This window comes from Anastrepha ludens, chromosome 2 (assembly GCF_028408465.1).
Source record: "Anastrepha ludens isolate Willacy chromosome 2, idAnaLude1.1, whole genome shotgun sequence".
NCBI classification, from domain to species: Eukaryota; Metazoa; Arthropoda; class Insecta; order Diptera; family Tephritidae; genus Anastrepha; species Anastrepha ludens.
The window spans coordinates 82,140,831-82,285,009 of record NC_071498.1 but is presented as its reverse complement, the minus strand read 5'-3'; the positions used below and the strand labels follow the sequence as shown (position 1 = coordinate 82,285,009).

Genomic DNA, 144,179 nt, shown 5'->3' with positions numbered 1-144,179 from the left:
TTAAACAAAGCTCCAGGGATTGATAGAATTCCTTACGAGTTCTTAAAAAATGCTCCCGATACTTTCATTACGGCTAAGGCAAGTGCTTACACAAACCTTTACAAAATATGCAAAGTAGACGAGGCTTTTAGAACCAGCGTAGTTTTTCCTATCTTCAAAAAAGGGGATCCTGTCCTAGTAGGAAACTACAGAAAAATTTCATTCATGAACTGCACTGTTAAAGTTATGATGGGCTTAATTAGCGAAATAATAACCTTTTGGACTGAAAGAAACAGTATTTTAAATGAATATCAAGCCGGCTTCAGAAAGAATTACTCCACAGTCGACAATATAGTCGGTTATTTAATTTAGCCGATATTGTCCATTTAAAATTCGAAGAAAAGGTGACAGTTTACGCGTATTTTGTCGACTTTAAAGCGGCGTTTGATAGAGTATCAAGAAACGCAACGAAACTAGTGAAACTCATAGAGAATATATTCAGCGATGCAAATACAGTTGAATGGAATGGGTCAGAAATTTCAGATACATTCAAAACAAACTCAGGCTTCAAACAGGGATGCTTATTGTGGTCAATACCATTTGCTCTTTACATAAACGACTTACATGAAAGCTTGGAAGGAGGATTAAACATAGAAGGGAAAAATATTAGACTTCTAATGTATGCAGATGATATCATTTTGTTAGTGGATCACCCAGGCAAACAACAAGAGATGATTAATAACCTTGAAAGCTACTGCAACCTGTGGAACCTTGAAGTAAGCCGCTCAAAGTCTCAAATAATGGTGTTCAGAAAAGGTGAGAAACTTAGTAAAGAGGAGAAGTGGTATTATACAATAGTAAGAAAGAAATACAGACTGTGTCTCGATATACTTACTTAGGAGTGGAAATAACACCTCAGATGAATTTTAAAAAACATGTTGAAACATAACAGCTGCAGGAAAAATGGTATTAATGTTTCTTGGACTTGTCTTTTGAAAAAGAAAGAAATTTCCACTGAAGCTAAATGGAAACTTTTTCTTGCAGTTTGTCGTTCAAGACACTCATACGCAGCACAGGTGTGGGGTTTTGGGTGGTTTGAAGAAGTTGATATATTGCAAAAGTATTTTGTAAAGCGGATGCTGAAACTAACATCACATATGCCTATGTACATACATCCTTTTTTGGAAACCGGCATTGTTCACTTTAGAACTGTTCTTTAAGTATATACACAGAATTTTGTTTTGTACTCAGAAAATCGGCTGCAACATTATCTGTACAAAATTTTCGGAAAATCTACCTTATATAATTCATAACTGATTCAGATTCTCAATGGGGAAAATTATCATTTGAATAAACTTTTGCGTTTCATTAAATATACCTCTAAATACAGAGATTACATGAAAGAGTTTCAAAAACCGGAAACCGAATAATTGTTTTGCACGAAAATAAATCGGCTCATGCCATTGTCGTTAAATTGTTTTAAATATTTATTTTTCTTAATATTACAATAAGTAAATTTCAAATTTTGTATGTTTTAATTTTATTTGCAATAAATACTACTACTACAAGGCGGCGCAAATTTAAATATTCTATCTGAAGATTTATAATTTTTGCAAAGTCGTCGCTCGTCAATTATAACATGTGTATTTTACACTTGAGAACTAGACAGCTGCAGTATACAAGCAAACGAGCATGGAGTGTGTAAAAATGAATAAAGTATAAATAATAAATAAAGTGGAAAAGTTATTAAAAAACAAAAATTAGATTATTAATTTTGCGCCACCCTGAATCATTTTCCTCACACCCATTTATACGGCACAGCAGTCTTGGATTCCTGTCTCAAGGGCCCGTATACAAACAAAATTATTTTTGCTGCTTTCGTAAGGTCTGAATTAGAATATTTATGATTCTATAATTTAGATTCCATTATATGAAATGCTTTCTAGTAGGTTTATGAGAACAAAAACCGTTTATAAATTTTGACTTATCCCGAATCAAGTTTGGAATGTCAATCCTGTCTTATATTTCTCAGTGCGGCTCGACCGGTTTGCATACTCTTCGCAGTTCGGGATTGAAATCAGTACTGGCATTCATACACGAACTACCGAATAGTGCCATTGATAGCTCGTATTCATATTAACAATTAGTTAGTGTTAGGAATTTGACTCAGTTCCTCCCTCAATTAATATTGTGCGTCTTGGCATTGTTCCACAAATGGAGATACCCGCAGTTTTATGCCGCCTACAAACGACAGATGGTTTTTTTTTATGAGGAACTTTTTCATGAAAGAAATACAATCAGAAAATCATCATCAAATGTTCTACCAATTGGGGTTTCGAACCTGTGCTCTTGCCAATGGTAGGCACGCAGTAACCCGAAAAATGTAATTCGAAAAACGAATTACGAATCTATTTACAATATTATGCTTATATTATACAATAAAATTTTTAACTAATTAGTAAGTTATTTTTATTCTATGTACATAAATAAAAAACAAAACAGTGGCACATTGTTCAAACTTAAAAACACGCAAACCGACCATAATCACTACGAACATTCCTAAACTCATGTCGATGATTACTATTAAGCCAATGATTCCTCTGAAATCAAAGCGTTTGCAGTTTGCCGCTCATCAAACTTTTACTGTGAATTAAACTTGAGAGTCTTATGCCGCCTACTCCCAAATGAGCTACCCAAAATGTGTAAGAGTATTTATTGCTGCACAGGATAGTACAATAAAAAAAGTGGTGTTGCCGAAAGCGTTAGAATAAATTGCCCACTTAATTTGACATACAGATTTGCTTTAGAGACGAAGAAAAGCGTGCTGGGTTTTTGTTAGTTCAATATTAGCTTAGACAAAAATTTTCAATAGAGTTTTTAGAACTGCCTAAGTATATATACCTATGTGTGTGTGTATGAAATTGTTTTCCTTTATTAAAGGTCATGTAAAAGTATGAAAATAGTTCAGAAAGATTAGAGACACCTTTTTTTGTTATATTTATATGTAAACGTGCACATTATATCGTTTCACAGGTCCATATAAAAAACCTCCTTTGTTTTTATAAGACAGCCCCTTGTTTGTGTACTGAAATGTTGCAATCAATTTTGAACTAACAAAGCCATTTCTTCCTCCACCGTAGTCAAGTGGGCTTTTGCGCGTGGTTGTGAAACAAAAACAAGATGTACACCACAATTTGGACCACCGAGCAAAGCATGTATGCGTCAATTATAAGTATGTACATATGAATACATATTTGTATACGCGCTTTCCCCAAATGCCGAGCACGAAAATAGCATTTGAAACTTGAGAATAATTTCATTTCTAAATTCACCATAAAAAAGACAAAAATAGCAAAACCCACTGCTTTTCTGTTTCAATTTTTTTAACCACACACTGCTCCATTTCGCTACAATTGGGTTAGTGCTTAGCTGACGTAATATAAACTACTATGCAAATGGAGTATATGAAACCGTTATCGTGGTTGACACTTAGCTAAGACGTGAGAAAATATAGCGGTTATGTAAGTACGAACAATTAAATTTAAAAACAAGCTATCCAAATTTTGGAGGGATGATATAGTGAGATAAGTTGGCAGAAGCACGCAGGCGACAATGTGCTTAAGCGAAAATAAAAAAAAAACAGCTTGAGAGAAAAATGATTTTTAAATTTAACACAAAGAACAATAAGTTCAAAAGCACCACAAACTAAGTGGCTCATTAAACGCTTGAAAAATTAAAAAAAAAATAAAAAATCGCTACTACAAAAAAATTATTTCTTTGCTGACCTTGCCTCCTTCATACATTCATTTTGCATTACTCATATTAAATTATATGTTACGTATACGCAGCGTAATACCTTTAGCTTTAAAGAGTGTGAGCTCCACCAAATATGTATGTATGTTGCCTGTATTTATTATAATTTTACACGATATGCAAAACATTACAGGACTTAGTGGTGGGCTCAACAAGGTGCCAGTGACTGACCGATGCCAAGTAGTGGGCGTGATTAATATTGAGTGCAGAGGCGATCAACAGCTGTTGAATGCCGGTGTGGGTGTGCGTGGCTAAGCATCAGGCGTGGTGCAGTTAACGTTTGCCGTAAGCGTCTGTTATAGCAATTTCGCACGGCATCATGAACATCGTAGTTGAAATAAATAGAAAACATAATTTATTAAAATTAATTCCACAAATATGCACGCATTCACACATGCATGCATGTAGTTGTAAAACTAAGTTTCAACTGTTAAATTTTTCCAAATTGCATAAATTAATTAAAATTTTGCTAAGAACGAAATTTTGATTTCGTAACTAATTCGATTTCTTCAATAATAACGATTTTCAAATTCAAGACTGAAGTGAATTTTTCCCCCCTGTTCACTCCGGTCGAGAGCAAAGGGCCTCGACAACACTCTTCCGTCCTACACGTTTCTGGGCGCCATCCCATGTGATGTCGGTATCTGCTAGCTAGCGAAACATCGACCTTTTCCAAGTATTCTTTAGTGGGCCGCGACTTCTGCTCCCACACGAGTTCCTGTCCAGTGCCATTCTCGTGATGCTATCTGATAGTTTTCGAATAGTGTGCCTTATCCATCGTCACTTTCTGTGTTTCCTTTGCTATAGGATGCGTTCCTCTTTTGAACTCCGTAGTGAATATTTGCATCTCTTCAATTTTAGTTCTTGATTTCAATTGTGAACAAAGCTGATTACAGGCGTACTTACTTACTTACTTAGGTGGCCATAACAACCCGTTACCGGGTTCCGACCGACCTCTCTAGCTCTCCCCAGGCGCCTCTGCTCCGCGCGCGCCTTCTCCAATTCTGTATACCAAGCGAGCATAGGGTTTCCTCCACCTGGTCTTTCCACCGGAGCAATGGTCTTCCTCTGCGTCGGCTCCCTTGGACTTCGTCCGCGAATCGAATTTCCATTCAATTTTTTTTAATTTTTGTTTTTCAGAAATGTAAAGCAATTATGTTATGGAACAACTGTTATAAATTATTCAAAAATTAAATCAGTTTATCAAAAGCATTGTTTGGAATCCTAAATATTAAATATTATAACCAGCTAACTCAAAATATATTCCAGAAATTTGTACACGCTTTGGAAAACAATATAAAATTTGAGCTATATTTGTAAGAGTATATTTTGAAATAAAATAATATAATACTTCACTTTTGCATGAAGAAATAATAATTGGTATTTCCGTAATGGTAACACTGTTTGCATAATTAAATAAAAACCCAAACAAAAAAACTCTCAAAAATCAACGCGATTGATTTTTGAGCCACTTAAAATTTGTACTTTAATTTCGCAGAGGTTGAAATACTGCATTCTCAAAATTTTTCGAAAATTTATAATTAATTTAGGGAATATAATTAATAATAATCCAATTAAAAATTTCAAATTTTGATACAATTTTAATTTTAGGCTAAATCTACACAAATTTTAAAATTTTGATTTATATGGGTTTTGTAGGAGAATGAACTATATTTCTATATCAAAACTTATTAAAACTAAATAAGAAACTAATAATTTGTCAAAATTTGTCAATATGTCTGTATTTTATTACTTGTTAAATGCACTACATATGAAATTTAAAGCATATCTCAAGGCTAATAGGAATTTTAGAAGCATTTTTGGTGGATATATTTAGAAATTAATGGACTCAGTGTTTCCTACTTCAAAAAAATCAAAAAAAAAATGTTACATAGCAATTGTGCTGTAATTTATTTTAAAATTATTATGCCCCATCAAGCTTTGCTCTCCTTTCCTTTGCCTCTAAAGCAAATCTGTTTTGTCAATTAACGTCTTGGTGGGCGATTAAGCTACATCGAGAAAAATCCAAAATATTCTTCTTCAATTTTCCGTTTCAATGAAAATGGTATACCCACTTCACCGATGTAGAACTCCAAAACACCTACAAAGCGTTTGCCTCTTTTCCTTTGAGTGTGAACAGTGGGCGGCAAACTAAGATTACTCACACTTTTCTAAAACTGATGAATTTGGAGGATGTATGTATGTAAAATATTTCTTCTGTGTATATATTTCGCTCTTTCTATCTATTTTGTTGTCTTTTTAGCTTATAACTTCAATGTTGCTATCACAGGTTAAGTCACCCTGTAACGGAAATTCCATTCCTTTCAGGAGGTTCCTTTAATGGTTTCATTCATGGTTTTGCTTTCGTAAATTCATTTACTTATAGTTAGATTATAAAGTCTTATAACCAAAGCGGCACAGAAATTTTATCACAGGCAAAGCACCGGTGCCACGTGACTGCAGTTGATGCAATAAAGCTAGGCTCCCATAGGAAACCAATTTATTTTTCAACATATGTATCCTTAATGGAGAAATAGAGTGTCTTTGAGGCGTTTTAAAGCAAACTATTTTTATCGTAGTGCGGCCGCCGTAACCGAATGGGTTGGTGCGCGACTACCATTCGGAATTCACAGAGAGAACGTCGGTTCGAATCTCGGTGAAAACACCAAAATTAACAGAAACATTTTTTTAATAGTGGTCGCCCCTCGGCAGGCAATGGCAAACCTCCGAGTGTATTTCTGCCATGAAAAAGCTCCTCACAAAAATAAAGGGGACAAACAAAAGCGTGCGTATCTGGGATTTTTAAGCGTTCTTCTGAATTTTGTTTAATCCTCCCTTTTGCACATTTTTATTTTTATGATAAATCGGCATAGGAGTCCATATGGTTGTACAACGGATTCTGACAGAAAAGAACAAAAAAATAGAAGGCGAATTTTATTTCTGAAATTTACTTTAAGGGAGTCAAAGTTTTCTATAAACGAGTCACTGTGTGCAGTAGTCAAATATAAACGACCTAATGGCTGTAATCCTGGTTGTAAGTTTAAGTATGTCGTTGGAAATTCTCCTTATGTTCGTTATTTACTTTAATGATTTTAATGGTTCTCGTTATAGTGAAGCGTGTGGTTACGAAGTTGTGATGACGGTAATAATAACATAAATGTTTGTAGTGGTCACACGCCACGTACACAAGTACACAGAAACCAGCAGGCAAGCGTGCCCAAAAAAAACACTCACCTCACTAACATAAAATCGTTGTAACTACAGCAACAAAGCCAACTAGGCGGTCGGAAAATATTGCACAAAAAGCACGTATTTGCATATATACTTGTATGTGTGTGTGGGCAAGCGAAAACAACTTTCCCATACCAGCTTTTCATTAATTCGGCAAACCGCCTTTTATTGCCAACAATTCATGAAAATTCATAAAAATTCATTGGCCGCTTTTTTACGCTGCTTTAAACTTTGCAAATTATAATCAAAAGTTGTGCTTTTATTGTTGGGCTTTTATTTGTAGTGGTACTCGTGCTTTTGAGCAAATGTAGTAGTTGTGGGTACGTGGAAGATATGCCGGCATCCGGCACATACGTTTTGGAAAGTCCTGGCGTAGGCGCTGCTAAGTGAATACATTGAATTTAAATACTGTGGGAATAGAAAATTTTAAATTTCCACAAATATTTCTTACATTAAAATGCCAAGGAACGTGGATATGCCTTGAACAAAGCAATGGAAATCTACTTTATTGTTAAGGTCATTGGTAGGGTAATTTGCTGAAATAAGTACCGAAAAATTGCATCTGAATGCGTATGACAGGTACTCAAAAGTAATAAAATTTATAATTCTGATTTTTTATTTTTGGACTTTATATTATTTTATTTTTTGTTTAACTCTATGCAACAAATATGGTTATTAAAATATTTGTTAGCATGAATGAATTTGAAAATTTCAAAGGGAGTTCCTGTTTTTTCTGCAACTGCACACTTACCCAGTGATCTCACAAGGCTAAATGGTTGAATATGTAGAACTGACCATTACCATTAATACCAACTTAGATTAAAGATTAGATGGATGCCCCTAAGAATAAGAAGATTCACCACTATGAGTACCATAATTCTGAGTTCATCTATTATAGCGCCATTGAAGGGAAGTAGGAGGGAAAAATGGAAATAGCGGTAGGTAAGTGCGAAATCACCGAATGATGACCAGTCTCGATTGTGATAATCGCTTCACGCTGTTGATGAAATTTAGCTGTTCATGACTGATATTTGCGCAGGCGTATCTGTGAGAACCAAGAAGCGTAAATGTTTGTCTCGCGAAAGCAAAGCAACTCTAGAGTATCTGCTGAGATTATTCCACCCATAACATATCACTCCAGACATATCTGGCAAACGTAGGTCAAAGTGCTGCTAAGTCACGTATTGAGTAATGCTCGGTTGGGACACCCACCACAGTCGAAAGGCTATTGCCAAGGTAGTTCTATATGTTATAAGGTGGTAGCACTAGCGCAAAAATAAAATTGCATGAATTTAATTTTTGATATCCTGGATGTCTAAACTTCAATCGGAACCTAAACAAGCAAATATAGTAATACCAAAAAACAGATCACTTTAACATTCAAACCAATAAATCGAATGAAAAAATACATATCAGCTACTTCAGTAATAACATCTTGCATGAATCGCTTTAGTTGCTGTTTTGACAGCCTTTGGAACTGCTTCGATTGCCAACAATTAACGCGTTGCCACAATGAACTCGCGACCTTAAGGGGTTATACGCAGTTATGGAGCAAATAAAAGACGGGTTGTCAAGGATTTATCCTGAAGAAACTTCAGAATATTTTAATTTGAAAATTTTTGGCTGTTATAAAAGCATCCTTCAAGAACGTAACAAAATTTTTTATTTATGAAAATGTTGATTATAGAGCGCGCTGCAGGCGATTTCTGGAACCTCCTTTAAAAAAAGACGATTTACGGTGTACATCGTAACTCAGGATTGGATTATCTGAAATCAAAAAACCAAACAAATTTTGTTAATATATTAGATTATCTAGTAATTAATCGTTCGGCTAATCAAAATAGTGAATTTTCACAAAATGGCAGCTTTTAAAAGAAATGATTTCGATTTTTACGTTAAAATTTGGCCGTAAATTGATTATAAAATGGAAAATAAGTATCAGATTTACAAAAGGAACGATTAATTACTAGAAAATGTATCTTTAAAGATTGAGTTAAAACGGTTGACCGATCAAACAAGCCGTTTTCGAGATATCGTGTACACCGACTTGAAAAATGCTGTTTTGAAAAAAAACACGTTTAAAGTTTAAATACCTACCTTAAAACGTGCCGAGGCATCTCTACATATTTAGGTATAACTCCGAAAGTATTGCTTAGATCTACTTCAAATTATGTACATTACAAAAATGCAATAAAAAAATCGATTTTTTTGAAAGTCATTACTGCGTATAACCCCTTAAGCAACAGGCCCGCTGAATTGACACATTATCCACCATGCAGGCAGCAGATAAAGGCAGCTAAGAGAATCTCATTGTAACCTTTGTACGGAAAATGAAACATCTCGGATTCCATATCTAGCCACCTCTTCTGACAAGCAGGTTGTAGCATTTTATTCTTTTTAAAAATATATATTAGTCATATCTGTTCAAGGGTTTCAACAGCTTCTTCAGATATTGGACAACGTTGACCTTGCATTTTATTATCCATGTTCGTGAACAAAAATAAGTCGTTAATTTGATTTTTTGAGTGCTCAATAACTCTCTTGTGAGAGCAGATAAGTGAGAGCTCACATTGCCTTGGTGAAGGATGATTCGTCTTCGTCGGTTGGCCAAAAAATGATTCTTTACCACTTGGAATATACTATTTTCGGTTTGCCTAGTGGTACAGATGACGTAGGTTAGAAACTTCGTCAAACACCAAAATGAAGAAAAAAATTTTTCGAATAGCGGTTGCCACTCGGCAGGCAATGGCAAACCTTCGAGTGTATTTCTGTAACTGTAGGACCCTTCGTTTGTGGAACAAAATTAAGACGTCCTCCACAAATAGGAGGAGGAGCTCGGTCAAACACCCAAAAAGGGTGTAAGCGCCAATTATATATAGATTATAGTGGTAGAGTTGCGATATGATCAGATTTTCCAGATTTTCCAAAAACAAACATTGGTTAGATTAAACTCGTCTCGAAACACCAACACTATCGATTGCTGTTTTGTTTCCGACTCATATGCATAGATCCAAGATTTATTACTCTTACGCTGTCATAGACGTGCTTTGAATTACCGTGGCTGAATATATTCAAGATTTCTTAGCACCAATCGGCATGAGTCCTTCTTTGCAATCGTCAAATTATGCGTAATGCAACGAGGGCAAATCTTCTTAACCCCCAAATGTTCATGTAATATTATGAAATAATGTAAATCGATCCAAGTAATGCCCAAAGATGCCTCTATTTAGCGATATGTCACATGATGATCTTTCCTTCATTAATTGACGCACATCATGAATTGTTTATGGCACAACAACCGTTTTTGAATGGTCTCTAGTAAATTCATCCTGCAAGAACCGACGGAAGCGCTAAAAATAATTGCATCCTTATTCCACATTGTCTTCAACGCCAAAAGTCAAAGTAAGTTGATTAATGCGGAAATCGTAATAAATCATCGCACAAAAATTTTCAAGAGTTAATTCCATCTTTTGCACGGGAAGAATTTGTCAACCCACTGGAAGAAGAAAAAAGAACAAACGAAGCTTGTAAGTGAAAGCGTCATTGTAGTTGTTGCTAAAAAGTACGAAAAATTTCCGATAAAAATATCGAATTACAGCTCATTTCACGCAGTATTGCAAAGGCGAAAAATATAAAATAAATAAAAATAAATAAAATATAAATAAAAAGTTGTATGGGATATGAAATATAATTTTGGCACGATTTAAGTTGAAAATTATGGAGTTGTTTTAGATTTGATATTATTTTTTAGAACAAAAACTAAAAATACATAGGGCCGCAGCAAAAGCAAACCAACTCGCGAAATAACGGGCAACCTAATTTTTATATGGTAACCCATTTGGTTAAAAATTAACACAGTAAAGTTGAAGGTACACAGTTGGCCAATATCACTACAAGCACTATATAATTTTCATTGTTGTAGTTGCTGCTTTATGGTTTACATTGTGTATGGTAAATTAGTTTAACTGAAACACCTATTACGAATATACAATACCTTTGATAGTTAAAACAAGAAAACAACAACAATTAATTACTGATGTCACAGCCTGGGGGGAAATCAGCAGATTACTAACAAGTGGACAAGTGGGCAATTCATGACTGGTTCACAATTCACACAAACCAAGGGCGAATTTTTTTCACAGCAAGGACCTTTTTAGTTAGTTCATCCGTAGTCAGAATAGAACTTATTCCCTGCATTGGAGTTTGCCCATATTTGCTCTACATTCTAATAGAAAAATATGTTCACCTGCGCGAGTGCATTGTTGCGTCACTATACCTACAACTACAATTTTCTAGTTTTGATGTATCATTTACCTGTGTCAATGTATTTCCTATTATGTTTATTGTTGCTTTGGAAGTGCTTTATATAGCTCCCATAGCGTTTTTGTGTTACTCGTGGTTTTCAATCAAATTTTGTAATTCTAATCAATATTTTAGCTGATGCTTGGCTTTCTAGTATAATGCCGCGCTCACCTCTTGATTACAACAGTTGTTCATTATAATTCAATTACTGTTAATTATAGCATGTGCACTTAGTGTCATAAGTCTGCGCTGCTCTGTGGGTAGTTGAAAAAGCAACATGAAAAAAAGATTTTAAGGTCTTTGAAATTATTGTTTCTCATTTTTAACTAATATAATTCATAATTTAATTTAGATCACTACTTTTAACAAGTCTTTTAAGTCTTTTATAAAAAATCTACAGAATGGAAACTTAAAACTAAAAACTATATAACATTCAGATATACACAGATTTACAGCTTCTTATAATTAAATTTAAGATTTAAAGATAAGTGTGGAGACGAGTAAGGCTCTTAAAGATAGGTGCTAAGCAGAAAAAATAAAATAAGGTAGATTTCATCAGTCTTCATTTTTCGTAAAGGTGTTTGGGAATTTTGAATTCAATTAACTTACATATAAACACATAATTTCTAGACGCCAGATAATCAAAAGCGATACATCCTAAAAATCCATTCCTGAAGAACCATCAGATTTACCGAATCAAAAGCCTTAGAGAAACCTAAACGGTAAAGAAGAGAGAAGTTATCACAGCCGTAGAGCAGCTATGCTTAGGTGTAATTTGACTTGCGATCAGCGACTCGCACATTTCTGAAAAGGTTGCTAAAATGCTTACAGGTCCACAAACTCAAAAATAAATAACTCCAAAATGTTGCGCTCATTTATAAAAAAATTAAAATATTCAAAAACTCTTACAAAATATACACTTTTTCAGTTGCCGGTTGCGTACCCATAATGTTACAACAATTCCCTACGTCCACTGGGGATACAGTTTACCAGTTTGGTAGCCTCTTCGACAGTAATCTTCTCCCACTCCTCCCACATAAGAGACATAACAGCAAGGTTTCTTTGCTTGTAATTTAGTGTTTCCTTGTATCTCCTTTCAGAAGAGCCCATAAGTGTTCAATACTGTAGTAGTGTAGTTATCTTTTCAACTTTCTCATAAACTCTACAACACTACTCTCTTCCCCTCCTGTTAGTTTGCAAGGACGTCCTGCCTTAAAGATATTATTCCATTATTTTCTTAGTTTCAAACTATTGGCCGAACTGATGTCTATTTGGCTTCATTCCACAATTTTGTTATGATTTTCTCCCGCCAATGCCAACCGTAACCGAAAGCTCATTAAATAAAAATAATAATTTTCCTTACCAAAAAATCGTCCTAACGACACAAAAAGCGAATTCGCAAATAAGGAGCGTACATTTTTGACACTCGCCTATGATTTACCGAAAATAAGTACCGTTAGATTCGCTGGCGATGCATTGCGGTGATACTTTTTTCTCTCCAGCATGACTTCTACGATAGTAAACAACGCAAATGGTGAATTTGAATTTGTAATGAGCTTACCATTAGAATTTTATAGACAAAATTATTTAAAAATATTTGCTTCAGCTGTATGTGTGCGTATAAAGTTTGTATTAATCCAATTGAATTTATTTTCCTAAATTATGCTAGCAGAGAGCGTTAATGGTATACAGAAGTGCCAATGGGAAGAACTCATGGAATTTTAAGGGGTACTTGTCGTTTTTGACGCATTTTTCACCACAAGTTGACAGCAGGAGACTAAATTGCTAAGATTCAGAAAAACAGAAGTAAAAAAGGCTAAAACTGTCGACAAGCTACCGGTGCTTTTATAATACCATATGACCATTAATAATACATATACATATATATTTTTTTCTATTTATTTTTAATTTCATTTATAAATCCTTCTTTTTGAACTATTTCACATCTTCGTACTTATTCAATAAAATTTAACAGCATCGTTGAAAACCAAGTATTGTTAATTAAATTGTGGATATTAGTTTCGTTATTAGAAAGAGCAAATCATCCAAAAATATACCAACCAAAAATATATATACCAATTCGTTTAATGAATGAAATTACTTTGCTCCTAGAAATCTGAGCTCGAACTTGTGAATGAATTTGTTTTTGTTGTGCTATACAATATTTGAAACTGTTCAGCGACTAAAAGAGTCATGACCGCTTCAACTGCGTCTATGACTGTATTTTGTTTTTGTAGTCACTGGGCTAAAAATTTTAGCTTTGGAAAACGTACGCCTATTGAGACATTCGTCTATAAATAAGCATCACTTTGGTGGGAGTTCAGAACACAAACATGTACGTTCAAATGCCAGGACAACAAAAGGGCGTACGTAAGTGTATATGCAGATGTGAATTGTTTTCGCATTAGTTAGGCAGAAACTCGATCATTTGCTTATTTACTCTTGAATACATGAATTAAAGATATACTTGTAATTGAACGTTTGCTTAATTGTCCCATGTATACGTCCATATTAGTTTCTTTAAATTGTTATTTTATTTATTTAAAATTTCAGAACTTTTATACTAACCAGAAAATCTATATTTAATTCACTGTAATAAAATGCCGATGAATTAAATTTCGTTTTTCACAAGAACATAGAAATAAAAACATACAAATGCCTTGCAAACAGTCACCGGCCAACTTTATTGCCTACATAAGCCAAAAACTATGCCAATATACTTAGTAAGAATTTACTGCACATAGCTCTGTTATGAGGTGTAATAGTCTTCGCCGGTCGACTTGATTTTCGACAAATAACACTATTCACCAGAAAGTCTACCGCAGACAAATCGCTCAAAATTATTCAAATTACATTCTTAGTAAATCGTCATACGAAAGCAATCAAATTTAATGTAAACAAACTTAATGTATGTATGTGCGTGTATACGCTTCTCATTCGTATTTCCAATTTTAAAGCAATTTTTAAAGTTGCTTCTTCTTTTGTGGATGAAAGTTCTGAGTTCTGTGTTGGTTTTCACTCAACGATAACACACATCAGAACGCTGATTGGGAAATCAGGATTAGTTTTGCTAGTAAAGTCGATATATTTTAAAGAACTTATGGGGCATAAAAATGTTGAATTCTAATTTTTCCCCTTATTTCTAGATACTCAAGTTAATTTTAAGTTAATTATTTATATATGAAGTATTTTTTGGGTAATTTTTTTTATTCACGTACACAAATTTATATATACGAGTATTTATGTAAATAAAAAAAATATTTATTGTATTATTTAACCAGTTTGCATCATCTTCATTGAAATATTTAAGAAACTGTTGACGAACGTTCTCCGCTTTACATGTTAGCGGGTTGTAGAATATATCCGAACCAGTAGATGCTAAAGTAAACGTCGGAAGGTTGCCGAAAGCAATCTTGCCCGTGTGACCGCGAATGAAACATGAAAAGAGAATTTTTAGTGTCTCCCTTCCAGATGTCTCCGTTGTAAATCGGCACTTTGGATATTTCTATTGCAGTATTTGTTTTGACAAAAGTTATTAAAGAGAGGCATTGGGTATTGACTTTTGCTCTCTAAATTATTCTGAGGATACAAAGAGAATAAAATGCATAAGAAACTCTGATATTGCAAACAACTGTAAGTTTTTGCTTTATACTATCGCATATTCGATGCCCCACGCGACAGAAAAAACAGCATTTGTTATCACTGCGTCGGAAATGCATGCAGTAAAATCGTCAAATATCGAGTATAAAAATAATTTTTTTATAAAAATAAATTTTTTATATAATAATTAATACAAAAAATTTGGCGAATATTGCCTTTAATGTCGTTTTGAAGAAAAAGTGTGCAAAGGGTGGATAGAGGGACCTTATCACATCCTAAAACTAAAAACCGCACTCTCCGATTTTTAAGTAATTTATTGTTAAAATTGTGTAATTTAGCGAAACGTTAGTGTTGCCAAACACCTCAAAACAAGACGAACTTCGCATGCAAGTACGATTTTATAGACACGTTCGACTATAAAGGTGTTTGTAAATTTGTATAAATTTTGCTTAGAATTTTGTGTTTCGTGTAGGCGAGCGAAAGATTCAAAAAATTACACTTAGCATTCCAACTACGCTATCTACAGTATTTTGCGTAGAGCTCCTTATCGCGTGGCAAGCCTTTGACCGGAGGTTTAAGCACTAGTTGCTGTCTTGATGCAATACGTCGAAAGTAACATCTGGTTGTTACCATCCACTGTTTAAGTAATAAACCAGTTTCGTCTTGATGTGACGCACACCACAAATAGGAGGAGGAGCTCACTATTCATAACAACAACTAGATATGTGTTTCTTTTGAGCATAAATGTCACATGTTTCTATTGTTTTGCATTCATTTATTTTGTCAGTTCCTCAGTCACTCCTCTGCATAATGTACTCGCTCTTATAAGGCATTTGCTGCCTCCGTTAGATATTTGTTCCGATACATAACTGCTATATCATCTGCGATTATTGAAGTGAACACATTTTTACTTATGGGAATATCAGATGTATAAAATGTCATATTCATTGCGGTATATGTCGGACGTGTTTTTCTAATCGCTCTGTATTTTTGCTATACAAAAGTTATTTCGACATAATATAAAATGGCATTTTAGTGTTAATATCAAAAATTAAAAGACAGTGACTTTAAGCTATATTTATTATAGTCTGAACTAAATTCAAATTAGTGTAAATAAAAAACTTAATAAAAAACAAGACAAATATGCCGTGTGTATGTGGACAAAAAGTTGATCGTCCTCAACTGAAAGTGCAGTGTGCTGAATGTCAAGAGTTCTTTCACCTTGATTGTGTTGGTTTACTACAGGCAGATGTGGACTTCTTGCTCTCATCTGATAAACCGTATCTCTGCAAGACTTGCTCTGCTGATAGACGCTCTTCCATTAGGTGTCAAACTTTATCAGTACTTTCGGCCGAAACAAAAAATAAAAATTATGATGATACAAATGTGCAAAATAATAAGCAACAAATTACATTGCTTGTTGTTGTTAAAGAACTAGCTGCGCTTAGAACGGAAAACAGTCGCATACTATCTGCTGTAAATGCTCTGCGTGAAGAAAAAAAACAAACAATGCAAAAATCAGATGATCTTCTTGCAGAAATTCGCTCATTGCATTCTAAGCTTGAAGCAAAAGATGTCGCTCTCTCTACATTAACAACTGAGGTAAGAAATCTCAAAAGCATTGTTGCTAACTCTGCTAGCGTTCTCAGTAGTGGAAATTCAAAACATGCGAGCTCCTTGCTCTCTCCTCTTTCTGTTCGTTGTCCTCCTACTGACCATGAAAACAATGCGCTGAACTCTGCTGCTACGTCTAAGCCTGCGTCGCAAACATCTGCTTTGCATGGTTCTGCCGTCGCTAAGGAAAAGAAAGCTAAGACTACATCTAAGACGGTTGCTGCTACTATTACTGCACCTGCAAAAGTTACCTTTGCTTCTGTTTCTGCTTCATCTCAGGTCTCTGCGACTTCTGTTTTAAATGCTGCTACTGAATCTGTGCCCGCAATACGACAGACATCCCAGTGGGAAATGGTAACAAAAAGTAGTAGAAGGAAATTTAATAAGCCTATTGTGATTGGTTCCAATAACAATAATGAGCTACAAGTGGTCCCAATATTTAAATGGCTACACTTGTCATCATTCTCGCCCAATGTCAAAGAAACTGATATTTTGACTTATGTGTCGAAGCATGCTGAAATTGAAACTAAGTCTTTGGTATGCTACAAACTTGTTAAAAAAGATACAGAATTAAATACACTTAGAAAAATTAATTTTAAATTGGGGGTACCAGAATGCTCTTTTGAAAAGGTGCTCAATGCGGACATATGGCCAGAGAGTGTAAAAATCCGACCTTTTCATTTTTTTCAAAAAAAAACGATTCACCAACGCATCAGCAATAAAAAATTGTGCTCTCAATAATGGCCAAAAAAATTTAAAAATGTACTTTCAAAATGTTTCTGGATTGAGAACGAAATCTAATCAACTTTTAGCGTTTTGTTCGCACATGGACTATGATATTTTTGTTCTCATCGAGACATGGTTAAATGAGAACTTTTTCGATAATGAGTTTTTTGATCCAAATTTATACCATGTCTATCGTAAAGACCGTGATGTCGAGAAAACTGGTCTCTGCAGAGGAGGAGGGGTTTTAATAGCTGTTCAACGGAAGTATAGCTCATCACTAGTATCTCTGAAAAACAATGATACACTCCTGGATCAGCTGTGTGTCTCTGTGCATGGTGCTTCAAATATATTGATTTGTGCGTCATATATTCCTCCGTCAAGTATTGATACACTGTATAAAGCACATGTGGATAATGTTTTAGCTCTAACCTCAAATAACGGCAACTTTTGTGTTCTTGGGGACTTCAATCTGAGTAATATTGAATGGTCTAGTTTAGATGATAGTACTGCATTATGTCCAAATAATGTTAGTAGTATATCTGAAATTTATTTGATTGATAATTTTTTAAGTTTTGGACTGGTTCAGATAAATAATTTCTCTAATAGTTTTTCTCGAATTCTCGATCTCATTTTCATTAATGACAATATAAATTTTTCTTTATTAGAATGTGTAGACCCTCTGTCTACTCCTGGTCTGCATCATGTACCACTTGTCCTTCATATAGAATTCTATGTGTTTAATGATTTTTATTTTGAGAATGTGACTACAAATTTTTGTTTTAAAAACTTTGATTTTAATATAATTAATTCAGCAGTTGATATTATAGATTGGAATTCTTTATTTACTGGGGTTGAAGTTGCCAATTGTTATGATATTTTCAAGCATAATATAAATGATATCTGTAAAAATAATATACCAGTGATAAATAGGACTAGTTATAGAGTACCGTGGCATACCAAGGATCTGAGAAAACTAAAAAATTTGAGAAATAAATATTTCAAAAAGCATAAGTTTTCTCATTCCATCACAGATAAAGATAAATATCTACATTTCTCTAGAGAACTTAAATCTTTGGATAGGGACTTAAAGCGAAATTATATTCTCAAGTTCGAATCGGACATTAAATCAAATCCTAGTTCCTTCTGGCGTTATGTTAGATCCAGGAAATCATGCTCAAGTATTCCTTCGGTTGTCTTCTATAACGAAACTCAAGCACATACTTCTACAGATGCAGCCAATCTTTTCGCAGATTTTTTTTGTTCAAATTTTCAAGTAGACTTTGATTTAATTGATGAGTTTCATTCGAGCATGAATTCCTCAATCAATATTGGCTCGTTAACTTTTACGCTTTCTGATATCGAAAATGGAATTCGGCAACTCAAAACATCAACAAAATCTGATGTAGATGGGCTATCTTCGTATATTCTTAAAAACTGCTCTGCAATTGCCTATCCACTTTTGTTAATGTTTAACAAATCCCTCGATCGAGGAGAATTCATAGATGCCTGGAAAGTAACAACCATTAATCCAGTATTCAAAAGTGGAAATAAAAACAATATTGCTAATTATAGACCAATTGCCAAATTATCCACAGTTTCAAAATTATTTGAATTAATAGTGAAAGATAAAATCTATTTCGTAGTTAGTCGTTATATTTCAGTAGACCAACACGGCTTCATGAAAGGTAGATCTACTGTTTCAAATCTTGCTGTGTTCTCTGAATATTGTATATCATCGTTTAAAAAAAAAACTCAAGTTGATGCTGTTTACACAGACTTTTCAAAAGCATTTGATAAGGTTAATCACAGGGTTTTAATTTCCAAATTGAGTGCTATAGGACTCCATTCCACTCTTTTAAAATGGATTAAATCCTATCTCTCCTCTCGGAAATGTGTTATTAATGTTGATGGTGTGTCATCTATTTCTTTTATTGCGTCGTCTGGTGTACCTCAGGGAAGTATACTGGGTCCCTTACTTTTTATACTTTTTATTAATGACATTTCTAGTTGTTTTAATAACGCAAATTTTCTCTTGTATGCCGATGATTTAAAGATATACTCGAGGATTGCAAGTACAGTGGACTCTTTAAACCTTCAATCTGATTTAGATAACGTTGATTCTTGGTGTAAAAGAAATAAGTTAGATTTAAATATAAGCAAGTGTTTTTATATTTCTTATTCTAAATCTTGTTCTCTTATACCCACTTCCTACCACATTTGTGGTTCTAGCTTATCTCATCGAAGTGAAATTACTGATCTCGGTGTGGTATTTGATTCTAAATTCTCTTTTCAAAAACATTTAAATCACACTATTTCCAAGTCTCATTCCGTACTTGCGTTTATTCGACGCTTTAGTTCAGACTTTGTTGATCCATATACTCTAAAGTTGTTGTATACGTCTCTGGTGCGTTCCAAGTTGGAATATGCCGTCTTTATTTGGAGACCATATTATGCTTGTCATATTAGTAGGCTTGAACGTGTCCAGAAAGCTTTTGTGCGTTATGCATTGCGTTCTTTAAATTTCACTGATCCAATTCCATCCTATAAAAGTCGGTGCTTGCTTATAAATCTAAAATCACTAGATATTAGAAGGACTATTCTCTCCATTACTTTCCTCTTCGATTTGATAAATGGGGTTATTGACTCCCCATCGCTACTCGAGAAAATCAATTTCAATATTCCTCAGCGAAGTTTACGGAATCATGATTTTTTCTGGTTAGGGATGGCAAGAACTAATTATGCTTCCAATGCTCCGATTTCTAGAACTCTGGGTGATCTTAATTCGCTTTCAAATCATACTGGCCTGGATTTCTGTTCCACAAAGAATCACTTCAAATTGGTTCTAAATGAATTGTTGAACTAAATTCTTAGTATTAATCTAATCTTCTTCTGTAAATTATAAAAAATGTATTATTTTTCTTTCACTTATTACAATTGAAACTAGTTAATTATAAGTTTAATTTTACTTTGATTAATTTATTCAGCATTAATCTGTTTTCATAGTCTGTAAGAAATACTGTATTTTAGACTATTAATTAATTAAATAAATAATAAGGTATAACGTTAGAACGTTCCCTTGAGGCACATCAGCCCAAGTCGGAAATTCGCTTCTAACAAAATCCTTTACTCGCACCGTGAATCGTCTTTCAGAGAATGTGGTATGGAAGTTTGCAGGGAGAGATTTACTACACAATTTTATGTAAAAACCCTTTGAGGCAAACCTTGTCAGATGCTTGGACCTTTCTATTTTTATTGCTCATGCGATTAATTTGTTCAATAATTCACGAAATTCAAACTGATGTGCTATTATTAAGTCAAAACTACTAAGAAAAGGATTTGTTTATGCACGCATCGAAAATCTAACTCTTCAGAAAACTAAATACCTTCCGTATTCGGAGGCTGTTAACAAGGTTTTTATGATTTCCAATATGTAGTCATTACAGCAATCTGCTTCTGAAGCATCAAGAACCAAACGCTGTTCCACATATAGACTTTGACGTAGTTCACAATCTTTCCGCTCTATTCTAGCAATCGAAGTTGATTATTACTGTAACACGCACACGACCATAATACCGCTGAAAAAATCGACTTTGACTCCATATACCATGTTGAACACCCTTTTCTGAGATGATTGCAGGTACTAAGATCAGAGAGAGGGCATAATGAATGAACAATCGCGGAAAGTAAGTAGCACGCAAATCTATGAGTCATAAAAGTATATGAGGTCGAAGTCCAAACCTCCAATAAATCTAAGCAGCACGCAAAACCAAAGTAATGAATATCACAAAGTCAATATACATAAAAAGGCACAACTTTGAATACCGCAGATGGAATGAACTTTAGTTTCAATTTTTCTTGCTTCAAAGTAGACCATTTTGTACATATAAATATTTATTTTTAAATTTCTTGGAAACGTTATATTTATATATACAATATAAATAATTTAGTTACGAATTTCATATTTCTTCTGTTCCCCCATTAAGCGAATTTGTCTCTCCCAACGCGCTATCATAGCTTTAACTGGCGCGCATGTTGGAAATTATAAAAAGCTCATTAAAAATTTACTTTACACGCGGTTATGAACGTTTTTATGGTAATCGTATGCTTAGTATTCGCGGTTATACGTTCGGTAGCGGCCACTGAAATCCGGGCACTTGTGTAGCGGTCAATTACATTTGAACTTTGACGGAAACTAGTGGCCTTAAATTTTTTTTTTTAACTCACACAGCTTTTTTGTCATTATTTTGAAAGTGTGATTAGTATGTGGAAAAATGTAGAGCCACAAAAAAATTAGCAATAATGATAATACTATTTTTTAAATATTGCTTCACTAATACTAAGCCCTTTGCGAAATGATTGCTAAAGTTCATTTAGTAAAGTTATAATTTCTCTTCAAACTAATATCAACTTCCGGGCAGCAACAATACTTAAAAAAAACTATAATTGAATACTCTATTAAAAATAGCTTTAAAATCCTTTTTAAAATCATTGTACTAAACACTATAATTTTAAACACTGGCCTTTTGTATTAGAACTTAATTTCGACATAAGTTTCAGGTGTGCAAAAATGCAATTAATTTTTTTGGATTTCTGATTTTTCATGTTTCAGTGAGCACTACCATAAATAGTGTATGTGTACTATAAATTCTTATACCAGCATACATGTTGTCAGTTTCGCCTTCTTGTATAAATACAAGCTCAACATGGCGTATGAGCAACACCTAATATGTACTTGTTGACTGCCAGCCAGCGCCTAACAGCAGGCAACACATTATAAACAAACTTCTCGACTTACAACAAAACCAAACGCGTAATTTGCCTAAACTTTTTGAATGGACAATGCTCTTCGGCTGGCTACCGAAACAATGAAAACTTCGCACATCTAGACAAAGCTATTTATGTCGCTGCTGGTTGGCATTTTAACTTCGTGTAGCTCTCCTGCATTAGCACAAATTTTTGCATGTTCCCTAGAGACTATCTGTCATATCTATTTATGCTTTTATTTTTTATTTTTGTCAAATCGAAATTGTCAAACCTTCTTTTTGTATGAGTTAAAAGACTATTGTGTGAGGCGTTAGTCTAAATCATTAGAATTTAATTTGACCAGGTTACTTTTAGGTAATATTTTTGCATGTTTGTGTCAAATTTAATTAAATGAAAAGCATTACGATGAAAATATTACCTGATTAAATGGAAAAGTCGTGATCGACCATTGGTACAGAGCACATAAACAGAAATAGAGGCTGAAGCTCGACAGTGTCAATGTTATGTGCGGCAAAAAGTCAGCCACTTGTAGGTGGTGTGCATCTATGTATGTGTGGATAAAAACCCAGTACATACGTTGGCCGCACACAGTTTTTATGCACACATGCATGTAAAAAGTCTGGTTTATAAACTTTACCAATACACAGCAACCACCAACAATGTAACCATTAAGGCGTCGGAAAAAGCATGTCAATCAAACACATTTGCATTTTTTTATTTCTGCTTGCAACAGTTTTGCCTATTACAGTTTTCATGAGGTTTTTTTTGACATTTTCTTTTTCCCATTAATCCCAAGTGTTTTTATGCAGACGGCTGTGATTATGGGCTTATAATTGGCAGGTTCACCTACTGTCATAGAGATATGCGCTTGTATTACGAGCCTTAAAGGAATTCAATTTGCTCACAAAATCTTTTGTTCTTGACTTCTCTTACTCAGATATCCATTTGAAACCGTTATTGATTATTAAAGTGTTATAATTGTATGAATTAAAGAATTAAAGCGCTTTCCAGATTTTTTAATAAATACAGAAATAGAGTGCTGGTGGTTTTGCTTTCTGTTGTAATTATTTGGATATAGAACTTGTGGGGCAAAGTTGCTATTTTTTAGAATACAGATGTATCAAAACATAGTTGATGCACTTTGAGAATTTCATTTAAAATCACAAGTGTTTTTTTTTGTGATGGTGCCTCAGTGTAAAAAGGAATAAATGCATTTTTTAGTAGTTTCTTTTTTTTCTAGGAAAAAAGGTATATGGAATAACATTGAATTGAGGAGACCTGCGAGAGCTATTTATTTTTTATTATTGACTTGTAAAGAAGCAGAAGAGAAGTGCAGAGTGTGCCTAAACCATTTTTGATATTTTTCCTACATTTTTAGCATTTTTTTACATTTTTACATTTTTTACATTTTTTGGGTTGCGTCCACCTTGGAATATTCAAGGCTAATTCGTACAACACCCCTATTTGCTCTGGCAGTTAAGGCATGACTATTGCCAACTAGCTGATACTCCCGACTTTGCTTGCCTTTAAAATTAAATACTTAATGTATTTGAAACTTATAAAGAACACTTTAAAACTTTAAATTTTTGAACCGAAAAAGGTAAAGAATTTCGGTGTTAAATTGACATTTTTATTTTTCTTTTTTTTGTGGTTTAATCAAAATATTGTTCATTTTCTGAGCGTATTTTTGTAGGATAAGGAGATAAGTATATCTAATTTAAATTTTTTCTTAAAATAAGATGGTAACGTCTTTTAAAATTTTTATTAAGTTTGCATATATATTTTCACAAATAATTTCATAATTTTCAAAGAAATAAGTGGGAACACCAGCTTATTATTAGTTTGACGAAAAAGAAATCCATTATATTTTGGCGGAAATTCAAAACTTTATTTAAAGTATTTCGGATTGTCTGATTGGGTAAAAATATGCACCAGTTTGTTGCCATTTTAAAGGTAGCTCCATTTTAAATCTAAATTTGTTGACGAAGAACTTGATCCTCCGTCCGATTTTTTTCTAACTTAGTTTATGTCCTGAGCTTTGGAGCTCTTTGCCTCTCTCCCGAGAATATTAGTAATGCTTTATTTCAATTGAAATCGTCCACGCAAACCGATATTGATGGACTTTGCAGGTTTGATAAAAAATTCTCCGGCTTTGGTCTATCCCATGTAAATTATTTTCAACAAATCTTTATCGTCGGGATGTTTCATTATCGCATGGAAGCTTTCTTTCATTTCGCCCTTGTTTAAGAGCGGAAATAAAAATGGCATTCGAAATTATAGGCCTATTTCCAAGCTGTCGACTATTTCCAAAAAAATCTGCAAGGGTTTGTTGCTGACAGATCTACGGAATCAAATCTGGCTGGTTTCTAGGTCGACTGTATTTCGACGAAGTTTCTCACAGAATCTTAATAAAATAATAAAACAAAAAAAATAGACGTTGTGTTGTAACACTTGATGGTATTTCGCAAGGAAGTATCTTGGGACCGCTTTTATTTGTGTTTATTAACGACGTCAAAAGGCTTAAACAAATAAATAAAATTAAATTAAATAATGCCCCCATAGCCTTGGCTTTAAGTATATTTTTTAATAAATTACTTTTTACATACAAATATGCGGCAACACTCAGCAAAAGTGAGCGCAACATACAAACTATCTACAACCCATTGGATTTTTCAATCTTTGCCAGGAAACCAAAGTTTTTATAATACATTTTTACCAAAAAAGTTCTTCAGATTTTGAGTTTTACTTGGTATATTGTCCGAAAGCAAAACGAAGATCCACCAGTTGGGCATACCACCTATGTATGTACTTATATATATGTATGAATATTGTATATGTATAGTATGTAAAGCGTTTTTCAGTAAGAGCGCTTCAACTTTTTTTTTGAATAAAACACAAACGGTTTGACTTTTTTAACTATTTTTTTTTTTAATTATCGAGTTTGAACATATACATGTAAGTAGAAAATTCGATTTCTTTTGCATGACCACCGCGTGCACGTTTTACGAAGTCCAATCCCAATTTTCGACCACTCTTTTGCATAAATCGGCCGAAATTCCAGCAATTTCGCGTTCAATATTGGCTCTGAGCTTACAAATCGTCGCCGGCTTGTTACTGTAGACCAATGACTTCACATAACCCCAAAGAAAATAGTCTAGAGGCGTCAAATCACACGAGCGCGGCGGCCATTCGACCGGTCCATTTCTGGAAATAATGCGCTCATCGAACTTACTCTTCAACAAATCAATTGTAGCGTGTGCTGTGTGGCTTGTGGCCCCGTCCTGTTGAAACCACATGTCGTCTAAGTCCATACCATTCAATTGCGGCCAAAAATAATCGTTTATCATGTCGCGGTATCGATTTCCATTCACAGTAACGTGGCGATCGTTCTCGTCAACGAAAAAATATGGGCCAATTACGCCGCCGGCATGTAAACCGCACCAAACAGTGATTTTTTCGGGATGCAACGGTGCCTCATGAACCACGTGTGTATTGCTTTCTGTCCAGTAACGCATATTTTGCTTGTTGACAAAGCCATTGAGCCAAAAGTGAGCTTCATCACTGAAGATGATTTTTCGACTTTAAGCTTTCAGAACACGCATTTTTATAATAAAATTCAATGATTTGCAAGCATTGCTCAAGTGTGTAGCGTTCCATGATGAAATGTGTACTAATGAAGTTTACAAATGACAAGCGAAAAATAAAAAATATTGCGTCCTTCGCCCTCCCTATAGGAAAAAAGTTGAAGCGCACCTATTGAAAAACGCATTACATGGCTATAAATGTTGGTCGTATATTTTTAATAAATTCAATTTAAATAAATCCTTTAATCATGTCAATAGCATACAAATCAAGTAAGAAATATTTGCATTAAAGTCAAAGACACCCACACACAATTAAAAATTTATTTCAGCAGTTAATGTGCCGAATTATCTCATCATTTAGCTCTTGAATTGTTGCTGGCTTATCGACATACACCTTTTCTTTCAAATAACCCCAAAGAAAGAAGTCCAACGGTGTCAAAACACATAATCTTGGCGGACAATTGACATCACCGCGACGTGAGATTATTCGGCCATCAAATTTTTCGCGCAAAAGAGCCATTGTTTCGTTAGCTGTGTGGCAAGTGGCACCATCCTGTTGAAACCACATATCGTCCACATCCATATCTTCCAATTCGGGTCATAAAAAGTTCGTTATCATCTCACGATAGCGAACACTATTCACAGTAACTGCCTCACCGGCCTCATTTTGGAAAAAATACGGCCCAATGATGCCGCCGGCTCATAAACCGCACCAAACAGTCACTCTTTGTGGGTGCATTGGTTTTTCGACAATCACTCTTGGTTTATCATTCACCCAAATGCGGCAATTCTGCTTATTGACGAATCCACTGAGGTGAAAATGTGCCTCATCCCCGAAGATGATTTTCTTCGAAAGTTGGTCGACGCCTGTTTTCATAATAAGCCTGAACAACTTTAACGCGTTGCCCGATTGCGTATCTTTCCATGGTTCAAATTGTGTTAGTCTGAAATTGAAAAATGTCAAATGAAATATAGAAAAAAACATGACGTTTAGGTGTGGTTCACATACAACATCGGCCCTTAAAATTTAACCACCCTTATTATATGTCTGCTAACTTCCCAAAAGATTAACCTTTTTGTCTGTTTTGTTGGAAAAGGCTTTCGTCTCATTAAAGAGGGGTATAACGGGAAAAATATACCATAACTAAATTTTCCATAAAATTCTGCCGTGTCTCTTAATGCACCGAAGTTCGAAATTCAACTGAGACGCCAAAAATAAGTCGAAACATAAAGCGTATTCGAGGGTTATTTTCGTCAGTGTGTATTAAAAGGATGATTTTGATAAATTCCAATATACATATTTAAGCTACCGCATGTTGGTTAATTGTTGTTTTTCATTGCTATTGATAAAGGTTTCAAGCTTCCACGTCATAAAAGCGGTATGGCTTTTGACCGCAGCACAGCTTGTCTCAATTGGCCCGAAGCTCTACTTTAAAAGAGCAACAATCAGCTAATGGTGAATTTCGTTGCGGGTCATTCTCAGTGTTAGCGTTCCAAAAGCTATCTAACGCCTGAAATGATGGCAGTTGTGGTTGAACAAGAGACAGTTGTGCCCCTTCTGCTTTCAAAAGACACGGCTAGATGTTGTTTTAAAAGAAAACATTTAAATGTTCACCATGGACATGTCTACAGGTAAAATATGTCAAACAGTCGATTCATGAATTGAATTTTCCTAATTGTTGAGAACGGCGAGATATCGACACTCAGCAACACTCTGCGCTACAGCAGCAATATGTTCAACAGAACGTTTAGTTTTTGGTCTTCCCTCCTTTTTCCAACCTTGACACAACCAGTTTCGTGAAATTTGTTCACCAACTTTTAAAGTTTCGACTCATTCAGACGATTATTTCCACCAAAACATTCACGAATTTTGCTCACGAGTTTCGGGAAATTTTTTCACCAGCTTTCAAAGTTTCGACTCATTCGGATGATTATTTCCACCAAAACGTTCACGCATTTTGCGATAAGTTGTTTTTAAAGATCCCTTTTTCCAACCTTGACACAACCAGTTTCGGGAAATTTTTTCACCAACTTTTAAAGTTTCGACTCATTCAGACGATTATTTCCACCAAAACATTCACGAATTTTGCGATAAGTTGTTTTTAAAGACCGACCATTTGCATAGTAAGTTTCAATAATTTTAACCCTTCTTCTGTCTACTTGGCAAATATCAAATATGACTTTAAAAAAGATACCGTCTAGAAAATATTCAATACTGACATCTGGGCGCCACTTCGTTACATACAAAGGATTTCATTTTCACCATCGGCGTATTTTAACCAAACAAAAAACAAATTCACAGCACTAGCTAAAGTTTATACGCATAAGCGTGCAACCTTTTCGTTCTTTGATACTTTATTTGAAATCTAAATATATTTTCTGCTACATGCACCCCAAACAAAATACAAACGAAATTGAAAGAACACCTAAATAAAAGCAATCTTTTTAAATTCGTACTTTTTTTTTGATTTAAGAAAATTTTAATTACTTTGCAGGAATAATCCATAACTTTTTTCACATTAATCAGCAAATTCTGTGTATTTCACTTTCAAATATTACTTTGACTTACCCCAACATGCTGTGACCTAATTTCAATGGTTGAGTTACCGGCAACTAAAAAAGAGCTTGTCTAGCTTAACACACACCAAAACAAAAAATATAAAAAGGGAATGCGGGCGTGTATTTCCTCTCAACTGTTGACAGGATGATAAATGTACGCAAATCAATTTTCTTGTGTGCTCGACACTGTCTAACTGTGTAAAATGTGTTACTTTAGCAAAAAAATATGCTCAATATTTGTTGACATACATACATTGCTGCTTGTATAATTTATATGATGTCAACATCTAAATAACATACATAATTACATACCTGCTATTACGAGGTTTGCCTTTAACATTTTGCACCCAATGATGAAAGCAGTAAAACAATAATGAAAGTGGTTTTCTTCATTTCAAAATATTCTCCTTTGGAAGTCAATATACGTACTTCTGCACTTTTGTCACGCAGAAATGCATATCTCTAAAACGATGTATTTAAAGGTTCGCATTTTATTTTTTATGTTTGGGAACAAAAAAAAATCAGGATTGTGAGGCGGATCACCCATTAATTCGATCTTTTGGGTGCTCAAAAACTCTTATTTGAGTCGATACGCGAGAGCTCGAATGGTATTGGTGATGTATGACTCGTTTTCGGTGGTTGGTTTTCCTTAATGCTCCTAAAACTTCGGGTTAACGAATGGCTGTTGTCAACTCAGAATTGTTTGTTTTAAGTTTTTCTAGTGGTACAGTTGTGGCATGACTGGATTTGCTTTGAGTTGTTGTCGATTGCTGTTTTATGTCCGGCTCATATGCATAGATTCAACATTCGATTCATAGACGTGCTTGGAACCACCGAAGTGAATTTCTTCAACATTCCTCTACACCAATCCAATCGAAACTTTTTTTGTCGTTCCCACGACAGACGATTCTACGTAATCGGAACGGACCGGATTTATATCCGGCCAAGGGATGTCACTTCAGCAGCATTCTTCGTAATATATATGCTGCTACAACAACAACAGACCTGTTTTGGGCAATTGTTAAATTATGCGATATCAAACGATAAAAAATCTTCTTGACGATCAAATGTTCATCAAATATTGAATGCATGCTGGTCCAACTAATGCCCGGGAATGCCTCTATCTTATGATATGTCATATGACGATCTTACGTTATCAATTGACGCACAATATCGATTGTTTTTGGAGCGACAACCGTTTTTGACGCCTTTCACGAAATTTCTCCTGCAAGAATCGTCGGCCACGTTGGAACTCATTGCACCAGCGTTCCACAGCGGCTAAGTGCGGCGCTTCAACACCAAAAGTAAAAGTTAGTTTATCACTCCTGTCTCCATAACCCATGTTGAAAATCGTAGTAAATCATCGCATACAATTTTTTACGAGGTAGTTCCATCTTTTGGGAGAGTTGAATTTTTTATTCACTGAAAGAAGAACTAATAATATCCGTATGTGAAAACGTTATGTGTAAGGCTTTTCTAAATTAATACCAGACTGTTCGATAAAAATATTGAATTACAGCTCATCACACCCAGCGTTGCAAAGGCGTTCCTGTTAAAAGACAACCCTTGCGCTTCCGCGTCTTCGTTCGTGCGTCTTTACTTGTATTTGTATTATTATTATTTTGTTTGTTTGAATGTGCACAATGCGGGACTTCTTCAAACATTTGCTGAGATTGATGGCTGCGCTGCGGAGAATGAAAGAACGCACTCTTTTTTTCCTCTTTTTATGTTTATGATATAGGGGAATTATAAATCGTTTTTTAAATTGAACAAATTGGTTTCATTTATGAGCCATGAAGGAAAGTGCACTTTAATTGTTTGACTAATATGACTATTATTTTCACTTATAACGGTATAAACACTTATTACATCAGGAGCAAAACTCAAAATCAGTATATAAGGTATCTTCTTTCTGTATACATATAATATGCCTTGCGTCTGTCTTGTCTTGTGTCTTGGTTACTAACAAAAATACCTCTAGTTGCTTTTCAGTTTTAGATCTATCCTATTTTAAATTTGCTTACAAAACATTCCACGTAAAAAAGTATAATGTTGTTAACTGCCTTGGTACTCAAAATGTTTGAAAAAGCTTAAAAATCTTAAAACCAAATATTGTAAAAAGTTGAAATCCACTAGAAGTACATTTTCCTTTTAATTAAACACCAGCGCTTCTTGAAGAAATTTCATTAATTTCATCCGGTGGTCGAATTGAGAATTAAAAGCTAAATTAAAAAAGAATTACTGATGATAAATGTTGAATTCAATAAGTATTAGAAAAAGACAGGCGCGAATTGAATTTTCCAAAAATTGTTTCCTCTAAATATTGAACATTACATCGGTTGCACTTTTAATACCAGGTATCCGTACTCCATGCGACTCGCTGCAGAAGTAATATGAGGATGCCATTCAACTCGCGAACGATATTTTCTTTTAGTGGTGATAAGGTCAGGTTAAGTTTGTTTCATAAACTTTATTTTTGAGGGACTCCCCAGGGCATGTTACCGAAAGTGCTTATCAGTTTTTTATGGAAGAAATCACGCAGTATCGCCATGGTCTCTCTAGCCGTGGCCGACATGGCGCTTTCTTCCTGAAGCAATATGTATGACCTGAAGAAAGGATGTTCTTCCATTAATAGCAGAAAATAATCGTTCAGCGTGCGCCAGTAAATGAAACTGCCCACAGAAATTGCTTTCTATCGACGATTTTCAAAAATATATATTATGTCCAATTATTCCTCGATGACTGTAAATCTCCTCATTTCTCGAGTTAGTTATAGTCCTTTATGTCTTACCTGAAAAAGAACAAAACGAAAGATAATGGTTCGCAAAGTTATAGTACATGTATGTATGTCGTCAAATACCATACATTCAGGGTGCATATAAAAATATATTAACAAAAACGACAAACTTAGTGATAAGGCTGATTGAGTTTAAGGTCTCTACTCAAATCTAGTAGGCTTCTGCTATTAAACTGTGTGTTTAGCCTAGGGAGAGTGGGCGCACTGAGGGTAGCGGCGGTTCTACCTGAGCTTCTGAGTGAGCTCGTTTATTCGTTTATTTATTGGAACTTGATAGCTCATAAAGTTTATAAGCGCACATTTTGCGGCATGGCTAAACCCCTCGGCAGACAACGATAAACCTCCGAGTGTATTTCTACCATGAAAAAGCTCCTCGTAAGAAACTATTTGCCCTTCAGAGGCGTCATAAAATTGCAGATCCCTCCAATTGTGAAACAGCATCTAAAGGATCACCACAAATTGTAGGAGGAGCTCGGCCAAACACCTAACAAAGGATGTAGATTTCTTTAACAAACAGATGCAAATGAAATCAAAGAATAACAAATAATTGCCAACTAAAAGTTTACGCGTAAACCCCAGTATTCACCATAATTTATTCACCAAATTTTTCGCGCTTACTTTTCTTGTAACTTCTGCATATAATAGGTTTTGAAAAGTTGAGATTTTGCAATATTTCCAATATATTCCGCTTGGAAAACTTTCGATAAAGTTAACTCCAATAAAGTTGCAAGGTGAAAAATATGTAAAAAAAAGGTTAATCATTCTGTCACATGAAAAACTTTTCTCGAAAGCGGAAGATATAATTTCACAGGAAAGGAACCACTAATCAGACAATTATTTAGAGAAATTTTTTGTTGTACCTCAGTGAGGAGAACTTTTTTGCTTAATGTGTTTCCGGTTGTAAATTCAAAACAAAAAAAAAAACCAATTAAAAATAAAAATAAAAAAACATCAAGAATATAAATTTCCGTTCAATAATAAAAAATAAAAAAGATATTATCTGATTTTTATGATGTAAGTTTTTCACGCGATAATTTTTGCCGATATTTATGCACTGCTCGTTGCTTTGTTCAGATATAAGAAACAAGTAAAAGTATCATTACCAAGGTGGCATGAAAGTCTACGAACAAATAAAAATTACCGATATTGTTTTCTCGGAGGATATCAAGCATTTGCCTTTGAACAAATATCTAATCCGTAGCACTTCTTCTCGATTTAACCGTGGAAAATATAATATTTTCTCTTATAAGCACTCATTTCCAATATTATTTTAAGTGGCGAATTAGAAATAGAAATATTATGCGACGAGTATTTGAGTATTGATTCAACACTTTGCAACAGCGGTACCCTAAATTTTCACGTGCACACCCAATCTTTTGCTATGTTTCGATTCGAAATTAATAGCAACAGTAATTATACAGTCTTATTATTAATTATTATCCAATAACAATAACAAATAATTGAACTTACCAAATAAACAAATATCCTTGCCAAAACTAAACTAACTAATACTATTTTTCTTCTCTTTTCATCTCTTTTTTCTTGCACTGCCTTCTCGTCTACTCGCTTTCCTTTTTTCCTTTTCCACTTTTTAACGGATTTCCAATTTTAATTGTTTGACACGCAAACACGACACCCACCGAACGAACGGTGAAAATAAACGCATTCTTGTGAACATTTGGAACCACAATTTCCCACAACAACAACAATTACCACTGCACTTTGGCATCCACGCTACACTGATCCAACCAAACCAATTTTCGGAATGAAATGTGGCAACACACGAAACGCCCACCCAACCTACATACACACGCACACACACATGCATACAAACACTGCCAAACTATCCGACCACTGACTCCTGCTGTCTATCGAAACGTTGGCGTTGATTGACCACAAACACTGGTGCGACCTCATCTGGGAATTCTTTCGCCCGCCAATCAACACGCGCTCTTTCTGTCTCCCACCCACACTTTTACATGTACATGTAACACCCACACATGCACTATTTTCTATCACTGCATGCACGCATCATCCGTTGGATAAATATACCCTAAAGGCTTTTGCGTGCCGAATTGTATTCGTTGCGTCGGAAGGGCGCGCTGCGCATGGGCGGCGCACTTGATGCCATACAAAATAATGCACAACAACAGTCACTGCAACAAGAAAACCACCAGTACGAACAGAACAATCACAATATGGCATCAATAATCAATACAATACCAACAACAACAACAAGCACCACCACTACGACCACAGCCACAACCATAGCCACCAACCACCACCATCCGTTATTGCATTGCGAATCGAATCGTCATTGCGCGCGTTGCAACACCGAGCTGGGACGCATCACGAATCGTGGAGCGCCGTGTCGTGTCTGTAAGCTGCGCGTGTGCAAAGTGTGTCGCGAATTCACCTCCCGCACCACCGATTGGGTGTGTGTGGTATGCCATAAGCAAATGTAAGTGGGAAACTAGATACATACATATCAGTGTTGCACGTATGCGTTTCGTTTCTTTATATGTATGTCACTTGGTTGTATGTTTTTGACTATTTTTATATGTGAGTAAATTTGTGTTCTCATGGCGAAAATAATTATAAATAATAATTATTTCCAAAAGTAATAAAAAAAAAGAAGGCGAAATATGGAAGAAAAATCGCGCGCTATTAATCATTACTTTGTGTCGAGTATATTAGTTATTATTAAAAAGCTGAAATATGTATATCTGTTTAGAAAATTCTTACATAAAATTCCTTTACTGATGCCAAAACCTTCATGTAAATATATATGTCAGCCTTCGTGGTATGCTTTCCGCAACATTTTCTAGCAAAATTTTTGCATTTTTCAAGTGAGCCGCTCTTCCTTTTACAAAGCTTCAACTTTGGATTCAGGCAGAGTGTATGTCGGATTTTCCGGCCACAAAATGAGAAATATTTTTTATTTCAGACATTTTACCAAGAGATTTGGAATATAGGAAATACAGCATACCTACTTGCTTGCAGGCTGCTCTGGCATTCGTATTTGTGTTTCGAACATCTTGAGTTATTCTTCCTAACACAATAATTGAAAATATGTTTATCATTAGAACCAATTAGAACAATTATTTTGTAATTTCCTTAAGGAATCCCTTTTATTTGCTAAAGCAACTTACATCCTTGGTCAAGCTCCTAGTCCAATTTGTGGTGATCGTCTTGACATTTCGTAGTAAGAATACGCTTCGTCATGTCGTCCATCCTGCTGTTGATGGATGGGTTCTTTGCGTTGAAAAAATCAGCTGAAGAAGGACTTAACTTCACTTGATGTATCCAACTGACGCCGGTTAGCATGAGAAAGAAACGACTGACGCTTTTAGTTAAACTCGGCAAAAGTTGCCTGAAGAGTTATCGCGCCACTCAAGAAGAAGAATGCGCTCGGAGATTTGCCATTGAGCTTTTCAATCAATTGATGTTTTATGTCCCTAATAGGTTTCGAATCCAGGGTAGTCAAGCACAAACACATGCAGCTATCTGGGACGCATTTAAAGATTAGTGTGACATTAATTTAAAATTCTGGGGGGCTAATGCTTAAAAGAGCATTTTAAAAATTTGGCTCGTAAGGTCCCACCGAAAGACTTAAGAGGATTTAGATAAAGAAAATTATCTCCTTGGATGAAACCCATTTTTTGCTCAGTCGTCATGTCAACAAACAAAATTGTAGTTATTGGAGCGTAAGGAATCCACTGGTGTTCGACAATGCATACACGAAGGTTTATGGTATGGTGGCATCATCGGCCCTTGTTTTTTCAAAATGAAGAAGCAAACACCTTTACCATCAATGGTCCTAGGTACAGATGTTAATCGATTTTCTGTGACCACAGTTTGACAGCATCGATATATCAGAGCTGTAGTACTAACAGTGGATGAGCGTCGTTTCCGTAAAATCAGGTATTCGATTAAACGCGTTTCACAAAACTAAGAAAAAAACAATATCGAATTGAAACAAATTTTCTTTCTTAATATGGATTGTATGTATGTTTGTAAACTTATTTTATTGAGCATCAATAATTGATGATTGACCAGGCGTGGAGGATGCCGAACCGATAAAAATTGTTAAGTCGTTTACTTTAGTTTGGCTGCTGGAAGTTTCTAAATTTTGGGCTTTGAATCACTACATTAGTTAAAGCTGCTGTTCCCCCAAAGGAATTTGGGTTGAATGTGACTTTTAAATTCGATTTGCCACCAATACCAATTTCACCAACACTCCGCAAAACTTATACATGGGTTCAATTCATTGTGAAAAGAATTGAGAGGTGTGTCCAACATCAGATCGTTAATGAGCCGATTAGCTGACGCCACCGCAGTCTTTAGAGTTGTTTGTTTACGAATAACTGAGATTGTGTTGGTGATATCCGAAAAAATTCTATACAGTCTCCGTCTGAATTACTTCGTTGCCGTCTGAACAACGACTATTGACCAAGTTTCTGAATTTGTGTCAAATGAATTGATACCCGAAGATGTGGCAGTCGTAGTTACTCTAACAATTTTGAGTTTCACCGTAGCGGATGGCTAAATCTAGTAATATATTATAAATATACAATAAAATGTAGCCACGATACACTATAGAGAGAATTATTGGATGGCGCCGATCGTGATACTACTGCTTTGCTCTCAGTGGATTTGGCAGAATATTTGGGTGTGTGGCATCGCACTTGAGTTCTTTGTGTAATTTCTTCTTCTTTTTGCATTCTTGCTCGTTTTTTCACATCTCTCTTATTCAACTACACCAATGTGACGACATGCACTCTCTGATGGGCGCAATCTGCTTTTATCATTCTTGGCCACACTGAATTTCTCTTTCAATAGTTTAATAGTAGTTTCGAGTAGCATTTTGTTCTTCTTAACTATTAAAGACAATATTCACAATCGATTTTGCTAACCTTAAATGGTTGAAGTACCTCTCTGACACTCCCCATGTAGCACTAAAGCGCAGTTTTGATACCATTATGATACCTCCAACAGGCAGATATCTGCATGCAGCCAGAGCTGTTGATGTAACGGAGTAGGTTGTTGGGATTTAGGTAGTTGCACTGTCCCAGGCTGTCGAAGACCCAATGACCTTAATCGTCTGGCTGCCAAACCCAGACATTTACAAAGAAAGTGCTCAATAGTCTCCTTCTCTGAAAGGTCCCCACAGCTTTGGCAATGAGGAGTGAATGCTAAACCTCACTTGCCAGCTTCCAAAAACATTGGGTCGTTAGTTTGTAGTCTTCGGTACGTCACATAATTTAAATCTTTGCTCGAAGATTTACGAAAGAGTTATTAAATATTGCGGGGGAATGTTAATATCGAGTTTTCGGTAGTTTAAAAAGACACAAAAAAGAAACTATTAAAACCGAAATTAAATAAAGATTGAAAAATATGCTCAACCAAATTTCCTCGGCTTATAGAAACACCAACTTTTTTTTAAATATCCCTTTTTTCCAACAAGACCCTTATCAGACAAGTAACGCAACAATTGAAGTTGTAAAAAGTGTTCATCAATTGGGTGCCGTGATCATGCAACTTGAAGCCCTCCAACTACTTTCTATGGGGCTACATCAAGTTCTTAGTCTGCGCCAAAAACCTAACCACTTGAGACAAGCTTAAGACCAGCGTTCGAGACGCTATTGTCATAATAACGGCGCACATATTGGATGAAATCATTAAAAATATGTTGGTTTCTTTAAATTTCTTTTCCTATCGTCCTCATCTGGTCACGCATTACTTTCGCACACAAAAACAATGTTAAACTTTAAGAAAATTACAGGTGGATTTGAATGATTTACATAAAATAAATTTGCATAAATAAATCAAATGAAAATCTAAACCCCCCGCTTGGTAGTAAATCTTTATTTCAAATCTATACGTAACATGACAATGTCACTTTATCGCTGGAGCGAACGACATTGAACTGACATTTCGTTTGCTATTAACTAACTTTTATCACTGATATTTAGCACCTTTTCTTAATTCATTTCTACAACAACGAACTATTCTCAAACGCTAGTGAATAAAGTTTTGGCTTGTCTGCTACTATGACACACAATCTTACATTTAACAGTACAATAATATCATTACTGCTTTTGTCACACACATCTTAGCACATTCGTACATACATACACACATACGTATGTTTGAATATACAGCTGCAGTTGTGCTATTTTTGTTTGTTTCATATGCAGCAATGACTTTCTTCCTTTGTTTCAAAAAAAAAAAATAAACAACCATATTCAACTTTCGTACATGGCTAATACGAGTATCAACAAAAAAAAATAGCAAATTGATTTTATTTGTGGCTGACATTGTTGACTTTGCCATTGTTGCTTGAACTATACGAAATAGTAGCTATTTTTATAGGCGCTATTGTTTTTTTTTTTTTTTTGTTATTGCAGTTTTATTTTGTGACGTAGGCAGTAGCACGGTGTTGACAATTGAATTGAATAATCCACTCAACTAAAAGTTTCGTCGTGTTGAGCGCGAAAAAAGTTGTAGGGGCAGGCTATGCATTCATGTGTGCTATTAGTGAGTTCAAAGGGGACTCGCAAAAGCCCAGATTTATGTATATCTTGATTTTTATTTAGAATTATATACATACAAGCTATTACCGACATGGGTGGCTACTCCTTAATAAATAAAGTAAAAAGAAAAACTGGTTTGAAAACTATTAAAAAAAATTATTTTTATTAAGTTCTTATCTCTATCCAGAGGACAAACAATATTTTTGGCCTTACCAAGTGAGTCTAAGATGAATCATTTTTATGCTGTACCAAGTCCAAAGTGAACTGTAAATAGGAAAACAAAGACCTTTCAGTCCAACATTCAAAGTTCAAAGTTTAGTCCAACCTTATTTAATTATTGCTCATGGACTTTATTTTTTATGTATAATTGGAATATACAGAATCAGCACATTTTTTCTTTTGCCACTCAGAGTCGTAAATCTGTGGTTCTCTGTTCAAAATTCTGCATAAAGAATGATAAATTACTAGGTTTGGCTCTCAGCCAGCCCAACAGCCCAGGGTCGATTCAAGACCTCAAAGATGGAACTCGAAAGGCTATCGAGGACAAAGGGCAGCCACTTTGCAATTCGGTTATGGAAACTTTAAAAGGATATTGTTCTGTTAACGTGGTCGTGGTGGTCATTTGCCCTGTGAATAGCATACCTTCCTCTTTATAATAAAATAAACATCATTCAAACAGATGGCGGCCAACCCCAAAAATATTTTCTGAAATACTTATTTATTAAAAGTTTATTTATTTACTTTATTTATTGAATTTAAATTTTAAGCACGTGACAGCGCCATTCAAAAATACTATATATTCGAAATTCAGACTGATGTATTGTCGAGCTAAACTTCTCGAACAGGTGGCAACCCTCTTAAGAAATATTTTCGACTCTTAATCTCTTAAACATATTTCTTTTGAAACCGGCATTATCAGATTTGATTGAACTTATTGATTTAATTTAGTTTGTTTGTGACGTGGCAGGCAAAGTTGTTCCCATGACTTTGCTTCGAGTGACTAAACCTGGTAATATATCATGCTTGTGTACCTATGAACAAACCGACTCTGCTTTATGCGTTATGGAGTGAACTTCTCTGGGGCATTATATTCCCATCAAATACATTTGGAGTGCTGAATCCTTTATTTCATACATACCTATAGATCTTTCACATCGAAACAGATATGATGTAAATTACGTGACTGCAACGACAAAAAAGTTTTTCAGAAAATAATTGCGCTATTAATATATTTTATGCATATAAGGCAATGGCAATACAAAACAACAAAGTGCATAGATAAAAAATAAAAAATAAACGATTCCAATTCGTCTAGTACTTGTATTTTACATACTTAACACTTAACTTCTTGATCCAAGCATTTTTAACATTGACCCCAGTTTTCTAAATTTGGTTTATTTGTAAGCTTGGCAATGATAAGAAGTAAACTGAAAAAATAAATTGAAAAATGGTTAAAAAAAATTATATTTATTCATTATCGAAAATTTTGGTTAGAGTTACTTAAAGTAAAATATCTTCGATTCGTTTTAATAGTTTTAATTTGTTAGGATAAAATATACTTAAAAAAGATTTTTGGGACAAAACGTTTCTAGTTATTTTTGAAAAATACATGCATGCAAAGTATTTTTATAGCCGCCATTTTTCTTTTCCCATTCACCTATTTGTTATGCCTCCAATATCATCGCTTTGCGCCCTCTTGGTTTGCCTCATTTGTTGTGAACTTTCCTACTTCTTCTGCCAGCATTGTTGCCCAATGTACACATGTAGATGTGTATATAGGTATATATCCGCACGCATATATCAGTGCTTGGCCTTTTCACCACCTCCTTGGCAAAATGGTTATTTCATCACTTCATCAATTCCTAATGCCTACTACATACACACTTTTACTACACACGCAACCCTAAGCAAATGTATATATATATTCAGATACAATTGTATGCGTATATGCAAATATGTGCAAGTATGGGTAATGCAGAAACAAGTAAGTGGAGCAACAGTTGCTGCCTGCTATAGCCAATTCAATTGCTTTCGTATCCCTTGCACTTGTAAACAGCAGCAATAACAGCATTTTTCGCCGGCTGTTGGCCGATAGCCCCAATCAACTGCAAACAACGGTAAATGCATAATACATATTACATTACACCAGCGTAGGAGTATTCCTCATATCCGGGCATTGCTTGTGAGCTCCTTTGAACTGCTCACTGCTGTTTAATACTGCCACTTTGCTGACTGCGCATTGTGCTACCTCCGCCTTCTATGCTCGGTGGTGTGCATGTCCATAGGTTTTACATTCTATGCATTTTCAATGAGCTCTGAATTGGTAATGGATAATATCACATTGACTATGCCAATACCGTTGCATTCGTGTAACTACAATTGTGTGTGTTTAAGTAACATTGTTTTCCTTTTCCCTTTTTTGTTTCGAACTCATTAAAATGAACACTCATTTGTGTGGTTGATAAAAATTGTATGCTTTGTTATACCTACTCATGAGTTTTCGTTTTCCTGTCAGTCATTATTGTTGAAGTGAGTGAGTGTATTATCTCTCAAGGAAAGTCTTGTGGACTTGCGATACCGAAATAACTTTATTTGTCTCGTAAGGCACAAATTAAAAATTCAACCTTTGCCATTAAAAAGTAATTTATTAAATGACTGATTTAGTGGTCCGTCAATGATTAGCAAATAGTTCATTTAATGCAAACATTAGATATTCATGTCAATTCAGCGAGTCTTTTAGAAAATTCGAATGGATAATTTTTTCGGTCATTTTATTTTGTTGAACTGTAAAAAAAAATAATACAAGGTCGGTTGTGTTAAATATTTACAGTTTTTGTAAAAGAATTGACTCAAATCAATGCCTGACCTCCCACCCCATCCATTAATTTTTTCAGCGACTTCCTTGAGCAGTGCGGTCTTACATTATCGTGTTGCAAAATAACGTATTTTCTATTGTTAATCGCTCAATACTTTTTAATTAATGATTGATTTACTCGATCTTATTGTTCACAATAAAGCTCTGCATTAACAATTTCTGCAGGTTAAAGCACTTCAGAATTCGTTGATTCCGCGAATACCCAATCAAACACACAAAATAGTCTATTTCGGATGTAAACCTGGCTTAGCAGCCCTTTGTGGTGGTTCATTCGGAAGAGCATTTAATTATTTTGCATTTTGGATTATCATACAGGACCTCTTTCCATCTGCAGTGATAAAGGTTTGATTCCACTTCCGCATTTAATACGTCATTGTCTAAAATTATTGGTCTTCCTGAGCGATGTTAGTCGAAAAGATCGAAATTACCGGATCGGAACTTAGCACCTTTGGCGTTTACGAATATCTAAAGCACTTGGGCAAACATCGCAAATGTTTTTGGTAGTAACTGTTGCAGTACTACCCTTGTGAAACTCTGAAAGCATGCAATGGCGGATATGAATCTCTTCTGATTTTTGGCTAACCATTTCACTCAGAATGGGGAAAATTAATTTGAGGTTTAAGTTTTCACAACCAAACAAGTCAATTTAACTTTCAAATGCCTCTGTCACGACTTTCAACTGTGCAATGAACCCATAAACGGTAAAGAAACATTGGCATGCGCGGAAACGACATTACGTATATTAAATATTGAATACTACCAGGCCCTCGCGTGCTTGTACGAGTATGCTTAAAATATTTAACACTTAACAACAATAAATTTTTAACATTTCTGTTTTTAGTTGAAATTTCATTACTTTTTTAGAATATTTAAAAATTCGACTGCATAAAGAGTTGATTTATGTATTGAAATATACGTCAATTCATCTCCGTTTATTTTTTCCAGAATTATTAAATATTTGTGGTGACATAAACGACTCAACATAACTCCTTTCATTGTTTCTCAATGACCTCTACATTAACATTAGCACTTACATATACATATGTAAGCATATACTACATCACGCTTGCTTTGTGCTGTATTCGGTATGCATTAACAGTAGGAGAGCGCTCTCATTTGTGATTTGCAGGTGAGCAACGCTGTTATGTTGGTTTGGACGTTAAATTTTATGGGATTTCCAAAGTCCTGCAGTTCCATTTTTAAGAAATATTTAAAAAAAATCTTAACTTAAGCCAATGAGCTAATCAACCAAAAAAACGGGCTTCGAAATATATATTAGTATAGACATGAATACGATGGTGAGCAAATTAAACATCAATTTAGTTTCTGGAAAACTCATACTTAGACCTTGATTTGAAAACAAAATGGGATGATTAATTTTGCGCCAACGTTTTGCTTTCAGTATACCTTTGCTGTTATTTTTTACGCTTAACGAACTAATTTCAAAGCTTATTACTTCAACCGACGGGCGCATCAAAGAGGTTCGAATCACAATGCACATGCGTAACTTAAGTACTTAAGTTCAATGTCATGTCAGTAGTGCAACTTATGTGTGAGCAAAAGCATCTAAAAAGTATGTGTGCACAGGTGCATATAAGCTGTTATATTTATATATGTGTTGAGGAGTGCTTCTACATAAATATTAGGGACGTAATTTTTTTTAGATTTCTACGATCCCGCATTTTCAGGATCTCGTTATTACAATCCTAGTCCCCAGATTCGAGATAAGTATCGGGACTCATTAAATACTCATCATTTTGCAGCAACTTAACTCAAAAAAATCACATAAATATAGTTTGAGAAGCTCTCTTACGATATATAAAATAATACAGTACCAGACATGATGGAAAGAATATTGAGATGGCGCCTATCGTGGTACCGTTACTTTGCGCTCAGCGAATTTGACAATGAGTTACGTCATTTTAGCACCAATATGGCCAGATTACCATTTTATAACTTGATTTAGCTTTTTGTTTTTGTTTTGTTATTTAGTCTTGGAGTTTTAGTTAGAAGTAATGTTTATTATTTTGTAAAATACACAGTTTTTAAAAATCAGCTCAATAATTCACTGACTTTTATTTAGCTTTACTTTTTTTAACAGCTGGTAGCCTTGCCCGCGATGTTCTTGGTGTTCTTCTGCTTTCAGCAATCAAATCTCTCTCTCGCTATTGCAGTGTTGCCTAGCTTTGGATATAAAAATGCACTAAAATGCCCATTAAAAGAAAATAAAACACCAAATTTTTATCGAATTTCTTAAAGAACTTGGTATGCGTGACCAATTGTCTTTAAAATGCCCGTTTTATTAATATAAATAAATGTGTTATAGTTATGTACAATTTAATTTATGAGTTTTTTGATAAGAGAACGACTTTTTTGCTATATTTGAGTTTATGTAACAAGATAAGGTACTCTTTCCGTAGAAATATCGTTATGGTTTCTTCAGTATTTTCTGGTATTTTGTTACTTATTTTAACTATGAATACACCTCTTGATGCCCTATGTCCCACTAAGGATTTAGGACCGCAAGAAACGATTATACCTCTATGGTTTTAATTCGCGTTCAGTAAACTTAAACGCTTTTTAAAATGTGTGAAAAGATTTTCAATGTTAAGAGGAGTTGAGAGAGAGACATTTAATATTCTTGCATAACCTTAAAAGGAGCAAAAAATTAAATTTGCACTTTCAAAATATCAAATTTTATAAGAACTAACAAATTTTCATTAACACTAAAATCTTCTCAGAGTGACCCTTTTTAACATTCTTTAGTTTAACAATAAAGTTTTTTTTTTAATTATAGTTTCGGTAGTTTTTAAATTAAAAATAAGAAACAAACAACAACTTAAAACTTTTCGCGTTTTGATATGTAAATTTAAACAAAAAAAAAAAAAAGATTATTAATTTTGATGTAATTATCTTCGATGTGAACTAAGAAACACGTAAAATTCGAATTTTTGGGGAAGGTAGAAAAAAAAAAGTGGTTTTTCAAGGAAAAAAAAAACTCTTCAACGGGGTAAAAAAGTCGCTTAAAAAAGTTTTTGGATGTTTTTTAGTTCACATAGAAGATAATTACATCAAAATTAATAATCTTTTTTTTTTTGTTTTCAGATGAAAATTGCAAGTTGTATCTTGTACAGAAGTTGGATACAGGCGCTCTGGGAATCTATTGATAACTCGGCTTACAATATATTGTTGGAGATTGTACAAATTTTTTTTTTTAGTTCAAATATATATTAAACTATCCCCAAAACTTCATTTGGCTAATTGTTTTTTTTCTCATCCTACAACGCTTCGCGAAAACTACTGAATTTAGGACATCTAATTGGCCTGCCGGCCTTAAGTGTAGCAACAACAACGAAACTTTAATTTTGCATGCAAGGAAACTGTCTCTTAGTTTGACAAACAATATGAGTTGGGGGGTTTGATGTGAGCAATGCATTGAGAAAAGAGAGAGAAGGTATTAAAACTTAAAATTAAGAATGCATTAATACGAATATGAGTCAGTATTTACAGTAAGAATTGTTTCATTGTCTAAAAAAGAAAAGCCACTAGTTTAATTTATACGCTTTTAATAATACTTTAGCCAGTGCATATGTGGCAAAGTAACTTAAGGTACGTCGAGAGAAGATTGATGCAAAAAAAAAACTAAAAAGGTAAACAAATGTGTTTTCTGGATGGAGTTCATATATTTTTTAATATCGTACAACTTTATGTTAACATAAAAAATCAAATAAATCAAAGCAATTTTTACAACAGAGATGAATTATGAGCATGTGCATGTATTGCTTTGTGTATTAAAAAGAAAACAAAAACGTTGAAACACATCTATATTTGCTAAAAAGTTAAGGTTGCAGTGTTGCTCTTTTGCTATGGAAAGAGATTTTTCTGTCTCTATTTCATACCAAAAATATAAATAAATACTTGGCGCGTACTCTTCTGTTAGGTGTTTGGCCGAGCTCCACAAATGGAAGGACCTACAAATGGTTTTTTTTGTGAGGTGCTTTTTTATGGCAGAAATACATTCGGAGGTTTGCCATTGCCTGCTGAGGGGCAACCACTGTTAGAAAACGACCTTTTCTATCATTCTGCTGCTTCATGCGTGGATATTCGAATCTACGCACTCCCGAATGCTAGTCAAGCACCAACCCATTCGGATATGGCGGCCGCCTCTATTTCACATACTTCGTAAGAAATTACAAATTACCCCTCAGAATAGATCGAAATCTCGAAACCTCGGGATTGACATCTTTAATACATATACTCGTACATATATATTGTATATCTATATATATATATATATATTTGGTTAAGCTCATACAATGACAAAATAACATTTCCTATTTGGCGCTAGCTGCGCATCGAATCGCTCATTATTACATTTACTCATAACATCTATGCATCATTTTATGTGTAAAGGTGTAGTGCAAAAATTCACCTTCATGAACTGTCCCAACCCATTTAACTCATCAGTTTGACGCAAGTAATTAAAATACACTAATAAACATTTAAGGTGCAACTTTGTATGTCTATTTCAAGCTTCGCGGTTTCAGTGCAGCACAATTTTACCAAATCACAAAGTATGTAAATAAACCCCATAAAAAAAAGTAACAGCTTCTAAAAGTCTAGTTCCATACTACATATATGCAGCAGAACTATCTCTGAACTAATAGAAAACGGATGCAGAGTGGAACAATCCCGAATGCCAATTGACGTTGGCGGCGCCTACGCTTTTGAATTTGAATTTATCCAAGGATAATAGATTTGCATGGTTTGATGTGGTTTTTGTTGTTGTAGCAGCATAAGCATTCCCCATACATGTATAGGGCTGCTGAAGTGACAGTCCTTAGCCGAATATAAATCTGGGTCGTTTTGGTTACGTAGTACCGACTGTCATGGAAACGTACATGATTTGCCCTTTAACTATGGTGAAAACGAAAACTTTGAGGTGAACTTCGGCTGCTACATCACTGGGCTGATTCGTCATCTGAATTCTACACGATCATTTCACATGTATTCACACACTCGTCCAATTAGTCGTTGTTCAGATAGCAAAATAATCTCAGTTTTTTTATAAACATATCCCAAGTGACGCGGGCCTATCAGCTAATTCTGTCAAATTCGGTCAGAGCCGAATAACTGTTAAAGAGCGCACCGCTAGAAACCTGTTCACCCAGAAATTTATTAAAGCCAAAAAGTGAAGCCCTTTCGAACATGAAATTCTCGAAGTCACACTCGTAATTGGCTATAACTCTGGCAGTAAGCTGCTGCATGGGATCTTTGAACGAGAAATTACTTGGTTTTTCAAAGACAGTATATCTGTCCAATATTATAGAAAAATACCGTATGCTACTGAAAACTGAACTGGCGCAAAAGTAATCACCCTATCGGAAGATTTTTGATTTTTGAAAGTTTTGACACTTGTGAACAGACAGCTGCAGTATACAAATAGGCCAGAAATGGTGAGCGTAAAGGTCAAAATAAAGATTTCCAACCCTCAAAATCAGTTTTTTTATTTAGTATTTATTTGTATATTATGTAAAATTTTCTTCTCGTACAAAAATCCTTGCCATTTGTTTACATTTGGTAAAATGTCAAAAACGACCTGTAGAGAACTAACAAAAACCCAATTTAAGGTCTATCCGATAGCTCCTAACACAAATATAATAGCTTATAGATATATGTTCTAAGCTAATTTTATATAAAGGGTTTTCCAATAAGAGATGTTATTTTGATATTCAAAGAAAAATGCTATTTCTTAATATAAATGACCGGATGATTATTTCATTATAAAGAAGAAGGTATGCCGTTAATAGTGGAAAATAACATTAGGCAAATGACCACCACGACCACGATTACAGGACAATTTCCTTTTCATGAAATTTTCCATAACCGAATTGCAAAGCCTCACGAATTATATCTTTGAGGTCTTGATTCGACCCGGGGCTTTTGGCGTAAGCCTTCTCTTTCACGGGGTGTCAAAGAAAAAAGTCACAAGGTGTTAAGTCACAACTGTTCCCGTAAAAGATCAATGGTTTAGTTGCTTGTGTGGTACGTAGCGCCATCTTGTTGAAAATAAACGTTGTCATCCAATACCAAATAAATTAAAAAATAAAAAAAAACGAAAATCGAACGCACATAGCCCGCGAATTTTTAAAAGTCGTCTTACTTTTTGAGCACACCTCGTATATACGGTATATTTGTGTAGCTCACGCCAGTCTGCACCAAAAGAAGTGAGAGTAATTGCTACAAGGTAGGAAGGTGGTGTTCTTTAAACAAAATAAACGAATACATAAGAGGCTACAAATCCATGTCATATACTGCCTTGTATGCCTTACGTTTCTAGTCTACGGTATCCAAGTACATAAGTACATTCATGTGCATACTTATTTGTATTTAAGCATGACATATACCTAGTGGTTGTGGCTGCAATTTGTCTGCAAGAATGTAACACCCACCGCTACCTACTATAGCTTCCGACAAAAACCGTCACCACATTAGCTTCATCGCAACTAGCAGCTGCAGCAATGGCTGTATTGCGAACAGCAATCAGAATCAGCAGCTTAGGCGTTAGAAGACGGTTGCTGCATATTAATTCTAATCGTCTTATGTGACATAGAGTATCGTATTGTGGTATGCACGGTTGGCGACACGTAAGGTTTTTGTTGTTGCTAGCTACCAAAATGGTTAATTTTGAGTGCCATATTATTGTTTACTGTCATGTTATATTATTGCTGGCGTTGTCGGATGCACACATCGGCCCAACCTTAGTCGGCCTACGCCGTTATTAACCACTAAGACAGCAACAGCAGCAGCAAAGACATCATCAGTTGGCAGGCTTGTGCAGATTCAGTCATTTAATAACAAAAATGTATACCTGTGAATACTTGCAAATCACATACATTAAGGTGTCTAAGCAGCGCAGCGAAAGCCTTGTCATGTCTCAAATTCATCAACACTTTGCAAATGTTTCTCTGTCCAAACAATGTTTGCCCACACAAGTGTCTGATTTTTAGTTAAAAAAATCGTCTTATTTACTTAGCATTCACCCATACATACATACAATAAATGCGTTTGTCTCTCAGTTTTCGCCTCACAATCGTCATTTGCGCCGCCACATCGTTTGCATGTATTTGCAAACGCACTCATTTAATCGCCAACCATCGAAAACGAATAACGCAAAAATTAGAGCTAAATATTTCAAAACTATCTACGTTTATTACGAATGATTTACTTAAATCTAAATCTGCTTAGTCTTACAAAAATCTCGACTACTTCGCAACACAATGAAAATGCATCTGATTGTTAAATGGAATTGTTTCTCTTGTTGCAGGGAGATACAAGCAACCACGTCCACCGGTAGTGAGTGGATAAAGGATTATACGCGCGGATCGAGTGGCGCGGTCGATCACCTACCCACGACTGATGTTTTACGGCGTAGCATACGACGATCCTGGACGATATCAAGTGAGTAAGAAAATAAAATCATTAAAAAAATGGTAGTGAGAGACAAAGTGAATCGCAGAGGAGCAAATAAAAAGTACCAATTAAATGCAACACAATTTATTCGAATATTTTTCTGTTACTTTAACTACTTTTGTACTTATATGTACTTATTTCATTTCATATCTATAAATTTCATTGGTATTTGGTTTCAACTCAGACAGATTAAGAAAACTTCAAAAACTAACATCGCTTTATTTTCTCCTTACGTTACTTCACTTTACTATACTTCATTTAACTTACCTTTACTTTATCTTACTTTATCTTATTTTACCTTTCTTTGTTTTACTTTACTTCAATTGTAATCTTAGCCCATTGGTGGCACTTCTAATTTACCTTACCTTAATTCACTTTACTTTACTTTCCTTTACTTAACTTACTTTATCTTACTTTATTTTACTTTACTTTACTCAACTTTATTTAACTTAACTTTATTTTACTATACTTTTCTCTATTTTTTTGCTTCACTTTAATTTATTTTACATTACTCTACTTTACTTTACTACTCTTTTCCCTACTTTATTTTGCTTTATTATACTTTACTTAACTCTACTTTACCTTATTTTACTTTACGTTACGTTCTCAGCCCATTGATCACACTTCTAATTTATATAATTAATCATCTTTTCGCAGATCCTGAGGACGACTCGAACAATCAAAACCCTGAAAATCCCGTTACCGACAATCTCTATCCGCAACAAAAAAATCTTATCGAAGCGCAATCTGCCGGCAGTTACCCCTCACTCATACACAAACCCTTGCAGCAACGCCCACAACCAACTGCCTATCAGAGCGGTAGCGCGATTGGTATAACCGGCGTGGGCGCCACACATTCCCATCCTTCAACCGATTATTTGGTCAGTTCTCAACGCCGAGTCCTACGTCAGTCGACCCTGCCAAGTTCTCTACCGAACAACGATCCGAATCTTAGTGGCAGCGGAGCCAATTTGACAAATTATAATTACGTTAATCTCACCGCACCAACTTCGCCGCATCAAATGCAGAAGAGTCCAATTTATCCGAGTGCATACAATAGTGATGATGTCATACACATGAGCACCACTGATTGTGATAATTATTCTCAACAAATACAACAACAACAACAACCTATGAACGTACCACCACAACAGCAGCAGCAACAGCCACAGGGTGTAACACCCCAAACGCACCATCGCCTACAGGTATTAACCATATCAAATCAACGGAGCGTGCAAAGCTTGCGGCAAGCCATAAACATTTGCATTTTCACACATCATTCACTCACATCCACTGTAGCTCTAAAAGTAAATTTATTTTTACCCCTACAGGTGCGCAGACAATCAACCCTCCCGGCTAATCCCTGCCAACCGCCCATGTATTTATCAACTTCACCAAATCGCCCTTACAGTCGCTCCCCAGAGCGTTCACCGGGCGAACAACGCTATCCACCATTCATGCGTCAAACATCCTTTCCGTGCAACTTGTCAGAGCCACCAACGCAACAGCAACAGCAGCAAACTCATCTCAATTTAGGCATCACACCGCCTAACCAGTTATATCCTCGGAAGTTGCTTCCCACCTCGCCAAATTACCAAGGTTCTGTCATTTATCAACAACAGCCCACGCAACAGCAGCAGCCACCACAACAGTCGGCTCAATCAAACTACGACCCACAGATAGGGCAAACACAGCCAGCTGACGAGTTGGACTACACACAAGTCGTGCCCAAACCACGCATGTTGCGGCAGGCTACTTTACCCAACCCCGACCAACACGTCAAACTACTGCCCACGTCGCCACCAAAGCGTCAGACTTCACCACAATATCGTCGCTCTCCGGAATTTATGCGTCAACAGACCTTACCGAATCCGGAAGCTTTTAGTGGAAATTCGCTCTCAGTACCGCCTGGCCAATCACAAGCTAAATTCATGCCTCTTTCACCACGCCACAAACAGAATTTTCTTTTCCCGAATGTGCAAAATCCGCGACAGTTTCTATCACAGCAACATGTACCGGCAGTTGGAGCTGGAAGTGGAGACGTAAGCACAACTGGCATTAGCGCTGGCGAACAGTATTCCAGCAGTCAAAGCGTGAACATATCGCGGGATCATGCCAAAATGATTAAGGTTCGCAGCCATAGCAATGAGGAGTACTCGATCACAAAGCCACATCTTACAGAAAACCGACGGCTTCTACCGGAGATACCCACAAATCGTGCATCAAGGTAAGCATTAAAATAAAAGTGTTCCTGAAACTTTATAATTGACTCTGGTTTTTTCTCTGTCCTCTTTACAGTCGCTCGCCTAGTCGTCTGGTGCGTCAAGAATGTGTCAAGGATGATCGCAGCAATGTGTCCGATCCTAACGCACGCACCTTTGGTGAAGCTAAACAACAATTTAATCAATTTCAAAATGTCACCGAGGAAGCAGATAATCGTCCCGAGTATATGGACTACTTCGGCGACAGTACCAGCAGTTTCTTGGAGGCGGACGAGGTGCAGTACGAGAAGAACTACAATGCCGGCTTCAGCAGCGAGCCGCGTATAATTTATAACGACGGTTCTGATGATGGCAGCTATAATCAATATCAAAGTCCCATGGTGCACAGTGCCGAGAACGTGCTCATGCATGATCAAAACTACAGCTATTACGGCCCGGATGGCGGCTTGAGTGGCCAACCTTTGGTTACTGGACTAACTGCCAGTGGTGGTGCATTGCCGCGAACACCACAAATGCATAATCGCCTGCGACGGCGGCAATCGCGCGAACTGCAAATGCAACAAGAAGAAATGGCTCACTTGAATATGCAAGCGGCTGACGCTTTGTCCACGGCAGCAAACAGTACGGAACCCACTGTAGTTAATAGTACTAATGGTACTAGCTCATCAGCAAATGGCGAATCTCATAATATACACGAAAGACGCAAACCTGAGCAGATGCGCTCAATATCGGAAGACTCAGGTGCAAAAACAGGTTCTCAAAAGCCAGTCACAAGGCGGTCGTTGTCACACCCTGAAAAGGAGACACAAGTGAGTAATGAAATTCAGTAGGAAAAGATGTTTTTCTAATAAGGCACTTTATTTAGGCAACCAAAAAAGTCGAACCTACGAAAATACCGAGCCCGAAACCATTGGCTGATATTTTAGATAAAACACGAACTAATACGAAGATACCAGCACCACGGCGACGTAATAGCCGAGGCACAAATGGTGCTGATGCAGAAGACAGTAAGTATAAACAAAAGAAGTCGCCGGGATATACCATATAAGAGGATAATAAAGAGGCCTGTGAAATCTTATATAACCTCAATCGATTTCCCCAAACCCATAAACTAATTTATGGTCATGAACTTTGGCTAGACAGAGAGAAATTTTAAGTACTGTTTTGTCGTATTGAACTGTAATGTTGGTCTTAGATCTTTGACTAGTAGAAACTCATAAGAAATTATAAGATCTCGCTAGATCTATTACCATTACTTCCGTAGGTGCTATTATGAGAAAGGGTCTGAAGAGTAAAGTGAAAGTTATAATATTACCGTTAAGTTTTAAAATATTACCGTCCTTCGGATCTGCAAAGGTTGGCTTAAAACTTTCGCCAAGCTCACAGAAACCTTAATGTCTGTACAGAAAATAGTAATACAAAATGGCTGATGAAAACATCTCCCAAAAATGTTGGGAATCATCCTAGTTTGTTAAAAAGTGTTATTTTTGTTGTTATATCAGCATAAAAATTCCCCATACATGTACGCGGAATACTGCTGGAATGGCCGTAAATCCGAGTCGTGCCGGTATTGTAGAACCGAAAGCAGTGTTATGATATTTCGGCGCCTGAGTAGAGTATCATCCTTTTGGGTACACATTCGGTACGAATGGCATTAAATCATTAGCTGGGACTGGCATTAGGTTGCTCACTGGTTACATAAATGTCAGCACCGCCTGTATTTTCAAAAGTCCCGATTAGGCTTCTCTATGAATCTATGTCCGACGTCCACGCATACTTTCCATATGACCAAATGCAAAATCGGGCAATCAGCATTTTGTTTTTCAAATAGCTATGGCTCCCAAACTATGCATGGTATCACAATAATTTTGATCTCAATATGTTGTTAATTTTTTCTACTTTAGATTATTTAAATTCATGGTAACTAAAATAAATTAGGCAAAACACAGTTTTCCAAATCAAGGAAATAATCGAACAACGAAATTATTATTAGAAATATGTGGGTTTCTATTGCATTTATTGGTTTGTGATATATCCTTTTGCAGTAATAAGTACCTTGCCCTCGATTTTGCCAATTTTTGATAAAAACCCAACCTCAATTTTCTTGAATAAAGTCTGCAAGGTATCTTCCAAAATAATATTTTAGATCGTGGGCTTAACAGTGGCGAAAAGATTAGCACGTTTCGGGTTCAGGAAGTCATGGAACGATCCAAAATTGGGTTCCAAGAGCGCAATAAGCAGCGAATTAGTCAAGGATCCATACTTAAGAAGTCAAGACAAACTTCGTCTACTATCCGAAATTCGCAAAAATCCTTTTAAAAGGTACCAGAATTATCAAAATATGCAGAAGAATAGCTTGGAAAAGTAGTGTGCACTTAAACCATTCAGAAGGTATTGCGCACATATGAGTACCATGGATGAGTTGGGAGAAATAACCTCCGCTTGAACAATCAAAAGAATTACATAAGCTAGAATTTAGCAAAAGAATATATACTGAACAGCAATGACTTCTAAGCAACGATTAATTATCTTGATCTATAAACTTTTAGATAACTATCTGTGATGTCATTTACACTGATGAGAGCAGATTCAACTTGAAAGGATCGAACTACGAGCGTTCGTGTGTTGCAAACCTAATAACGAATTTGAATAAAAAATATCCCTGCTACTGTGAATCATGGGACCACTCAGATAGTGCTGGGGTTAGTGAATTAATATTTTTTCATGACGAAATAGATAAATAGGGGTACCTAACCATTTGAGTGCCACTGCCTTGGGGTTTTAAGAAATTTGTATTATTATCAGGATAATGGCCTCGAACATACATATGTCAGCTGTAGCAAAGCTTTGGCATGTTCGCAATTGCCCAAAACTTCTACAGTCACTTACTCAATCCCCTGACTTAAATGTTATCGAGTATGTTTGGGACGAATTATGGCGTCGGGTCTACAATTCGTGATTCAACAACAATTCAGCGCTGAAAGAAACCTTGCAGACTTCATGGAGGAAAATTAAGCTCAATTTTTTGTCAATAATCGGCAGAATGATTGCGGGCAGCTAGTACTGCAATCGAATATACTACAAAATATTTAATGCAACAACAACCCACATAATTCTAAAAATAACTTCGTTGTTCGATCATTGGATTGATGTCAAAAACCGTGTTCCGGATAATTTATTTCAGTTTCACGGTTAAACGAATAGCCACAAATTTAAATTTTGCTGAGCTAATAAGGCAATAGTTCTTTGAAAATCATAGTGATGATTACCCGATTTTGTCTGTCCTAAATTGGCCAGGTAGAGTGTGGAACAATTAAATTCCTTAATAATCACACCCCTAAGCGTTGTTAATTCGTGAATCAAAGGCAAAAGGCGCTTTCATTAGTGCGGCTGATCGTCTCTTGACCTACCGTAGTAAGGGGCTTGTTACTTAAACCTCAGACCAGACAGATAGATTAACTATCTTCAAAATCCCAAGATGGCACTATTGGACCTGTGGAGCAAACTTCATACATACTATGTTTTGGAATCGTAAAAGAAATCAATGCTAACTTCACTTTTGATTCAAACTAAATTTGTTTGCGTTTTGGCGTTTTCTTTTTAATGTTCATGCTGATGTCTTTCGAGCAAATTTTAAATGGTCGATAGTCAGTTTATGCAAAACCAATCGCGAACACATTTTTCGCTGACACAAATCTTCGGAAAAATTCTTTATGCATGCCACTTAAAAAAAGTAAAGAAATAAGCGACCTGCTCTGCACATATACATATTTATATTCAATAGATTTGCACGCTGATGATACCGATTTTAAAAAGTCCTTTTCGCTTTGGCAGAGAAGCATTTTTCATCCAATTATTAAAAAGGTGCTGAGGATAAAATCAATATTTCAAATAGATAATTTTCCTGAAATGTCTGTATAACTTTATTCGTGTAATTAAACTTGTGTTTTCTTTTTCGAACTATGTACAGATAATTAATTTTTTTGTCGTTACTCTATCACTTGCAGGCACCAACAAACCCTATTCGAACGAAAGACGAAACTCCGATTTGTCGCTCAAGTCAGCAGCAGCAAGCAAAAAACACGAACAACAACACAATTCCGATGAACAGAAAACACAATTTCCGCTCACAAAGGAGAATGGCAACAACCAATCACCAGAGCAACCTAAGGAATTAAATGAGAAGAGTAGCAATGTAAAGGACAATGACAACAGCGATCAAGCAAAAAGCGCTGATGAAATACAGAAACAGAAGGCAACAGATGACACGACAGAGAGCAGTAAAGACGCCACAACGCAAGGCAAGCCGACAATCCCCAAGGTGAGTGATAGTTGAAAACAGTGACATGGCTTTTAAGCAAAATTGTTGTTACTATTGCGCTTGCATCTCCCTTGCTTATTCCCTGTTGGTCAAGCCAATGACTTAAACGATACTTACTCGTACCACAGTCGAAAGGCAGAAAATATCTAGCAAAAATAAGCCAGAGCGATGTGTTGTAATGGCAAAGCTGAAGTCTTAAAGGTCAAACACTTAACTTTCACGCAATTTTTTAATAATTTTTGTTTTTTTTTATCATCTTTCATGTTTTCCATCCTACATATTTGCTGCTGCAACTACAGCAACACACAACCACATTGGGTGAACAAGAGATTCAAAATGCTGTTGAAGCAGCTGCTGTCATATTCAAGAAAGTCGTGTTGCAACGTCGACAGGAGAAAAAAGCGGCTGAGGAGGGTAAGTGTAACATTCATTGTGTGTCTTTTTTATATTTTCGTACATATAAAGTAAGAGTATGTTTCGTGGTGTTAGTGTCGAGCTTAGTTGTCTCTAACAGCTAATTACTTGTCCTTCCTAGGGATGAGCACTAATCGCTATAATTTGGTGGTGGTAGTGGAATGGTGAGAGTGTTCATATAATTGCATATGTATGTATGTATGTATTCGTACAAAATGCAAGTGTAGTCCAAGTTAATAATTTTAATGTTGGTGATGCTGCTAACAAGTAACTGTGGCTGAAACTATACTCGACGCTGGCTCAGCAGTTCGTATACTAGTTTGCAGTTCTTTCCTATTAACATATATCCTTAGGTGTTTGTTTTGTTATAATCATCCTTGCACATACATACACATTTATACTTAAGCATACGTTTATATACAGGGTGTGTGCGCTATTTGAGGCCAACTTGTTCATCATTCGAACTTCTTGAGTAAAGATGTGTGGTGTCATGATATGTCCTTTGTTGCTCACATCAGTCACTGAAAACTCATCTGTCATTTCCGCGGTTGGTCTTTTGGCCGTGGTAAAAAATTTGATTGTGTTTGATCCGACACAAACCGGAGGTCGTCATGGACAACTCGAGGGACAAGAGCCTCAGAATCTTTAGACTCCCTCGCTAGGGCCCTCATTAATTTTTAAGGGTCCTCGTCAATGATCACTTTCACTTGCGCAACAAATTCTGTATATCGGGCAGTGTCACAACGTTCCTCGTGTCTTTTGCGGCTTGCAACAGATTCTGCATCGCCACCTGATGTCTCCAGTTCACGGCGAACCTTATGAACGAATGATCGGGCACACTTATGTAAGAAAATTAGAGATTTCTAAATCGGTATGATTTGCACAGCGACGATAACTGCAAGTCTTTTCATGTCTTGAGTTAAGTTTTAGTCGTCAAGTCTTATCTGCAAAAAGAAAAGGAATGGTTTCGCGAAGTTAGCCACATATATGCGTGTTCTCAACTACCGTATGCACCCTGTATACACTGCACCAAGCACAGCTAGCTTTATTTGCATAATTGACATAATTAAATGTGAATATAAAATGTATGCACGAGTATCACTAAAGCACACATTTCTACAAGGAATAGGTCAGTTCACAAATGCATATCAGTTATCACATACACAATTCCTTTCTAGTTAATACATATGTACATATATGTAATATAGGTATATGTATGCAAATTTGCAGAAACTCAAAAAGTCTGTAGCTTTACATATTTGAGTGCTCCTGACATTTTTATCAAAGTCGTTAGGTTGTCTGCGTTGAAATGACATTTCATTCGTATGCCAGCAACAATAATTTGTCACTACACTTTGGAATACTGTAAAGCATTTTTATTATTTGATTATACGTCAGCCACAATTTAAATCTAATTAAAATAAATTTATTCCAAAGTAGGTACCTATAAAAGTGTATGTTAAGCATTTTGTGCACAGGTAGAAAATTATGAAAAGTTAGATAACTTTATGCACTTTAGTGTACTTGGTTATCAAACCCCAAACTCCAAAAGTATCAGAGCTGAACGAGCTGGGTAATTAAATTTGTTTGTTTTTATTATCAAATATCCAAATAATTCTCCAATTATCTTTAATTTTTCTGGCAATTTTCATTCTGCTGATGTTTTCCATGAAACTTATTTGTGATGGATTGGCGCGTCGTTTCGGGTTCTTAAGTTGAACAAACACGATTCGTTACATTCGTGGAATTCTATATCCAGGTACTAACATTTTTGCCGCCTCTTTATTGTTGTTCAAAGGTGAGAATTTCTATCGCCATTTCGAAACTCACTTTTTGCATGGTAATGGCTTAGCAATCGCAGGAATACTTACAGACGGCCAGATCGCGCCAAATTACCATTTTTTGATAATTCAGTCTGTTCTTTCTGGTAATATGGAAAGATATCTCGAGCGGCATTCTAGCCAATGTTTACTGGAATACAGCGCATTTCTTAGCTGCCCGCAAAGTGAAAAATGTTGAAGAAGGTTATGAAAAGAGGAGCAGACATCATTCGGCCGCGATGGTGCTAAACTCGATTGTTTATATATATGTATATATATAATTGGCGCGTACACCCTTTTTGGGTGTTTCGCCGAGCTCCTCCCTCCTCCTATTTGTGGTGTGCGTCTTGATGTTGTTCCACAAATGGAGGGACCTGCAGTTTCAAGCCGACTCCGAACGGCAGATATTTTTATGAGGAGCTTTTTCATGGCAGAAATCCACTCGGAGGTTTGCCATTGCCTGCCGAGGGGCGACCGCTATTAGAAAAATCTTTTTCTTAATTTTGGTGATTCGAACCGACGTTCTCTCTGTGCGGGTTGTTCGATTGTTTACCTACAATATTAAATCGCTCATGGGTCGTTCATAGATTGTCGGTATAACTTAAACACAACATTTATTTTCGGAGCTTGTGTGAAATATGAGTAGAAGACATCAAAAATGTGCTCCAGGGATGGTGTGGCAGCCCAGGTAGCCGTTTTAACGTTGCTATTTTCCAATCTGGCTTTAACTGTTTTTCCACCGATTTTACTGTCTTTACCAACTTTTTGTAGTGAAAGAGTGCGAAACAGAAATTATAATACGTAAAAAAAAATTTCTTCGGAATAAGCAGCTAAAGTAAAAATACTAGGGGAAACAAGAGGGCTGTATTCTCTAATGACGCTGTATGTCGTACATTTTCCACTTCTTAAAAAAAGTATGTTGTGTGCTTTGGCCTCCTGATTATGAAAATTTTTCGGTTTTCTTGGGTCACATGGAATTATTTTTTACTGGGTTTTTTTTAAGTTTTGAGGCTAGAGTTATAAAAGGTTTTTCATAACATAAAAAAAAATAAAAAATAAAAAATTAAAAAAATTGACGCTTAGATATCCGTGGTGAATAATTCATTGACGCTACCTTTTTATTTTAGACAGATGTACAACTTTTCACGATGCTTATTACGAAAATGGTGGCTTTTTGTGAACAACATACATATAATTCGTAATTTTTTTGGAAATAATAGTTCGAATGAGACGGCAATTCAAAGGTTGGTGAAAAATTTCAAGAAACTTGTTCTGTTGAGGATAAAAAAGGAGTCTGACACACTGGGACTTTTTGAAAAGTAAAGTCTATATAAATAAGCCAAAACGATTCCAGAGCTGAAACACGAAATTCGGATCGAGATTGCTGGACTCAATGCAATAATGTGTGAAAGAGTCCTTGAGAATTTTAAGGCATTTTTTACATATAACGCTTAAGAGCCGTATTTTGAATAATAACCGTTTGGTTTTACCATTACGTGTGGTTTTTAATAAACCAGGCATTTTCGTTGACGATTGGAAAATTACCTATATTAGTTCCCTGTTTATAAGTGGCAATAAAAATAATGTCTGTAACTATGGGCCCACTGGTACTTATGGTAGTGTTAAAAATGAAGACACTACTTTTTCATAAAATTTTGTTTTTTATTTTTCAACATAGTCCCCTTTCAGAAAGATACACTTCTCCCAACGCTCCGGCTATTTTTAACCTCTCCAAAAAATAGGATTTGTCGAACTCTCCAAAATATGCCTCTGTCTCAGCGATGACTTCCTCGTTTGAACTAAATTTTTTTCTTCATGTTAGGGAACAGAAAAATTGTGCATTGACCCAGATCTGTTGAATACGTGGGATGCGGCAGTAATTCATAACGCAATTCATGCAGTTTGGCGGCGACAACTTCGCGTTATCTTGGTAAAACAACATCTTCTTTTCGGCAAACGCGGCCGTATTTCCATTAACTTTTGTGAAAGTGATCCAATAACTCATTGCAGTATTGCCCATTTCTAAAAAATGAATGAGAATGACGCCATTCGCATCCCAGAAAATCGTCGGCATGACCTTTCCGGCCGATGGACCTGCCTTTCTTGGAGTAGATTCACCAGGAGAAATCCATTGTTTTGATTGTGGCTTAGTTTCTGATGTGTAATGATGAATCCAGATTTCAACTCGACGCAAAAATTCTTTCGGATCCCTATTAAATTGCTCCAAACACTTTAACCAAACGAAGGTAACAGCCGTATCCGCTTGTTGTTTTCATCGCCAACTTATCATGGCCTTCGTGCACTTTCGTTCGTCGTTCGTGTCGTAGACTTTTTGAATGATTTCCTCGTTAACCACGTGTGTCGAGTGTCCTGGTCGCTCCTTATCAATAACAGATGTTCACCCACGTGGTCTTAAATGACGAAGTGTCCCCATAGACAACATCCAACTTTGCTTTTATTGCACTTTTCCCCCATTTAAAAACAAAAAGCGAATTACCGAACGATACTGCTCTTTTTCAATCGAAGCGAAAATCATGAAACACGTCTTACTGAAATTTGTTTTGCCGTCGTTTGATAAATGGCAGCACATGATGATAATACCAACTTCCCACAGGAACCGTCCTCGTATTGGTTGCATACGTCCTTCAACAATTGATAAAGTGTGTGAATATATTGTTGAAGAAACAACACAATTTTTGACTTTTTGTTTCTTCTGTTTTGTTCAATAGTTTCAAATTTAACTGTTTTTAGTGAATACTCTATTGTGTGTTTTAAAATAGGATTTCATGTTGACCATATACGAGTATGTACAGATTTTTTAAATCTTTTTATACGGCTTCCTATTCTATCTTAATTAGTAAATTAGCTTGCTTTGGAATTCATTCGGTTTTCCTTCAATTAAATCCCATCTCTTTAACAGATGTGTTAATGGTGATAATTGATGGCACATCCTCTACACTTTTCTTAGCTTCTTCCGGGATTACTCAACCATTGATGGCAATCTTTCTACACTTATCTTAACGATGTAGGCAATTGATTTTCTTACGCTAATATCTTGCCCTATGTAGATGATTCAAAATTGTATTCTTTCATAAAACATCTGAATGGCAAGCATAAAATTCAATCTGATATTGATAATTTCCATCTCTGGTGTAGTAAGAACCACATTTTTTTGAATGCTTCAAAATCACTTAATGTTTTGTTGACTCGCTACAGGATATCTAACACTTTGTCAGAAACTGTTGATTAAAGAAAAGACATTGGCATTTTTTTTTAACGAATTTCACATCTAATAGTCATATTGACCTTATTGTTATGAAATTTTATTCAACATTAGGCTTTGTTAGGCGGAACTGTGTTCTTTGATCCATATACACTTAAACTACCTTAACCGTCTTTGTTGCGTTCCAATTTAGAATATGTTACTTTCGTTTGGATAGCGTAAATATCACAGTAATTCTATTAATAGAATCGAGCGGGTTCAGAAGGTCATTCTTAAATGTATGCGATCTTTCTGAACCTACGGCTTCTTATAATTCCCGCTTGCTTCTACTAAGCCTTAAGACCTTAGAAGCTAGGAAAACTGTACTGGCACTGCCCTTTATGTTTAATGTTGTTAATGGCTACAAAAACGCTACAGCCAGACGTGAGTGAATAGAATTGGTGCTTTATTGATGCCGTTCCGGGCCCTACCTAAGTAATGCCCAAAGTAGCCCCAGGAAGGGTGTCTCCCTAGAAGGATTGTTTTGGTGACCATACCACTCGACGCGGTAGGCGACGGTCGCTGTAAGTGCGAAGGCATTTTGAACCCTACCTCAGCCGCCAAAAACAATGTTAATGGCTCTTTAGATTATTCTTCTTTATAAGATCGTATCAATTTTAATATTCCCCAAAAAAGCCTTCGTGTATTACTCCCTTTTTACGTTGCTGATTGGAAAGCTCTGTATGCACGTAATGCCACAATTATGCATAAACTTAGTGAATTAAAAAAGATGTCTAGTTATATATTAATTGATTTTTCTCTAGTGAAAAATGAATTTGCTAAAACTTTGAACTCTTATTTATAATCTTTTACTTTCCTCAAATTTTGTAATACAAAAGAGTAAATTCATCCAAATATGAAAACATAAAATTGTATTCATGAAATTAGAATCGTATTTTTATTTGGTTTCATGGCTTATTATAAGTAAACGAGTCATAAGATGAATACCACTATCATCTTATGACTCGTTTACTTATGAAAATTCACTCAGAACTCCATATGGACTTGCTGAATTTTTATATCACTTTGCTTACTGTCCTGATTAAAAGGAATCTCTTATGATATAGCTGACCAACTTGTAAATTTTTGGGATAGTCACCATAAGTACTCAATGACAACTGTCGCACTACGAAATGGCTTCGGATATACAAACATAGTTATGTATGAGTACATGTATGTACATGTTCATATTTATTTATGAGTACTCGTACATTTGTGCACAGAAAACAAAAATTTTGTATTCACATTAAAGAAATTTTGCTGACTTTACCGAAACTCCTCAATTTAGAAAGCCTGAAAAAAAAATCCATTGTGAAGAAGACAAATTGTTCTATAGCTTGATGATTTGTTGCCTTAAGAGGTTTTGACTTCACTTTCGTACACCCGCGACCTTGTATCCTTTCAAGAACAAAGAAATTTTCAAAGGGAACGAAGCAAATTTGTAATGTTCAGCCCACCATTATTTGAAGGAAGTAAAAAATTCTCAATTGAGTGAACGAGAATAAATTTATACAACATTTTATTCCATTCCAATAGTTTCGGTCAGTGATTTTATTCCATTCCAATAGTTCCAGTCAGTGATGTTCGTTTCAAGTAAAAGGCAAAAGAAAGTTTATGCGCTAAAATTCACAGCTCTCATACCAGAGATAAAGAGGAGAGCAAAGTAATTTGTATTTGTTTAATGTACACTGTTATAAAACTGTTTCAAAATAAATATCCGGAAAATCTTAATTTTTTATAACTGTAACATTTAATAAAATATCGTGCATCTTTTTCTTATTAAATATAACTTTACTTAGGCTATCTGGTAATGAAAATATAATTTTTAAGCCATTCTCTCTTTTACTACTATTAATTTATCTTCGCCCGATCTACTTTATTATGCTAATACAAGGTGGCGACGCACGCCACCGAATTGTCAACTCGTCGATTCGTCGTCGTTCTCACCAGGTTGGCCTTTGTCCTTCGACCACGTAAGGATCTTGGCTTACGTGCCTATAAAATTCAGATCGTCCAAGAATTGAAGTCAAATGCTTAATGTTCAGATTTATTGGAGAAAGTAGTCCAGCATGGTTTTTGTATGCTTGGAACATTTGCGCAATACACAAATCTTCCCATTGTATTTTGTACGAGTATAGTTCTACAGCTACATCTATGTCAAAAATTTCTTTAAGTTCGCTGAAATCTAAGAAGGTGAGGTTTTTGAGAATTCCTTCACGTTCTTCATTATATAAGGGAAAAATGTAGAGGTATCGGATTTGAATTGAAATAAAATAACAAAAATTCGAATTTATTGGCCAATCTTTATTAGTTTTATGTAAAATCATTCATGACATGACGTCGTAATTCGGCCATCCGTGAACACCAATTTTGAATGACTTGGGGGAGGACTTCGGTCGGTGACTCCGGAATAACTTTAGTAATGTTGGCTTCCAATACTTCAATCGAAACTAGTTTATCTAAAAAGCATTTAGACTTTACATACCCTCACAAATAAAAGTCCAAAGTGTGATATCACACGATTATGGTGGCCAATCCACTGCTCCGAGACAAGAGATAAACTGCTGACTGCAACGACAACACAGTAAATCCTGTGTTTCACGGGCTGTATGGCAAGTAGCGTTGTCTTGTTGGAACTAAATATTGTGGAGATCGCCAGCTTCAATTTCCGGCATCAAAAAGTCGTTTATCATTGTGCGTTAGAGTTTGCCTTTCACTTTTACATTGGTGCCAGCTTCGTCTTTGAAGAAATATGGACCGTTGATTCCTCCAGCCCATAGATCGCACCAAACGGTTGTTTTCAATGGATGTAATGGCTGTTCTTGAACGGCTTCGTGTTGCTCTTCAGCCAAAATACGGCAATTTTGCTTACTGACGTAGCCATTAAGCCAAAAATGGGCCCCATCGCTGAACACCATAATTTGGCCTAAGCGCGCGATGAACACTTGTCACAGAGCTTTGATTTTCGTAATTTAATTATACGATTTGTAAACGTTGTTGAGGCGTAAATCTTTGCATGATGAAATGGAATAGGGAAGAAGTGTAAGGAATAGTGAAAAAAATTAAGTTTGACAATAGTCATGCGTGATCTGTAAAAAGCCCCATTAGAAAAAGTACCACTAATCTTTAAAAGCAATGCGTCACAAAGTTGGAATACTCAAAGTTTCAAAATACATAAATTCTTTTCAAACCCCTCCATGTAAATTTATAACTTTGGTTGAGTGGGTTTATACGAAACTTCTCGCAAGTATTGAAACATTAAATTGTCACATAAATGTCACGTGTTGGAATTAAGCACATGCATGTATTCATATCTGGATATATGTATACGAGTATGTATGTATTTTGCCACAAATTTCTATCCCTGAATTTTTTGCTACATCCACAGGCGCAATAATTATGCACACTTCCTTAAATTCATACTTATAGTAGTGCTTACGCGCAGATGTTACTTAACTGTGTTTGTTGGATTAAACTTCGTATAGGGGTAGAAGGAGGTCTTTACTCAGCTTGGGTTGCTTTATTTAATTATTCACATATTAAAGAAAACGCTCCATACGACAAAGCAATGTATTACTATTAGTCTTCCGATTCTGAACACCAATCCGAAAATGATTTAAATGATGTTGAAAAATGAAAATAATCTATAAAATGAAAAAAATTGTAATTGAAAAAAAGTAATTATTATGAAACCAATAAAAAAGTATGAATTAAATAAAGTAAAAAAATAAAAAGGAATTTAAAAGTACTAGTTGTTAAAAAGAGGTCCAAAAATAGCAATACAACCTTCTCGTGGTGGACCATGCGAAATACATTTGTTACAGACGAATAGATTTTTAATAAGCACAAAATGTTAGATCTGCATCTCTAAAGTTGCAAGACGTGGAATACATTCTTTTTCACAAAATATCCCCAAAGTCACTTCATATTTCATTTTGAATGGGGGTTAATGGCTATTCAAGGATCAAGAGCTAAACATTGTAAGAATTGTAGGAATCATTTAAGCGGGGCAATTAATTCAAAAATAAAATCTCTGGAACTTTATAAATTCACATCCAAAGAAAAGGATTTCATTTTGAATAACTTTTTTACTACTTTTGTTTTTGAATAACTTTATTACTAAATAAAAAAATTGATATTGAGCGATGAAAATCTTTATTTTGACCAGTACGGACTTCATGTTTATATGCTGCAGCTGTCTAGTTCTCGAGTGTCAAATATATTATGATTGACGTACGACGCCTTTGGTATTTCTTTCGATAGGGTGGTTAATTTTACGTTTAGTGCTTGCAGTAAGCACTATTAATTCGTACGCTCACGATTTCTTCTCGTATATAAATGGGGCATTCTTTCTGAACGTGAGACCCCCTGCCCCCAGAATAGATTTTGACGAAAAGAGGTCTATGAGGGCTTAAAATGTAGGTAATTATGTTTACTTTCGAAAGCAAAGTGGCACTTCTTGAAATTCAAAATGGCGGATCCAATCCGGGGGGTCTCACGTTCAGAAAGAATGCCCCAATTATACAATTCTGAGTAGGTATACAGATTTATAGCCCATTGAACTTTAATATGAAAATTTGCAAGTTTCAAGCGACTCCAGTTTTTTGTTCCAAATTAAAAAAGTTTAAGCAAATTGGAGCGTACATCCCTTGTTAGGTGGTTAGCCGAGCTCCTCCTCCTTCTCCACAAAAGGAGGGAACTACAAGGGAAGGGCCGTCTTCGAACAGCAAATGGTTTTTTATCAGAAACTTTTTCATAACAGAAACAAATTCGGAGGCTTGCCATTGCTTACTGAGGGACGATCACTATTAGAAAAATCCTTTTTTATCATTCACAATGGGTTTTGAATCCGGGCTCTAACAAATAGTGGACACGCATAAAACCAATAGGCTACGGCGGCCGCCCGCCTTTATTTACTTGTATATACAAAAGCCATTTTCAGAATTGACCAGGTTTCGTTCAATTTTCATCACTTTTGAGGAGCTTTAGGTACATCGCAATTTGCCACGACGTCGAGAAATACCTTTTAGATACTAGTAAATTAGTGGCAAGTATCAAAAGTTCTATACGTACGCGTTAAGTGGTCTTCCTCCTGTTCGTCGAGTATTAAGCTTTTTATGGTTCTCCTGAAATACTGAGCTTAGCTACTGGGACTGTATTATGCACAATCCACCAGTTAACGGTTGCCAGAATCAAAATTAACAAACAAAACAACTTTTTTCCACATTTGCTACGGTTTCTGATTCTGGCTACTTTCTCATCATAATATTTAACATAATTAATATATTTTAAGGATTTAAATGAGGTCCTGAATTCGCTTGGAGATATTTAAATCCTACCTTTCATTAATAATAAAAATGAAAAAGTACTTTGGAAGAAAAGAGGACGTATTGCTCCAGTAGTCACGAAAGGGTTAAACAAATTCAATAAATGTTATGGTCAATGTAAAAAACAAGCCTCTAATCTTATCACTTTTCATGACAGAGTAACTGATATGACTTCATGTCTGCTTTTATTTTGCACTTTGCAGAGAGCGGTATGATAAGAGTGAACTAGAATTCAAGCCTCTAGAGCTTTGTTGTTTTCACATTTGGCACTTTTTGATTATTTGATGGCAGATAAAAGTACAAAATTATCATATCGCTGAATGCAAAGCGTTCTGCACAAAACATAGTTATAGCAAATAGAGCGGAGTAGGGTAAATATATTCGGGCGGTACTGATATCTATACGTACAGATTTATGTATATCATCCTAGTGCTTTAGGTATTACGCACTGAAAATAACAGCTTACCAATACTTCAATTGTTGTAAATATTATATTATTTTATTAATCAATAAACATTTTTGGAATTTATTGAAAACTTTCTTAATTAAAACGTCCATATAAGCGGTCAAAAAAAAGCAATCGTGGATGTTTCGACCAAATTTGGTATATGGCTTATTTTAATACAGAAACGAATGAATATAAAATATAGTCCTTATTCGTTTACTACCATGTTCCCCGCCTTTATGTGCGGAAACATTAAAAGTTATCTGATTTTGATGAAATTTGATTTACACATTTCTGTTGCCTAGAGAAATGAAAACAGAAGAAATATTCGGTAATTAACTAAATAACACTATATAATTTAATAATAATTGATCATTGATTTTAAATTTTCCAAATATTCTTCTTGCATAGCTTATGCCTAGCAACATATATGTACATCAAGGATATTTTTTTTTTTTTGCAACAATAACTAAAGGTGCAAAAAATGATCAGTTCGCTTAAACATGCATCAATAATGTTGACTAATTCAAAAATTCATGGTTCGACACCTTCGATTTGGTGAGACCAACCTTTTATACTGTGAGCTGTTGAAACCTGGTAAAGCTTATACGCTTGATTTGAAAAGGTGATTTCCCAAGGCAATAACGCTCATCCACATGTTTCTTAAGCCATAAAATATTACCCAATCACACTTAAATCCAACCCAACCTCACTTCATCCGTCAAAAAGCGCTTCTGACTGCACTCACGAGAAGGCCGAATTGTGACTATTCATGAATTGCACTACTTTTGATGATGATATCTCCTGTAAGAAAGGTTGGAAGGCTGGACTAGCAATAAGCAAAACTTTCAAAAAAGATCTTTAAGCATTTGTGTACAAAAAATATGAACTTTCTTTTGTAAGGCGTAGAAAAGAAAGTGTGGCAAAACTAAAATGCATGAGTCCACTTAGGAGATTTGTAATATTATTACAGTGAATATTTATACTTCATATAATCCGTAGCCACCGTAGCCGAATGAGTTGTTGCGTGACTACCATTCGGAAGTGCAAATGATAGTTTTTCTAATAGCAGTCACCCCTCGGCAGTCAATGGCAAACCTCCATGAAAAAGCCTCTCATAACAAAACCATTAGCTTAAAACTGTAGGTCCCTCTAATTGTAGAAAACATGTATGAAAAACAGGCACATCACAAATTGGAAGAGAAGCTCGGTCACGCACCTAAAGAAGTATTATGCGCGAATTATATAAATAAAATATATATTCTTCGTTGAATCTTTTTTAATTATTTTTTAATATCTCTGGGAAGCTTTAATCGACCTCGTAAAACTCACTCATCTTGTAAACCGAACAATTTGTTCGATACACTTGCGCACACATAATTAAGTAAATTTATTTTTGTACAATGTGCGAAATATTTTACGTGCTAAATTTGTATTGTATCTTCTTGCATTATACAGCATTCCAAAAATTTAAGTTCCAAAAAATGTTCATCAAAATGTTTACAAAGTTTCGAAGACTTCTTGATATGCAACTTTATAGCCCATTTAATTTTAGTTCAATAAAGTGTCATTTTGAAGACGCTAAAAAATCACGTTGATTTTTGACATAGGAAGAAGACTTTCTGGTATGTACTCGTATTTTACCAAAATTACATACCCAGAATTTTTCTAAAAATTCTTAACAAACAGTTGAAAATTTTGAATGCAATGCTTTAAAATTCGTTTAATTTGGTTTGAATTTTGTACTAAGTTTGGGACTTTGATTAATTAAGTTTTTATTAAAACATTAACTGTATTTTTTTTAAATTAACGACAAAAATTAAGCGTGAAAAAAATTGAAATTATTGTAAAAATTATGTGAGCCCCAGTGTATATATATATATGTATATTTGTATTCCGGTTTCCTAACCTTACACACATTGTCAACGCTAAATTTTTATTCTGCTAACAAACCCCAGTTGTCATTGGAAGTATTCAGTAACCCTCTTATTAACCTTAATATAAGTAGTTACAGTTTTTTTATTAGTTAACATTTTATATGTATTTTACCACATTAGATAAAATAAAATGTTTTTAAATGTAAAATGAATTGAAGCTTTTTTATGCGTAATTTGGTGTTGGTAATCTAGTGAAGCTTGAAAGTAATCCTAAAAGCTAACAAATAACCGGTGCCGGTACTTAACGGTAACTAATCGAAAGCGGCAAATAGTGTTTGTGTTCACGTCGCCCTTAATGCTAAATCCCTTAGCAGACTTATAACAATAACAAAAATATCGATAATATATTTGCTTGGCTCGCGGGTGATGGGTATCTAACTCACTAACGCCTTTTCGCTAATTCATACTGCTGCATATATTTTGTACATTCAACTGAACGCTTTCGCGCTCCTTTCGCCCCGCACAGATGCCTATGATATGGAGACGTCCTCGGAGTTGGAATTCAAATCGATTACATTTAACCATCAACACTATAACATGGATGCCGATGAATTTAAACTCGTCTTCATTAATTCATCCGATTCGTCATCCTCAGGCAAGGATGAAGAGTTTGAAGATAGCAGCTCTACTACTTCGTCCACACACAACTATAGCAGCATCACTATAGACGATTGCGATTGGGATTACTTTGAGCCATCGATGATTTGTACCACTGGCTCGATAACCAAGCAAATCTTCTTCTCACCCTGCCCCTCGCCATTGGTCACGCGCCACAGCGCTACAATGCGTGACTTTAAGTCTAGCGAGAGCACCGCCTCGCCCGCTGAATCTCCGCTACCTTACCGCAAACCGCTTGTCTATTGTCCGCGCATACGCGAAAGTGACACCGGCACTGATGAGGAGCTGCTCATGCAAGGTGAAAGTTCTTCGCAAACCAGCTCCGATGGCTATTTTGTGCGTGCGCCAGCCACCGCAACGGCGGCCGCCAGTTCGAATGGTCGTCAACATCAGCACCAGCAGCATCAGCAGTTGAGCATGAAAACACGCATAAAAACACGTTTTGTGGGCAAAGAAAGTAAGCATCATCATCAGCATCATAGACATCACCACCACCACACCGCGACCACGCAAACGCAAGAGAATGCAACTCCACCAATTAGCGGTATTTGCAGTTGTGGCGGTACTACTAAGGTGCCGCTTATTACACCACCGCAGCCACAACCGCAGTATGTTCCCATACCAGTGCCAGTACCGATACCGGTGCCCATGGCCGCCTTCCACAGCTGGCACCCCAGCGACCTATTGAAGGGCGCCGCGAACGCTCATGCCGCAAGTCACACAGACATATTGAATATTATGGACAAGGACGAGCAGCTACGCGCATCATTGCAGAAGCTCTGGTGCACAGCTGGACCTGCAATGGCACAGCAGACAAGCGAAGCGACCACCAACTTGCAAGCGGCCGCTGCTGCTGCTGTGGTGGCAGCTTATTCGAGTGCGGCCAACTACCAGCAATTTAGTGCCGGCAAGCCTGGGGAACTGGGAGATGACGAAGGCAGCCCTCTTATGACGGGTATGCATGCAAGGCTAGCGCGTGCCGGTTTTAAATCATCCACACCAGAATTAAGTGCCTCCATGTACTCCCAATGCTCCTCGTCAGGGTATGGCACAACAGCGACTGCGGGCAGTTTGGAAACGTTAACCAGCAGCGGTTTGGGCGAATTTGGCAGTTTGAGCCGGTTTGCGGCAAACAGCCTCCAGCAACAAACACTTTACCAACAACAGCAACAGCAACAGGGGCACTGTCTTAACAACCTATTTGGTACACAAAGTACAAACGCCATTGCCACCAACACAATAGCGTTGCACCAACCAACAGACTCCAGCATTGAAACTAATAAGACTCTAAGCTATAGCAGCACAAACAACATCAACAAATACAAAAGCGCTGAACGTAATCGCGGCGAGCAGTTCGCATTTGGAATGCGCGACCCACCAACATTAGTAGCAACAAAACCGTCGACGCATTCGAGTCGTGATTTCAGTGAGACGGATAAGCACGTTTTTGTCGATGTGAACGCGTGTGAAACACTTGAAAATGAAACGCCCACATTTGTAGGTAGCAAAAGTCCAATAACAACACATATTAGTGACTGTGAAACAATACGAGACCAAGTGCATGGTACCGATAAGCTGTCTTCGCAAGTTAACGCCGATATCGAACTTTCCGCAAACGCTTTAGCTGATAAGTCTACAGACTTTGGAGCCTACGCGGTCATAGAAGAGGAAGTAACAGCTGCTGAATGGCAGTTATTAGCAAATGAATGCGCGTCTACTACTAGTACTGGCAAATATTTCCCAGAACAAAAGCAACAACATTGGCAAAAGCAAAAATATCCATTAAAAACAGCTGAAAAAAGTGAGGAGTCAAACGAGTTTGCCCATTTGCACGAAAAACTTGCAAGCGAACAGGTAGGCCGGGACGAACAAAACAGCCGCAATGCTAAAACTTGTATTTCCATACGCACAGCAAACATAGTGAACCAGCAACCCAACAGCAATAAAAGAAATAGCAACAACCAGAAAAACAAAACTAATATTAATAGTGACACATACAAAGACTGGAGCATTGCGGTTGTCGAAAAGGCGAATGCGGTGTCGTTAACGTCGTCACGGAGTGACCAGAATATAAAGCAAACAAATAACAACTCTTTAGCCAAACACGTCGGAAAATCAACAACAACGACAACGACAACGGCAGCGACAGCAACATCGTCTATACCAATTGTTTTGCAAAGAACAATAAAAGGTGTAGTAACAAAAAGAAGCTCAGATCCAGAGGTAAATTCAACACGACTAACAGGCACAGCATCAGCGCGCAGTCGAAGTCAGAGTTGCGATCGCTTTGAAGAAAACTTAGTGCATTGTTATGACGACCAGCGAGACAGCAGTGAGCTAAGTTTGAGTACAAGTCCTGCAGAGCGCTGTCATCACTTGGGTAAAGTAGAAAAAACGGCGGCAAGCAAACAAAATCAACATAAAATAAAGGTAGCCAACAACAATAGCACAACAGCAAGAACTCGTTTGCAGACCAGCGCTGACGCCAGCACTTTTATTAATTCCGCAACCACCACCACTTGGACTAACCACAACACCTTAAGTAGTGGCAGCGGCAGCGAGAGCTCCGTCAACGAATGCGCCAACGTCGGTGACACAGTGAAAAAGGTGGTTGTTCCGCGGCACGGAAATAGCGATGTTGCTAAAGAGTACAGCAGCAGCGCGAAAACCGGCAACGTCAGCGTCGACAACTACGGAGCTGTTGAAAATAACGTTAAAGGCATTGAGCAAGTCATAGCCAACTGCGCGGTTGACTGCAAGCGCCAGCGCGTAGCTGAAACTAGTTATCGTCAGAGCCATAAGGCGAGCACTTGTAAGACTGCAGTGAACGCGACTAGAACCTCAGAACGACCACAACAACGACAGGAAAATGTTGAATTGCTTTTGTTAATACCATTAAAAGAAGATGAAAATAGTTTAAAAAATCAACAGCAACAATTTAAAAATATTTCTTCAACTAGTGCAAAGCAAAACAAATCGTACGGCGCTATGATCTCGATTGGCAAATTGAAAAACAACGTCTCAAATACCGACGGTTATCTACAAAGCGAGAATGTATTCTCCTCGTCAGACGCTGAATCCGCAGCTAGTGGTGATACAGATTCGGAAGTGACCGCGAGTGATGAAAATAAACAAACAAAATCGAAGCGTTTCGACGCGTCTATCGCGTCGGGGTCCGCGTCCGGTTCGCGACGTTCGGTACAGCGTAGTTATGATATCGCTAGCGTCGCTGGCATCGACGCGCTAATCGTGAGCCATCTGGATGATGATGATGATTGTGACGTGGATGGCAGCGCGGATGGCGAACCACATGTACACTTAAGACGCCCACATTCGCGCAGTTCAGCCACATCGGCGAAAGATCAAAATACAAATACGAGCAGCGAAAATACCACGACAAATAGTTCAAGTTCCTCTGAGTCGGTGGACACCGATGATACTGGCACCATAGCCGATAGACGTCCCAAGAGCAAACATTTCTCAAAGGTGTTTGTTGTGAATCGCGTACCGCGCACTCAACGCCGTCGGGGCGCTTCTACATCGAGCGAAAATGATTCTCAATCATCGGATGCGAATCTCGAAGACTCCTCCGATAATGACACAGACACAGAGCGCACCGATTGTTGTATTGTATTGAATTCGGTGAAGGTCATTAGTGAGGAGCTAGCTGGCATGGATGTGAGTGGATGGCAAGTGACGCATGAAAGTGAGAGCGATGGCACAAGCACAAGTGACAATGAACGGAATTCCCATAATGAAGCTGATTGTGATGATGGTGAGCGTAATTTGGTTGAAAGTGAACGCGGATATGTCGCCGGCAAATATGTGGCAACCTCGATCGACGAGCTTGCCAATTGCATTATTGTCGTTGGCGGCGAAACCGATAATGACACAAACGGCGACAGTGGTGTGGTATTGCATGCCATGCGGCTACTGAACGACGAAGAGACGGAGAGGCAGGCTTTTTGTGAACGCGAATGCGAACGCGACCGTAAACAGGCCGCTGCGTCGGGCAGTAGTAATAGAGCGCGAGGTGTTTGTGGCACAGTTAATAAGAAAGTGGCAAGTGTGGCAGACATGGCAGACATGGCAAGCGCCAATGGCAGCAAAAACACAAATATAAATAATGAAAGCAATAAAAAAATTGAAGAAAGCAGCCCACAGTGCAGAAAACCAAACGATCGCAAAACACAACAATCAGACCAATTAAAAGCAGAGCATGGCGAAACTGCAGCGCCAGCAAAAACAACAACAACAGAAATAAAGACAATGGCATCCGAAAAAGAAACAAACACAGATACAGATAACAAAACAGCTGTTGCATTGTGTGCAACCTCTAAACATGCCACAACCGATGCGCCTATGGTTTCGTTAGATTTCAGCATTCGAACAACAAGAACAATCGATGACGCGGCGAAACTATTTGTACGCGCTGATGGAGCAATCCCCTCACCAAATGCACAAGATTGGGAAATAGACACGCAAGAAGCCTGCGATGAGTTGCATAGCATTTCAAACGATGTAAATCGCTTGCTTGCGTTGACAAAACAGAACTCGGAACTTGAGCTGAAATTACAAAAGCTGCGGCGCGGCGTACAAGAAATCAACCAAGACCATTTGGCGGTATTAGATAGAAAGGAAGGTGAATTTATCGGTGAGACGGGGGCGGATTGCACATCCGCTACTACAAACGCGCCGCATAGCACTTTAAAGTCTTCTTCTACTGCGGCAGTGACACCTGAGTGCGGCTTAAGCGATGACGACAACTGCGCGCCGCAGAACAATAAGACAGCGAACAATAGCAATGACGCTGTTATTGTTGTTCATGATAGCAATGATGATGCAATGGATAGAGGCGCGCACACTATTGGCGACGTTGCAGAGCGAGGCGCGCGGACTGGTTTCGCAGCTGGTTTTGCACGCGACAGCGAAACGCGAGAACAGCAGCAACAGCAATACGAGTGCGATATGGTTGAGGACAAGATGAAAAATAGTTGGCAAACAGGTTGGCGTACAACAAAAACAACTGAAACAGAAAAAAACACAGCGAAGGAAATTTATACTGAGAGTGGAGTAATAAAGAGGGAAGACAATGAATTTTCAACGAATGAAAAAGTGAGTGAGCCCAAGACAGTTGGGGAGAATGAGCCTGAGATGCCCTTCCTAGAGAGGAGTAGCGGCGCGGAATTGGAAATATTAGCTGAAGATTCACGCTGCGCTAACAACAACAACGAAGGCGCAGTGCTAATGCAAAATCAAGAAATTATAAGTGGAAAGGTGAGAGCAGATAGTAATGAATGTAACACAACACAGGAACAAAAAAACATAGAAAGAGGAAAATGTAAAATAAATCAAAATGAAAAAGTGCATAGCCAGCCACAGAGTGAACTATTACAGGTACAAGAGTCTGACCAACCCAAGGCCTGCGACTCAGCCCGCCGCTTGAATGCAGGTGAAGTAGGCGCAGACGCAGATAGTGAAGAGCATCACATTTGTGAGAAGCACGTAAGTGGGTTTATCGGAAAAGAAACATTGGTTGTGGAAGAAAAGGAAACACAACAACAAAATCAGCAAGTCGCTCTCAATACTACCGTGATAAAAGATGATAATCAAGTTGTTTGTGATGAAAATAAGAGGTGTCCATATAATGTTGATACAAATGAAGTCTCAAAAGCAACAAACTTGCAGCAAAGGCAAATAACAGCAACAGAAACAATGTGCGCGTTTGCTGATCAGCATCGAGAAGCAGTTAGTAGCAACGTAGCACTCAAAGTAAACAACAACTATGAAAACCCAAAGTCAATTGAAGTGCTGGACGAACGGGCTATTTATCCAACAAACGAAATACCAACAACTTTGCCTGCAAATGCGACACAAAGGCAAGAAAGCAAATGCATAACAGCTGCACAGCGCGCAACTATAAACTATAACTATGAAGGAGAAGAAGAAGAACAGGCACAACAACTCCAGCTACCAGCATGGCTGGGACGATTCAGCGAAGCATGCAAAACAGCTAACGAACTAGCGCCACCACAATCGCTCTCCGGCTGCTTTATGGACTCGCTGGAGCCAACGAATATATCAGCATTTTTAACTAATATTACCTCTACACCGACAAAGGCAAACGCAGAAACCGACGAGCAAGAGCACAAAACACCTGAGCAAAATGTTTACACAACTGCAAATAAGTCGACGGCGATAGCGCAGCCGACTACGGCAGAGGCTTACCATCCAGCACTGGAAATGAAAGAGCTAACCACGCTGCATAAACTGAGCACGCAGATAGCTGAAGAGCAAGAATTGCAAATCATAGAAACGGTAGAAGAGAAACAGTCTGATTGGGAGAGTGAGGCGAACGACGCGACCGCTGCAGCAGAAACAGCAACATCAAATGTAATAACTCACAACTTGGAAAACGAACATGCAAACAATGAAGTGGCTAACATCGTAGCATCGCGCTCTGGCCGAGTTAACGTTGTGGTGGCGAATATGGCCGTGGAAGCCGTACGCGCAGCGTCCGCTCGTGAATTGGCCAACTCGTTGCGTTTAGTTGAAAATGAAATGTTAAACGTGAAAGACCGGAGCGACGGTGATGGTGACGGTGGTAACATTGACGATTGCGGTGATGTTTTGATAGATTCTATACAAAGTGGTAGTGCAGTTTTACAAATTCATTGCAAGCAAAGTGCAAAGGCACAACCAGATGAAAAAGAATACGACGAATGTGAAAAAAAATTATTTGAAGAAGTAGTTGTGCAAAAACAGCTGAAAAATATCACACAAATTGATAGTAACAGTGTGCGCGATTGTGTTGTGAATGTTGAGAAGCGCGAAACGGTGCAAAGTGTAAGCGACAACGAAAACGTCTGTGAGGACAACGAAAGCCAACAAAAGGCTTACAAAGTTAAAAACAGCAGTAATAACTGCAAAAGTGTTACAAGAGGCAACGATAAAGTGAACACCAAAGTGGTAGTAGTGAAAAATCAAAGAATAGAAAACGCTAACGACTACGATTACAAAGAGTGCGCGAGCCAAGGCGAGCGAGCGGCCAAGAACGTTACTGACGTTGATTATATGCGCGTAAACAGTTCGGAAGAACAACAAAAGCAAACGCAAATTATCGCGTCGACAAACAAAGCAGAATTATCTAAGCGCGGCGTCTGTTGTTTAGCAGAAACTGTCGACGCTGAAGGAACGGCAACAGGGGCAGACCTAGTAAAAGGGGCTATACACGCCAGTTACGCACCCTATTTCAGCGTAAACAACGAGTCTTATAGTGGTAACAGTCAATTCGATAGCATATTTGGCGGCGTGACCACACCCGCAACTTGCACGAAATCCAACGCCGATTCGTCCACAGGCCATCCCTTCACTCCTTCTTCCACTTCACTTTCCGCCAAATATCGCAGCTTAATTATGATTACAAAAGACAACGGTCAAATTGGTAGCGACAATGACCTGCTGGTCAACAGCAATAAGAGCGGTGCAATTGTGGACAAAGCGTATTTGGGCTGCACAACAACCACCACAACAACAACAATAACAACTATAGAGTCAGCCGCGACACGTGTAAAACAACCCATACAAACTCACGAAAGTCAACGTGGCGATAGTGGTTGTAGTATTGACGGCGCTGTTGGCAGCAGCGCAAATGGCAGCAGTATCATACATTTGAGTGGCTATGAGCCGAATGAGCTGAATAGCAACACTAGCCATGCAAATCATGATAGTAGTTCCCCCGCAGCAGCTACACAAAGAACAAGTTTTAGCGACACGCGCAGTACAGCCACAAGAAATGCTGGCAGCACCAGCAACAACAACAGCGCAGATAATGACTCATCGATAGCACCTTCATCGTCGTCGCTGTTGTATGTGTCGTCAGCTGTTCATGATATGATAAAAAACAATAATAGCAGAGTGAATTTTTCTTACACTACGAGTGACAATGAGCGTTTGCATTATCCAGTGAATACAGTTGATTTACTGCGCGATCAGAAGATAATTTACGGTGATTCGGAAGAAGAAGATTTCGACAACCTTTCCAATGGTCGCGGAAGTGGTCGCAGCAGCAGAGCGGACACGGATAATGATGGTGATTTTCTGGAAGATGCGCCTAACTCCAAAACAAAGGCGGTTTGCCTTGAAGATGGTTTAGCGGATGATGATTCCTGGGTGGAAGAGATTAGTCGTCATGACGATGAGGAGTTTGGTGACGATACCACGCCAACTGCATCTGATTCGGAAGATTTAAGTGTGGATGGCGATGACACTATTTTAGCCAATCGCATGTTTGTCGATCGTGAAGAAGAGCTGCGTGGCTACCATCGTTCCACTATTGATTTCACTTTGCATACTATTGTTGAGGAAAGCTGTGAAGAAAGTGAGGTCGCTTCGCTGCGCGGCACTGAAGATGGCAGCGAAGAGTTGGATGAGATGGAGAGGCGAAGACAGCGCACCATCAATCATCATAATCGTTTGTCTGCTTCTGATTTGGAAAAGTATTTCTTTTTCGATCTGGGTGATGGCAAGGTGATGAGTTCGATTGACACGCGCGGCGATGATACGGCGTCGGAGGTGAGTAGTGAGTGTTCAGAAGGCCTAGATTCGTTGGGCATACCAGAGGAGAATGCAAATGATAGTAATAGCGCTGCAGAACTCGCCTCATCGCGTCTGGAGAAGTACTTCTTGTCCGGTTTTATGGGGTTCAGCGCAAGCGAGAAGAATGAATCTGATGAGAGCGGCAGTGTTGGTAGTGATAGTGAAGGCCATCCAAGTCCGAGTCAGCGACGTAAGCGTTTAGTACGTGCACGTGGTACACCACGCTCCCATAATTCTTCTCTAGACAATCTTCTGGTCGATTCCCAGTCAATGCCTACCGATTCACTGGAGCCGAGTCTTATTCCTTCAACTGCCAGCGACCTTTTAGACTCTTCCGAATCGGAAGCTTGTGATGAGACCGTGCTACATGTGAGTAGCGGTGGTGAGAAGGCTTTCGAGAGCACATCTTCCGATACAATAAAACGAAAGAAACAGGTACGCAAACGGCATGACTCGTTGGATGAAAAGAAACTGCATGACTCCGCAGAGGATGCAAGCAAACCTTCTTTATCGAACGCAGAGTGCCGCACTCCCACACCCGGTTCAATCAGCAATTCCCAAGCGAAGAAACAACAGCATCATAGCCGCGATAGTGGTTTTGTTGGAAGCAATGATGATCTTCTAAAATCGACTGAATGCGAATTACCCACAACCAGCGCTTCGACGCGCACAAAATCACCCACGGCACTGGAACAAATTGAAGAGGTCAAAGAATTGCCACTAGCTGGATCCAGTTCTGCTATTGTCTTGCCTGAGATGCGTATTACTACGCCCAATAACATATCAACAACTCTGCAAGCAGACGGACTAACACTCAAACCACCACTGCCACCCACAGCTAACGCAAGTTTGGTACGCAAGGATAGCTTTAACAATTGGAGTTCAGATGAGGAGACAAATCTGATGATGTCTAAAATGCGACAGTTTTTCAAAACTCTCGTAGTCGCTACTGCCAATGCTCAGCAAAACTATGGTTCTACTAATAATTCAAAGGGCCCAACACCTAACCAGACCACGCCTATTTCGGTGAGACGGATGAAAACAAGGCCACAATTGGCATACTTTGAGAACGAGCTCACTCGGCTGATGAAAACTGTACCGGGCATAAATGATGAACAGGTTCGTGAAATAGTAGAATATTTGAGTAGTGAGGACACATGGTCCGATTCATGTGATTCCTCAGATTATACAAGCTCCGACCTCGAGGGTAGCAATCGTCGAAAAGGCGAATTAAAAGAACAGATATCGGCAAGCTGTCAACAAATCATAAATAAATTCGAGATAGATGAGGAAGGCGATCGGGGAGACGGTGGTCTACTGGAAGTAGACACCCACGGTCTGAACCCAGACACAGCACTGGTATATCAAAAGTTGGTAGCTTCTTTTTCAAAAATTGCTGTGGGAAATACAAACAATACCGCCACTTTGCAATCTACCGTCGAGATGCCATCGTCCAGCAAAGAGGATAGCGTAACAAAACGCACTGTGGAAGAGGATCAAGTTTCAACCGGAAGCACACACAGCACGGAGCGTTCTCCACAGCTGTTTGCCAAGGTAATGCAGCACATCGGCTCACGCCTTGTTGCACTCATGCACGAGGTAAATAGCGGAAATGATTCACACGGCACCAACTCGCCCATTGCGCCACAACGCAACCACCACAAACGACTTCAAGCTAAAATATCCATCACCACCACAGAGGACGAAGAAGAGAGCCTTTCGGAGGGCGACCAAATGAAGTCGGCGCGCAACACACATCACTCCCAACAGCAACATTCCATTTATCAACACCACCTGCACCACTCACACCATTTGTCACATCAATCGAAATCCAACAAAGCGCTGCAGGACGAAGCAAACAATCTTGCACGTAGCAAGTCACACGATCTACTGCTCGACTCAGCATCTACATCGGCAGCTTGTAGCAGTGTAAGCGGTAGCAGTGCAAACGCGACACGTCCGCACCATCACCAATCGAGCAGCGGTGTTAGCGACACCGCCGGTGAAGAGTGTGGCGTAGCCAGCGATTATGAACGTTTCTCGTGGCGGGGTAGTTTTGAGTCGGCATTACTGGCTAATGGCGATTCCAGAACCAAACTCAGTCAACTCGATCGTGACAACTCATCGTCTGCGTCCGCTTTGGCCGTTGCAAAGCGTCGCTCAGCAGGTGATCTGTTGTTCAACCACAAGAGTATGAGTCGCGAGCAATTGGATCGTGTGCGCTCGTGTGGGAGCATAGGTGGCGGGGATGAAAGACATCAAGAATTGGAGGCATCACCTGCCAAACCCTGGGTCACCTCCATCGACTGCAAAGATGTGCGGCGCTCAAGCGTACCAGATGCCATCTACGAATCGGATTCATCCGATGAGGACGCATTTAGCGCACGCTCGACACTGCCGCGTAGCCTGACAGGTATCACGCAGGTGGCAAGCACCAACTCGTTGCCACGCCTGCCAACTACAAGTATGGGCGCAACAGCAGCTGGGGCGGCAGTAAGTGTGAGCGCGACGCAGACGGCAATGGCTAGCTCAACACCACTCACCAAGTCACAAGGTGCGCTAAACTTCACCTCCAGTGGTAGTGCGAAGAGTGCGCGCTATCGTTCGCCAGGTTTGGCAAGTCGCGCCAGCGCATCCTTGAGTGCAAAGAAGTCCGGCACTGGCTTGGGACTGCAGCATTTCCTCTATTCAAAACGTGATGCACGCAAGCGGCTGAATATGTCGGGTGGTAAGCGATATTTCTTTTAACTTTCACATATTATTTTAAATTTAATATTTTTGTTATTATTCGTATATTTTTATGAGCGGTTTTTGAAAGCTTGCGTTATTGTGGTGATGCTGCATAAATATTGAGGCTTAAAATACACGAAAATTAAATGAAGGAAATTTAGTTATAACATTTTCTTATACCACTAACATTCATGAAGGTGTGTTAAATTTTTTGTTTTTATTTTTTTCATCTTATTTGAATTATCTCATTAAAAAGTTGACAGCGCAGAATGGCGCTGCATTTTTTTTATTTTCGTCCGAAACGGCTGCAATTATGAAAAACATCTGCTACCGCCGCACTCAATCGAAGGGTTGAAAATTAATTGCCGATAAATTAAAAGTTAAAAGAAAGGTCAATAACACCGTTATATAAGACGCTAAAGTGGTTTACAGTGAGAAATTTGTAACTGATTGATGATTTCTCTAGCACACACAAAAACTGTTCATTTGTGCTCGCTCATATAAAATGAAAAATGTACGAAACTTATATTTCTAATTACTTACACAATCAAACCCGCATCGACTCTTAGATATGTGTCATATGGCTCGCATAATGGTCGAAAGCGAACATTGAACGCAGAAAACAAAACATCAAAACGCGAGCCTTTAAACGCAATCAAGGTCAATTAACTGTTCCCAAATAAATCATGTATCTTGAAGTGCTGGCGAGCATAACACTATTAAGAGGGGCACACATACATGCATACACATATCACTTTTATGGCTATACCAAAGTTCTCTGTACTTGAATACGAAACTGTAGCAATATGGCAAAAACAAAACTCTAATAGTCTGGTCCCAAACAAAGGCAAAATGCTGCTGCGCCACGTAGACGCTTAGCGGTCCATTCTCAGCTGAGCTAGAGCACATACTCGTGCATATTTGTCAGGCAGGCTGCTCAAATACTGCATCAATGCTTCATTTTTAGTGGGCGTAGGTGGGCTTTGAACTCGCAGCGCTGACTTTGTGTTTTTTTTTTTTTTTGTGTGTGTACGAAATAATATCTGTTTTTTCTTTATTTTCGCCCAGTCGATTTATTTATTTTAAGATCTTTTACGCTTGTCTGACATAATTTATCGACATCGAAGTAGGCAGGTAGTCCATTGTGAGCATTATGGAATGAACGTGACATTTTTTTCCTACTTCTTGCGAAATACACAAAGAATTTGTGTTTTATTCTTATTTTACCAATTTTATCTAAGCATAATTGTAAATAAATTTCCTTGAAATGGCGCAAAGACACCGATGAATTATATTCTGGTTGGCAAACTTTTAAATTCAATATTTTTTTTTTTATTTTAATGCCTTTTGCTCGTTTTGCAACTGAAATGCTTCCCCTCACACGTTCATGCAAATATCTATAAATACACCAAAAAAACAAAAAACAAAAGGTGCGCGGCTTTTTGAATACCGCACACGCGATACAAGTATATCGTCGTTACGGTTGCATTTCCTACTCAGTGGGTCGATTGGCCAACGACGCGCCATTTCCTCACTTCCCTTCACCAAATCCATTATAAGGCTATACATGCAGTCGAGTACTATGTGCACTTCCAATTCAATTGCGAGATATTAATTCCTTTAGGTAAGTGAGCATATGTTGTAAAGCGTGAATCAACGTACTCACATACATAGACACACATATGTGCTTATATGTGCCTAACATACCTATATGTAGGTATAACCAAGTTTGTTGTATTTGCGTTTGAACACCATGTAATTAAAGTTCAACGAAATATTGTTTACAATCTACTTTTGAGGTTTGCTCATATAAATTTAAACCACGAACACAAAACAAGTAATTTAACATTTTCCGAGTAAAACCCCAATTCAGACCTTTTTCAATACCTTTTTTAATAGAAAAAACCCCTGACACTATGACAGCTAACTCGCAAGTCTAACCTTTTGACGTTTGATAGTGTTCGGTTCGAAATATTCATAGAATGTTTATTGATGCAATATTCAGAGTACATTAATTAAATTGAAATCTCTCAAAAAATTTCACATTGGGAATGAAACAGAGTGCGACGGTTGGCAAAGAAAAGACTGTCCATCTTTCATCGAGGTCAAATTGATCCGAATCAAATCAAGAATGCTCCTGTTGCAGATATGCAGGCATATGAAATGTGTGCGCACGACGGAAAATTTACTGAAAGAATTTGGCTTTCAACCAATTCCCACCCTGAGGCAGGGAACATCTAGGTTAAATAGCACCTGATGTAATACATTTAATGGTAGTAGTGCCAGTCAGTCGGACTAATATTAACTAACAAAAGATCTTTTAAGTCGAAGTGTCGGGCATTGGGCACACTCCAGATACAAAATTATTATTTTAATTCAGAGTCCAGTTATGGCCCAGTGGCTTTGTGAATGAGCAAAATTCTTCTATTTGGAGTAATACTAATCCACGGGAGGCCACACTTCTTGCAAAACAAAAAAAATTATAAGTGACAATTCAGATAAGACAATTTCCGGAATTACATGTGCAACATATTCAATATTGTAGGGCTGTTTAAGGCAATTGGTAGACTCAGCCTTTGAAGCCAACTTCATGTGCACCATTCTTCTCATACTGACTCAAATGGTACAAAAGTAGGCAAAAACTCAAATGCGCGGTATTCGACGGAGGCATAAACTATAGGCGTGGCCCCAATGTTGCTGTAGCGGTTCATCTGCTGACTACACGTATACAACAACCTCACCCCAATATTACATTTATTTCTTTATGGTAACAATTATTTCAATGGCGACAACCTTACTGGCTAGATTTACATAGTTACAAAAACTTAAGAACCAAAATTAAATATTTAAATATTTAACAAATAATAAAACTCAATAAGTGACTTAAACAGAGGTCTTGGCATCGTAAAATCAAGATCTAGACTTCTGGGAAGCTGCTTAAGCTCTTCAAGTCCTCTTGTCCGAGGGGTGAAATTCCATGTGCGGAATTGCAATCTGAATAGTTGATGACAGCAGATACATATTCCTTCATACGGGCGGTAACTTAAATTTTACGGTCATACAAAAGGAGGTATCTGAGGTTTTATACTGACTTTGAACGGCAGATGGTAATGGTTTTTATGAGAAACTTTTTCATGGCAAAAACACTCAAAATTTTCTCATTGAAGGGTGATCACAATTAGAAAAAACTGCAGTGGATTTAGTAACAAGACCCTCCAAATGATAGTCACGCAAAAGCTTACTCAGAATATTATTTTTTTATTTTTTTGATGATTCCCAAATCAGGCTTAAAAATCAAAAAGGAGTAACGGATAATATTTTTCATCAATCTTTTCTGGGGCTTGGCGCCAAGTAAATAACTGCTCGAGGGCAGATTTACCAGATCTGAGGTCACACTGATAATGTTTAATCAGTTAATTCACCGACAGAACCTAATCCGTACGGTGCTTGGAACTAAGTCCTAAAGAAATGGAATCAGATCCCAAGCTTTTCTGTTACTTTTGACGTAAATTAAACTCGATTAACTCGCTTCAATTCTTAGGATCTGGCCTGGACTATTGGGTTTTGCTGATTTTCCAAATTCAGTCGTTGTTGCATTTCATTACAGAACGAGTTTCGTGAAGGCCGTCCAAATTGAACGCCGTCAATGTGAACTGATATTGTAAGATTGTCATGTGACATTCGGTGAGATGAAAGTATTCAATAAGGTATGCAAATTATACCGTAGAAAAAATGTGTTCACGTTCGATACCTCATAACTCGATAATCTTCACAAAAGCCATCGAAAATTAGTTCAAACATGTACAGTATGTTTAGTGTACTGATTGCTGTTCTTGTAGCAATTTATAATGTTCTGCTCGGCACGGCGATGGTGCCCATACGAGAGGGGTGTCATATATTAAGTATGTTGGGGGTAATCGGTGCAGATTGTAACACCACCCTTCTCAAGGATTCGACAGAGAAAACTTAAATTTGAAATCCAGGCAGAACGCATGCATTCGCCCAACTATATTCTGCAAGCAGTTGAGGCACGCCTCTATCTTACAAGTTTCTCAATGTCGACCTTGAATACAAGCAGTCTAATCAGGCAGTCCATCAACGGTTCCGCAGTTGTGCTCTTCCCAGTCAAATCTTATTTACGTCTTAGATATGTTATGTATGTGCTCCGATTCGGCAGTCTCCAGCTTAGCTCTCGATTTCTTTGCCACATTTACTACTTAGCGAGGCTGAGGCATTTTCAAGTATTCTTCCGAATCAATACTTGCGTGGCTTGTCCCAATATGGTAACACTTTTGTTTCTCAAGCCTTAAGTCAAACACCTGCACCTTCCAGTTGGCCGTTGTGGACTTATTTGGTCCCTTCAAAGAATGAATGTATGAAGTCACAAAACTAAAGCAAATGCTACTGGAAGATTTGTGATATACAACAATAAAAAAATTATTAACCAGTTACGGAAACTGATTGTAGACCCACATACCTACAAGGAGGCGCAAAATTAAGTCACAATGTTGTTTGTGAATAACTTTTTTACTCCATAAAAACAATTATTTTAAGTAATGGTAATCTTATTTTGAATTGATAATGATACTGTAACTGTCTAGTGTAAAAATTATAATTCTTCCGATAGGATGATTAATTTTGCGCCACCTTGTATGTATGTTATTCCTTCAAAGCATTAATGTCCCAGACATGTAACCCTGTTTTTGTCACTATACGGGTATTATTGTTATTGTTAATTTTTATTATTACTTATTTGATGTCTACATACAGTTGATAATGAACCAAACCTTATAGTTTTTATATCACACGGAAAATAGTTTGATATTCAAAAACTGTTCGTGATCTTAACTTATGATGTGTGCTAGGTCGCTCTTTTGCCATAGTGTCGTGTGTATTATTGATGCACCTACAGTGTATCCGCGATAATGTAAACTTAGAATCAAGTCAAGAGAGTTCACGTTTGCGCAAATTTCCAGGCTTATAATTCTACGGTTATAAATTTTAAAATAACAACATAATTGTATGCATACGATGCTTAGAAAAATATTTTAATACATGACACAATAATTTTTAGAAGGTTTTTTGTTGGCATAAACCGAATCTGTTGACGGACAGGCAATGTGGGAAAATTTAAAATGTTTTCAGTTAATTTTGTCTTAAAATGTTTTTTATCCCGAAAATCGCTCCAAATTTTTTGAAAAATTTTCGACAAATTGGCTTTGTTCACTTTAATTTTTCCAACCTCAAAAACGTGAATCTCTTTTTTAATAAATTTGGTAGTAGAAAATATAGGAAACACGATTTCTGGCGGATAAGAAAAACTGGTGAAACTATCTTCTAAAAACTATTGATTATTTCATGTTTTCATAAAGGGCCTTTCATGAGATCCACACAGGACTACTGGTAAAATTCGCCAAACAGTCGATTCATGAATTGAATTAGCCTAATTGTTGAGAGCTTGTAGATATTTATGCTGAAGGTTGTTCAGCAACACTTTGGGCTTATAGCACCAATATTCCCAATAGATTGTCCAGTTTTTGTGGTCTGGTAATCCATTTCCTATTCTCGACAAAACCAGTTTCTTGAAATTTTTTCTCCATCCTTTGAATTGTCGACTCATTCCGGCGATTATCTCCACGAAAAAAATCACGAATTGAGTGATATGTGGTTCGCTTGTAAGATTAAACCTCAAATATTGCAGCACCAACTGGGATCCATTCTATGTGGGTTCGTCTTGAAGAACTGAGAAGGTTCAGAAACGTATCACTAGATTTGCTATTCATTCCCTTCGTTGGCCTTATAATTTGCCTGCATATTGTCAGCCCGGCCATCATTAGAAATGTGAAGAAAAATTTATTCGGGAATAGGGAACTCCTGATATTCATAAACTAATTCTGTTCACGTTACAGAGTAGTCAAGGTTATTTAAAATTGTTAACGTTAGGCGGCGTTCACATAATACAGTGTTTATGTTATTGAAAGTTCACTGTATATATACGCATGTACATATATCACATTTATGAGCACTTCAATACTTTATTGAATTAACCTTTTCGCCGCCAGGGGTGAGGCGACCCCGCGCTCACACAGTTAACCGCTACGGCAAGATGCTCGCTCTCTCAACGCTGGAGTGGACTGGACATATTAATTACAATTTCAATACTCAACTGAATGTAGATTTTACAAAAACAAAACAGTTATTTAAATTACGATATGAAAGTATACAGTTTTTTTTATTCAAATGTTGATATGAGGCTTTGGGGTGACACTTTTCCGAGTGTGGCAGCGAGCAGCATCGTTTAGTAGCCGCTTTGCGTGCGTGCATTCTAGGTTTTGAAGTAATAAAAAGCGGAAATTTGAAAGAAATAAAAAATCGTAAAACTGTGCGTGTCATTAATTGCAATTTAAAGGAAAATATGGATAATCGAATCTGTGAAAGCAAAACAGCAAAAATGTTCGATTGTATTATAAAGTTTGCGAGGCTATAGAGCAAGGCGAAATAGTTGTTAATAGCATGCAGTAATTTTTTTTTTTTTTTTTTGTTTTTCAACGAAAAAAGAGTTAAAAATCATAATAGATAACAAAAAATATTAAACAACAAAAGAGAAGTAATAAACATTTGTAGAAAAAATTTTGCTTTTCGCTTGAATGACCGCCTCACACATGCATACAATTGAAGTGAAAGTGATTTTTCATAATAAAGCATAAAAGTAAAATTAAGCATTTTTACGAGTATTTCAGCATTTCAAACGATGGCACACACTTCTCTCGGTCTCGGTCGCTAATAACTTTTTTAATAAATACTTCTTCGCCTCTTCTTTTTACCAACAACACAATTTGTTTAACTAAATAAAACAGATCTAAAGTTTTCTGAATAACCACATCGCCAGCTGTTAAAATCGCTGCAAGCTTATAACAGCCAGCACCAACAATAACAACCACTGCGACAACAATGAATTGTGAACAATAAATATCACCAACCAGCCAACTGCCAACTAAAAACAACAATCAAGCAATTACAACAATAACAATAACGATAGCTATACTAAACCAGGAATTGCCACCTAAAAAATTTCCTCCAAAACAGCAGTCAAAATTTATATTTACTCAACTTCAGTGCTGGAGCGTCGATGGCTATTTAGAAACGGTTTTGATTGTCTTTTTGCCGTTTTAGCCGTTTTTAATATATAAACTTGCATTAATTTCAACGTTCGCAGAATTCATGATTCTATTGTCGTTTGCCGTTTGCCGCGCCCATTTGTCAGCCGTTTTATGCGCATTGTACATATTTATTTCTTTTGTGCTTTAGACCGTTCAAAGCAAGCATTGGCAACTTAAAAAATGTTGACGATATTCGTGTTGAACTGAAAAGTACGCGCATGCACACCTGTGTATGGAAAGGGTGACTCAAATACAAGTTTGAATTTAAAAAATTGACTTCAAAAATGTACTCATTTTCAAAATGATGTTTTAAAACATTTTATTTTGATTTCATACAGACATATTTCGTTATTATAAATATATTCAGAAATTTCAAAACACAAGCTTATTCCTCAAAAGTGATATTATCGCCTTCAAAGTAGCCCCATCAACTGCAACGCACTTGGTCCCCCGTTCAGTGGTACCCCGTAGTGATTTTTTGATTCGATCAAGCAGAAAAAAATCGTAGGGAGCCATAACAAGTGAATTCGATGGCAGTTGGATGCTATTCGTTTCGTTCTTGGTCAATAATTCGTGGATAACGATGGCAATGTGCGACGGTACGTTGTTATGGTGCAAATCCAAAATCTTTTTTTGCCGAATTGCTTCACGTAAACGTCTCATAATGCCCAAATTATAGTCCTTCTTAACTGTCTGACTTACTGGCAAAAAATCCTGGGGTACAATACCTTTTCCTTCTTTTTTGATTGAAAAGGACATGGTTTTTTGGTATTAATTCATTCGAAGCTCTTCACTCACTCGCCTGATTGGTTGGTCTGGATTGCGTGTCGTATTCATAAACCCATGTTTCGTCGCCAATAATGATGCGTGTGATGAATGTTGGACTCAACTTTGCAGCTACACACCTAAAACCCAAATCATTAATTACAATGTTCTGAACGAATCCATAAGTAATTTCAAGTCCTCTACCAGTTCTTGGATGGTTAATTTACGGTTATCAATCAACTTTTCTTTCACTTTAATGATTGATGTCCACGAATCCATAAGTAATTTCAAGTCCTCTACCAGTTCTTGGATGGTTAATTTACGGTTATCAATCAACTTTTCTTTCACTTTAATGATTGATGTTCGACATCCTAGATGGACTCATTATCTCTTCTGAAGCGTTCATGACACTCGTAAATGGCTGCGGGCTGTTTTCTTTAGAGTATGATTACAGATACAGTTTCTAGGTTTTCGTATCGTTGAATTGATTTTTAGCTCAAAATTTAATACAAACTATATAGGTGAATACAAAATTGAAAACAGGTGTAACGGTAGAAAACTTTTGACATACAATGAATTATGAGCTGACGCGCTACCTTAATGAACAACTCATCACTTGTACTTCCACACTTCGTCTAATTGTTTACTTATTCTTTCACGGGACACAAAAGGAAGCTGAAAGTAGTACGTCTAACCAATAGATTTCCCTCTTTCCTTGAAACAATTATAAATTTCAGGAGTGATTTAGCCTAGTTTCATATATAGTGTCACAGTTCAGGTGCTCTATTGCTACACTTAACATTTTGCGTCGAAACAAGAACAAATAACAACTTCAATAGACGTTTACCTGCAATCCCAGGTTTCCTTGCAAAATTTCCATGAGCCTGGGCGCCAAAATGTGTGTTTGTTGATATAGATTTCGCGTCCTTATTTAATTGTACACTCTCAGCACAGAAGCCTCATTATCGTTGGTACGCCGTGTATTAAATGCTAATGTAATGTAGTCCATTAGCAAGCCATTGAAACCGCGATGTTGAGAATACAGAGCAGACGTCATCTGCAAACCGCTACTTTATTTTTGGCGAATTTGACAATTGAGTGACGTTAAACAAACCTCTGTGTGCTAATCTATGCCCGCGTAGGTGGATGTATGTCCGATTAATTCCATATTTTTAGGCTTTCCAGCCACTTTAGCTTATTTTTCTTCTTCTTTTTCTTTATTTGCTGTACTGACGCCACGCCACTTGAGAAGGTGAAATTTTGTATTCTATCTTTCGTGCATTGAAACATTTACTTACGTGCTGTGCCCCAGCAGAGAGCTAGACACAAAAGATTGGATCAAGGCGTATTTGCAATGAATGCACTGTTTTAGGGGATACAGTATATATTGGGTATTTTTTAAGAGCTTCAGCACCTAAAATGACAATAACAACAAAAGTATTGTCAGAATGAATTTTTATAGATTTTTTTATTATAATCTAGTAAATAATTTCATAGCATTTATTTTTTGAATATGTTATTCATATGCCCGCTGCGGCTACGAGTTATGTGGTCCATTCGATCAGCCCAATTTTGGACTGCTTTTTCAAATAAATGTGAAAAATAAATTTAAATGAGCCCAATCAGCAAAAATGCTTCGCAAACGATAGGCATTTGGATTCAATTCTTGCACAGACTGTATATGACAAGACAAGATCCGTACGTAAAATTGTTCATTTAGTTGAAAGGTTAAGGCCAACAAGTTAAGAACGACGACTAATCGCTAACTTGGTGTTTCCTTCAACACTTTATGCACTTCCTGAACAGATTTTTCTTTTTTTTTTCAAAGTAAATTTCGCAATTTGGAAACGTTTTTCTGGCGTTAAACAATTCATGATGACTTGCCAAATTTTACCGAGCAGAAATTTCAACACAGTTCACTATTCTCAGCTGTCAAACCATAGTTATCGATATCGCTAGTGTCATGCAACACCCCCGATGCATTCATTTCATTGGGTTAGAAATCATATTATACCAGCTGGCAGTTGAAATTTTGAGAATGTCAGAGCAATCTAAAATTGTTTAATAAACCTGTGTTTGGTTCACCCTGTAGTCGCATACTCATGCGTTCCAAAGTGTTTCGACTTACACTTGCTCGCATTTTTGTTTATTCATTACTATTTTTTTTCTTTTTTTCTTTTTTTATACTTTCTTCTTCTTTTGAATCGCCTATTTATCTATACTTAACACATTTTTGCAATTTATTAGTCATGTTACTTTTTGTATTTTACAATATCAATTCAAAACTAAGCTTAAATAGGCTTCCCTTTCGCTTATTTAGGCGCATTTATTTTATTTACCCTAAGATTCGATTTTCGTGTTAGCGTTTTTCGCTTCATTGTGTACTTACACAAACATAGACACATTGTTTGCTACATATTTATATAAATATTACAATACAATATTTTATATTATTTGTGCTCCAAATATCCGCTACCTTTTTACGTATAATCTACATTCGCATTGTTGCCGAACTTTCCCAAATTGTGGATCAAAACAACAATGAACATTTATTAGGCCTTGTTGTGATAGATGGCGTTTTGCTTAAAAGCACGTACTTTTAATTTAAATGCCATAAATTTGGCTTTGGCCTACAAACAATTCGCTTTTCATGCAGCTTCCAATCTCTTCGGTTTTTTCTTTTTGTTGTGTTAAAGGGCCATATACTTTAAGATTTTTTGTTTTGTGGGAATTGCTTGAAATAAAATTTAAATAAATATAAATACAATAATAATAACGAATATAAAATATATTGTAATATATAAGTTGCTATCGTTCAGTTAAAGAGCAAAGGGGGGTAACAAGGTTTTTCCAAGCTGTTCTGTTGTTTGCTTGCTCCTCCATTTCAATTTCCAGCTGCCTTCTCTAGGTATGAGCTGATCTTCCTGTACGTCTGCTGCCTTGTGGGTTCCATGTAATGGCTCGTCTAGCGATTTTGTCGGATGGTTTACTTAGCGTATGTCCAATCCAATTCCATTTACCTTATACCATTTCTGTATTGCTGTTGTGTCAAGTGTCTGATATAACCATATATGTAATAATATGTTAAATTAAAATATAAATAAACAACATCCTGAACGTATAGCTACCTAACAAAGAAAGATATAGCGAGCGAAAGAGCGAGGTAGCAGCACAGTGCTTGCATTGATGAATGGAGAAACTATCCCTCCAAACGGAAGCCATCTACGCAGTCGAAGTCCGCGTACCCCACATCTACAACTTGTATATATTACGTTAAAAGCACTCTGTTGAAACAGTAATGTTAGGTGGAGGCCGTGAATTTCATTGTTAAAACTTATCTGCCTTATCAGTTGGAGTTTTTTTGTAAACAAACCGTTGTCATGACACCGGTTACGTCAGCCCACTAGCTGATCCTTTCAAATTAGTTGAGATTCAGTTAACGGTCAGGTCTTGGTTAAGCCGCTAAAAATCTTTTCACTATGAAGAAATCAATAAGAGCTTGCGAGTTTCACAGGTGAAACAAGTGGAATAAAAAAGTGGGAGAATTCAATAAAGGTTGGCATAGCTGGTCTCCAGGCTCCAAGGTAGATTTACTTACTTCTTATATATAGGAAATTAGTCGCATCAAATGCAAATGGCGTCAGATCAGACAACTGCAATGTACAAACAGTTAAGCTATGAAGCGCATATAGGTCAAAATAAAGATTTCCTTCACTGGAAATCACTTCTTTGTTTTGTTTTTTGAGTATCAAAGTCATTCCAAACAAAATTGGGTGATTAATTTGCGCCACTTTGTATAAATTCTTTATATATATTAACTTTTTCGGCTGATTTTTCTGCTGGCAAATGCTGGTGGTAATTTTTTTCCAGCAGAAACTATTGGCTTCCCCTCAAAATGAAAAGTCACTTAACTCTCTAAATTTGCCCAACTTTGTTGAAGTTTTGCGTACGCGAACGCGAAAAGGTGTTAGTTTTTAATAACTATCGCCAACACTACTCTTATCATCCAATAGATTAGATAATGCATCTTTACTCTAGCTAAGATATGCATATGGCCTTGTATTGCACTTATACATACATACGTATTACGTAATATAACATCTGTATTTTGAAACCAGCTATAGCCAATGATGCCAGTGGTATTTTTTATGTGTTTGTGGGATGATTTATTACTCATCATTATTAAAAAAAATACTTTTTACCAAACAAACTATGTATATTACCTGTATGGTAGTAAACTTGGTAGATACTCGTAGTAAGTAGTAAAGCCGGTTTAATATCAAGATAGTATTGGAAATGAATGGCGGATTCTATAAAGCTATTTCCCTCTTTCAGTTAACCTTACCAATAAATCATATTTTAAAACTGATCTTATGGATGATCATGTGTATATCGAATCAGTTCGTCGTCATGATATAATTGGTACTTATGTTTTTTCCCGACTATTACAAATATTTCCAATATTTTTGAATCGAAAAAATTTTCTTTCTACTACTCTCAAGAGAACTTTTCTTCGTAATCACTTTATTGAATAAAATAAATAAATATAATTATTTCTCCGAATAGTAAAGCTGAAAATAAGTCAAAAATTATATTTTGTTCGAACTAAAATTGAAAGTTCCAGTTCGTTTACCCGTTTAAAAACTTCGATCGTTTCTGCCAAGGTATCTAAAGGTTCTTAGGTCAAGATGTTGTCAACAAAGGTTCTTAACCTGATGTTGCCCCACTAAAAGCAAAATGAGACGTAGCAATTAAGTAACGAGATTGACTTTGTAAAATAAGTAAGCTAATACTACTACATCGTTCCCACGACAGTTGGTTCTACGTTAGCAGAAATATTCGGTTTAATATCCGTCCAAGAACTATCATTCCGGCAGCATTCCCCAAATATGTAAATGGAATATTTATGCTAACACAAGAACAACAACAACAGTATAAAACATTTGTCTTGATTTCATGCACTTTTTACTTAAATATGCACCCTTTCCTCCATGCCGTTAACGCTGCAAAAGATTACCTCTCAGAGCTTCATCCGACAAACACAAATCGTATTCACTTTAATGCATATTTAGTCTCAGGCCACAAATAGAAATCACTTTGGCGCCTGATTAAATGAGAGAGGTGGTTGGTCTAACCCAGGATGCTGCACTGCGAATCAGTACTTGGCAGACAAAGTCAGCCCACGTCGACGTCGAAAGTCAAATTGTAAAGGAACACTAGTTAGTTGGCACCAGGTTATACCTCCTCCAAAACTCTGTTTTTTATAGTAATTATTTAGTTCTTCTTAAAAATGTCATAAAAAAATAACTCTTTAGAAAGCATGAGATGAATTATGTCTTCCTATTGATTGTGCAGATCTTAAATAAGTTCCAATAAAGAATTGGTTTACATGCCTACTCCACTTTAATGGTTTACTTCGCTTCCATATATCATAGTTCAGTCGCTTCAATATTTTTTCTATTATTCCTTTCATTATCATTATTTCTATTACCGTCCATCGAATCAAATGAGCGTATGTGCTTTTTAGCTCCTGGTGACGCTCAAGCATGCATGTCCAGCAGGCTTATATGTGTGTGTGTCGGGTGACACTCGTACTTGCTTCGTGTCACACATACTTGTTGTCGGCTTTTGAATGATGAAAATCAAAAATTTTAGATATCAGCGTCAAGCACCCGACACGCACACATATACGCTGCAGAGCATGCATGCTTGAGCGTCACCAGGAGCTATTTCTTTTAGACGTATTAGACCGAGATGTCTTGCTATGGCATTGCATGCGAGAAGAAGGTGTGTTGGAGTTTCCGGGGATTGGTCGCAAAAACTACAGGGGTCGATTGATGATATCCTGTGCCTATTTGTGTTCCGCGTAAACTATAAAAATTAAAGTATGTAAAGTTACAATAACATTATTTTAAAGCAGAAACTCTTCTTGTGGCAAATTTTTTTTCTCTTTCAGTAAATGTGTGCGTATTTTATGACGACCTTCCGAGAAGGCAACAATTTTTGTAATACAAATAATATGTAAATTTTGGCCAAATGGACCGCCACAGTGGCATACTTACTTGCAAGAAATAAATCGTCTAGCCATTCGTTAGTACAATACACACATACACACCTACATACAAGTATGTAGTATCATTTTTGCAGCCTCCTTTACCTCCGTTGATGTTAAACTCAAACAAGTATACTTGTTGTAGCATTTGAGTTTGGGCGGAGCCGCATTTTATTTGCCCAACGTACGTTGTAGCTAAATAGAAATAAGACAGTTGATTGATTTAGAAAAAAAATTATAATAAATCGATAAATTATTATTCCTTTTTTAAGCTCTCATAATTTAGCATCTATATTTCTCTTTAAAAATGCATCTTTAAGGAAGTAATTTGCAGAATTAAATTCGAAGCGTACAGATTGTTAATTGATTACATCTTTCAATGTTTATCGTAGTGGTTTCTTTCAAACTACATGAACTAACATGAATTATCACTTCCTTCTTAGATGAGTCCAAATTTATGTGCCAAATTTCTTTAGCATTTAAAGTGCACACATATACTTTATTAATATTTATTAATTTAAAGTTATATCTTATACCAAATTGGCATTATCTTTTATATTAGTCACAGAAGAGAAAATCTTCTTCACGTTTGAATGAAAGGCTGCTATGTTTAGTGACCGTTTTTGCCCATTTAAGGGGGTAGTATGGTATTTTTTTTTTTTTTTTTTTTTAAATTATTCTATAACATCTTAAGATTATTGTGTGAAAGTTTGAAGTGCATTAGAGTAAAATTGACAAAGACACAAAGGATTAAGTATCTACCTCTCCAACCGGATTTCACGCTGCCGAAAATCTTTAAACGCGTTTTTCTCACACTTGCCTTTTTTACGGTCGGTGTCCACTGTAGATTCATATCTACTGCACCGATTCTTTTCAAATTTGGTTTTTTTGTTTCTTTACTTTATTCACGAGGTAATGACGTCGAGTTTTTTTTTTTTAAATTTTGTCATATTTTAAAACAACAAAGTTTTCAAGTTTTTTTTATGAAAAATCGGTGTTTTGACTTCAAAGCGCTTTAAAAAAAAAAAAAAAAAAAAAAAAAAAAAAAAAAATTCGACGTTGTTACCTGCGAAACTTTATTAGCTGATGAAATCAATTTGGTTTTTTGATTTTAGTTGATCCAGTAATGAGTTCTGAGGGACACCGCAATAAAACTTTTTTATGAGACGTCCGCGAAGATTCGCTGCCACCAACTCATTTCTTCATAAAAATCAATGAAAATTTCACACAATATTCTCTAAATATGACTTTATAATGAAGTAATTTTAAAATTTTGAATAAATCAACTGTGTCGACAAAAAAAATTTCGAAAAATATGCTTGTTTTACACCGAATTAACCATACTACCCCCTTAACATCTTGGGTTCTTATAGTCGTTTTCGAATAAACAGCAACAATCGCTCAAAAAAATAAAATCTGGAAAATAATGACTAATTCTGATGCAAATTTTTCGAAAAATTTATTTTATACAATATTGATATACTTTTTTACTAAATAAAAAAAAATATTTTGAGTGATGAAAATTTTCATTGTCTGTTTGTATACCGCAGCATTCTGTTCAAAAGTGTGAAATATGATTGACGTACGATGCCATTTGCAAAAATAAAAAATCTTCCGATAGGGTGATTAATTGTGCGCCAAATACTTATTTGAAACTGTCCTACGATATTTGGAAGTTTTTAATTTCTTTGATTTAAAATTTTAAAGTAAGAATTTGTTCCAGTCCCTGGCAAAAAATGTTTGTTGAGCTGTTTCAAATTTATTGTATATACTACCCAAACCAAAAACCACTATGTAAACCAAGTAATTAAATAGTATCCCTGCGCAAAAGTTGTGCACTGGGTATAAAAATTCCATAAAAATTAAACTATTAATAGCCAACTTTTTTTTTGTTTTTATTAAAAATATTGACTGCACAGAACACGAATGCTTTCAAGGAACTGGCGATGACTAATTGAGTTGAAATGTGAAACGAATTAATTTATTTAACTTATTTTCGTGCAATAACAAATAACTTTCAGAGGTCAAATGTACAATGGCAAGTGATGTGAGATTGGTGTTATTTTTTAATAATAATAAATATTCTCATTCAAGCATTTCAAGTAATTTCTTCAGCGTTTAATTTATTTACATAAAACCGAAAATATTTCTAACTAACAATTCAAGAAATCATCCATTAAATAATTAGCTGCTCATGCTCGGCGTCGCCCGTGCGAACTTTAACATTGTCTTTAACAGCGAATGCTGACGTGATTGATTTTTAATTCATATATCTAAAACCGTTTTTCATTGTGAATCTGTTTGTATGCACATACTCATGGGTGTCTGTCAATGCCTTCAACGGGAAAGGATTCATAAAAATAAACCTGTCCGTACTTTTGCCAGAATTTAAATGAAACCATCTCAGTGCGATTTTGAATTCATTTTAATGAATTAATTGAAATCTAATTGTCTAAAAAACATTTATTGGTTTTTCTAATACTTTCGCCATAAAATTTGTTGAAACCCTATATTTTTTGTCTTTCCATCCGGAGAAAAAAGAGAAAAAAGCGCCGTTGGTTTACAGACTCCCGAGCACGTCACGTATGTGGGAGCAAAACAGGAAATTTCTATGTTTATTTACCACACTTATAACGATTGATCTGAAGTGTACGCGCCAATTATTATTATTTTTTTTTTATAACGACTGGTCTTACGATGATTTAGTAGCTGACTTATCCTGCGCGTGCGTCACCTGATATTTTTATGACTAATTTCGAAACTATTGTAAATCAATTGCATTTTTGTAGAACACTAAATTAATTATTATAATTTTACCGTTTTTAATTCACCAAAAATATGATAGTATATCACCATCACACACTGAACCAAGGCGAATCTATTAAAGGTAATATTGGTAGACCTCATAGTAGGTGATGGTTGAGCAGATTTGTTTTGTTTTTCTTTCGCCGTGCCAGCATGAAATGTTGAAAAGCCGATCCATTCGCACTATCGACGTATACGTCTAACTCCAATTGCATGCCGACTGTTCAACGCAATTCGTACTGTTCTCTTTTTTACTTTCTTTTTTCGCGACATTCTAGACAGAAAACTTTGTAAAGTGGTATCTTCTCCTTCGATTGTTAAAATCTGAGCATGTTATTGTTTTGAAGAACCGTCACTGAAAAACAAACGTAAACTTGTTGCTTTCGAACTATTTACCTGTAAGCAGATAGTGTTGGAAAAACGCAATTTTTTTAATAATTCTAATTAAAAAATTTGAAGTTGTAATGAAAGTTTTTTGAAACTTGAATATATATGGTTTTTATACGGTCCTGTATTGATTTTTTTCGTGCATCACAACACAATCTCAGTTTTTTCGTAAACATACCGCTGTCATGACCCTGGTTACGTCAGCCAATCAGCTAATTCCTCCAAAACCGCTGAAGCCGGCTATGAGCCTGATGTTGGCCACACCTTTCAATTCTTTTTCCTTTGTGTATATCTATGAAATTTCCGATCACACTGTACTAAATTTTTTATAAACATTGCACTTGACCTTATTAAGTAGTGTATGAATTTGCTTCGTAATATAAACACATTTACGTAGATTTTTGGTCTGGCTTGGACTTAAGCTTTCTCTAAACATGTTTCTAGTTTATTAATATTATATTAGTTTACTGTTTTTGCTTTTTGCGGATCTGTACATCCGTTAGCTACTCAAATTGGAGAAATAATTGCGATCTCGTTGGCCTTCCATTAGAATATTCTTATTTTTCTTTTGAGACATTTAATTTACCGCTATATGAGCACACTACCTACATACATATGTATAGGGTGTTTTTTTAGCTACATGACAACTATCGATATCGTTAACTATGGTTTGATAACTGAGCAAGCTGGCAAGCTCTGTTGATATTTATGTTCAGTATGGTTTGGCAAGTGAACATGAGTCGTTTACAGGCAGAACAACAATTTAGAATTGCAGAAATTTACTTAAAACAAAAATATAAATAAATAAATCTGTTCGCAAAGTTCATAGAGCGACGCCGAAAAGTCGATTTTGCTTTCTTGTCTATGAAAGCTCAGTGCGAAAATTGAAGTCTAATTACCATCGCATTGCGTCACATTTTTGCTAATTAGGCTCATTAAATTTATTGTTTAGATTTATTGAACAAACTGGTCGAAAATTGGTCTGATCGAATGGACCATATAATTCGTAGCAGCGACAGACATATGCCAGATATTTTATTCAAAATGCCATGAAATTATCTACCAGATTATGATAAAAAAAATTATTTCAACAGCATTTCTGTTTTGTATTATTATTTTAAGTTCTCAAGCTCTTAAAAAAATACCCGATACGCCTAAACGACCGAAAGAGGCTCTTATTATATCTGTATGTTTATAGCCTAATGTTCAGTATTGTTAGTGCTAATAAGCTCGCTCAAACGAGACTTATGTTAATCTCATTCTTTGCGGAACGGCCACATTATATTTTAATTAGTGTGGTAGTACTAGCTCAGATACATACATATAAAGCAACTCACATAATTTAGGTATGAAGACGATTAAGTAAACCTTAAGGTTTTTGTATTTGTTTATAATATATTTATAAACTATTTCACAAGGTATTAAAATTAAATGTTGCTACTAAATATATAATTTAACAAAACTTGAAAATAGTTGTAATTTTTCATATAAACTTAACAAGGCGTAAAAAAATTATGATTCATTGCTCACAAAAGTAGTTTGCCCTTGGCTAGTAATGGAGACATCCTCTAAGCATCTTGGCCTAGAATCTGCCAACTTTCGACGATTGGCAAAATACACTTTCCTACATATTTTGAGCAAAATTGGCTGTACAATTAGAACCAGTACGAAAAGATAAATCATAAATACCCAAACAAAATCCGTGCATGCTACTTCTTATTCTCAATCCCCTATTCGAATTGCTCCACCACTTCTTCCACAGTGAAGTTTTTACCTATTTTTTATTTTATTTTGTATTCATTTCTCATCTTAATGATGTACTTCAATCTTTTTCTTACAAATCACGATGTTTTCCATTTACATGAACACCTGATTTTGACAGTTTCTTTTACATTCTTCTTTAGTGCTGCCACTTACTCCTACTCACTAGTGTTAAATAAATATTATTAAACTGCTTTTCATGATCCTAATACTAAGAGGCAGTCGAGGTAACGGCGCTAATCGTAAGTTTGTGTCTTTAGTGTGCCCATTGGCCGACACTTCGATCTAAAAGATCTTTTGTGTCCTACTACATGTTTTAGAAGTACTTAATATAATCCGACTGACTGGCACTACTACCATTAAATGTCTTACATCAGGTTCTATTTAACCTGGATGTTCCCTGCCTCAGGCTGGGAATTGGTTCAAAGCCAAATTCTTTCAGTAATTTTTTCGTCTTACACACAAATTTCAGAATATCAGCAATGGGAGCATTCTTGATTTCATTCGGATCAATTTGATCTCGCCTTTGCCAAGGCAATACAATTGCAGAAGATATGCTCTATGGTTTCTTCATCCTCCAGATAGAGTCTACACTCTGTGTCATTGCCAATATAAATTTTTGAGAGATGGTAATTTAAGTAATAGTGACCTGTCAGAACACCAGCTATTCAACTGAATAATACTTAAGTTTTATATATTAGGGAATTGAAATTTAGTTCTTATACTGATTATTAACGCACTCATATTATAATATATTAAGGCGAAATCATTGGTTTTAGCTGGAAAATAGGTTTTCATAGACCAGAGAAGATGATGGATCCATGCCATTTAAAAAAATGTGCGAAATTCATTTGTGTTATACTGAATGAAAATTTCTTCACGGTCTGAGCCACGCATGTAAATACATGCAATACTATTAGGCGAAATATTTACAAACTCTTTATATTAAGTTCTTTCACTCTTTCCAAATTTCCCGCATTCGCAGTAAGCTCTACGTTTGTACCCCGAGTAATTTTTTAAAAGAGTTCGCTGTGCGATGAGCTCATATGAATTAACTTGACCCGAATTCGCCCAAACAACTAAGATCCACGAATTGCTCGGCGCCTCCGCGTACTACAATCCAGGTATGAAAAAAGTCACGCGTTTATTGCGGCCGAAAAGTAAAAAAAACAAAGATGCGCAATATAATGCGTTGAGTGGCGGTAATGGTAACGGCAAGGGGGCCTCTACTATTGCTGCGACAGCTGAAACGATGCCTGCCGTACACAAATACAGCAAAGGTAAAACAAAAATTAACTTAAAAACAACGACAACACAACCAACAAAAGAGAAACCCAGTGGTGCACGCAAGAAAAGTCAGCCAGCGTCATCAAAAGAAACGTCCTCTTCCGCCGCTACCGCATCGACAGCTCGTGAGTCGATTTCATCAATAGCGGACAATAAAAATTTCAATTATTCATCGCTCAATCGCAAACGTAACAGTTACAGCAACAGCAGTTGTGGCAGCATTATTACAAGCGATACTACGTCACCGACAGTCACTACATCAACGGCGTCACAACAACCGCTCAAACGCAGCAGTAATCGCAGAAAGCGCTGGTGGCGCCGCTTGTTGCATTGTGGAATATGTAAATGTATGCGTAAGAAACGCGCCTATCAACCACACAACCTCTACAAAGATTACTGGCAGCAGCCGTCTAAAAGTCAAAAACGAAAGTGGTGTTCTTGCCTCACCCGTTGGTGTGGGCGCACAGGCCGTGGCTCCAAGCGTTGGCGCTGGTGGTGTTTCTGTTGCTGCTGTGGAAGACCTAAAAGCAGTTACCAATACGACTCCGAAGAAGATGACGACATCGATGGCAAATTTGCGGCCTACATCTATGAAATGCAGCAGAGGGAAGTGATCGCGAATCCAATTGCAGCCGTTGAAGCGCCGTCCATCGTAACAACTCAATTACAAAGTACGCAGTTAAAATTAGATACAAATACTAAACAAGACACTTCGCTAATGGTAACAAATGAAAAATCTTTTGCACCCGGCAGTGAGTCAGTAGTTAGCGCGTGTGGTGTGTCAACGACCACTTCATTTGCCTACCGGCGCCGTAACGGCAACGGTGGGCTGGTAAAGCTTAAGCCGCGCGCTTGGACATGGGATGACAGTTTGCGCTCAAACTCAGACCGTTTTCTTGAAACGCTCGAAGAGGACGAGTTGAATGGCCCGAGCGTTTATAGTTTTGTGGTGCGTAGGCCGCCACTCCCGCCAACAGCTGAGGCCCATAGGCGAGGAGGTATGCACACGTGCCAAACGTACCACTCACTGCTTAGCTGCACGCTCACTCAAAACAATTTTACTATGCACTGTGCACGTACTTATATGTGTGTCTAATAGATAAATATTTTACGACTTTTAAGCACATACTTACATTATTTTAGGCAAGAACACAATTTTTCCTACTGACTATAAAAATGCGATTAGCTGTAGGAAATTACTGTAATAGCTTTAAAAACTTCGTCACAACTATCTCATGTTTCTGAATGTTTGAATTTTAAGCTCTGTTTTCATTAATTTATTAGACTTATGCAAAGGGCCCAGACGTTTTTCGCTTTCGACGTTGTTACTACTGTTGTTCGAAAATGTGAGTTTCTAATTTGTAGGTTCTCGGCAATTATGAAAAATTTCCGGTAAGCTGACATTCCGCAAGTTTCCTAAATTTGTTCTACGGGTAAAATTTAATGTCAGTGAAACATTAAATATATACGTATAATCTGTCAAAAAATATTGTGGATGGTAAACTATATAAGAATAAAAACATTTTTCTAATAGCGGTCGCCCCTCGGCAGGCAATGGCAAACCTCCGAGTGTATTTCTGCCATGAAAAAGCTCCTCATAAAAATATCTGCCGTTCGGAGTCGGCTTGAAACTGTAAATTTCAAACTGAAACGCACACCACAAATAGGAGGAGGAGCTCGGCCAAACACCTAACAGAAGTGTACGCGCCAATTATTTATTAATTTTTTTTTTAAGCTATATAAGAATTACAGCTAACCCTCGATATAAAAAACCTTGATAAACCGAAAAGCTCCAAATAACTAAAGTTTTGCTAAGTCCTCAGAAAAAACCTCGTTGTGAAATTTTCTATACAAAAATAGATACATATCTACAATACAATACATATATACAATACAATATATATATATATAGGTATATATAAATATTTTTTTTTTGTGTATGTCTGGATATTGTTTTGTACAGTTTTAAGCCGACTCTGAACGCAGATGATGATGATTATGAGAAGATTTTCCATAGAGACAACCGCTATTAGATAAAACTTGTTCTTGAAGTTCATGCCGGGAGATTCGAACATAGGCATGAATGCGAGTCACGCACCAACACATTCATCTACGGCTCTATAGATGCAACAACAAAATGTTTGCATGAAAATCTTCGGAATACATTAACGGTTAACACGTTCACGCCGGTGCGTACCGCTCGATGAGACAGTCTAGTGCGAGCCTCCGGTAGTATGAATTCGCACGCCGCCTCATAGCAAAAAACATGAAAATTGGCCCGGCATGAACGTATTAAAATTCCGTTTCCAAAATTCTGTAAATAACGAAGTGTAGTGCATGAAGTTGAGATTAACAGTCTTATTTTAATTGTTGTCAAAATTAGTTATCCAGTGCAGCGAAAGTCATAAAGCACTATAAAATGTTCGAAGCGAAGCTACATATTTTTACACCGTATTACAGCCGTTGAAAAATATTTAAGAACAATACCCTGTACCCTCCTTTTGAGGTCATTTTAAATAAAAATCACTTAAATGTTTTGCATATTAGGTTTTATTAAAAAAATTTAAAATGCTTTCAATCTAATATATATCAGTCTTTTTATCTAAGAAAAACATATTTTTTTACTTCAAATACAAAAATTAATAAAATACTTTAGAACGAAACAAAATATAAATCAAATCATAAAAAATTCAGGCGAAAGGCAAAAGTATACATTAATATTTGTCCTTTTCAAACAAGTGATCCAACATTAGAATTAACCGCCTCTCGTACTTCCTAACAAGAGGACCAACTATATTTATTTTCGTTTCATCGCCGAAAAAATTATAACGCCTCTGATTATGAGTCCCATATATGTGCTTTCGAGCAAACTCAATTCGGTGTTGTCTTTGCGTTGCTATTACCAATGGCTAATTTCGTGCCAGTCCACCGTGAAGCCCTGCTTCGAAGCGCAACCTTTCTTTTCGTAATTGGCTTTTCTACGTTAACAAAAATTTATTCATGGATGTCAACAGCACATTTTTCCTGGAATCCCATTTTAACAATCTAACGATCATCCTACCAATCTGGCTAGTAGACTTTCGCGCTTTCTTTTTTCTGGGAACATTTCTTGCTGTTTTATACTCAGAAAGGTAGAAATATCATTTGAAGTGTTTATTAATAGAAAAGCATCGTATTTTTGTCTTTATTATTTGATCTGTAAATAAAAACTAAAAAAACAGAGGCGGTACTATCGCGGTTCTAATATTCTATAAATATAATATAATGAAACTATAGGAAACTGTGAGCACTTTCTCTGTAAATGTCCAAGTTTGGCAACTAGACGATTAAGGTCACTGTGTGCTGCTTTCTTCGCCATCCTAAATCCTATCAATCTGCTCCATTACATCAACAACCCTGGCTGACTATAGATATATTTTAGTACTATGATACCTATCTATAATTATGACGAAGCATTTGTCCAACTACCTTCCACTTCATAATACTATATCGAGGTTTCACTGTATTTCAACGACTCTTCTTCTTCTTGATTTCGACCAAGAAGCGTATAAAGGCCCGATATTTAGCCTAAACTCACCTAATTTATTTTACCATAAAAAACTAATTGATCGATTATAAGCTTGGCTGTCAGCTCTCGCAGCCTTATCACTCTTTATCGTACCACCCTCGAAAACTTATCTAGAAATAATATGAGTTGTATTTCATTGCATCATTACTACAACATATACTCATATGTACATTTTTTATAAATATTTTGCAAATCTAAATAGAGGGTTAAATAGAAAAATACGCAAGCCCTGTTTCTCTTAATAAATCTAGAAACTTTGAACAAGCTTTGGACTTTGTAGCATTACAGAAAACGCAATGTACTTACAGCCATCACATTAAGTACTCGTAATTGCGTATCCACGGATTGAATAATTACTCAATATAACACATAAACATTCACATTTCCACACGTACATATGTATGTACGGTGAAGTTTTATAAAATTGCATACAAGATTCATATAAATTTATTAATTTAATTGGTCTGCAAATATAGGGGTTTCTTATAGGAAGACGTCAATGTTGATTAACTGTGGTGGCCATAATTAAGTAATTGATTCAAAATTTCTTACTCGGGGGTTGTCGGGGTCGCTGATTACGAATTTGATCTTAAAATTTTGAAAATCCACCCCCTTCCACCCCTATTGGTCAACATAATCAAGATGCATGTAAATTTATATGTTTTCGGGGTCGCAAGGTAGCAAGTGGTAGCAGCTGAATCTTGTTTTATTCAGTAACCATTACTTTTTTGAGTAACCTTTAATAGGTTTCAAAGCAGCATATGACGGCGTTGTATTACTATATAGTTTGAAAACTCAAATTTTATAAAAAAAATTGCAAAAAATGTATCTATGTATTGCTGCAGCTAAAAATTTTGTGTCGAGGTATTGATATGTACTAAAGATTTCTCGTATTTTACTAAGCTTCCGAAGATGATTCCATTTGGTTTTGTTCAATTTACTCCATTACAAAATCTTTCAAATGTGTACAACTTTCACCATTCATCGACAGTAATACGATGCTCAAACGAAGGCCACGTTGCGACTGAAAATACAGAGGATACTTAGGGTACAGGACGTTGCTATGAACGGTTTTCACTACTCAAGGCATTACTGTAGCCAACCCAAAGACAAAAAAACTCTATCTAGAAACTTTTTTTTTCGACTTTTGGCCAGCTTTTTGGGAATCGGCCGCACTGTGCAGCGGGATCAATGGAGCGGAAATAAAAATCAAGAGCTCTCGGATTCTGCAATCCTACGAAGTCTCGTAGAAAATTTAACGATATCATATTCCGCACTTATTGGCAGACATGAGCCTTTCAAATGAAAAATACTTGAACACCTAGTATTTATATTATTCTATTTCGATGCGCCGCTATTGGAAACCCCCACAATTTAATACTTGTACAATATTCATTTGATTTATATATACATATGTATATGTGTGTGTTTTTTTTATTGGGGGAAAAAAATACAGAAAACATTTAAGAGTCGAAGCTTCATTTGAGGCGTTTTTTACAACTGGTTATTTTCAAATACTTTATCACTCTTATCAAGCTAAAGAAATAATGCCATTAAAGCTTTATCATTATTACTAGCTGGTGCTCACGAGGTATCTCACGGTGCTACGCATATACATATACAATACAAAATAAAGTAAAAATAGCAGCATTAAATATTTTGAAAAAGAGAGGCACAATTTCAATAATTAGGGAGAAGCAGTCAAAATGATGCAGCTTCCAAATGATAATATGTAATATGTACATAATTACCAACTCTAAACGTCCAATAAATAATAAATTTCTACATAATTACTAATAAAGAATTAAATAACAAGAAATTCTACACTTATTAATAAAAAAGAGGCAACACAATCAAAAAACACTTGTAATCTTTCTAATTCCAATCTTCCTACCATTTTTGCCTTAAGAGTTAAGTGGCAACGCCATACATAAATAATTCCAACTAGAGCTTTCTTCATTATTTTGAACACATTTTATTCGATACCCACTAATTAGCCTCTAAATTTTGTAATTAATTTCTGGTTTGAACACCTTTCATTTAATGTCTATGTATACCTTAACATGCAAGAGACATTTGTGATATGTAACTATTTTGCCATAAAATACAAGTCGCAACACTACCAAAAAATTGGCTTTAGAATAGATTTTTCTTGTAACACGTTGTCTATTTTTTAGATAATTACCTTATTTTAAATACAAATCTGTTTCAACACCCTGATAGCTAGAAGCGAATCTGCGCGCATTTAAAACGTATTCATAATTATTTAAGGCGCGCGGAGCTTCGTAGACAAAATAACTAGCAGCCTATGAGATGATACCTTTTATGGTGAGGTAATACCTCTTTGGCAGTGCCACGGCGAGAGTAGTAGATTGTGGAGAGGTGTTTAGTACGTAGATGTGGTTGTGAGGCTACAAGTCACGCTAATTTGCTATGCTGATATAGCAGTACTTATGGGAGTTTCCTCGGAAAAAAAACCTGTTAAAAAACGTGTTACACACAAACTACGGTGTAGAGAATGCAGAAGGCTATACCTTCTGAAAACCGCTGCTTTATTGTAGACGGATTCAATTGTCAAGAATAGAAAATAAACAAACCTTTGTATGCAAATGTATGCGCGTACAGATGTATGTGTGTACAATTTATTTTATTTAAACTCTTGGCTTTCCACTAACTTCAGCTTATTCTTTCTCTTGTTATTGTTAAACCACAATCCTTGGCTAGAAACAAATCCGGGTAGTTACGATAACATAGAGCCGATTGTCGTGGGTTCCTCTTTTTCCTCCTCTGTTTTTTTTATTTTCAGTACTGACGTCACGTCATAAGGCGACGCCTTCTATTCTCTCATTCTTGCACACAAACCACTATGACCCACAAGTGTACAAAATGTTAAAATCTAGGGAATAGTTTTTAAGTAATGCTCTTGCGAAGCAATTTTATGCATTTTCATATATCTACGTAGACTTTTGACGAAACAACTTATAAGCTTTTGCTTTTTGATCAATAAATTTGAATCTATTATAAAAAAATTTAGGCAATTTACTCAAATTCTTTTAAGATGTTTAATTAAGCTGCGACTTCAAATGATTAATTGATTAAATATTCCGTAAAAGCAATTCATTAATGTCCGACATAAAAAAGTTACTTCAAAAGAGCAACACTCAAACACTTATATAGAGAATAGCTTTACTTTTCTGTATTCTAGTTACTGCATACATTTTTGAGAAAAGAGTTTTTTTAGGGAATACTTGAAATATTCCATAAAAATTGTATGCTCATTCTCGTATCTAATATGATATCAACAGAGGTATACTATCTAATATGAATAAAAATACTTTTATAACGCGGTGCTCATGACCACCAGAAAATATTGCAACAATAAAATACCTTTGAAATACAGGGTTTGATTGAAAAGTAATGAGCTTTATTTTTTTTAAAAAGCTTTATTAAACCTTTTGGCTTATACAATTAATATTCTTCAAAATAGGACCCTTGAGCGTCAATACACCGTTGGTAGCGGTCCTTCCACTGCAGAAAACATTTTTTAAACTCATCCGCCGAAATCGCGTTCAATTGGGCTGTCACAGTTTTTTGGATCGCCTCGATGGAGTCGAAACGCCTCCCCTTCAGCTTTCTTTTCAGGCGCGGGAACAAGAAGAAGTCCGGAAGGGACAGGTCTGGGCTCTAGGGAGGGTGGGGAAGTACCGGAACCCCTATCTTGGCCAATGCAGAGGAAGGCGGTGTACGCCGGCGCATTGTCGTGATGAAGGGTCCAATTGTTGACGAGGTCGGGCCGAACCCGGGCGACATTGTGCCTGTAGCCCAATGGTTTAGGTACTCGTTTTGTTTAGCTTTACGCAAAATTTGATCGAGTAACGTTGCTCCAACGATCGCTGCAATTTCGCCCCTGCAAAATCCTAACACACTTTTAAAACAGCTTTCACGCGCGGAGCGATGCTGACTGCACCGCTGTTGCCAGCGAACTGGGACCGATTTATAGTGGAAGGGGAAGGTCCAACGATCATTTTCCCCCACCAGCCGATTCGGTTGATCGCTTGGCAGACGCTCTGCGCGGGAAGGCTCATTATTTTCAATCAAACACTGCATCTATAAATCGTTAAATAATTTATACTGGAGGTTGTTTTCTTTTGTTAGTTACCCGATATGCCTATCCTGTCTTGAGAATGACGACACTGCAGAGCATTTTCTCTGTAGCTGTCCTGCCTTTTCTAGAATCAGACTTAAGATATTGGGTTGCGATATACTGAGTATGGATAAAGTTCATACTCTTCCTCTCCCGGATCTCTTAAAATTCATCAATGAATACAAGAGATTTGTGGAATAGTGACCTAACTAATTTGTCCGTCTTACCATCCACTTTTTATCTTTCCAATCTCTATTCTTTCTACTGATATCTATCCGGGTGTAGCACAATGGTCTACTGACTGAGTGCTTGGACTTGTCAAACCCCGCACAAATCTAATCTAATCAAGTCAATTTGATCTGTAAATTGTCACATTTTGTTGAAGTTACTCTGAACTGTCAAGCTTTGTTTATAGATTTTGACATTCTAGGGCCCAAAAACAAAAATTTAGCTCGTTTTAGCACTGAATTTTTGAGCCAAGGACCGGTCATGACTTTAAGATCACTCTTTTTCACAACATTCATTCCCAGGAATTCAGAATCTCTCTGTTCTCATTGTACGAGTAGTACATATTTAAGTAAACAATTTTTTTCTACGCACTTCAAATTAGCTTAGAGTGAAACCACTTAAGGAGAGCTCTCTTAGTTTGAAGAGCTCAGGAGTAATTCCGAAGGCGAAACTCCAAACTTCACGGCCAACATGCGATCCAAAGAATTGATCGTTGAAAAAGTTCGCTGGGTGGTCATATGAGCGACATCGAATTGTGTACATACATCTTTAAATCTAAGACGTATTCTACGTGCGGTTCAATTTCCAGTCCGATATTTTATTTATTCTTCGTTTTATTTACATAAAACACTGTTAAAACCTTATTCAAAAGCACTATAAAAGTTTGCAGAAAAGCGTAAGTCAATGTTTTGTACCATCCATTGAAAATGGAAGATTTTCATATTCGAAAAAATAAGCAAATCGAAAATGTACTGTCAAATGCTACTTTAAAGGGGAAAACCCCATTATTTACAATGAGCTGTTACCGGAAATGAATCATATCCAAGAATTCCGAATGAAAAGAGTACCTAAATGCTATATCAAACCATGGTAAGCTTGGCTCAACATAGCCAAAATCAAAGTATTACTCTTCTGTGTGTGTTGGGATGTGAAACACATGAGATAGACGTGAGACAGATGTTGGTTTCCATCATTATAACGCCACAACTCATTCCGGTTTATCAATGACAGACTACTTGGAAGGGCAGCACTGGGAAGTGTTAAGGCATCCGCCTCGCCAAGCAGGCATAGCTTGCACCCAATTGTACTTAGTCTGTCAGGTTTTGTTAAACTATAGACCTGGAAAAAGAATAGAAAAATTTTCTGAAAAACGGGCGAAAGTAGTAGCTCTCGCAAAGCATATTTACATTGAGAAAAATAACTTTAAAATATGTTTATCTATATATACATTTATATGTATATATGTATGATCATTAAAGCTTTATTTTTAGCAAAAAGTACTTCTATGTTAAGTTGCTCTCAATTCGTATGTACGCTGATTTTATACTATTCTTCCTTTTGGAATAAAAATTGCTAATGCGTACTGGTCGGCGCTAATCGAGCCATCTGAAAGCGTGCCTCACGTCGCATTCACTTCCATTTAGTAACTTCTTAACGTTTGCTTAGGTCTCGAATGGTATTTTTATTGTTATTGTATTGGATTTTTTAAAACAAAAATATAAGTCAAGTTTGTGCAAGCCAACAGCACGAAACGAAAAGTATTTATAAAGCCAACTAATAGCAACAACAACGGGCGCTTGCAACTTGAATATAAACGAAAACCGGCTGTTGACACGTTTTTTTTTCTTTTTTAAATTAAATATTTTGTTGCTCTTGCATAATCATTGCCATAGGAGTGCAAGTATGGCCGATTGGGAGTTCGAGTGCACTCTGGCCAAGCGCGTTTACATATTTTGCAATAGCCATTTGGTAATACACATACAGATGTACCTGTGCAGACGCATTCATTTGCGTTGGTCGCGTATTTTTCCATGCTTTCTACTTACATATGTATATATGTATGCCTAAGTATTGCAATTAAATACAACTTTTTTTACTAAACCATACATAATTCCAGAGATAGGCATTTACAACTAATTATTTGTTTATTAATATGGTTTTTCCGTATTTTTTTTTTTCTTCATTTACTTTCAGAGGAAGCCAAAGCCGCTGCTGAGGAATCGAGCCAATCGCCAGTTATTGGTAAACGCAATGATCCTGCTTCGAGCCCGATAAAGTCGCGTAGCAGCGGCACTAGCGAAACATGGCCAGCGCAATCGGATGAGGATATCGATCGTTTGGTGGCGATGCACCAGAATCGCGATAGTCTCAGTTCGTTGGGTGTAAGTAGAGACTTATTATTGTCACCATTATATTTATTATTATTAGTATCATTATTTATTTATATAAACTAGAATTTACTTATATTTCACTTTAAAAATGTAAGTTGTCGTGCTCGTCTGCGGGTTTATTTTATTTAAATTAAAATACAGCGTTACCGGGAAAGTGGCCCTAAATACTACGGGTTACCTCTTTAACTAAATTATATACCTTTTTGAACAACTAAAAAGACGAACTAGTTTTTAATATGATTTACTGAATAGTTGCTAAATTTTTTTTTTTACTATGTGAAGTCGGAAACACTTAGGGAAAAATTGCAAATTCAACGAAAGTTTAACTGTCAGGGCTTGATTCAAATTTTATTGATGATTTTTATGAATTTGAACTATTAATTACAAGAAGTGGGAGTTTTTATAATCCTTACTACTCACATGTTTTTCATGTCTGGAACTCTTTGTTAAAATCATTTCATGATTTAATGTTATCCAGATTAACCAGTCTGGCGGCAAGATGTCATTAAGAGGAAAGGAAAGATTTTAGGGATCAATGGAGTTGAGAACAGTAATTTTGTTTTAAAATTAAACTCAATACATCAATTTCAACGAATTCAGTATTTTCTAATATCCGTGTATTTGCTTTAAATCACTAAGGGAGATATAACTCCGAAAAACTAAATTTCCACCGACTAGCTGGTACTGCCGTCAAAGAAATTTTCCGATCGCAAAGGGTCAAAATGTTCCACAAAAGTAACTCACAGGAAGGAGTAATAAATATCTATCTGGTAATCTGCTAGTGGCTTATTAAACATTATTCTAAACTCATTACATACATCTCGAACCCGTTTTAATAAAAAGTACCACAAAATTAGTCAACCTATCTGAAAATTTACAATATGATTTTAACAAAAGTCTCATATTGCAATTTGAATGAAAAAAAAATCTCCCTGAAAAATCTCCTCACAAAAATATCTGCCGTTCGGAGTCGGCTTGAAGAAGCACGCCACAAAGGAGGAGGAGCTCGGCTAAACACCCAAAAAGGGAGTACGCGCCAGTTATATACATATATATAATATAATATATCCTGCGTAGGATATATTTACTTAAACTTGTGTAGACTTTGATGAAAAGCAGTGCAGCAGATGTGACGAAAAAAATTTAAAAACTCTCATTTACTGTACACTAGGCCGGGTCGATTTGTGGGGAGGCAAAAAACTCGCCCATTGCTCTGTGAAAATCATATTCTAGGGATCAAAATAAGAAACTTTGCCGAAGGAACCATACCTCTAAAACGAATTCTGATGTCCCCCAATTTGGGTCGAACTTTTTAGTTTCTTTTCTCATGTAAAGGTCAAAAATGGTGATATTTTGAAATGATTGTATGGGGAACCCCCCAGGGGAGTTCCAGGGGGTGTGCCACTGGCATGGGTGGATCGGCGGTCCAAAGTTAGTGGGGGTCGGTCATACATTTGGACTCGATTGGAGCACTCTAAATGGGTAAAAGTGGGATTTTTCGTTCGACCCAAATTGGGGGACATCAGAATTCGTTTTAGAGGTATGGTTCCTTCGGCAAAGTTTCTTATTTTGATCCCTAGAATACGATTTTCACAGAGCAATGAGCGATTTTTAAATCGACCCGCCCTACTGTATACTCTCCAATATTACAATATTTGATAATTAAATTATCTTATTTTTAATTTCAATAATTTTTTATAAAAATATTTTTTTTTTCTTGTTCATTCCTCTTGGAAGCATAGGGCCGCGGCAAGACTTGTCTTGCGTTGGTTTTGTTGATCTACTTGATTTCTGACAAGGTAGGTGATTAACCCACCGCTGTCAGTCCTAAGTAGTGGGAACGCTCACCTGTCGTTTCGCTTTCTTACTGCTTGGAGCGCCATTTGTGTGTCACATTTTTCTGGCAGAAGGTATTCTCTAACGAAAACTATAATAATCCTAGTTTCATATTTTGTACAAGATTTATAAAAAATCGAAAAATTTTCATAAGAATCTCAAAATTGTTAATACATTTTTTTAATATGGGTAAGAAGTTTTATAACTTTTTTTTTTTTGGTATAACCAAATGCAAGTTTGAAGTCGCTCAAAATTTTTGTTGAGTTTTTATAATTTTCTTCCGGAAGATGATTCGCATTTTCTCCCTACAAAAAAGTGGTGTGCTTGTTGTAGAATGAATTATATTCGTACTTATATAGAAAAGTAATTGAAATTAAGAAATGAACAAGTAAATAGTCAAAACTTCTTAAAATGTGTTATCTTTATAATAATTTCACAGGGTGTACTAGAAGTTTGAAAACCCTATTCAATTTACTCTTTCACAAGCAACGATGAAGCTAAATTAAAATATAAATTATTCAATTAAAAAGTAAAATATTGAGTTGTTCTACAAAAATAAAAAAAGCTTAATTAACTATTTGAGAATGTTTAGCTAATTAAATTTTTTTATTCTCGCAAACTTGTTCTACTGCTATAGGTGCATACATGTGTAGGTACTATAAAAGACTTGTAGATTCCACACTGTTAAATTATTAATTTATCACTAGTTTTGCCATTGTACTGATTAGAGTTGACACTTAAACATTCTAGATTCCCAGCGATTTCCAAATATAAACCTATGAACTTATTTCAGAACTCGTGAAATCGATCACTAAGCGTTGCCTAGTTTCATATTTTGAAAAGAAAATACTATTACCAATGTTCGAGCATAGCGTATTTTTGAAAACATTTTCCAATAAAAAGTAATTCTAATATTATCGACGTTAGTTTCCGAAAGTAATGCTACCTATTTATTCAGTAATATTTCAAATTTCCCAACTCAATATCTCGACACTCAATTTGTCATTTAATAACAACCGTCAAATTTGGGTGAATGCGATGACAATATTTTATTACTATTATTATTATTTATAGGGGATGTATACAATTAGCACACTGGCTACTAAAACAATATTTTAAATGTAGAGATTTCCATGTTCTGTTATCGTCATTTTGAAAATGCCGTCAAATAAGCCAATGTGTTGTGCTCGGACTCTTAATTTTTTGAAAGCATTGTTTGATTTATACGATGAAGAGGAAAGAAGGACGTCGAGATTTTAGGTGGAGCCTTTTTGGCAAAGAAGGGAAATGCACAGTCTAAGAATTAAAATGATCAAAGATGCTGCAAATGCGAGCGTCACAAAAATATCAATTGCCTGTTAAACCAACAAAATGACAGTCCATTGTTTCACAGATGTTGGCAATATATGTATGACTTAAAATGTTTCTTGGCTTAACCCGGAAAAATGCCCAGCGCCGTTCCTACGCCGTAGGCATAAATAATATCATCTATGCTTCTTCAAGAACAAAGAAAATTGCACAGTCACTGCCAATAAAAATGTCCAGTATAACTAGAACAATGATTTTCCAATTAAATAAACTAATAAACAGACCGTTTTGTCACTTATAAACTAAACGGTGCATTATCTTTTTTTTACAAATTCTTTTAAGATTAGCAGACCATTTTAAATCATTGAGTTTTGTTTTTTTTTTTTTTTTTGTTTTTTGCGTGCCTTTAAAGTCATCAGTACACTGATTGCTTACTAAGAGTCGATTAGTAAATACAGGGTGGCTGATGAATTTTGCTACATTAAGAAACTCAAATAACTTTGTTTTAGTGTATGGAATTCATTTATTTTTTTTTCAAGTTGAAGGTCATTAAATTTTATTAAATGTAGCTTAACTAGTTTTAAAAATAATTGAATTTAAATGCCCCCCATGCTCGTTGACACAAGTGCGGCATCTTAGTAAAAAGTTGTTCATTGCTGCTTTGAGAGTTGCGACAGGAATGGCCGCAATTGTTGCCCGAATGGATTGTTTTAGTTCATCCAAATTTGTTGGCTTTGTTTTATAAACTTCTTGTTTACATAAACCCCACAAGGAAAAGTCAGGTGTAGTAAGGTCAGGCGACCTGGGGGGCCAACGAAATTCGGAGTTTCTTGAAATCAGTTTATTGGGAAATTTTCGTCGCAACTCTGTCATAACAGTCTGGGCTATGTGAGACGTTGCCCCATCTTGTTGAAACCACACAGAGTTGAAAGGAATTCTCTTTCGGCGTAGTTCTGGATAGAAAAATTCTTTCAGCATTTTCAAATAACGGTTTCCAGTAACCGTAACGGTGTGACCATTTTCTTCAAAAAAATAAGGCCCGACAATACAGCGTGAAGAAACCGCACACCACACTGTCACGCGAAGAGGATGCAATTCCGTCTCGTGGAGTATCTGTGGGTTAGAAGTACATTCGACAATTTTGTTTGTTCACATTGCCGTTTAAATCGAAATGGGCCTCATCAGACATGAAAAGGCAGTTTAACATGTTTTGGTCTTCTTCCACCACTTACAGGATCTTCTGGCAAAATTCCAAGCGAATCGGCAAGTCTGCTGCATTCAGTTTGTTAACCATTTGAATTTTGTAGGGAAATAAGTCTAAATCTTTGTGCATTATTGTTTGCAAAGACTGTCGGCTGACACCAAGTTGAGCAGATAAGCTTCTTGTTGAAACCCTTGGATTGCTTTGTATAGCTGCAGCTACAGCAGCGATCGTTTCCTCCGTCCGAACTGGTGGGTTTCGATGATAAGGCCTTCTTGCGACTGTTCCTTGCTCAGCAAAATTATTCACCAGTCTCATTATGGTCCATCTGCTCGGGGGATCGCCGCCAACATCCGCCTGTACTCTCTCTGTACCAAAACTACGGACTCCAGTGCGTGATAGCGGCGGACTATCCAAATTCTTGTTTGCGTGTCCCAGTTATCCATTTTAATAAATTTTAAAGATCAATCTGCAAATTAAAACAAAAATGGAACAGATAACTTAAAAAGAAAAAAAGTTATTCAATTTTTTTCTGGTAGCGGCTTTCATCAGCCACCCTGTTTTTGAGAATGCAAGGCATAAATAACTAAAAACAAAACATCACTTGTTACTAAAAACAGCAAACGCTCACAATTACTGATATATGGCTGTGACGAACGAGGAAATAAGTAGGAAATCATAAACTACAGATGCAGCTGCACACTTGCATGCTATGAGTAGACTAATGTATATGGTATGCATGAAATCAAAAATAAGAAACAAAGAACTATGCACAATGCATAGTGAAAAGAATTCACAAGGCTCTCAGCGAATTTGAAAGAATCAGCTGATTGGCTCACATCACCGGGGTCATGTCAGCGGTTTGTTTATGAAAAAACTAAGATTGCGTTAGTGATATATAATCTTACTTCCTTGCCATTTGAACAATGACCAATTGGCCGAAAGTGCGACATGAACGGGCAGAATTCTGCTGCCGCATCAGCCCATGACGTGCCAACCGAAGCTACTTAACCAATTTTGCTTCGGGCGGCCAACCCTTGTAATCTATCATCCTTGAGTAATATGTATGTAACTGCATAGAACGCCAATTGTTGTTGTACGTTTATGTATTACAATTCTAGTTGTGTTTTGACACGTGGAAAAGAGCTCCGAACTTTTTGTTTAAAAAATTTGTTTTGCGCGCGGACAAAAGCAACGACTTTTATGTAATAAATTCCTGATGCGCTTTTTTAAATAAACTCTCTATTATTTTTTATCTTCCGTAGCTCCGTTCGGATTCTATGGCCAGCGTTTACTCTGGTGCCGGCGAGGGACGCTATGGTACAGTGGTGGTGAAGGGTCAAGTCGAATTTGGTATACAGTATAATTATAAATTGGGCGCATTGGAAATTCATGTGGTGCGCTGTAAAGATCTCGCTGCGGTCGATGCGAAACGTAATCGCAGCGATCCTTACGTCAAGGTAAGAACCAGAGGTTGAAAAAAAACGAATACCGAAAACTCAAAATATGTATACGCGCTTCTCCGTCCTCATAGGTCTACCTGTTGCCCGACAAATCCAAAGCTGGCAAACGTAAAACCAAAGTCAAGAAACACACACTCAATCCGATCTTCGATGAAATATTACGTTTCCACATGCCTATTTCCAGCTTAGAGTCGCGCACACTGTGGCTCACCGTTTGGCATTCGGATATGTTTGGGCGTAATGACTTCCTAGGTGAAGTAAGCGTAAATTTGCAAGGAAAAGTGTTCGACAATCCACAATCCCAGTGGTATTTGCTGCAGGAGAGGGTAAGTAGAAATAACTTCCAAAAGTATTTATGTAGGCAATATTTAATGAACCTCGTTGCAGAGTGAACCGTTCGATGAGGTGGCCACCTATCGCGGGGACATTGTCGTGGGTCTGAAGTATATACCACCTGAGAATGTGCGTCCGGGCTTTATGCGTAGCGCATCCACCAGTAGTGGCAGTTCAAATCTACGGAAATTCGGTAGCATCAAATCAGTGGCGTCACGTTCAGATCGAACGACGAAGGGCGGACAACTGCATGTGCTCGTCAAGGAAGCGAAGCATTTAAGTCCGATCAAAGTGAATGGCACCTGTGATGCATTCTGCAAAAGGTAGGGGAACAGTGATTCAATCAAATTGTCTTGATGATAAAAATGCAAGATGATCTAAGTTAAAAAAATCAAATTACATTGTAGAACACAAACTCATAGTAAAGGGTAGGAATAATATCTGTCTTTTAACGTTTCTACTTTAATGTCTAGGCTTTTTTGGATAATCTTAGGATAAACGTGAGGTTAGGTTAGGTTGCGGTGGTTGCCAAACTGCATAGGGATGATTTGGGGACTCACTTATGCTTGGAGGCCCATTGGACTCAAGTTTTCTGCTAACTCTCATTCTGGTGAAACCACTTCGACTCTCTGATACCCGATAAAATAATGTAGATGGTTGCGGATTCTAAGTCTGAGGCTTGGCAAGAAGTAAGAGTTAAGATACGATATTGTATTATGGCAAAAGTGGGGCAGTGGCAGAAGTAGTGTTCAATGCTCTCCACCTGCTCCTCCTGTCTGCAGTTTCGATAGAAGTTATTTCATCAATGAGGCGCCTAGTTCGGTATCCGGTCATTTTCCCGAATCGAATTTCCCGCTGGCCCGAATGTCTAAAATTCCGAATAACCAAAATCCCGAATGCCATTTTCCCGAATGCCAGTTTCCCGAATCCATTTTCCCGAAAACCAATTTCCCGAATAACTAATTTACCGAATATTTTTAAATAATTGACGCATAAACGGTTCCAACAGAAGAATAATGTTACCATAGAAACGAATCCATCTATCGCCGTGTTCAAGCCGAAGGACTCCAAGCAACTTACAATGACCCGCTAAATCGAGATTTGAAGAGAAGTGTGCACATGATGTTGTCTTTGGCTTATGTTCCCCCAGATGACGTTAAGCCTAGTTTTCAGTTGCTTTTAATTAATTCACCAGATGAACTTCGTCCTGTCCTCGATTATTTTGCCGGAAATTACGTTCTAGGACGACCAGCAAGAGGCCGTAGAAGACAGATTTTGCCTCAATATCCAATCGAATTGTGGAATCAACATGAAGCTGCTCTCCAAGGAGCTTGCAGAACGAACAACGTCAGCAAGGGGTGGCATAACCGATTCGCGATAGTAGTGGGAAAACACCACCCAGATTTGTACTCCCTTCTGACAGAAATACAAAAAGAGCAAGCCGATACAGAGTGTGCTATTGCGGAGTTAAGTTTAGGGAGATCGGTAAGAGCTGCACCAAAGAAGAAATGGTATCAGCTTCAAAGCAGAATCCAAGCGATCACAGCTTCCTACGATAATTATAGAAGAGAAAACAGAGTATTGGACTATTTAAAAGCAATTTCTTATAATATTGTGCTCTAATTGGTTTACAAATATGTATATGTTCACTTTTACAAAAATTTATTGCAGTAAATCCTTTATTACTAATAAAAAAAAAATTTTATTTTTCGGGGACATAGCCATTCGTGAAACTGGCATTCGGGAAAGTGGCATTCGGGATTTTGGTTACTCGGAATTAGACATTCGGGCCAGCGGCATTCGGGAAATTCGATTCGGGAAAATTACCGGGAATCGCCTAGTTCTGTGCTCATTCCTTCTAGATCCAACCGGTCTAGTTACTAGTTTATTCCGTGGTGCACCTACGTACGATGAAACGGGATACGAAGCCGCGCGACCCGTATATCTGAAGTATTAAATACAGTAGCGAGCATAACTAAGTGCATGCATTTCTTTTTTTTCATTTTATAGAATCTATCTAGAATTTTTCGGTTATTTTTTTTTTTTTTTAATAATGTTCATTCTTTACGCAAAACCATATAAATCAAAATTATCACAATATTTCATGTAATCTGAATCTTTAGAAAATTTTCGGATACGCATTTCCATGGCTCATAAAATTTTAATAAAATAACTGCAAGTTTCAAGCGGCTTAAAACCGTCCGTAAGCGTGAAACCGTTAAAAAAAACAAAAATATTTATACCAATAGGGCTATTACTCCAATTCGTATGTTGCGATCAGATTTTTTTTGGTTTTTTCTTAGCAATCAATAATGCACGGTTGCTCAAAATAAATCATCTATCGGTAGATTTATAATTTTTGCAAATAGCGTCGTAGGTCAATCAAATTTGACACTTCGGAACAAAGCAGCTGCAGTATACAAACAAACAATCAAAGCTCAAAATAAAGATTTCTATCACTTAGAATAATTTATTTTTTTAGTATAAAAGTTATTCAAAAACAAAATTGTGTACCTATTTTTTATTAACTTATCACTTTGTGAATAAAATATTTATCTTAAAATTTTTTGAAAATTTTATTAAAACATTTTCGATTTCGTTTATTTACAGTTACTTGCTCCCAGATCGCACGCGTAGCTCGAAACAAAAGACTCCAGTGGTGAAACGTTCATTGCATCCCACTTGGAATTATACTTTTATCTATGAAGACGTATCGCTTGACGATTTGTCCGAACGAGCACTGGAATTGACAGTGTGGGATCACGATCGCTTGGCGAGTAATGAGTTCCTCGGTGGCGTGCGTTTTTCACTGGGTACAGGTGAGAAAAAACTATTTTAAAAATTTGAGCAAAAATGAATAGACATCGTAGGAAAATATTTCACTTTCATTGCTTTCATGCTCCTAATTGATTTTTTCGGCGGCTTTTTGGCAAAATTTTATGAATGCGAATATTATTTCCATTTTGTGGTAGTTGATGGAAAGTTTTAATAATTTTTATATAATATAATAATATGGTATGTATGTAGATATAGGTCTACTGCAACAACCAACAGGCACCGTATTTATTATGGTACTATCGGAGTCGTAGCGTAGCACCAGTTAGCGGGCGAAGCCTATGAATCATTATTTCTCAAACAGTGTGGAATATTTTGTAAAGCTCATTGTTATGTACTTTTTTGCACCATTATTTGTTATATAACCCGACAGAGCCTAACTTTCGAACACACTAAGAGGCATCTCAAACTCACTTTTGCGTTACTAGCAATGTATTATTTATTTAATATACTACTGGTAATATAACGAGTACACAAGTATTAAATGGCACTGGCAACAAGAGCTGTCAGCCAGCTCATAAAATGTTGTATTCGTTCGATCGAAGGGAATTTCAGTTCTAACTTGTCGAATCAATCCAAAGTAGGACTTAGTGGCTAATGTCGATATCAATTACATTTATTGTTGCTTGTAAAGTTGGTTTCCAAGTAAACGAAAAATAGCCTTAACGTGTCGTAGATGGCAATACACAAATGTGCTATATTTTTGTTCAATGGCAAGCGGTACTTCGTTTTGCCTTCGTTAACCGATCCGATCCAATTCTGTAACTTGAACTATATTATACGTCATCCTATTGAAGGAATCATTAAAGATCACTCAATTTACAGCCGCGTATGATATAAGTCATGGATTTCTCGGGACCCATTTAACCTTTTCTAAGGTGTAATGATTAAATATAAAAAAGTAAATACATATAAATATATATATATATAATTGGCGCGTACACCCTTTTTGGGTGTTTGGCCGAGCTCCTCCTCCTATTTGTGGTGTGCGTCTTGATGTTGTTCCACAAATGGAGGGACCTACAGTTTCAAACCGACTCCGAACGTCAGATATTTTTATGAGGAGATTTTTCATGGCAGAAATAACCTCAGAGGTTTGCCATTGCCTGCCGAGGGGCGACCGACAAATATAAAATAGAATACCATATAAATAACAATACCATTTCGAGGTAAATTTTCAAATTAAATTTTCACTGGATGACAAATTTTGGAATGTATTTTTATTTCATTGCGCGGGGCACCTAAGTAGTTGCATACACTGCCTCATAGACTATTCAATCCTACATATGATAAAACTCAGACACACAGTGTCATGGGACAACTTGTTTTCATGATATTAGCAGCGGATTTAACATCAAGGAAACCACACCCCCTGTGCACTGTAATACAACCATACAACCGTCTTCGGCCAAAATTAAAAGTTAAATAAACTGCTAAATAAAGGTCGAGTTTCTAAAGAGAGCTTCAATACACCCTTTTACTGTGTGAAATATATATTTCATTAAAATCAGAAAACATTTCAAAGATGCTGTTCTCCTTCTTTTTTTAACTTAAAAATGTTCAAGAACGAAAGCAAAACAAAATATCTGTATTATGAAATATATTTTATAAGAAAAAATTAATTGACAACAAAAATAAATAAATAAATATTGGAGACTTGCCAATATATGGCGTACACTCTCTTTTGCCGCTGACAGTATACACATATATTATATACGAGTATAGATTTTTCTTAAAATTTTAGTAGATCACACAAAATTTTTAATAAAATTATTAACAAACGGGATTTAACCTGACAACTTTTTCTACCTCGTTTTTCTTCTTCTTCTTAATTGGCGCCATAAACGCTTAAGGTGGATTAACTGGAGTAATAGTTGCTAATTCATCTGTAGATATTATTTTACATGATACTTACTATGTTGTAGCTCACTTCCACTATGTATTATAAATAGGAGCAGTATTCACAATTATAGCTGGATTTATTGACTGATATCCTTTACTTCCAGGATTAAACATAAATCCTGCATGATTAAAAAGTCAATGCATTGCCATATTTATTGGAGTAAATTTAACATTTTTCCCTCAACACTTTTTAGAAGTAGCAGAAATACCTCGACGATATTCAGATTACCCAGATGCATATACAACATCAAATATTATTTCAACTAATGAAACTTCTATTTCATTACTAGGAGTTTTATTTGTTATTAATTTTTTGTGAAAGTATAGTTTCCCAAACGACAAGTTATTTACCCTATACAACTTCTCTTCTTCTTCTTAATTGGCGCGATAACCGCTTACGCGATTTTGGCCGAGCTTAACAAAGCGCGCCAGTCGTTTCTTTCTCGTGCTAACCGGCGCCAATTGGACACACCAAGTGAAGCCAAGTCCTTCTCCACCTGATCTTTCCAACGCAGAGGAGGCCTTCCTCTTCCTCTGCTACCACCAGCTGGTACCGCATCGAATACTTTCAAACCCGGAGCGTTTGTATCCATTCGGACGGCATGACCCAGCCAACGAAGCCGCTGGATCTTTATTCGCTGCGCTATGTCTATGTCGTCGTAAAGCTCATACAGCTCATCGTTCCATCGTCTGCGATATTCGCCGTTGCCAACGTGCAAAGGTTCAAAAATCTTACGCAGAATCTTTCTCTCGAACACTCCAAGCGTCGCTTCATCGGATGTTGTCATCGTCCAAGCTTCTGCGCCATACGTTAGGACGGGCATGATGAGAGTCTTGTAGAGTGTTAGTTTTGTTCGTCGAGAGAGGACTTTACTGCTCAGTTGCCTGCTTAGCCCAAAGTAGCACTTGTTGGCAAGAGAGATTCTACGTTGGATTTCAAGGCTGACATTGTTATCGGTGTTAATGCTGGTTCCTAAATAAACGAAGTCTTTTACAACCTCGAAATTATAACTGCCTACAGTGACGTGGGTGCCGATACGCGAGTGCGCCGACTGTTTGTTTGAAGACAGGAGGTACTTCGTTTTGTCCTCGTTCACCACCAAACCCATTCGCTTTGCCTCTTTATCCAGTTTGGAGAAGGCAGAACTAACAGCGCGGTTGTTAAGGCCGATGATATCAATATCATCGGCATACGCCAACAATTGTACGCTCTTATAGAATATTGTGCCTGAGCGATTAAGTTCTGCGGCTCGTACGATGCTCTCCAACATCAGGTTAAAGAAGTCACACCCTATACAACTAAGTTTATCAATTGAATGACTTTAAAACACCCCTCCTGCTGAAAATAGTTATTTTGAATTACCACTTTTAACTAATTTCTAATATGACAGATTAGTGCAATGGATTTAAGCTCCATATAAGGGTTTTCCAATAATAGGTGTTATTGGTGAATGGATTGCGCTATAGAGAGATGATGTACGATTTTTTATGGCCGAAATTGTATGGTATTGATCTGGACAACATTTATTTTCAAAAAGATGGCGCTACGTGCCACACAAGCAACGCAACCGTTGATATTTTACGGGAAAAGTTTCCGTACCTTGTTATCTCTCGAAGAGGTGATCACAATTGGTCATCGAGATCTTGTGATTTAACACCTTGTGACTTTTTTCTTTGGGACGACGTGAAAGAGAAGGTCTACGCCAACAGCCCAGGGTCGATTCAAGACCTCAAAGATGGAATTCGAAAAGCTATCGAGGACATAGAGCAGCCACTGTACAATTCGGTTATGGAAAATTTCATGAAAAAGATATTGTCTTGTAAGCGCAGTCATGGTGGTCATTTGCCTGGTGTTATTTCCCACTATTAACGGCATACCTTCCTCTTTATAATGAAATAAACATCCGATGATTTATATTAAAATAAAAAATAGCATTTTCTTTGGATAACAAAATAACACCTCTGTTTGGAAAACGCTATATACAGTACTTTACTTTTATTAGAATTATAAACATAAATAATAATATTCTGTAATAAACAAATGGTTGTTCAATATTTTCATTCTCGTGCTAACCAGCGCCAGTTGGACACATCAAGTGAAGCCAAGTCCTTCTCCACCTGTGGAGGCCTTCCTCTTTCCCTGCTACTCTCCTTTTTTCTACCACAACTTAAACAGGTGTCATTCTTGTACATTACTACGAGTATAAACCATGGAACAAAAATATCAGTTATCTCGGACTTACAAACTGAAAACTTTGTGAAAATTTAACGAATAAGTTTTTTTATAACAGTTATTCAAAACACGGATCTTACCAATTATATGTGAAAAATTGCATCAGTTAAATGGCCATGATTCATGAATGCCTATTTTTTGAGAATGTTGAAGGTTGTCCAGCAATACTTTGCGCTGCAGCAGCAATGTTCTCAACATAACGTTCACCTTTTGGCTTGAGAGTCCTTATTCTATCCTCGACAGAACCACTTTCTTGAAATTTTTTTGCTTTGAATTGTCGATTCATTCAGACGATTATTTCCATCAAAAATATCACGAATTTTGGGATATGTTGTTTTTAAAGTCTTAAAGATTGATCATAATAAGTTTCAATAATTTTAACGCATTCTTCTATCGTGTAAATCTGTCTACTTTATAAATGTCAGCGATTACATAAAAAAGATAACGTCTAGGAATTATTCACTTCTGACATTTAGGCGTCATTTTTGAAAGACCCTTTACCAGGGACATAATAATTATAAGCTTTATCGCTGAAACGTTACCTCATAACAATTATTAGATGAGAAATGTTTTTTATTTTAACGATTTTGCAACGTTTAATTTTTGCGCTGCCTGATAACTAATATGCAAGAGAAATATCCATTCCGTTATCAGTCTGTATCTATGTTCATTTAAATGTTTAAATAAAGCATTCCCGGTACTTTTTGATCATAGGGTATATACAAGTAATGTAAGTTCTCATTTTATGCAGAATATTTCTTGGACAATTATCGCAAAGTTTACTTATTGATTACATTGTCAGAAAAGAAAGAGCTACACAGCACGAGAATAAAGTTCGTGAAAATCTATCGCCTTTAGCGCAAAGTGATTTGGAATCGCTTTGCAATTGCACCGCAATATCAGATAGCGATAATGATTAAAAAATGTACAACTGTATGACATTCTATAGAACGTATCCCCGTATAAAACGTTCGTTCGATTTTTAAAAATGACAAATCGAAATAAGTTAGACTAACTGGGCGAACGAATGGTGGATTGAGTACGATGAGATACTGGCACTGGCAGAATTGAAAATAGTAACAAAATTAAAACGGTTGAAGATATTTTATATTGGAAATCCGCTACTAATTTTTACTTAGCTTAACATCAACGTATGGAAAAGAGTAAATTAAACTAAGTACTTTGTGCTCGCCAAATCTCGAGATTCAAATCCTGCCAACTTAAATTGCTTTGGTTCCTATACCTTGATGTATTTTTTATTCATATTCTTACAAAATTGATTATGATTTTTTTCCTAATTGCAATGAATTTAACTTCATACATTCTTATTCATTAGGTAAAAGCTATGGTCGGCCCGTGGAATGGATGGATGCAACAGGCAAAGAGCTCTCCTTGTGGCAGAATATGATTGATCGCCCGAACTTCTGGGTTGAAGGCAGTTTAATTTTAAGATCAACTTTGGATGGTATACGTGGAATACCATAAATGTATTAGTGGCTCACACTTACCTACATGACGACCTTTTGTACCAATACAATGCAATGCAGCTGTGCAATTAGAGCGAACCACTTGAAAAGTGATTTGTAACTTTTCTAAGCAAGAAGTAAAAGATGCAAAAGAAAACTAAAAAAGGTTTGCACATGTTTATACATACCTTTTAAACATACCTTTGTATATGTAAGGTACCCAATTGTAATAAATTTGTAGTAAATAATGAATTTTATTTTGGTTTAAGTTCTACGTACGTTAATCGTTCGCAACTGAAAAGCATTATAGCATTTAGCAAAAATAAGTGAGAAGACAAAGAAATTGAAATGGTGTTGAGTTTCGAAAATGAAAACAAAAACAAATTGTACCACTGCAGCAAAAACAAAAGACAAATGAAATTGAATATACCTACATATAAAAATATGTAGCAACTTAGTATTAAAAATGGAATAAATTTTATTAAAAAAAAAACGAAAAACAAATTGTAAGAAAAAACGTTCACACATACATACATATGCATGTATATTAAAAATTTGAAACGAAAGAAGAAAAGAGCGGCTTTTGGGAACGATTTTGTACACTCGAATAAAGTGAATAAATTAATTATTGATTTTAATGATAAGCATTAAATGACGGTAGAAAAAAAGTGATGTAGCTGTAGTAACGAAAGAAATCTGCTTCAATCAAATGGAGCAATTTGGTATTAAACTGAAAGGCGAACATTCATGAACTGCATACGCATATATATTTGCATGTCTGTTTGTAAATCGCGTACGACTTGTAGTAGAATAAAAAATGCATACGAGCAAGAAATAATAACATTGTGTCTATGGATTCCGTGGCTTACATCATTTAGTTTTTTTTTTTTTTAATTTAGCATGCAAACGAAGAAAAAGCTAATTATCATAAAAAGTATGCCTTTGCTTGGCAAATTTTGATAAAATTGTAAAATGCAAAATAATAGAAATTAAAAAAACGCATTCATATATTATACCGCATCATATCAACTATGCAAATCAATACATAACACATATAAATCGTATGCACTCTCGCAATCGGGTATGTGCGTGCTATGCGAAATACTTTGGTTCATATCAGAAAAGCTTACAAGCAAAACACATACATATGCAAGCTAAACAAATTCTAAAATTTTCTAAATGGCAATTATAGAAAGCAAAATAAGCTATACGCGGCAATTAGATATACTCCAAGCACGTTGGCGGCCTAAAACGCACCACTGTCCAATCGATTCGTGCTACATAAATACAATTAAATAATTTATCGCACAATTAATATGTAATAATTCTGTTGAAGTTAGCAGACGTTTTCTTTCTGTTTTGCAAATCTCACTTGTATTGACGTATGTTATAAGATAATACGCATACTTATACATATACATATACATACGAAAGGCGTTACATCACTTTTACTGTTTGAGAGCTCCCGCGAGGAGACGAAATGGAGCGAAAGTTGAATGAATAATAACATAATAAAAATAGCATTAGTTACGAAATTAAATGATACTTATACGATTTACATTTAACACATATTTACATGCATACTAATAAATACATATACACACACATACCACATACATATTTACTTATATGATAAATAAACCTTCATATAAAACACACTTTAAAAAACGATTTATGTACAATAAAAAAATATGCAATGTACTAAAATTTTTGGTTTTGTTTTATTTTATTTCCTAAATTATTTATATTACTCTCATAAATAAAAAAAGGGTCGTAAAGAAAAGGTATGTTCGTACTTTTATTTTATTTGATTTGGAGCTTTTATTTTACCTGTTCGAGTTGCAATCACAATCACTGCGCTGCACAACTATTTCAAGCATCACTCTGACAATTTTTGCAATAATGTGCGCAAAGCTGTTTAAATCGACATCGTAAAAATTTGTTCATTTCAGTAGTAATTTACCGTCAATATCGAAATTGTCAAGGAAAATATTTACCGATTACTCCAAGATTTTTGTTTATATATTCACCTTCTTAATTGGCGCGATAACACCTACGCGATTTTGACCGAGTTTAACAAAGCGCGCTAGCCGTTTCTTTCCGGTGCCAACCCACACCAGTTGGACACACCAAGTGAAGCCAAGTCTTTCTCACCTGATCTTTCCTTTCCTTTCCACCTTTCGTTGCAAGGAAGTCTTCCCCTTCCTCTGCTACCACCAGCTGGTATCGCATCGAATACTTTCTGAAATGGAGCGTTTGTATCCATTCGGGCGACATGCCCCTGCCAACGACGCCGCTAGCTCTTTATTCGCGATACTCGCCATCGCTAACGTGCAGTGGTCGAAAAATCTTCCGCAGAATCTTTCTCTCAAACACTCCAAGGGACGCCCCCTCGGATGTAGTCATCGTCCACGCTTCTCCGCCATACGTTAGGACGGGCATGATGAGAGCCTTATAAAGTGTTAGTTTTGTCCGTAGAAGAGAGGACTTTACTACTCAATTGACTACTTAATCCAAAGTAACTCTTGTTGGCAAGAGAGATTCTACGTTGGACTTCAAGGCTGATATTGATATCGGTGTTAATGCTGGTTGCTAGATAAACGAAGTCTCTTAAAACCTTGAAATCAGAACTGTCTACAAATGTGAGGCGCGTGCCGATACCTGAGTGCGCCGACTGTTTGTTTGATGACCATCACCTACATATCTATAGTAAATAAGTGCGGAACATCACAAAAGTATCAACTATGCATTTGCTACGTTTATCAGTGCTGCAGTACTGCCGCTTCTTTACATGCCTCGAACAAGCCGGAAATTAATAGTAATCCTAGGCTTTGATGTTTCTGTTCCAATAATGACTATTAAAGTTTTTTAAAACCGAAGTCCTAATCTAATAGTCCTTTCGCAATAATAAACACTTATGTATATATCTCGCCTTATGCATGTTAGCAGTGAAAGCGGTCGAGTTTTTGAAAAGATATGAATGGATTAAAGGTATTTTCCGAAATACAAAGCCATTCTATTCAAAAGAATGAAGCATTTCTGTTCTCCATCGACTGAAAGCTTTATTATACTAACGCAATTACTAATCAGTGCAGACAGAAAATCGGCCAAAGCAAACTTTGTACTTTATGAGGATGTACAAACTACTGGTATTCTTATACTGACTCGGCTTCCTATTCGCCAGGTGTCATCTAGCCATTGAGGGAGTCTATAAAAGACTATGAAATAATTGCGGAGGATTGCCAATGAGAAGATCGAGAAGAGCCAAGAGTCACCGTTAAAAGTTAGACTTAAAAAAAATCCGCTCATCTGTTCCTATCGCCAATAGGAAGATTCATTATCATTAACTAAAGGGTTGAAGGATTGACAAAAGACGGTTGCGCTGTTCGCTCGAAATAATCAAGATACTACCACGGCCCAACTTGCCATACAGCGCGCTAAGCAATCGGTTTATTAGACTGATCGAATTGGCCAGGTAACTCGTAGCCGCTTCGGACAAATGCGGACATCATATTCAAAAAATAAATGTTGAAGATTGCCTACCAGATTATAAAAGAAAATACCATTTGAAAAATATTTCTGTTTTATATTATCATTTTAAGTTCTGAAGGTCTTAAAAAAGACCGATACGAAATATTATCTTTTTGAAACAAAAACAATAAATATTTGATTATTAATAACTAATTAAAGTATATTCGGTTCAAAGTGACAAAAAAGATTTTTTAAGGTACATACATACATACATACAAACATTCAATTAGATATTAATTAATTACAATTTAAACATACATTCCTATACTCGTTTTAGTTACGCAAAGTTTGCATGAAGTTTAGTTGAAGCGTAGCAAACTATTTTGAATGACCAATTAGTGTTGCATAAATAATTAAATTGCAAGTAGTGAAAGCTTTGTTAGTTCAATCGAAAATATCTTAAATGTAGAATTAAAATATATAGAATCCAATTATTATTATATTCTGGCTATGTTGCGATGTTTGCAGAGCATATGCAATATTAGTTGGCTAAAAATTGAAATGTGTCGAGGAATCAGTGGCAGGACATAAAAAAAAGTGTATTAAGAAAATATTATCAGAAATATCAAAACAGAGCGGAGTTATTTGTTAACCTTCGTACGTTCTTCAAGTTAAACAGTTCAAAGGCGTTTTTTGTTTTTAAATAAACTAAGTAATGTTCATACGTTGAAGGAATAATAATTATGTAATTCACATTTCCAAATACTTATATACTTAGTTATAAGAAAAGCAAAAAAACTTTGTGAAACAGTTCATGCGATATGCAAATAATGTTAATTATCAAAAAATTAGATTTATATAATAAAATTTAAGTGAGTTTTAAGACAAAAACAAAAAAAAAAAAAGAAGCAGCAGATGATATCGTTTGCAATACTAAACATGAAATATATCTAAATTACAACACAGGTTTACAATTATATGAAAACCTCTTCATCATTATCCAAGTTTTTACTATTTTAAAATACTTTTTGAAACGAAAGAAAAACACATTATTACTGATTTCGTATCCCAACTGAAAGTACTACTTATAAATAAAGTAATCAGGAAATATTAAAGGTCCACCGTATCCTCTTTAGTTTTTTTAACAGAAGTTTTTAGTAACAGAATATAAGCATTGCATTAGTTGTGTTAAGCTATGTGCACACGGTAGAGGTTCACTGGAATACTCGTATAGATATTCGCACTGAGAAGAGTCTGCACAATAGAGCAACTCATTGTCTTTGTCACTGCCCAGGCTTACCGTGGAGCAAACCCCGCCGTTGCTTTCGAATCCTTATAACACTAATAGCCTAGACAGCCGGCGTCATTAATCCCAATTACCGGCGCAGTTAATTATGATAAAAATTGTAGAGCGACAGACGGTTGTTACGCAGATTAGTGAGCATCTGATTTGTTTATTGGATAGTTTTGTCATTAGAAGATGGAGCGCAGGCGATAAATACGGGTATTAGCTACCCTAGTACAAAAAAATAATTATTTACAATATTAAAAAAAATCTTAATTGGCAATTTCTCAAACTGCTCTGAAATATCAAATGAATTAAAGAATTTCAAGCGTGTTAAAGCAAACCAGCATTGTGCCCAGTCTTTCTTGTTCTTCTTTATAAGTTTCATTATTTTCCATTCACAATAGATATTAACTGTCATTTTTCGGCAATGTTGCCATCGAAAATTCCCTAATCCGCTTAAATTATGACAATTAAATCCTGAGGCCGTTAAGTCGTTAATCCCATTTAACGCCACCGTCTGTCTAGGCTATGAGTTACATTCATGGAAGCCAACCGCAATAATTATTTATTTCATTATAAATCTTTTGTAACTGAAACGAGTGTAAAAGATTATACTTACCTCAAAATTGCGGTGTAGTTATTTGTAGTATTTGTTTCATCATGGTGAACAAAAAATAATACAGAAAATTTTGGGAGCGCGAATGTTGAACCAAACGCTCCGAAAATGATTTCTACACCCAAAGTGAAACTCCTAAATATGCACCTGCGGATGTACAGATATAACGGAAACGGAAATCCAGGCATTTTTGTAGCGGTCAATTACAGCTAAATTTTGATCAAATCTGGAGTCTTGAAATGTTTTTGTGCCACTTACAGTCTGTGTCAGAAAAAAGGAACCGCGATTATTCATGAAGAATAAACGATATATATTTAGAATTTTTTTACATGAGAGTATAGCCAGGCATCTTCTTCATGCTTTGAACCAGTTTTTCTGCGTAGCTCGCCGACAAACAGGATAAGATTTTGCGAACTTAGCGCACGAGTTGCTTTAAATCATGGGCTGGCCTTCCGGCAAGATGCGTTTTCATAATTCCCCAAACATTTTCAATGGGTTTGGCGTCTGGGGACTGGGAAGGCCAGTACAATACTGTGACGCCATTTTCTTGTGTTGTTGTTTCTCAATGCGTTTTTCTGAGAGCTGTGGTTTTGATGATGTGGGACGGTAGGATATGTTCGCCTCCTTCAGTCGACGTTCGATGGTGTTGATACCCACATCTATTCCCTTTTTAGCCAGAACTCATCGTGGTTGGCGTAGTCACAAAGCAGGGTCCCACCTAAAAAGTTGGACGATCACTTTATCCTGCTTTTTTGTCGTTACTCACTTTAACCCGCGGTCGGAAAAGTCATCAACATTTTTGTATATTACATTTTATACCGCTGATTCCACATCACAACAAACTTTTTGAATTTTTAATTACTTTTGCAGCCGCGGCGTAAGATAATTTCGGCCCTTTCGAATGCGTGCATAAAAGTACCGCCTCAAAACGCTTCTGGTACTTCTCACTCATTTTTGTTTGTACATATAAAAAATTAATAATTTTGTGATAGCTTTGGGACTATTTAAAAATGGAAATACTGTAAAACTTGCTGAAAAAGTCGTTGTATACTTAACGCTCACTCTAACAAATTTGACAGTTCAATTTAGATTGAAAAGTATGCCCAAAAATAGGCTAAATTATTCCTATTCACTGCAAAACCGACACTTTTCAGTGATTTAGGTCTTTTCTCTAGTTAATACAGATACATAATACTCGTATATATTTATATACTAGCTTTAACCCGCGGCCCCACTCGCGTAGGAGTAGTTTTGAGAGATTTAGGATATGTATATAAAAGAATTAAAAACAATAATTTCATAGAACATATTTTTTTATTAATAACCATAATATTACAATACCCGGCATCTGTTGCTATGCCTCGTTGAATAAAATCAAAGCAACCAATCAGAAAAATATCAAGCAAAATTATTTTTAATAATTTTCTATCTCAAACCGTTTTTGAACTTTGCATTTGGGTCATAGTTGAACAGCTTATGCGGATTATGAAGTCTAGAGTGTGCTATAAATAGCGGGAAATAGGAAAAACTAAGATTTTTTAGATTAAATTTAAGCAAATATTCGATTATTAGTGGCGAATGAGAGTGGTGGGAGATGATGAGAGTTCCATCATAAAAACATACCTATCACCTTCATTGGGTGAAAATATGAATGGATACAAATGTTTACGTCATTTGGTGTTGTCGTTTCGTAGTGATGCGCGGACAACGTACAGACATTCACCTTTATAGTATAGATATATTCGCCGAACTCGCACACAGCCTTAGTTAGCTTATAATTTTTCATAACTAATTTCAACTTCCAAGTAGCGAAAATATTACTTTAAAATACGCTAATTGAAGGCTATTAAAAACTTTAAGAACTCGACTAATATGTAAATATGTAAGTTACAATTTCCACCAACCGCTATATATTTTTTTGGAGTTTTATATTAAAACAGCTAAGCATATGTATGTATATGTGTATGTGAATCCATTATTAAAATTAATTTGGACATATTTTTGAGATGATCAAACTTATAATAAAAGTTTTGTAGATTTGTGAGTATCCGGATTTCAGTGTCCACTACTGGAGACATACAGATATATATGTATATGTATATGCATACGAGTATAATTGACGCGTACATCCTTTGCTTGGAAGAGCTCCTCCTCCAATTTGTGGTGCGTATATTGGCGTTGTTCTAAAATAGCAGATACATATTTTATAAGAAACTTTTTCATGATAGGAAACTTTAAATATTTTTTTCACAAAAATATATGTCTGCCAACAAGAGCAAGTGATCTTAAAATTTCCGGCGTTCGCGAACACACCTTGCACCATTTTGTTTTTTCTGAAGTATGCATGCAGAACTATTCAATTATTAAAATTCTCACACAAAACCTAAGGCTTCCGTAGAGCAAACATTGTATTTAGCCTCAGCGTGGAGTTGTGGAAGAGCTTTCCATTTAATTGCAATAGACAATACGCAAGATTTGACCATTTGCAGCAAAAGTATAGGAGTAACTTTGGCTGCTACGTTATAGAGGGTTTAATATTACAGTTTTGCCCACTTATTTCACACGCATTCTTATTCTCCTCCAATCAATCGTTAGTCAGACGACAACGAAGTAATATTGGTAATGGTTGATTTTTTTCGTATATGACCAACATAATCTCAATTTTTTCCGACCTCTGTTGCAAACAAATCGCTACCATCACACTTATTACGACAATAAATCAGCTGATTTCTTCAAATTAACTAAAGGGTTTTTCAATTGGCGCGGGTCAATTTTGGCGCCCTGTGGCAGCCATTTTGTTTTGGTGACATCTGTCAAATCTTTTGTTTATTATTCAGTTGTTTATGCCAAATCTACATGGCAAGTTACACGATTGAACAGCACGTTCAAATGATAAAACTTTATTATCAAAATGAGTGTTCATTAACGCAAACGTTGAGCGCATTGCCCCCATTTTTCGGTAGACGTGGTGGCCCTTCCAATTTCTTATGGCCCATATTGAACCATATGGACCTAGACGACATGTGATTCGAGCAGGACGGCGCTACGTGCCACACAGCAAACGCTATTTTATTCCATTTCAACATCTACCCGCCCTTATTGAAAAACCCTTTATTTGATGCTGGCCACACCTTTGCATTCTGTACATCGTGTATCTCATGCTTTTTCTCGACTGTGTAGTTTTATATAAATCGCGAAGATACATACATATATTTGCAGTGAAGCCTAAGAATCATTCCCAGTACAAAATCGTTTACGCTTCGTAAATTTACCTCCTCGTATCTTCTTCTGCCGAAATGTGTATGAAAACTGCTCTACACCGGATGCGTAAACATACGCGTTGATTTTGACTTATACTCGTAAACGGGCTGGTAAACTTAAGAGACAGGAAATGCTATCGTGCATATCAATGTAAGTTGTGTTGTCAAACAGCAGATAAGTAAAGTTCATATAAATATTTGGCAATGCGATTCGAAAATTCAAACGTTTAGACGAATACCCCTATTATACATTCACACCTATGTATACGATACACATATCGCTTATTTTTTAATTATAAATAATAATTTTTTTAATTCAGTTAATATATTGCGCTATTGAAATATTTAGACTTGTACTACTTCTTGGTAACTTTCTAGGCTACTCAGCAGGGTCGTCAGCATTTATTCTAACACCCGATAAGGAGGCGAACTGAATATTGCAACTAAGTTATCCACTAGAGAGTAACTGGGGACCTACCCTTATATACTTTAACAGAATATGAATTGTGTAGACTCGAACTCATAAATACCTCTCCATAGCTGGGATGGAGGAAAATTAACCTCTTCTCTCTTTCTTCTTAAGAATATAGTTTTGAAAGGTCAGTGTTAAACAAGATTCTCTGGGTAAGAATAAATATGATCATCGAACAAGTAGATCGCTAAAAGCTTTCATGCACAAGACCTTTGTGAGGATCATAGTTATAGGAGAATTTCACTTGGTTTTGTGCATAAGTACAGCTTCCTCAATAACCTACGTGCAAGCCCCTCGCATCATGCAAAATATGATATTTACCCATTAATGGTCAAATTTTCAATCGAATCGCCGAATGTCAAAGTTATGCTGCATGAGAAAAGACTGCATGTTCTCTCACGAAAGCTGTTTTTAATAAAAAGTTAATACTCCATTCACCTATCATCGGCAATTTGCTTCAATACGATGCGTACTTTCCCTACAAGTCAAACCCGCTTTCATGTATCTATAGAAAATCCCAGTCTCCAAAACCTACGACTAAGCAAAATAATCTAATCTGAAAATATAAAATACATCGCCTAAAGTGTACTAGGAAAAAAGAGAAAGACTCACATACACAAAGCTCATAATTTCTCTGTCTAAAAGCCCATCATGATTTACTATTTGACGCCCTGAGGGTCCAAAACTAAGGTTATGCTGGATTAGCTACTACGAAATTAGAGTTAGGAATGGATAAATGTTAGTTACAGTGTTAATGTAAAGCCAATATTTACATAATTTAAAGAAATATGTTGGGGAATTAAGTTAAATAGTTTAACTAACAGCAAATTAGTATTTTCCTTTAAAGCATTGTTGGGTAGCGGAACGCTGATGGAATTGTACTGTTAGGTGGCGTGATACTCTCAAACAATAAAAAAAAGCATACTGTTCTATTTTTTAGGTAATAAGCCCTTAGTTTTTATGTTCAGATTTTAGTCCATAAGTTGACGTTGAAGAATAATGTCCTGTTTTCGCTGTTTTATTTTAAATATATAATTCGCGCGGCCGATCACATTAGAGGTCGTGTTACAATAGTCGTTGCCCTCATTAATAAAACATGTTGTTTTAAACACTACTAATACCAAACAACGGTGGCAATCGTAGCCGAATCGGTTTGCGAAACCCAAACTGTGTGTGAAACATCAATTGATAGAACAGATTTTTTCTAATAGCAGTCGCCTCTCGGCAAACATTGGCAAGCCTCCGAGTGTGTTTCTGTCATGAAAAAGGTTTTAGTAAAACTATCATCTGCCGGAGGCGGCAAAAAACTATAGGTCCCTCCACATCAAGACGAATACCACAAATTGGAGTAGGAACTCGGTCAAACACCCAAGACCAGCCGATTATGTATAATATGTATTAGTACTCGTATATGTAAAACAAATGTTTCATCATCTGGTACAGTTTGTAGAGTGTGCAAGTTATTCAATTTGCAGGCAGGTTTTTATTTACAAAATCTGCTCGAAGGCGAGTCATCAGCAAGCACCTGTAATGAACTTTATTCAAAATAAGCGGTGGCTTACTCTTATATGCGTAAAAAACTTTACAGTTAATTAAAAAATAAAACTTTCACTTGGGATCTCATTTTATTTCATTTCATTTTACACAGATCACACGCAGAATTATAAATATCGGCAAATAAAAAATCAAATGATTACTTAGATCATAAACAGAAACTTAATAGCTAAAATAAAATATTCTAAATCGGACTTGAGTGCATATCGGAAAGTGTATTTAAAACAAGGAACGGATGAATTGAAAGACCAAAGACAGGCGAATGTATTCAATAAATTAGCAAATATTATTGTAGGTTAAGATGAAAAATATAACTACAACTAAAAATACAAAAAACTACAAATACAAGCCAATATTAGTGATAATCAAAAACTATTTTTTACCCACTTTGTGTGTTTCTAAAATATTATACTATCGGTTTTCAATAGTGGCTACCTTTTAACACAGTTCCTAAACCCACCACACTGAACAAAACTGCTACAGTAAAAGCAAACCACCAAAAGTCTGCCGACTCATAAATATCCCATATTCCTCTTCCAAAGGCATTCTCAACAACACACACAAACAAACCTATATTCATATACAACAAAACATCAAACGTTTAAAAGTAGATTTGGAGCGATTTAAACGTATTTTTTTCGCACACTGAGCAATTAGTCAGCATAGTCTACTTATAGGCGCATACGTGTGTATGTAATACACAGCAAACCAAGGTCAATGGATTTACCCTGTATGCACATATCGCCAAACCATTTCAGTATTTCTCCCCTCAAGATCCCCAATTCAAGATGTAATACCAATAAAAAATAATTAAATAAAATATAAGCAAATTGTTGTTGTGTATGCAAAACGAATCTTATGAATGCTTTTGGTGTTAAACAAAAAAGCCAAACTGATTACAAAAAAGGTATATAAAAAATATAAAATTAAAATACCTTAAGGTGTTGTATGCATAAACAAATATATAAGAACGAAAAACAAATTTTATATAGAAATATTGCTGAATCACTCGTTGCCTAAATGCCGCTTGTCTTTTATACTCGTTGTTTTCGTACTTAAAAAAATGAGATATGAACAAAACAGAAGCAAAGTGTTGATATGAACGTGCAAAAAGAAGTGTTTTGAAAAATATGTAATACAAATCCATGTATGTAAACTACTCAATAGCGCAGATAGATCTATACACACACACCCATAAACAAAAACGCATAAGATGTTGTCAGGATTGGACTTAAATATTTTCTCGAAAAGAAAGTTGGATTTAATGGGATCAAGATACCATAGAGATTTTAAAGCGAAAGAAATGAAAGAATGTTTATGTTTTGGAGAAGCACATAAAAGTAAAAAAGGGTTTCCTTATGAAACCTTAATAAAATTCTTGAAGAATGACATGATTTAACACTTAATTAATTAGTAAATAATATAAAATAAAAGTACTAAATGATTAAGTACTAAATTAATTATGCTCACGCACAGAAGTTTTCAAACAAAAGTTTAAACCATGATAAAATATAGGTGTGCATATTTTTTTGAAGGTATATTAGTTCAACTTAACAGAATTTTGTTTAGCTATAGTTAAACATCGCATTTAAATACCCAAATTCCTATTAAATATTTTCTATGTAAGCTCTCTTACACACTCGTTCAGAGCGAAGTTAACTATTTCATATAATAAATACTTTCAGACGCAGCCCAAGCAGTTGCTTTGGTACCGAAAATATGCTTTTGCTTTATTTTTTTCAAACTTCCTCGTAAATATAAAGGGTCATGCAAAACAAAATTTGTATTCTTTCAGGTTTCACTATTTTATTCAATTTCACGGCTCTTAATTATATTGGGTAGTCGAAAAAGTCTTTTCGTATTTCTAATCAAACTTCAACTCATTTTTTGTATATTTATAATGAACTTTATTAAACCAAATATGTACCATTTTGGTCGACCACCTTTTGCCATTTTTCTTCTAGAGACTTTATTCCATCAGTGTAAATCTTTTGTGGTTTCTCGGCGAAAAACTGCGACAAGTAAGCCAACTTTACTCCATTAAGGAAGTTCTGCATTGACTGAAACAAATGGTAGTCCAATGGTGCAAGGTCAGGGTTATATGGTGGATGCATCAAAACTTCCCAGCCAAGCTCTCCCCGTTTTTGCCGAGTCATCAAAGATGTGTGTGGCCTAGCGTTGTCCTGATGGAATACGACACCCTTTCTGTTGATCAGTTCTGGCCGTTTTTTTTCGATTGCTTGCTTCAATCCCATCAGTTGTTGACAGTAAAGTGTAGAAGCAGACATTCGAGCAGGCTGGAGCAGCTCATAGTGGATGATTCCTTTCCAATCCCACCAAACACACAGCATAACCTTTCGAGGCGTCAATCCTGGCTTTGCGACCATTTGTTGAGCTTCACCACCCTTGCACCATGATCTTTTTCGCACATTATTGTTGTATTTGATCCACTCTTCGTCTCCTGTCACCATTCGCTTCAAAAATGGTTCGATTTCATCTCGTTTCAGCAAAGATTCGCCGATGTTAATTCAGTCCATTAAATTTTTCACAGACAATTCATGTGGTACCCAAGCATCGAGCTTCTTTTTGTAACCAGCCTTTTTTAAATGGTTCAAAACCGTTTGATGATGAATGTTTAGTGCCTTGGCGATGTCATGGTAGCTTATGTGACAGTCCTGGTCAATCTTTTCCATAATTTCATCGACTTTTTCAACGATAAGTCGACCGGAGCGAGGTGCATCTTTCACATCGAAATTTCCAGAACGGAAGCGAGGGAACCATTGTTGTGCTACACGAACTGATACAGCATCGTCTCCGTAAACTTCACAAATTTCATTTCATATTTTCACTCATTTTTGAACAGTTATAACTTTTTTTCAACTTCTCCGAGCGGTAGGAATAAATATATATAAGTAACATTATGGTTAAGCCCACGGTTGAGGTTATGGCGTTATGGTATGACACCTCTTATTCAACCTTTAGATCTCTAAGTAATGTATTTTAAGTAAATTTATAGCCGTGAGAGATTCATGCTGCCACATCATTTTTTTACCTACGATATTTTCAATAATATTCCTCCAAATATGACGTACAATACAGATTTTTCCTACAAATGTAAAACATATGGAAACGCATAAATGGAAAATAAAGGCAAAGCAAGCAAATATGCAGAACAAAACATTGTACTCGTAAACATGGACGATGGAAAATATCGTTGGTGCAATCGTGATGACATGCTAAGTAGCAACCTCTAATTTTCTTCCAATATTTATTTGAAATGAATAACTTGTTGAGATTGGTGGCTAGCAAAAGGGTTGCATTTGCTGAAGGTAGACCAGGTAAAGCTACAAAATGCGGAAGAGGCGCAAATACGTGCTGAAGAGCAATCCAAACATAAAAAAGAAGAAATAAAGCAAAAGTAATGTACATAATTTTTAGATTTATAACAAGACCGAAATATTTTTGTTGCGGGGCTTTATCCAGCCTATAAGGGCTATAAAAGTAGTTTTCCTCTAAATCGAAAAGATCACATTGTTCTTTATATAATCTATCTTTCTACACAATAATCGTGAATACACTCTCAACTCTTTTTCTAATCAAAATCACTGCTTAAACGCTCAAGCCATGCACAGAAATTGTAATTTTTCTTAATTGTTCAGGTTTTGTAACAGTTTTAATTACACATTTTCGCCGCTCTAACTTTCGAAATGGTTCTAAACGAAAAAGTAGACTCCAACTCAAGGCGCATTTATTGAAGGTGATGGCACTAGACTAACAACAATGTTTTGTACGTTTGATTGTCACGGCAGGCGAGGTAGAAAACAAAAAATTAATTCTCCTTGTTTTGTTCTATGCTGACAGCTGCATGGACACAGCGAAAGAAAAAAAAATCTGTTGATTTACCAACACCACGTTTAATGGGTTCGCCTTGCTCCAACTCGTCTATCAGTTATATAAATTACATTTTTGACGTTTGAGTCTTAGGCAACGCGATCGCAATGTTGAGATTTTATGACGCGGAACCTCGTGTATCACGTTAGTAGCAGCCCTTGCAAGAACACCACCAAGTTTCAGCCAGATTTGTCTATTTCTGTGTGTTTGGCATTCGTTTGTATAGAGGAGGTTGAGCGAGTTTCACATCCCCCTATTCTCCAGACTTGGCTCCCTCGGATCCCTCGGACTGCTATTTGTCCCCCAATTTGAAGAAATATCTGGAGGGAAAAAGATTTTATTCAAACTAACTTTTATTCAAGGAATGGTTATTTTTCAGCCCTGTACAAATCCTATTATTCGGGATGGATCAACAAACTAGACGAACTGTATAAGCCTAAAAGAAGGCTATGTCGAAAATAATGAAGGTTTACTCTAAACAATTAAGTAGTTTTTATTTTCGCATGAACTTTTTAAACAATTCCCGTGCTAAAATAATACAATAATATAGTAGATCCCAAAATAAATTTTTTTATTGGTATCTATTAATATTTCTCGACAATCTTTTCATACTCATTTAAGTCTTTAGGTACAATTTATTTAATAGAAATTCTGCTTTTGCAGCACATCTAATTTAGTGGGCAATTAAAGGCAATAGATTTTAGCCAGAATTCTTTCATATCATATTATTCATGGTACATATTCCCAGATTATATTTAGGTAACTTTAGGCAATTTAAATAAAAATAAAAAATGTAAACAAATAATAATAAATCCAATTTATAACAAAAAGCAAATTAATAATAATTTTGAAGCGTGTGATATTTTTTAGACGAATTAAAAGATTACTAAAGAGTTCTTCATCACGTTGATCAAATTCACTACTTTGTGCCATTATGGGGCTGTGTATCCCAAATACGGATCACCACAATACTGAAGTTATTTGAAACTGATACGAATTGCTCTCAAATAAACAAGAATGATCATGTTAAATATGTACGAATAACGAATGACAAAATAAATGCAATTTGCTAATACTCGTTTGAGCGTCAATTCATTTATCTCCTTCTTTAAATTTTAATTGCTACTAAATAAAATTAAAATTATTGCCATTTGCATACTTAAAAACGTGCTTTCATTTTCTGACTTCTTCTAAAAATGAAGGGGTAACATTCCAAATAAGATTGTGTCCGCACTGCTCTAATTATAATTCATTCACAAAATTCATTAAGCGTCGTAATGCCTTAAAGTCGTAACATTTTTCAGAGTAAAATAATGGTTAAAATTGTTTTGGGGTATTCGCTGTGTAAGCTATTATATATTTCCTGCCAGTTTAAAAACATATCTGTGTAGTTGCAAATACAGTAGAATGCGTAATAAAGGGTGTTTTTTTAGAGGTTAGGTTTTCAAGTTGGCACTACTTTTTTCGTAGATGGTCTTTTTGACAGCTGTCACTTGATTTATGCTCAGTTTGGCTTGCCATTTCATAATGAACAACGTTTGCAAATCGTGCAAATTTATTACGAAAATAATGGTTCGGTTCGCGCGACGCATCGCGCGCTGCGTCCAATATTCGGTCGACATAATCGTCCATCAGAGTCACTAATTCGATTAACCATGGATCGGTTTCGCACCACGTTTGCTCTAGTGGATAATACGCATCCTCAGAGACGTCGTACAGTGCGCACCGAAGATGCTATTGCTGCTGTGGAGCAGAGTATCGAAGAAGACCCGAATGAGTCCATCCGCCATCGCGCGCAGCAATTGGAGATGTACCCATCCACTTTATGGAAGATTTTGTGGAAGGATCTTGGTTTGCGGGCTTACAAAATCCAACTCGTGCAAGAATTGAAGCCGAACGACCATCAAGCGCGTCGCACGTTCGGTGAATGGGCCCAAAACGAGATGGCCACCGATCCCGATTTTCACAAGAAAATTTTGTTAAGCGATGAAGCTCACTTTTGGTTGAATGGGTATGTCAATAAGCAAAATTGTCGCATTTGGAGTGAACATAATCCACAAGCCATTGCTGAGACGCCGTTACATCCTCAAAAAGTCACTGTTTGGTGTGCTCTATGGGCAGAGGGAATCATTGGTCCATATTTCTTTAAAAATGAAGCCGGCCATAATGTTACAGTCAATGGAGAGCGCTATAGAGCCATGATTAATGACTTTTTCGTACCTGAATTTGACGATGTTGATGTGGTCGACCTTTGGTTCCAACAAGACGGCGCTACATGCCATACAGCCAACGCAACAATCGATTTATTGAAGGAAACTTTTGGTGAGCGCATTATCTCGCGCCGTGGACCTGTGGCGTGGCCTCCAAGATCGTGCGATATAACACCGCTGGACTATTTCTTGTGGGGCTATGTGAAGTCGCTTGTCTACGCAGATAAGCCCGAGACGATTGACGTCTTGGAAGAGAATATTCGGCGCGTTATTGCTGACATACGGCCCCAATTGCTGCAAAAAGTGGTCGGAAATTTGCGCCTCTCGGCTGGAATTTATTCGAGCCAGCCGCGGCGGCCACTTGCCCGAAATCATTTTTAAAAAATAATGGCAAGCCCTTATCTTTATAATAAAGCTAAATTCTTGGCCATAACATTAAATTATATACGTTTTATTTCATCTTGAAAACCTAACCTCTAAAAAAAACACCCTTTACGTCTGGCATTTTTTTTTTACTTTTTGTTCCCGAGATTGCAGAAGTTTATTCTAAAGATAAGTCTCGTTCCATTACTAATTATAACTATTACGTAGCAGCAAAAAAGACTTCACCACAATATTAAAAACTGTAATTTTTTAGTTTTTCTAGTTAGTTTATATTTACAGTTTTCTTTATTTCTTCATCAATTTCTGCGTACGATTGGCGGCTTAGGTTTGAAAGGCATTTACGATATATCCATTCAAAGTGAAATACAATACCAAATTACGTCACATGTTCTTCCATATGTTTACAAGTACAGTCGAACTTCTCTACAGTGAACTTCCATATAATGAAGCTCTCCTTATAATGAACTGGTTTCGAAGACACTGCTTTTTCGTTCTACTTTCGGTGTATTTTTGTCTCCTTATAATGAATTTCTATATAGTGAAGTTTTCTATATAATGAACAAATTTTACAGCTGGAAATTCAAGCGTCCTAAGTTTTTGTCTCCATATAGTGAATTTTTTCAAAAGTTTTCTGTTGCAAAAAATTACAGTTAGATGTGGAAATTAAAACAGAAAGAGCTGAGCTATTACAGTTTTATTCAGTGATTGAAGTTAAAATGATGCATCGAAGCAGCATTTCGCTTGAAAAAAAGTTATTAATGATTAACAAAGTTAATGAAGGAAAGAAAAAAAAAAAGATATTGCCAATGAATTCGGAGTTCTTCCCAGCACTTTATCAAATATTTTAAAAAATAAGGAAGTGATTTTAAGAAATGCGGAGGATTTGGCAGTAAATACCAAACGCAAAAGACTTCGACCTTGTCATTTTGAGGATATTGACGAAGCAATGCTGAAATGGTTACTCGTTGCAGGTGGTAAGAATCTCCCTTTATCTGGACCATTATTGAAGCAAAAGGCCAAAGATTTTGCGGAAGCACTAGGACACCACGAATTTGAGGCAAGTACAGGTTGGTTAGACAAGTTCAAAAGTCGGCATGGCGTTATTCAAAAGACATTATGTGGGGAAAGTGCTGACACCAACATAGAAAACCGTGATGAATGGGTGACGAACGTCTTACCGAAATTAATTGAAAATTACAACATTAACGACATTTTTAACGCCGACGAGACTGCTTTGTTTTTCAAATGCTTGCCAACTAAAACACTGGCATTCAAAAATGAAAAATGCTTTGGTGGGAAGCAAAGCAAGGAGAGAATAACTGTCCTGGTGGGAAGCAATATGACTGGATCAGAAAAGCTAAAATTGCTGGTAATCGGAAAGGCCAAAAATCCGAGGTACTTCAAGGGAATAAAATCTTTAGGTGTCGATTATGAGTTTAACAAAAAAGCATGGATGACCAGTGAGATTTTTACGAAATGGATTGTAAAACTCGACAAAAAATTTTGTGATCAAAACAGAAAGGTGTTGTTTTTTGTTGATAACTGCACTGCCCACCCTAAAGATGTAAGAGACAAGTTGAGAAACATTCATCTCGCTTATTTTCCTCCCAACATGACTTCGTTACTGCAACCAATGGGCCAAGGCATTATCTACAACATGAAACAACATTACAGAAAACGAATTTTAACGAATATATTGACTCAAGTGGATGAGGGAAATTCTGTTATGGCCATAGACTTGCTGCAAGCAGTTCGAAATCTTAGCAATATATGGAATGTCTATGTTAAACCAGAAACAGTTGCCAACTGTTTTAAAAAGGCTGGATTTTCAAAAGATGTTATGCAGATTCCATTTGAGCATTGGGATGAAGAGGACCTTCTTTTAATATCGGATTAGGCCGCTTTACAGTCTTCATTTAAAAAAGTAGCAAATATCGAAGCATCGTTTGATGACTACGTAAATGTTGATAATGGTGTGCAGACTTCGGACAACCCATCCGAAGAAGATATTCTCAACAGCATTTTTGAAAGTCGCGGAGTTCCAGCTGAACCTGGTAAGCATTTATCTTTTTATAGTCAAACAAAAATTTAATATGTAAATATTATTTCAGATAACGATGAACACGATTTGACCGTTGAAGAATTGGCAGAAACTGAGGAGGAGAGCTGCTTCATCCATTAGCGTAATTAGAGCCTTTGTGGAAATGAGGAGTGACGTGCCGATTAATGTTTTCAACTCTCTACATGATTTGGAAGCTTTTATTGAAAATGAAAAATGGAAGACTGTAATTCAAACCAAACTCACTGATTATTTTAAATAAAATTCCATAAAAAATTAATGTTTCTTTATAATGAAGTTTCTATATAGTGAAGTGATTTTCAGGTCCCGTGCGAATTCACTATATGGAAGTTCGACTGTATTAATAATGAACACACACTTTCACGTGACGAATAACCCGGCCGCGGATCATGTAATTCGACCCCAGTTGTTTGTGTAACCTCTAATGCGATGGAAACTAAACAGAACATTTTAGCAGTCAAGCAGTTAAGTCTTGGTGGACCATGATTGACAATTTTCTGC

The 144,179-nt window shown here is 36.4% G+C and overlaps 2 protein-coding genes across 2 annotated transcripts; both read left to right on the top strand.

The window, feature by feature from the left end:
- The first annotated feature begins 33,016 nt into the window (after positions 1–33,016).
- Positions 33,017–126,061, top strand: LOC128871961 (uncharacterized). Its single transcript, XM_054114169.1, has 15 exons — positions 33,017–33,430; positions 47,708–47,841; positions 48,511–49,058; positions 49,185–50,080; positions 50,152–50,884; positions 50,941–51,082; positions 54,083–54,396; positions 54,696–54,810; positions 68,068–79,545; positions 109,679–109,866; positions 115,486–115,680; positions 115,755–116,009; positions 116,071–116,339; positions 118,627–118,835; positions 124,323–126,061. The coding sequence occupies exons 1-15, from the start codon at positions 33,078–33,080 to the stop codon at positions 124,469–124,471; spliced, it is 15,978 nt and encodes a 5,325-aa protein (XP_053970144.1). The 5' UTR covers positions 33,017–33,077; the 3' UTR covers positions 124,472–126,061.
- Positions 126,062–142,016: 15,955 nt separating this feature from the next.
- On the top strand, positions 142,017–143,756 carry LOC128858302 (tigger transposable element-derived protein 4-like). Its single transcript, XM_054094462.1, has 2 exons — positions 142,017–143,652; positions 143,710–143,756. Exon 1 carries the CDS (start codon positions 142,545–142,547, stop codon positions 143,493–143,495), a length of 951 nt encoding a protein of 316 aa, XP_053950437.1. The 5' UTR covers positions 142,017–142,544; the 3' UTR covers positions 143,496–143,652; positions 143,710–143,756.
- Positions 143,757–144,179: the final 423 nt, after the last annotated feature.

Excerpts from the sequence above, each read along its gene's own strand:
- LOC128871961 (XM_054114169.1), top strand. The coding sequence starts at position 33,078 with ATGGGCGGCGCACTTGATGCCATACAAAATAATGCACAACAACAGTCA. Across the intron at positions 54,397-54,695 it reads GCAAGCCGACAATCCCCAAG|CAACACACAACCACATTGGG; the intron begins GTGAGTGATAGT and ends CTGCAACTACAG. Across the intron at positions 109,867-115,485 it reads ATAGTCTCAGTTCGTTGGGT|CTCCGTTCGGATTCTATGGC; the intron begins GTAAGTAGAGAC and ends TATCTTCCGTAG.
- LOC128858302 (XM_054094462.1), top strand. The coding sequence starts at position 142,545 with ATGCTGAAATGGTTACTCGTTGCAGGTGGTAAGAATCTCCCTTTATCT.